This window comes from Molothrus aeneus, chromosome 1 (assembly GCF_037042795.1).
Source record: "Molothrus aeneus isolate 106 chromosome 1, BPBGC_Maene_1.0, whole genome shotgun sequence".
Lineage (NCBI taxonomy): Eukaryota > Metazoa > Chordata > Aves > Passeriformes > Icteridae > Molothrus > Molothrus aeneus.
The window spans coordinates 31,809,013-31,925,950 of record NC_089646.1 but is presented as its reverse complement, the minus strand read 5'-3'; the positions used below and the strand labels follow the sequence as shown (position 1 = coordinate 31,925,950).

At 38.3% G+C, this 116,938-nt stretch overlaps 1 protein-coding gene and 2 long non-coding RNA genes across 4 annotated transcripts; all 3 read right to left on the bottom strand.

The window, feature by feature from the left end:
• Positions 1 to 35,997: 35,997 nt before the first annotated feature.
• Positions 35,998 to 41,395, bottom strand: LOC136559307 (uncharacterized). Of its 2 annotated transcripts, none has more exons than XR_010783997.1 (6): positions 41,283 to 41,395; positions 39,063 to 39,147; positions 38,770 to 38,894; positions 37,808 to 38,220; positions 37,578 to 37,714; positions 35,998 to 36,598 (listed from the first exon to the last, which is right to left on the bottom strand). It is a non-coding gene; the product is annotated as an uncharacterized lncRNA (long non-coding RNA). The 2 variants fall into 2 exon arrangements; XR_010783996.1 differs by having other exon boundaries at positions 37,808 to 37,994.
• Positions 41,396 to 57,606: 16,211 nt separating this feature from the next.
• LOC136559308 (uncharacterized) lies at positions 57,607 to 73,440 on the bottom strand. Its single transcript, XR_010783998.1, has 4 exons — positions 73,059 to 73,440; positions 69,122 to 69,281; positions 68,603 to 68,624; positions 57,607 to 57,695 (listed from the first exon to the last, which is right to left on the bottom strand). It is a non-coding gene; the product is annotated as an uncharacterized lncRNA (long non-coding RNA).
• Positions 73,441 to 82,833: 9,393 nt separating this feature from the next.
• Positions 82,834 to 111,314, bottom strand: SP4 (Sp4 transcription factor). Its single transcript, XM_066554287.1, has 6 exons — positions 111,249 to 111,314; positions 110,474 to 110,574; positions 108,430 to 109,978; positions 88,966 to 89,194; positions 88,532 to 88,731; positions 82,834 to 87,460 (listed from the first exon to the last, which is right to left on the bottom strand). Exons 1-6 carry the CDS (start codon positions 111,253 to 111,255, stop codon positions 87,213 to 87,215), a joined length of 2,334 nt encoding a protein of 777 aa, XP_066410384.1. The 5' UTR covers positions 111,256 to 111,314; the 3' UTR covers positions 82,834 to 87,212.
• Between the last annotated feature and the right edge of the window lie 5,624 nt (positions 111,315 to 116,938).

Genomic DNA, 116,938 nt, shown 5'->3' with positions numbered 1-116,938 from the left:
AGGAAGCTGCAAGCTTTTCATTATCTAGGTTCAAATGCAAAGTCTGGAGCTAAGCAAGAGAGTGAAGACTTTTTGCTAAGATTTTGAGACGTATGAACTTTTCTCCCTTACAGCCCCTTCTTCCCCTTCGAAGGGTTTTCTTTCAGGTAATTAGAGGATATACCAAAAAGGCAATGAGTGGTCCAGTGTTGCACTGGAGCTTTCCCTAAATAGCAAAATATTCACTCCAGTTTTGAGGTATAGGAAAACATTTAAAATTTGTCAAATTAGCCTACAACTTTTGCCAAATTTGCCTTCTTTTTATTCCTCGAGTCTGAAACCATAGGTCACAACTAGGGAGGGAATGGGAGAAATGGAAATATCCTATATGGAAACACTGTACTTAATTTCAGGTTTGGAAATTGAATAATCATCAGTTCAAGCAGCTTTGTCAAGACACTTATTTTGGCTTAACAGTGGCTTAGATCAGTGACTTTACATCAGTTAGCATCAGTCTTACATGAAATCTGAGTGCCTCCACCACTTTCTGCAACAATTTAATTACCTGTTTAAAAGCAGATTATGATTTCTTTGGTGCAAATTTATGTGGGAGAGTAAACCTGGGGGGCATTCTGTATCATCAGCAATTGTGTATTTGGAAGATTACCATACACACTTCTAAAGATACAATGCCTGAGGGTGAAGTCAGTTATACTTGGTTCATCCTTATCCTTGTACCTCATGCTCATCTCACAGACTCATTTCCTGTTAGGTCTTGCTTAAACCTAGTTTAATTACAGAGAAAGAAGATATTACAGTGATCAAGATGTTAATACTTGGATCAAGAACTCTGCATTGGCAGTAACAAGCCTCTGTAAGAATTTAATATCCTTACAAAACCTGTTTCTGTAATTGTTGGGGACATTTTCCATGTACACATTTATTAGATAGGACACACACAGCTACTGTCTGTGGGAATAACAAATATTAAAAATCATTTTGCATTACATTATAAATGACACTTTATTAATCAAGTTAAATATGTCTCTCATCTTCTGTGATGCAGCTTTTATGATTTGTTCCTAATTCTCAGCTAGTGTCACTGACACACATATACCTACACCATGATCTGCATGTTTTTTGACTTTAAGAGGGTGGGTCCTGTTTTAAAAGGCAATGGCATAAGCACCTTCCCGTGTAAGCTGCTCTGGCTGACAACATTCAGAGCACAGTAATGGCCACCAGAATGACAGCAGTGTTACTGCCCACTATTTTAAAACCTTGCCAGTGTCATTTTCATGGTAAAACCCTTGTTTATTACTATACAGGTGTGCAGCCCTGCCACAGTTATGTGGAATGCAGACTGACCTCAATTTCCTAATAAGTTGGATCTAAAGTGATTTCCATTCTTCACCTACTCTTTCTTAAGTAATACTTCACTCCAAGTCAATACCTCCAAGGTATATATTTGCGTAAGGTTGTAAAACTCAAAAAGCTCTTGTAAGCTCCAATTTAAAATCTATAGAACAGGAGAGCAAAAATAATTTTTTAAAGGGTGACATATTTTAATCAATTAGGAAGAGTCTTCACAAATTTCTTAGCTAGAGATGTATTCTCATTTGCTGGGCTTTTTTTGGTAACAAAAAACGAGAGAAGATTAGTGTTTAGAAACTATCGTTAGCCTTATGAAACAGTTTTAGATTAATGTAGCACAAAATGACACTTTCATTTCCAATGAAAACATTTCAGAAATGCAATAAAGCAATGAACAGTGGAGTACAGTAATCATTAGTGTCAGGCGCTGAACTTCATGCCTGAAACAAAGTGGCCCAAAGATGTGATTATCTCACAATAATCACTCTGTGTGTTTCACCTAGCTACTTAATGAAGTAATTAAAATTGTGTTAAGGGTGTATTTTGAACATCCAAATTTATCAGAAGCATATGGAACCAATAAAGAAAAAGCATCACATGAAAAGTGTTTGGTAGGATGTTGAGCTGTTGGATCCCGTTTGTACAAGTTTAATTAATTGCACCATTTGGACTTGAAACTTCATCGCCATTTTTAAGTTGTATGTGAGATATGGATCAGCAAAAGGCTGAAGTTAGCATAATCCAGAGAAATATAAAGGTCCTGATCATGTCTTCATTTATCTCAGTATGAAAAAATTAGGATGAGACAAAGTTTTTGGAAAGGTATTAAATATCATCTGGTGGTAAGTATTTAAGGAACAGAATAGAAGAAAATGAGAGGCCGTTTTGAATGTTTAGACAGGACAGTCTTCCCTGCTAGTGAATATCTGGAAATTCAAAATATTTGGAAACTTGAAGTTTCCATATCTCAAAATCAGGCTATTAACAACTATTACAAGTCAATTAAGAACTCCTTTCTGCACTATTGGTCAATGACACAACATACGTGAGATTTTGTAGCAAAGTGCCAGACTTGAATGAGCCTTCCAGACTCTAAATGCAGAGGAACTTCACTTTACAGCACTCCATACTACTGGTGCTTTATTTCAAAAGCCATGCTTGCAACTGTAGATGGAAATTTTAGACTCCTGATGAAACTATGCATTTCTGTTCATTCTGTGGTGAACAGTAAAGCATGTGAGCCTCTGAGTTTCCAACACAGATGTTGATAACTTAGTGCTAAAAGGCTGAACTGAGAGCAAAAAGAAGGAGAGTCAACGCTGAAGACATATATTGTCAGGAATGCTATTATAATCTTAAGATTCAAGGTTTATACCTTGTAAAATGGTGGAATGAACTGTATCAATTGAGTTGTTCAATTTACCTAGAGCCTCAAAGCCTTTAGAAACCTGAAGTGTTAAGATATGACTCTTTGACCTTTACTGTATTACAAATAGGTCTGATTCCCAAGATCCACATCCATTAAATGCTTGAATGAGTTCAGTATTTATTGTTCTTTCACCTCATTAAAACAGCTAAAAGGTTAGGAAAAGGCATAATGTAAAGAAAGGTCAAGTGGTAATCATGGTGTGAAATGCTGTTACACATGTAAGTGTAATAATTCTGTAGACTATAGGCTCCCTGGAGAGGAAGTTGTTCAAAACTGTTCACCTAAAAAAGGTTTATTTTGTGTTAAATATACCTCAACATCAGTAAATAGGAGAAATAGACTGACCTTTAGCTCCTCTGCATCTGCAATGGCCTTTTCTTGGCTCAGTTTCTCAGTCTGAAACCCTACCTTAGCAATCAAAACTTCAGTACCTTGATTTTTCAGTTGCAGTTCTGCCTCTTAAGTAGCAAGTTTGGATTTTAGATCTTCTACCTGCAGGGCAAAAGGTAATACATTATTCAGAACATTAGGCATGGTTCTGAGATCCAAAAGCTGAACTGAAAACAAAACTCATGTTTTGTGGGTCTCTAACAAGCAGCACTGTCTTTTCATTTTTTTATCTTTTTTTCCGTTTGTACCTGACAGAATTTTGTGGACATAAATAATTTAATAATGGCAGCCTAAGTGCACCCACCACAGACCCCAGAGCTCACCTGAGATGCTCAGATGCCTGTCTGCTGCTGAGGCTGGGGCTGCAGTCTGGTGTTGCAGAGGTGCAAAAGAGCTGCAGCACGCGGCAAAGGCGCCAACGCAAGGGCAGAAGGATGCCCTGAGAAGTGCTTGGTATTCACTCTGAGCAGATAACTCCAGCAGAGCCTTGCTGAACGGTTCAGAGACTGCCAAACAAAAACTACCTGTTATTGTGCTGAAATAGCAATTCATTGCCTGCCAGTTGAGAAACTCATATAAAAATATCCAGCAACAATATCTCCTCACATATAAAGAAATTTTTTCAAATAACTGTGTGTTTGGCATGGTTTGGGGTTTTTTTTTGTTTTCCTGCTAACCTACCAATAATTTTGTCTGACAGCTAATCAAGATATATTTTAACCAGAGGGGTCTTGGTAATCTGATCTGGATAGGGTTGATAAAACAAAGTGGAAGACAAATGTTAGGGTTTAAACTATAATCATACAGAAGGTGTTGAGGACTCTCCTGATTTGGTGGGCTCCTGAAATTTTACAAAACAAACCGAATTTACCTTTTCAAAATTTGACCATTTGATTTGACAGAGCTGTAATACTGAGTTTTACCAGATGACTGTAGAGATCCCAAATCTCCCCACTCATTTATTTTTCAATTTGTTTGAGCTGACTTTATGTCTTTTTCTTTAAGAAAAATACTAAACAGTACTTCATTTGATATTCTTCTGTAAAGCTACAGAGTGCAGGGTAAAAATGGCTCAATGTTCAAGTGCCTGGCTAGAGATAGTGCCTGGAGCTGTGGGTCTGTCAGCCATGCAATAAAACAAAGATTATAAAATAAAGATTATTTACAAAGGATGAAAGGGAAGGAAAGGAAAGTTTTCACAGTTTACCTGGAAGGCTTCTGGCTTTCTTCTTTCTGAAGAAAGCTTCTGCATGCCATTTACCATTTCCATGTGTCATGACAGCCTCTTGTTTTGTTTTTTTGTCCAGGAGGACATTATAAAGCATGATTTACTCCAGAAAACTATTTGGAGCGGTGTAGTCGTACTGCCTATTGTACTTGGCACTCAGGACATTCACACTGGTGTGGGCAGAAGCCATAAAATCCCCATAAACCATGGAGTTCTGGTTGAGTGGCTGTACATACCCAAGGAAAAAGAACAAATGGAAACACAGGAACAAAGAAATGCTTCCAAAATTAAGTATATCTATATAAGTTAAGTATGTCTATGTGTGTTTCTAAGGATGGCTCATTGACAAAACTCTCCTTCAATCTACCCTAAATATAATGCTGTCAGCACGTAAAAAACATTAAAGCAAAATGAGCCTTCCCCAGCTGTTTTGCATATAAATTAATTAATTTTGCACTGGCATTCATCAAATCATCACCACAGAAGCTCAGTGCTTCAACATACTTTATTATTTTTTTACTAAACACTCCTAAAAACTAGGAACAGAGATTAAACCAGTTCACTATACTGCTACATGCAGAGTTAATACTCTATGGATTTTCTACTTCACCTCTGGAACTCCTGTCGAAGAGAAATCCTCTGTAGGTTAAAGAAATACAGTAGAGTGGCTGCTCTTATCACACTGGTCCTCACACACTTCATATATCATGAAATTCCTGTTTGGAGTGAAGTGCATTTTTGCCATCCACTTCAGTTTGAACAGAACTGGACACCACAATTTATATTTCCAAAGTTGTGCCACCCCTGCTTATCTGTGCTTCTAAAAGATAGACTAACAAATTCCAATGAGGGCAGGATTTAGACCACTGTGGAGTTCTCCCCCTAAAGCTGAGCCTATAGACACCATAAAATGTCAGAGAATCAGCAACATTTCTGTGCTAAAATTACCTTCTATCAGCTTCAAGGGGTATTAAGAAGAAAAGTTGCTGTCTCTCATGGAGTTCAGATTCACTCCCAGCTGTGACAGTGGAGAGTCTTCCCTATGTGCCAGCCAAGGCATCAAACCACCAACCATAACTCCAGCTGCAAGCAAATCTCAGCACACTGAAGAAGGGAGCCCAGAGCTCGGGTGTGTCCCTGGTGGGTCCCACACAGAACCACATGGGGTTTCTCTCTCATCACAGAGACCAAAATGCAGCTGTAGGCCAGAAATTTCTCTTCACATACTATGTAAAAATCAAAACAGGCCAGGCACATTTAAAACAACTCCAGATGGCCATTAAGTCATGTGTTTCTGAGGAAAATGAAGAGATAAAATGCCTGTCTTTATTCACCTCTGACAACAAGAGGGGTTCAGGATCAAAGTTCAAAGATCCATTTTCTAAATTTGTTGAAAACTGAACTAGCAAATACAAGATATCACTCCAGTCCTTTGAATTAGAGTATACTTTCCCAGGATAAACAATATATAGAAAATCTCCAGATTTAATATTTTTTTGTTTCAGAGGACCCTATCCACATATACTAATAGTAAAAATTCACATACATGTCTAAACAAGAGTACTGTATGCAAAATTAAAAGGGAAATACTAAGAAAACCCACTTAACTTCATCACTGTAACTAACTTTCATTTTGTCCTCTATGACTTCTAGCACACTTAAACTTTATCATTTGTGGAGTCACATCTCCCTCATTTTAATGATTATTTATTGCATTCTCTACAAGACGAACCCAGTTCAATTAATCAAGGGAAGCCAAAAATCAATTAATATGAATTAAATGAGCTACACCAACTCTTAGGAAAGTCACACATAATTTACCAAAGCATTGTCAATAATGCTTAGGGAACTTTGGGAAAATTGCTCATGAGTGGCTGTTGATGCAGTCAAATGTTTTAAGCCTACATCATTAATATTACAATCAGGTTGATGCAGAAAGGCTTGCCATTTTTCTCAGTAAGAAAACTCATTATTTCCTTGTGCCTTTTCAGAGCTAGTTTAGAAGAATACTTATTTCACCTGTGATCAGAAAAACAGAAATTAAAGCAAGAACTAAATAAAGAATAATTTGCATTTTGGGAAAGCAGAGGCAAATTGCTCTACAAATAGGAAAAAACCAGAACATCATTAGTGGAAGCAATGTAGTACAAATTCATCTTTTAAAAAATCGTTTGTAGAAGCAAGGCTAGTCAGCAGGAATAGGCATTTTATGCAGATTTGAGCAGCATTTAGCTTCCAACTGAAATGCATTTCAGCCCTTTTCTCCTTTTTTCATTGTTTGCGACACACACGCACCCTGCAGTACAGCTCTTCCCAGTGAAAGACAACCTCCTCACACATGATCCTTATTAGAGGTCTCTACTCAGCAGCCCTGAAAAGCCCTCTAACAACAGTTTCATTTGTAAATCAGTGAGGGACGGAGTGGGTTCCGGTAGAGCTGGAAGTGGCCCGAGACAACTCGTCTCAATGGGGCAAAATAACTATTGTTATGGAGCTTAACAAAATGGCACAGCATGGGAGCCACGCCGAGCCAGAGAGCAGCTGGTTGTAATTCACACTGGTTTTCAGAAAACACTAATCGTTCCCGAACAGACCTCTTTGAGGATTGGTCTTCCCTGCATTTTCAATTTGTCACTTTCTCTTATGATAAGGTCAGCGGTGACAGCACTTCCTGACATTAACAGCTGTGGCTTTTAAAAGGGTCATTGTGGAACTACTAATTGCAGTAATTTCATTAGCATAAATTATTTATTCTGCCATTCATTTATCTCCAGGATTTTTTTTTATAATACTACATTGTACTTTTCAATATATGCCCATTCGGGGTTGTAGGCAAAGGAAATTATTATTGCTAATTTAGCCTTCTTTGCAGGGGGGGAAAAAGAAGCAAACAAAAAAGAGTTGATACAGTAACAAAATCTGATTTAACAGCAGTTCACTAGAAAACATAAAGTAGCTTGAAGCCAAAAATGAAGATTAGGCTGGTATAAATCAAAACCATTCATTAGCGCTAAAGACAACTGAGCTTTAAACCTATATACATTTTGAAAGAAAATATGAGGGTGAAGTAGGCTCATTCTTCTACAATCTCTCTACTCTAGGCCTTGGCTGATTGACTTTAAACATAAAAAAACCCTCAAGGCAAGTTACAAATAGTTTATACAGGAATTTTTCCTGCCTCCTCCCTCCACCTTTTCTCAGGATGTAAAATAGTCATTACTATCAAATATATAAATCTTAACTCTTTGCAGTTAGGTTGAGCTAGCTGAAACATGCCAAGTGAAGAACAAAAAAGACCAATATCACTGAAAATGAACACATGTTGCAGGCAATTATCAAAACTGAGGAAAAAAAGCCAAGTCAATGTTTGCTAGAAGGAAAAGGTAACTGGGAAGTGTGAGTGGGTGGACAGGGAGGAGTTTCAGAGGCAAAGAGAGAAAACTAAATTTTACTCCAGGTGGCATCTTTGCCACACTGAACGTTGTAAAATACCTTGGAGTATGATGAGCTAAGAGCATAAGGAATTTACCCTTGGTATGTTTAATGGTGGGTGCTAAGCAGCAGAAAAGCAGCATAAAAGACAGCAACAATAAAATACTCAAAGATCATAGAGATGTACACGGCTGTTATTTTCAAAGAGGTGAATTAAAGAATCCTGATCCTTTTATTCTGCACTGAGTGATATGTGACACCGGATGAAAGTAAGAAAGGGAGGGTGCCTGTCATGCTGAATTTGGACACAGATTATTTTAAAATACTGTAGACCATATCTTATATCAAATGAGGTATAAAAGCACCTTTGTAATCTCATGAAACTCAGTACATGGATTTCAGAACTGCTACACCCTGTTCTTTTCTTGTGCTCTTTTAAAATGAAGCTTAGCAATTCCAGTGCTGAAACAGAAGAGGGCTCTTTTCCTCTCCTCTCCCCCAAGAAATCAAAGACATCAGAATTGATTAAAGTTCTGATACTTTCCATTTCCCTTCAAATACCTCTGAACTCACTGTTTCTTGTCCTTGACCCACACACTGGCCCCTATCCCTCCAGGTGAAAAGGGTCTTGCAATGCCTGCTTTCAACAGGCACCACGATTAGGGGGGATCACTGTTGCTTCTGTTCAGACAATTTCACCCAGGGTAAAAAGGATGTTCACAGCAGCATGTTCAAGCATGTTCTTCACGGAACATACTGACCGTGCTGCTCACCATCTCCCTGCTGAGCTCAACCTAAACCACTTTCCCTGGATAAACTGTATCTTCCAGAAGGGCAATTGTTTTTGGGAAATAAAGAGCTAGAGGAAAAGAAAAACCCAAACTGAACTCCTCAAAACTTCCTTCTCATACTCACTGGGAGTTTTTTATGGTTTTCCTTCACCATTTAAACTGAGAAATTGTCCATTTTTTATTAAAGCAATACAAACATGATGCCATATTTGTATTGAACTTTTAAGAGAAAAAAACCCATTAGCTTAATTTCAAGCTACCCTAAATAAAATTAATCTGTAATATTGTTATACAGCATTAAACAAAAAATCCTTTATCAACTACTATTGCTCAATTTTTTTGGAAGTGTGAAAAAGACAATTAGAAGCTAAGTGTCAATTATGCCAAAATAATCACTCAGTAGCAGACCTCACACTGCTGATCAATGATAAGGAACAGCACCATCCAGGCACAGGTGAGCACTAGCTAACAAGACTTCTGTGCTGAGAACAAACAAAGGACTTTCCTGAAGTATCTAAAATGGAGCAAGCAAAATGAAACATGAACACAGCAGCACTAGAGAGAAGGAGGGGACACCACCTCCTATAAATCTTTGATGGAGAGGGAATAGCACACTCTTAAGATTCCCTCTTCTTCAGGGTGGTCTTTTCCACCCAGCCCCTCTCATTCTTTTGATACCCTAATGCATCTCTGCAATTGTCCTCTTGCCCCTCCCTTTACTAATTTGGTCATTCTCCCTTGACTTTCCTTTTGCTCCTCCTCAGACCCTTTGCTTTACACCTCTCCTACCATTCTAGTTTGGTTTTGCTTTTTCTTCCTGTCTCCCCTTCTCTCTCCACCCACAACAATGACACACCTTCTCTGTTATCTCAAAGGGTTCTTGAGGACGCTTTCCTCGTCACTTTAAAACCTTTGCCCTGCCTCATCCTATTATTTTTTGCCTTCTGCTCTTTGGTTTTTGGTCTTCCCATCAGCTGCACATGACTCATGGACCCAGTACTGCTTTACATACATTGATGACACAAACCCCTTAATTCCCTGTCAATAAAGCATCATGTTATTCTGTTAGTTGCCATTTATTTCTCTTGCTGGGAATCAAACAAGAAAGATACTTACCAGGAGCAGTTAACACCAATATGAAAGAATAAACTCGCTAACAGTTGCTAAGATCAGAGAAATCTTTATAAATTGTCTAAAAAGAAAAGAAGTGTTGAGGAACATAATGCTTAAATTAAAAAAAAACAAACAACCAAAAACCTCTTTTCTCCATGCAATCATATCTGTTTCTTTCAAATAAGAAGTTGGTATCACATCAAAAATAAATGCACTTGGATATCCCCCCCGAGCTCACCAGACAACAAATAACTATCCCGATGACACTAGAAGTCTGTTAAAATAAAGCAGGAGCAGCTGATGGAACATACAAACGCCAGGTTTATTTGCAAGCATCTCGCGCAGTCCTACAGGAGGCATCCGTGTGCCGCGGGAGCGCCGCAGGAGCGGCCGCCCGGGAGCCTGGAGCGGGCGGGTCCCGCAGCCCCGCTCCCCGCACGGCCCCGGGCAGCGGCAGCGCCCGCCCGCTCCCTGCAAGCAGCACCAGACATCCTTTCCCTCTCCTTCACCTTCGCTTCACGACTCTTGCTGCATTTTGTATGGGTCTGAAAGCAGGGTGAACACTGCAAATGCAGCCGGCTGGTGCAGCACTCAACTAAAACCCGACGGCACTTCCTTGGGAATTCCTGAAATCCTCAGTCTTACCTGATTAAAACCCCCCAATACAAATAAATGGTCTCAAATATAATAGCACTCCAGAATGAAACTTCTGCAATGGCAGTCTCTGAATGAGAGAAAGCATTTTCCAGGCTATGTGAATAACTCCAGCAGTCTCACTGCCAGCATGGAGGTTGCTACAGGTTTTCCCGTGCTGGGAAGGACATCAGAGGCAGCTTGCTAAAACTCATAGAAGAATCTGAGAATATTCCTTTCCCCTGAAGAGAAACTCATTAATGCATGTGGTTTGTTTGGAGTTTTTTTCTGAAAACAAACATGTCACACTCTGCATCAATCAGTGGCAAGAACAGAATAATTGCCCAGATATTAAAGTGCTAAACGCATTTGCCATGTGGTGCCATGGATTGCCCTTCCAGGGGGAACTTCTACCTGTCTAATTGCTGAATAGATGCAGAAGTCTTTGGTTCACCTGGACTGTGCACAGCAATATTTCAGCCTTAATTGCTACAGCTCTAGTGAGTATATTTAACTGCATTGGAAAGGGTTAAATGAACTCTGTGTCTATAAGATCTTATAGATTCCTTCCAATCCTTCTTGAATGGAACGATTCTGCAAAGACAGTGTTATGAATTATGTGCTTCTCTTTTCCTCACTTCTCTGCCTGTGCTAGACAGCTCCCTGAAATCTGAAGGAATCAGGCAGTAACATACCATTAAAATTCAACTTTTAGCAGGGATGAACTTGAACAACACCAAAGGCAATAAGTATGCAGCAAGGAGTAAAAAGAGTGTTGTTTTTTCCCAGCTTATTCAGTTATCGATCTTTCAGTGATCTCCACTGCTTTCTTGGGAAACTGATGAGCTTGAAACTGTACCTCGACCCCCTCAGCTTTCTCAATGAACCTCCTGCTGCTTCCCATGGCTACTCAGGAAGGGCTTCCCATGGCTACTCAGGAAGCCAGTCAATAGCAGGGCACTTAACTAGGGCTGGGAAGTTCCCAGCTCATGCTCACAGCATGGCAGTGCCAGGACAGGAACACAGGACAATCTGCAGAGAGGAGGGAGGGAACAGGGAGAGAAAAGAATCACAGGGCAAGTTGAGGCCATCAAAGAGAGGCGTGCAATGAACCATGGTCCAGCACCAGCCAGTACACAGCCGAGGCTCCAAGCCAAATTTGGCAGCTAATAAACTTTGTCAGCAACCTTGGGCAAATAGGTTTTGCTCCTTTTCTCTTATACAAACATGGCACTTTTGCAGCTTCCTTTTGCTGTCTCCACGTTGGTATCAGTTTCTCAGTTTGGTAGGTATAGATGATAAGGCAGGCACAGGGACTGGCTGGCATGCAGACAGACAGAAGGTGCACATTCAGCTGGTCATGGTGACAGAAACCCTGTTAATGAGTAATCGAGTACCTAAATCTATTCAAGCCTCTTTTTGTGCTGTGCGACCCCTCTAAAAGAGCAGGAAGAAAAGGAGATTTGGATCTTAGCTTGCATGGGAATTTTAAGGGATCATTCTTAATAAAAGTGGAAAGAGATGTACAAAAAGGGAAGGCCGAAATATTCAAGGGAAAATAAAACTGTGACTGGGTCTTGATATTACCAGGTCTACACAAAGCAGCTCACATTTGAGAAGGAAGATTTATTCTAGTCCTCAGCAGTTCCTGTGAACCTGCTTATTGCAGGTAGCACATGCTTTGGCCATTGTACATGCTCTCGGTTAATTGGTAAAAATGACAGACATCAGGTTGTTAAGACTGAGGAATCATAGAGGAATTTCTCCTCTATGCTTCTTACAAAAGGAACTATTTTTATTGTGCAGGGTCTCTCAAACCATATGTCACTGATGTTGTTAATTCCAATAGAAAACATCCAAAAGGTTTCATAAGAGTTTATAACTTGTCCAACAGCCACAAGAGCCAGGAGAGCCATCAGGCATGCCGGGGAAGTGAGAAGTTTATTTTACCTTTAGGCTAATTGGGAACTGACATTCCTATAAGAGAAAACTGGACAAAAAAAAAGAAAGAAGAGCAGAGAATTGAAAGAAAAGAAGGAAAAAAAAGAAGCAATGAAAGTAAGAGGTTGACCTGGCTCAATACTTCACTGAGTTTTAAAGCAGTCAGAAGAGATAAAGTGATGCAAAGATACCAACAATGGAAAATGGTTCAATGGTATCTGGAAAGAAGATAAAATGGCAAATGGAAAAGAATTGCCACTGTCTCATAGTTTCTAAAAATACATATCTGCACTAGAAAACATAAGACAGGAATTTATGCAAATAACCTAGATAGTAGAACCAAGTCAAACAAAAAATACCCAGGTTGTCCAGGAATGTTACAAATTCTTAAGGTACTTAAGGTACAGAAGAAATCATCTATTTTGACTGTTTGAAGAGGCAAGTGGCAGAAATGCCCATGTAGAATTCTAGTCAAGTGGTGAAAATTATACTAAAACTGTACAAAGACACAGAAAGATCTTGGAATTTACTGTTGATGATAAAGATGGGCACACACAGAAGAAAAAAAATAAAAAAGATACAAGAATAAATGGTCTCTACCACAAATCTCTGAATCAGAGAAGAAGAGAAAATGTAGGGGAAGAATCTGCTAGATCTTTTTCACGACTCTTGAACATTGTTGAGTTTTCTGAATTTGGTTCTTGGTTACACTATGTATCCTTCAGTTAGATGTTTCTCCCCCATGACACCTCATTTTCTGAAAAAATTCTATGCTCAGTTGTAATACCAAGACTCAAGGTGAGCAGTGTTGAAGCCCAGGGAATCCAATTTTCTCTTCTTCATTCCCCTAGTGGCCACCTTCTCAGGCCTGCACACCATCCCTGCTATGGCAGCAGCAGCAGCAGTGGAGAGCTTGGAGAGACCTGTCCCTGCTTTGATGTGCTGGTCCAAGTGCCCTTGCTCTAGTAGTGGTGCCAAACTGAATCTATCACACTTCCAAAGCTGCAAACCATACACAGACTTGCTTGAAGTTTCATCTGCTATACCCTCCTACACTCCTCACACTGCTCATATTTGGACTTAACTCTCTAAGTACTGGACTGCAAGAAGAGTTCAAATCAAAGTCTTGGGCCATTTGCCAAAAAAAAAAAAATAAAAAAAATCAGAATTTAGTGTTTTCTTTAGTCTTATGTCCTAAGTAATATTTTAATCTCCCCGACTATTGAAAAATTGTTTATATGGAATGATTACTGTTTACATCAATCTTACACTGAACTTTAGGGGAGAAGATGCTTTCCCTATCCACTGTAATTTGTTAGAAGTGATTTAGAAGAATTACTTCTATATATAAGGAGCTGCATTAGTTTATATGAAGTGCAGACCCCTGAAAAGGCAATACAGGGCTTTTAGGATTGTTTACGTTAAACCTTACTCTAGCATCTAAATTCTAGATATGCTAAGTGATACCCAGAACTCCTCTGTTCTCTCCTTGCCCTTGGCAGATGTATTCAGATGTGTAAATACAATCTTACAAGTACAGGTTTACAAAGTAGTAAGTAACAATTGAATTAAACTGTTACAAAGGCTAAGAGGAGAGAAGGTAAATGAATTCTGCAAAACTGGATTCTAGGAACCTTACAGCGAATGAAGAGAAATTATCAAATCAAATAAAAATGTAGTAATAGGTAAAATGAATTACTTACACAGAAACTTTGTAGTTTATTGTGACAGAATGAAGTGTAGAACAATTTCTCAATCATTTAATAAATTACTTCTTGGAATATCTGGCCCTAGAGCTCAAACTGTGAAATACTATTCAAAACTTCCATTATTTTTCCTTAAAACACATAGCTAAGAGATTTTTACTATACTGTATTGTTAGGCAGGAAATTCCAGCACAGCCCTGGATATAATATAGTACCCTGATTAGATACCTATTTGTTAATTACTTTTTTGTGAATAAAAATATAGGATACCGTATATACTTGAACAGGTAGTCATAAAAAGAATGTAACTAGATCCTGACCACATCATAACCCTTCTTTCTCCTTTAGTTTTAGTGAAGTTTGGTAAATTCACACCAGGCATAGATTTGATATGGCATGTTTTCAGGGTTCATTTGCATTCTCCCCAGTGAATTCCCTATACTACAAAGGACCTTGTGCACTGCTTGCTTTGCACGCAGAATAATGAAGATGCCATGTGATCTGCTAGCAAGAGAGCTGTGAGGAAAATTGAGTAATTATTACTGACTACATTTTGTACACTCTTTGAATAAGCAAGAAGGTCTTATTTTGAAAACATTTATCTTTTGTCCAAGCCATACATTACAGTTTAGTTTGACAGAGGGAAAAAACCCCAGAGAACAGGAAATTCTCCATGTAAAAAATGGAGAATGTCTTGCAAGACAACCAGGATATAAATATCACAATGAAGGTATTTCATCTAGAAATAGAAAGATGTAGTACGTTTTCAAAGATAGATACATCCTTTTCTTTGAGGATTTTTGAGATTTAAACACACAATGAAGTAATGAGGATGATCATTGAGGAAAAAAGCACCATTATCTTGTGAAATCAGCATCAACTTCCATGTAGAATTCACTGCTCCTAAGAACACCATCCCCCTGTTTTCTCAAGTGTCCATTTGAGCCTCACACAGGTCACTCTCACTACAGATGTGCATCTTACACGTCATTTTTTTGGCTCAGCCTCCTCCTGCTCATCTCAAATATGCAGACCCTCTAGGTTGACTAAGTGCTTCGAACAGACCAATACAGAAAACTAAACAGCACATTGGCACATACTTGGCCACTGGTCTGATGGGGCTCATCCTATTTAACTGTTAGTGCATTCTCATGGTTTTCCCATATGAAACTAAGCAGTGCTGGGGCAGGAATCAGGAGCTGCACAGATCAGCAATTAGTCCTGACCAGCTCTATGCCACCACCATCATTTTGTGAGCAGAGCATGGGAGAACCTAAGCCATATGGATACCAGCCTTTTCATGCTATTAGTTCTCAGGACCACAAAATGCCCTTCATAATTTTACTAATACAGATGTATCCTTAAAAGTCAGTTCTCTGAGTGCTCAAGAAGAGATGGCTGACATCCAAATCAGAAAAGCCTGGAGCTATTCATACAGAAACAGGAACTCTGTAAGAGCCTGCCAACAGAAGAAACAGATGTTTTCTGTGCTACAGAACTTAGAAATCCTTGATAGCTACTCCCTACTAAATCAAACAAAACAAACAACAAAAAAATAAACCCAAACCAAAATCCAAAACAAATCTGGGGTCAGTATTAGTTTAACATAGAACCATAAACCCTAAAGACATAGTTCTCCTTGGCTGAGATTTAAGCACTTGAGCAGATAGATGTGTATTTATGCCCTTGAAGGAAAAACCATGACAGCTGGCCAAAACTGAGCTCTGATGGGGCTTCACAAGTTCCTCTCAGATTCACAGATAAAAATAGATGTTCTGTCAGTAGCAAGACAAGCCACAAGGAAAAGGCTAATGCGTCCTAATGAAAGAGGATTTGGAAATGAAAGACAATAATTTAAAAGAAAAATAATCATAAAAATATGGACAAGATTGCCTGTGGCAACGCCCACTCTGCCTATGTTTGACTTTAATTCTGGTTGAAGCATGAAATTACTGTACTACTAAATGCCATAGAAAATGGGGAGCCAGCTAAATCCTGACAGGACTATAGAAGGAGGAGACATAATAAGGATGTGATGACTAAAGTAGTCATGCCAAACTGGAAGGAAATTGGAGAAATGACATTTCTCTAAAACTAGAAAATTTAGTTCTTAATGCTGGGACTTCACAACAACCACTGAGGGACTGTAAACATTACACGAGGAAAATACACTATGAAGAAACTTGCTCAAGGATGGAGGAGCAAGGATTGGAAGTACCCATCAGCAGCTCATGAAGAAAACTGGCTGCACATGGACTGAATAACAGAGATTCAATTCAAAAGAAAAATCATTTAACATGTCTGATTTTGGAATCTATAGTAATGTTTAAGAGCACTGAGGAGACTGAAGTGAGAACCTGGAAAACATGCAAAGATGAAATGCTGCAAAGAGTATACTTACTGGAAAGAGTTCATTAAAGTGTGCTTGTGTAGGGCATGACGGCTGTGAGGCATTCAGGCGTGGTGTTCACATCTTTGGGGAAAAGCTGTAGGGTTACCATGACCAATAAAGTAATGTAAAGAAAAGTACAATCAGATGCAGCTCCAGAGACAGCAAGACTGACTGATCTCATCATATTCATGCTTTTAAAAATAATTGCTTCTTCTGGCCTTTACTTTTCCAAGAAATTTTGGTGATTCCATGAAATTTTGGTGCAGAGTATTTAAGACTGATTACTGCACAGAGATTTGGGATATTAAAAAAATCTATAACTCAAGTAAATCACTGAGCTTCAGAAATGCCTCATCTTGTGTGTGCCTTAGACCCATCAGCACATTAACCTTTAATTTTTTTGCTTGAGCATCATTCTTCCTTTATAATTTATTTCATCATTTGCTATGAAAGTTTTTGAAATTCTTAGGTGCTTATCTGTCCTCAGATACACTTCAGTTGTGGACCCATATTTTATAATGGTGCAACCCATTGTCTTCACCTGACATACTTTCAACTCAAATTTGCACCTACAAGATGTGTTCTCAGTACATTGACAGCAGAACTGATTGCAATGTCCAGATTGAATACAAGCAAAACAAAACCAACACAAAACCAAGGAGATTCAAAGAACAGCACTGTGTAGTTTTGATTCCTGAGCTACAGATTCTTCAGGATGTAAGATTATAAGTGAGATCAAGGGAAAATGTGGCTCAATGTAGGATGTTGATTTTTCTAAAATGAAATGGAAAAATCAGACTATATCACTTCACTGAGCTCTAACATTAGGAAACTGTCTGAATTCACCCTTTTGTTCTCTTTCTCATTATATTAGTCTTTTATTCTTCAAATCTAGGGAAATGAGGAGGTGATAGGTCACCCTGCACTAACTAAAATTTCATATGGATATCTAGCAGTGTGTTAACTCATGAAATTTATGTCTCCTTCACTACTATAATGTCACTACTTTGCTCCCCTGCAACATGAATAGGTATCTCTTGTTCTTGCCTCCAGAAGTGCTAATTTGCACAGTAGGGTACTGATGAAATTGTTGCAAGGTAAAAGGAGTTTGAAAGCTGGCTTTCAAAAAGCCCTTAAAAAGAAAAGGAAACAAAAGGACAGAAAAGAAAATAAAATAAGAAATTACTGTGGGAATAAGGAAAACATAAAGGGTAAAATTGTGAAAGAAAATGAAGAGAGATATTAGGAATAATTTTTCCCCATCCTTTCTTAAAAAAATATACAAACGCAAGAGTAAATGAAACAGAGACAAATAGCACTGTCAGAAAGAAAAATGCAGAAGGTAAGCACCACTACTGAAAGTGTCACTGAGGTCTGTAAAATAGAAAATGATACAGAATATGTCACACTAGATTGTATGGAAGTCTCCATTGGCCTTTAAGTTGCAAAATAAATTTGTGTAATGAAGAAGTAATGGTAACAAAATTAGAGTTAGGAGAGAACCTTAAGCAGGATTAGAAAAAGAGAAGAGGAAGGGGGGAAAAAAGAGAAAGTGGTATGTTATAAAGTATAAGAATTTGGTAAAAACTCATAGTCAAATCAGAATGCTCTTTAGAACAGTGGTGGTTAAACACCTCAGAAAATTGAGAAACAGATCCTGCATAGAAGATCATTGTGGAATAATCTGCTAGGGGAAGGCTCTTCTAATCCCCAGTCAAGCCGATCATTTAAATACAAAAAGTATGAGACAGATATCCCTTCCAAAACATTCTCATTCTTAAGGGTTAATGGTTTTCAGACTTCTCACTTTCTTATCAGCTACACAGATATTTCAGATGATGAGGGAATTGAAGCCTACACAACCTGAAAGTTCCTAAAGATGCCACTGCAAAACCAGTTTTCCCAGCTACTGCTCTCCAGCTCTCAGGAGAGAGCTACAGTTTCCCTCCAAAACAATGCCTCTAAAAGAGAGTTTAGGTGAGACACTTGTTGCAATTATGATATCATATCGTGTATTGCTAAACAGTTTTACAGATGTACTTTAATTTTTCCAGTTTTATATGACATAGGAAAAGTAGAAAGAATTAACATTTTCCATGAAATTCCAATCATTTGTGCAAAAGTTTGAGAGTTGAGTACATGTACAGAATTACTATGTGCAAAAGTAGGAAGAGTATTTACAATTGCATTACAGCACTACAGACTCCTCATGAGCACCTTCTCTCTGAAGTGCCTCATTATGTCCAAGACATGAAACTGAGACACAGAGCAGCTGTGTGACTTTCCTATGAACAGGAAGGAAGTCAACAGCAGATCTAGGAGCAAGATTGGTGTACACCAACCTCCACACAGGCAGGTTATTACAGGGGTGACAGAGGAGACGCAAATTTGGTGCCACACGTCAGTAAGTAAGCTTTCAAGAGAAGTATGCCAACATATGCTGGGTTATGAGATAACTGAAATATGTTGCTATTTTGATCAGCTCATCACTGTTTCTTGCCCCTGAAATATGCCTTACTTTTTGCTGCAGCCACAGCCTCAAGATCACCTCCAGGAGTGTTTGCTGATGTCCATTAGGCCCAAGGCTCAGACTTCTTTTCTAACTGCTGCAGTTGTGACCTTCATGTCTTCATCACAGAACAGATCTGGAGCCTCTCCTGTGAAAAGACAAAGGGGTAGGTAACATGTGAAAAATAATTTTCTACATGGTATTTAGCCCAATGTGGTTTAAGCACATAACAGTATGATGCCACATATATCTAGTAAAAAAACAGTCTTCTCCTTCTCCTTATGTCTTTTTGCTAAAAGGATTTTTTAATTTTTTTTTTTAAGGAGTAGAAAACAACTTTGTTTTGAATTTTCCCTGATAGGGAGTTCACTTCTAAATTATGTTCCCCTCAGAATGGTTGTTCTTTTTGTCACAGGCTGTTTAAATTGTTTACTAGTCTGGTTGCAAAAGTAAATATAACTTTAAAAAATTTTTTTCAAGATGCACTCTAGCTGTCCAGAGGTGTGTTTTTTTCTTCCATTTTATCCCCACACTCAGAGTCCAGATTCTCTAATTTTCCAAACATGGTTGAAGCTTCATTGCTGCATGCTACACTTGTACAGTCATGGCAGCACTGCTTGAAATTAGTGAAATCACACCAAAGCAAAAATGACATTAAGTCAAAGGAACATTCTCATTTCCCCCCAGATCAATATACTTTTGCATGGTAAGCCTTAGCAATTTGTCTCCTCAACAGGCCATGCTTTCTTAACCAAGTTTGACTCAATGCTCAGGTTGGATGGCTTGACATGGCCTCCCTAAAATCTCACCCTACAAATACCTGAAAGAGAAATAATCTCTTTAAAGTTCAATGAAAACACAGATCATTTGTCATTGGAAAAGATCTTTCAAAAAATTTGTTGGTTTAATCACCTGATGCCAACAAGTCATTAATCAGCACAAGAAAGCATTCATCTGGAACTTGGGCATCTGTCAGCAAAAACACTGTGGGCATGTTCTTGGCACCTGTCTTGGCAAGATCTACCTGTAAGGAAAGGAGGCAATCACTCATATTCTGTTAAAATGTTGATACAGAAAAAGTGTGAAATACATGTTTGTGGGGGCAACACATTGCTGACTTCTCTTTACTTTTTTTTCGGTTTATTTACATATCGCTAATTTGCTGTATAACATCCAAATGCAGTTTGCCATTTTTCCCCCTGTATCAGACACTGAAGTTTTGACATTATCTAGTGGTAAAGACTGAAGAACTCTCCCCATGCATGCACTAAAAAGGGATATTGCAGCCATGAGAGCTCCCATCAAGAATAGCCATTACCATACCAAAAAATGTGTGGGAATGGCATTGAAGAATCAGATCCATTTTAAATTCTATTTTTTTCTGAAAGACCTTTTTTTTAGTGAATTTATTTAGGAAAGCTTTCTTATCTGCAAAAAACCCAACAAAACCCACTGCTGCCCTGAGGGAAACATGGTGTGGGACCATGTGGTATAAACATGGAATGCTTTTTTGGTTTGGGTTTCCAGAAAGAAACCAACTCACATCAGTTGCATTCAAGAGTGACCACATTTGAAATACAGAATAAGGTCAATGCTGGCTGTTATGACCAAGCTGTCACAAAACCTAGCAAAGCAAATCTTCAGGCTCATTAACAGAGGCTTAGAAACTTTCCTGCTTGGAAACAGCAGGGAGGAAATGAGCACTTAAGTCCACATCTTACACTGCACCTCATTTGACCAGGGAAGGAGGGCACAAGAAGTTGGACACCATGAACACACTGAAGAGCACACTGCCTTTTTCAAAGCGGAACAGCATCTACTTTCCCCTGAAAACCAGAGACTGAGAAAGCCTTGAGCTACATACTCAGTGGTAGTTTGGCCCTAGACCAAGGAAACAGAAGGGCTTTTTGGGGACTGGCATCCACCAAATTTGGCCACAATCAGATCCTCCTTCAGCCACATCTGAGATTCAGAAATGTTGCTTGTCCACACAGAACAAAACCAAAAATGTTCCCTCCTTTTCTGTTTGCTCACACAGGGCTCAGCCTTGCATGGTCTGTAAACCTAATAAGAGCATCTCAATCAATTACATTCCTAATCATTGCATATGGACAGTTTATGTGACTAAGGGAATCACATGCAACAAGGACAACATTTTTTCCTATGTTCACCCACTTTAACTTTACACCCCTAAACCAATATGTGTTCAATGACACACAAAAATTTACACTAAATCACTAACTATAAACACCAAAACTCCAACCACATCTTTGTAAAATGTGAAGCAGCTGCCTTGGAAAAAGAGGAGAAACTACTAAAATTCTGTGAAGCATATAAGGGGAGAGACACTAAAATATATTTTGACCACCCAGTTTTCAAAAATAAAGAAAAGAGGTACAGCTGGAAACCACAGGAACCATAGGAGTTGTTAGTGTAAATTCCACTGTTTTGCCTGTGATTTTATCGAGCTTGTGCAACAACAAAACACATTCTTGAAGTGGTGAACTCAACAGACTAAAATAATATCTATTAGTTTACCCTGAGGCCCTGCTTTCTTCTGTGTAATTTGGAAAACCTCCAGGGAACAGATGTATCCTGCCAGTCCAGACAAGCTCTGTTTACCACCTACTCCAATCAGAAGTTCATAACCCCTAGGAGCTTATAGGATAGGATTGATTCTGTGCCTGATGACAAAACATCAATAAAATAACAGTAACATAAAGTAACTTCAATAACTTTCTCAGTGAAGTTCCTAAATTCCTTTTAATTGTACCAAGCCTTCTACCCCTCCCCTTTTTCCTTTTTTTGTCTGTTTTTGAGATAATCTCCTGACACCTAAAGGTACATTATCTTCACCTCAGCATTCTCTATTGCTTGCAATATTTGAGGAAGTGGAAAGAAACATTCTTTTCCTTTATCAAAGATTGAAAGTCTGCCAAGAAGCAGAGCTGTCTGGTTACACATTCTTTACATTGAGTTGCTCCAAAGCATCCCACCAGGAATCTGATGGGCCCTGACTGAACGCAGAAGAGAGACCCAGTGAACTTGAAGGGAGGTTGACTGGGCTGTAGGAGCACATGAGAATTTCACATCTGGCAGTTTGCACCACAAAGGCCAAAGGACAATAAACCACTTAATGACAAATTTGCATCAAACTTTATTAACTCTTGGAATATCTCTCCCAGACTAATTAAAGCATGCTGTTATTTGCTGATCATAGAACACCATAGGAGGAATGAGGCCAGATGAAGACTTGGCCCAAAATTAGATGAGATCCAATTGCTAAAATTTTGAAATGTGTCTGTTGAGGTTATTCCTTCCACAGAAAACTATGTTTGAGACATTGAAAGAAATCTCTTGTACTTTATATTCTAATAATTTATATTAGCATCTAAAATTATTTCCACATTTTTTTTTTTAACATCAGATACAGATTCTAAGGGAAGAAAGACCAGAGATTGAAGACAGCAGGTTGGACTTTTTTGCTTAATATTTGCTACATGTGTCATTGAGATATCCCCTTCATTGTCTTTACGTCTCACGTCACTGAAAAAAATTATTGAAAAAAGTCTTGAAAAAACCATTGATGAGAACCTTCTCAAATAAAGAGATAATGTGTCTAATCTGGTTGCATCTAATAAAGACCTAAAAACCTGTCCAACCAAATCATTACTGGAAGCAAATTCTCTTTGACTTCACTGTAGAACTTTGTCAGCCTTATTCATCATTTCACAATGGATCCATCAAAAGACCCCATAAAAACTTACAGGATTTAATTTCACAATCAATTTTCCAGGACTGCCAAACTGTAAGCCTAAGACGTCCTGCCACTTTGTTTGCCAAACTGAGATACCACTCTCAGTCACCAGACTTTAGAGAGAAGATAATAGCTTACCAACATTTTCAAACAAAACTAGTGATACCTGAGAAGGCTTCTTTCTGCAGGTCTGATGATTATCACATCAACCTCCAAATCAGGCTAAAAAAAAAATCTACAATCCCTATAAGAGGTCCCCATGATTATCTTTGAAATTCAAGCATTTCTTTAATCCTCTTGGAGCGAAGCTCCTACAATAGATGGCTTTGTCAAGAGTGCCTTCTCTTATATAGCTCCTGTCTGATAATGTGCAAAGTGAAAGCCAATGACACTGAAATCCTAGTACAGCTCACTGAGAAGAAAAGTTTGTGTGTTAAACCATTTGACACTGCAAATAGTACAAACTGCTTCAACAAAGCTAATCTCTGCCAGCAGGGGCCTCTGTCTCTTTCTGGAAATCACTGATATTACACATGACCACAGTGATGGTATCTGTTGAAGAAAGATTACAAATAATGACAAGGAACAACAATGAAGTCTGTCCCTCACTTACTCAGCAAAATCCTCATCTTCTGAAAACTGGCTGGTTTTCTTCTGGGCAGGAAAACAAAGCAAATGTAGTAAATCAGATTTTAGAAACAGAAGATGAGATTTGGAGCCATGATGGGTACTAAGATATTGCTTGACACGAAAAATACAAATTACATTGAACTGAGGTAAGGTAAGCATATGTATGAAAAAAAGTTATGGGTAAATAAAATAAATCTATGATGACACTTAGAAGTTCTGGCTTGTTTAGATTTAAAAGGTACAGCAGCTGGGCAGCAAAGCAACTCCAGGTCTGCTATGTAGTGGCGTTATTTACTGTATGCTTAAGGTACTGTCCTTGTTTTGAACTAATCTAATTTTAAAAGCATTTTCCCTTTCTTGGAAACAAAAGACAAATATTGCTTTTCTTATAAAGGCCTGCTACATCATTAACTCATTAAAAGATAAGGCAAACTATCTACAGCATTATAGATTATCTTTCCAGCCTCAGAAAATAAGTGGTGTTAATTTCTGTGGAGTGCAAAAAAACCCAGTGAATCTCTGTTCAAACAAAAAAAATTGAGGTTGTTTTTAACACTGAGCCACAGTCTGCTCTTCCATAAGGGCACCAACAAAGTCCATTTATCAGCTCTGTTGCTGCATGGTGCCCTGCATAAACCTTCCATCAAGAGTGTTACGAGTTTGCACTGCAACAAGCCCTGAACAGCGGAAAGCAATGACTTCATGCAAGTACAGCATCATGATGGGTTACGTGTTCCCTTTGTAGATATTCCAGTTACACCCACTGCATGGCAGCCTCAGACAAGGCTGGGCTCACAGAAGCAGGCATGTCAATGTAGCTCCCTAGGAACTCCTCAAGTAGCTCCCCACAGCTATGTAGAGCTCCAATAAACAAGACCTGTCACAACTCAGTTTTTAAATCAGTTTTTAAATTGCTGGCACAAGGCAAAATACTTTCCAGCTACCAACATACCTCAAAATACTTGTCTGTAGTGTCCATCACCATTTTATAACAGAAATGACAGTCTTTGCTTTCCACTAGTTTATCCCCATAGACATGTGCTGACTCATATCCAGAGATAATAAATACCATTTGGTTGTTGTAAGCACTTGGGTGAAGCAAACAAAATACCCTAAAGATAAAAAAAAATTTTTCTTTTGTAATGTTGTCATCTGGCATCAAAATAGGATGTCTTAAGAAAGACTAACTGATATATTCTGCAAAGACATTAGTTATCCTTAGTAAATATCCAGTAGACATTGTGCTTGAATCTATATATTCTTGAACATGAACCAGGAGGTCTCTAAAACTAGCAAGCTCTCCAGCCAGTTGAACAAGAAAATATAGTTAAAACAAATGTCTGCTCTCCACTGACTGGCACACTTAAATGGGCCATTATGGCTTGAGGCTCCAGGGCAGTACAGGACACACGGAAACATCAGCACTGCCAGGACCTTCCATGGTCACTAGTCCTGTTTTTCAATACTGCTCTAGAAAACAGGACAGAGATCATCATGAAAATTAGCACTTTCTCAGTTGTCACCTCAAACTTCCTTCTTTCCCAACTTCCATGCCAGGAGGGATGCAAACATGGGTGATGGGCCAGTGCAACCCCACCAAAACAAGGTATGTGGTGTACAAGAGGACCTGACAAGCCCTTGCCTCCTTGCCTTCACAGTGATCCATGGGGTGAGCAGACAAAAAAATATTCTGTAAAAGAACAGAGCTGCACTCCAAGGAACAGGAAAGCAGATAAAAACAAACCAGGATCAGACTCACCTGTTTTTACAAGCAAGGGCAGGATTTGCTGACCCCATTATGTCCTTCCCTCTGTCTTGAATCTCTGCTCTGGTGTTCAGCTACCCTTTGAAAACCCTAATTCATGGAAAGGGCTGTCAAGCACCGGAACAGAATAACCAAGGGTGTGGTTGACTCACCATCCCTGGAGGTATTTAAAAGATGTGTAGATGTGGCACTTAGGTACGTGGCTTAAGGGTCGACATGGCAATGCTAGACTAATGGCTGGTCTTGTTAATCTTAGAAGTTTTTTGCTACTTAAATGATTTGTGATTTTATGATTATTGTTTCAGAGCTCCTTCAATCTCTGTTTTGTTCTACCTAGTCTTCCAAATGTTGTTTGACCCTTGAAATGTTGACCTTTTCTTGTCAAAAAACAACCAACTGAAAAAGTAAGCACAGCAAACTTTGCAAATCATTGCTCTATTTAAACTAAATACATTTTCTGTCTCAGCTTCCTACCCATCTGATCTTTAGGTCACTTTAGCGAAGGGACTGTCTTCTATTTTGAACAAAAAGCATCTGTTCTTCACCAGTCCACAATCCAATGTCCATCATTAGATTGTAAAGATCAGCAATAATAGAGTTTTTTCAGGTACATTAGCCCATGATATAGACCTGAAAGCCATTGGAGAGGTCTCTCGTATTTAGGATGCATTGGAACCTCATATCAGTTGCTGAGAAGTTTTGAATCCTTGCCTGGTGAAGACATGTGTCTGCTTGTACTGTGGCTCAAATATTCTTGATTATTGGTGGAACAAAAGCTTGTTGCTGGAAGTGGAAGCCAGCTATCTTTCTGTAGATGGTAATCAGGGAACCTGAAGAAAGGAAGTTGGAGGCAAATACTGCACAACATCTCTGAAAATAAAAAGGGAAAAAGAGATGAAGACTCTCAGCAGACAAGGGTCAATGAAGTGTTAAATGGTGAGACAGCCTGGTGAGCATACATCTACTTGTGTGTCACAGAAAATACTTCATTTCTAGCCTCATCCTTGATGCAGTCCCACAGCAGTTGCACGTCTGGTTATGAGCCCCAAGGGCATCTCTGACAGGTGGATGACCACATGAGCCTGCAATTCAGGGAACTCTCAATGTCACAATAAATCTAGTGTGTCTCTTTCCATTTAGCTATAAGAACGGCAAGATTTTCAACCTGCACTAAATTTCAAACACTATATTTTCTCCTATTCCCTTTCATCTGCTAGCTATTGTAGTGGAAAGCTAAATAGTAATTATTTCATGTATTAAATACAGGATTGCTATAATATGACACTTCAAACCCTAGATGGAGCTTAGGCTTAATAATGAAGCTGCCATCAGCTGGATTCATAAAGGCAACATACTAAAAATTATGAATTTCTTTAATAGTTACCTTCTGCCTATCATAACTGAGAAAGAAAATGTAACTTCATTAATATTAATGACAAAACACTGAAGCACTGTGCATTTCCCAGCTTAACCTCAGTTGAATAATCAACAGTTCTGTCCTACAGGAAATCTGGAATACAAACGTCCATGGAAGTATTGAATTGGGATTGACCTTTTACAATTAAAAATAATCACACATTTTCATCACATAATATTTTGTTCAGAATTTCTGTTGCAATTAAGATACCACATTTTTACAAAGTTTCTGATGATAAAGGGTTTTTGGTAATGAACCTGGCTCCAAATGCATTTGGAGCAAAGCATGGTCAAAATAAATACAAATCATTTTGAGAATGCACAAAACCATCACTCATCACAGATTAGAGGAAAATTAGCTGATCTCAATAAGAAAAATACCAGCAAATACCATCATGGAGTATGAGAGGGCATGCTCCTCTCTTTACTGCGTTATCCAATACTTTTTCTGTCTCTCTAGAAAACACAGGTCCAGGTGAATTAAAAGGAGGCCACCTAAAAAGTGGATAGAGATTAAAATAAAATAAAATAAAATAAAATAAAATAAAATAATTAAAAATAGAATTAAAAAACAAATAAAAATAAAATAAAAATATAAAAAATATAAAAATAAAATATAAAATATAATAAAAATAAATAAATAAATAAATAAAAATTAAAATAAACTTAAAATAAAAATAAATCAAATCAAATAAAATATAAATTTTAAAAGGGCTCTGAGATGCTGGAAATTTGTCCAAATAGGAAGAGAATCTTGTTTCTTTAGATGTTAGTGTACATGTCAACTATGACAAGCAGGTCTTTAAAAGAAATACTGTAAGAGGAAAATTCATTAATAATGCAGTTATTCCCTCCTCAAATCAACAAATCCTTCCTTCCCAGAACTTCATAAAATAATGCATTCTCCTTCTTTCCTTGTGTTTGCAATGAATTTTACTCTATTTTAGAATTCTTAAGTAGTTATATTAAATTCCTGAATTTCATGTTCAGCACTTTTCTTGATTTGACCTGTTTTATAAAAATGGAAATTTTAAATTTTTGGCTAGATTTTGTTTTAAAAGAATTCAAAACCATTCAAAATAAAGAAGAAACAACCCTTTTAAGCACTATGGATTTTGAGATCTTAACTCTGAAATCTTTGTGAAAGAATAAAAGGTTTCCTATCTCAAAAAGAATATAGTTTTGGGAAGTAAACAGGAGAGTATTGAGACGTTAGCTTTGCATGTCACCAAGTTAGACCTGACCGATTTTTCCAAGCCAGAGATGTTTCAGATTTGAGTAGTCACTTCCTTTTTTTATCTTTACAGCTTGTTCCTTAACAAGATATTTAGTTGATGCCTGGTGCATTCCTTCATGGGATGAAGTATGACCTAGTGAAAAAATTTATACAATTCATCCGCATTAAAAGATGCAAGAACAGTACAGATAATTCAAAATGTTTTCTTTGTAAGTCACATATTTTCTTTGTGTCATGTGAGATGACATGAAGACATGACATCTGAACAAGAATCTAATATGTATTTATGATAACAGTGAAGTATTTACACAGAATATTGGTCTTCCTGTAACAAAATTAAAAACACTAAAACACTTATCTGTAGATTTTGGACTGGAAACTTTATAGTTACACAGGTTCTGGTGAAGAAATACAATATATTTTAATTGCCAAAAAAATTAAATTGTCATTTGGAAAGTAAGAAGGTTGTCACCTACTCTAGGTGGCACTGCCTTGATGTCTTGGACTAGATGATCTCCAGAGGTCCCTTCCAACCCCAACAGTTCTGAGATTCTCTAATTACCTTAATCTCCCAAATCAATTGAATTACTTTCAGTGGCCATCTTCTATGCTTTTATTCTCATGGCAGAAAAAGACTGTTCATTTGAAGCAGCATCATAAAGTTTCTATGGATTTTGTCTGATATCTTTACAGGCGAAGAAATTGTTGTCTTTACAGGTGAAGAAAACATAGAGGGTTAGAGGCTAAGCACCTGCAATTTAGGGAATCAGTTTCTGTGTCTCAGCCATCTCTAAAGTCAATCAGTGGGGCCAACATCCGGCATCGCCAGCAAAAGCAGCTGAAGGATTTTCCTTCCAAAACTCCATAGCCCCTTCACTTTCTGCTTCTCTCTTCTAAAACAGTTTATAACTTCCCAGGAACATATGATTTCCTCTTTAATAAATTAATTTTTAAGCTTTCTGTTTTTTTCTGTGGTTTATGGTTGCCATCATGGACTACAGCACAACAATTATAACATTAGGTAAGAAGCAAATGCTCACCAGTGTCCATAAACAATATGCTGCTGAATCAATGCATGAGGCTGAACAATTCCATATCTATCCACTTCAGGCATATTCAAATCATTAATAAAATAGAAAAGTTTGTTATTCTTTTACTGGAACATAGGTAAGACCATGTTCTTCCGTTTTTTCCAAATATCCCTGAAATGTAACACAAAGGCATAAAAATTATTACCAAATTAAGCAACACTGAAATTTAACAAAATCAAGAATTCAAAATCATGCTGGCTAAAATTTCTGAAACATTTCACCATGTACAAGGTTGGGGCTTTTTTAATTATTGAAGTCCATAGCATTGAGTGAAACACAGATAGTCTTTGAGAATATATCATCTTGGGATTCCGAATTCCAGAAAAGTCTTGCTGATTTACTTGATTGACTACTTCACAGCTTCTGAAAATTTCACAGCACATCCATCTGCATCCTTTGAAACTGAAATGCTTTGAATGTGAAATCCCCAGGTATCTGACACTCAGAAAATTAATCAGTGAGTAGATTATTTTCTCCTTCTCTTGGGAAGGATTAAATAAGATCTCTATGCAAATATGTAAAGTGCAAAAATATGAAGGATAGATCTCATTTAATCAGGACATTTAATCACAAATCTAATGCAATATCATCTCCCAGATAAAGGAATATTAAGGTGATTGTGCTAAATTTCAGCCTATTCCCCAAAATGAGGTGCTTACACGATGGTCAGTGGAGACCATCGGGTTACAAATTTACTTTAGCAGTGAACAAATTAACTCAAAGACCCTTATGTATTCATCAGAACTGCAAAATATTGAGACATAAACTTTGTGTTTATATCATTTTTATACAACTGGACTGCTTTCCTTAGATGTGTAAGGGAAAAAATAGCTACAGAAAGCTGCTAAGTCATGTTGAAAACACAGAATAAAACAACTTTTATTAAGCATTATTATAATGCTGAACTCTGGTACGATGTGATCCTCAATTTTGCCACTTAATGAAGTATTCCACAGATACATATGACAGGATTCATCATCCCCAGAATTTTGATTTCTAATTGCACTCTTTCAATTTTATGCATGGAAATAAAAACCTGCAGAAATCACTAGGAATTTATTAAACCAGGACTGGAAAACAAACAATCTTCCATCCTAGGTCATATATTTTTGTTTTTCAAATTCTCACAGAAAGTATTCTGCACAAAATGAACCACAGTAACAGGTGGATTTCAAGGAAAACTTCATTATTGTCACAGTGACTGAGGCTCTCATCTTCAACAAGCAGCCTAAATTCTCTGTCTCAGAGATGGAATTTGAACCAAAGGGTTCAAAACATTTGAAACATTTAGGGAATACAGTGGTGAAAATCCTTACAGCACAGCAGAGAATTTGCTGCAAACTCAATACTGTTCAGCAAGAGGAAAAAGATTTCTCAAAAGTTTTGTGCATCTAACCCAGATTTTTTTTTGTCCAGTCAATAATGTAATGCATTTGGGATACACCTGCTATTGATTTTGAGATGATGAAAGCCAGAATTTAATAAGACTTGAATATTTGTCAATAAGAAATGCCTATATGTATTTAAAAAAAAGAAAAAATAATTATGAGTTCCATGTATAATAAGTAGAAGAGGAAAAAGTGTAGACTGCAGATTTAATTTTTTTTCCTATTGCACAGTGTATTAAAATACTTTGGGTTGGGCAAAATAGAAGAATGAAATGTAAGTATATGGTTTTGAACTTGTCTTGCTTATTTAAAAACTGAGCAACATGTTCATGAGAGCCTGTAGGAAATGGAAAGTGCACTTGCACAGGGACAGCTGGAGGTGGGACATCACAGCACTGCCACAGTCCTGACTCACAGCAGACTTATGAGTGCCTTGGGCAAAGCAGAATAAGCAAATACGAAACAGCAAGCAGTTTCCAGTAGGACTGTGGAAGTATTGTCATAGATTTTTCAGTGGAATGAATCATCTGCAAACCTCAGTGGTGATTTTGACTGGTGAGCTCAATGAAGGTAACAAATGCTTCCAAGGCATTTTGTTCTTTTAGCTCAATGTGTACCCCTAATTTTAAATCCTGGTTTTCTTGATCTAAATTTTAAATAATGCCCACAAGTATAAACACTTGCACATTTTTGTTCTTTGTGGCAATGTTCCAGACTTAAATACTATTGAGGACCCCAAAATTATGGTACCAATATTAGTTTGCATCAGAACGTGCCTCCATCAAGCAACATTTTCAAATTTTCTGCAGTTCTAGAGGCAGAGCGGGTGAGTCATATGCCTTGGGGAATGCTAAATAAAACCCTACACTACATGCTAATCTCACCCACTCTAGCAGATACCTCAAAAAATGTTATGTGGCTACAGATAAGATGAGAACTGACAGAAAATACTGCAGATTAAAAGCAATATGATCTGTAAGAAAAATATCTTAACCTCTGAACTATGGAAAGAACTTAGCAATGAACAGTAGTGAATCACTGCACTTTAACAAGTTCATCTCTTAAGCTCTTTTTTATGAACTAAGACTTAATTCAAAATGCTCATTTGTGCAGTTTGCTGTGAATGATTCTTTCCATTATGAAAACAATCCACAATTTGACTGTTCCAGATAATAGCATGGAGTGATGGCTTAAGACACATGAAGGCACTTCAGTGTAGCACTTGAATGCATTTACCAGGAAGAAATATTGGTACACAAAAATCATGTAAGAAGCTATCATTTTGATCTACACATGACAGTACGAAATCATTCCATCACAGCTCACTGAGACAATGCTGTAAATGCAATGGAAAGGGACCAATTTACTTGTTTCTGGGTTGTCATGCAGTTCACCTGCTGGGATTAGTGGAGGGACTTGGTAGAAGAGCATTTAACAAGAGGAACTTGGCTGAAGAGCAGTGGACAGACAGAAGAGGTACAGACAATGAGTCCACTGCCTTGTACATGCCTTAATTTTTCTTAGAAGGAGCAGTGGATGGTTTACAACACTGACTTAAAATGTGAAGAATTCTACTAAAATTTCACAGCAAATCCTTAAAGGTTCATAAACTCTCAAATTTTATGCCACAAGACTGTTGGGGGTGTAACATGCTTGGAGAACAAGATCCTGTGATGTTGACTTCACATCCTTGGTTTATTTAACAAGTTTCCTGTGAGAAGAATACACAGCCTTTGCTGCCCAGGAGCTCCTTTCATCAGCTTCCCTTTGCAATGGGAAGTGTTATGCTTTTGTACTCTAGAACCACGGCTGTGGTTGCTATTGGAACGACAGTCATTAGCTGAAAAATCCCTCCCTGATCAGAGAAATTTCTGAAAGCCTTTTAAGGCTGATTCCCCATTAAAGGAGCTATGACAGTTTACAACAGCTCATGAGCTCACTCTGACGCACAGCAAATTTCTTTTCTCCTAAACTTTCCATTCATTTTGATGGGCAAAAAGGAGATTAAGTTCTGTTAATGCAAGATTCTATGTTAACATGAATTTGGAAACACTTCAAAAAATGAACTAAGGTATAAAGAAGACAAAATGGTCTTTTCTTCTCTGATGTGAATATAGAAGAAATTAACACAGGACATGAAAGAGAAAACAGGGTAAAAGCTTATTCAATTAAGATTCGTGGATTTATACCTACTTTTTTAAACCTGGTGAAAATGTAATCCATTAGCAGCAATATAGATTGGCTGGAAAATTAGACAACTGATTGCAAAAGCAGTTAAATTACACATCAAACACACTTAAATGCTGCTAAAGATTTTATCTCAATACTTCTAAAATCATAGAAAGTTTTTAAAACTGAAAAATCTTTTTTGCTATCTTCTTCCAGACATGTAAAAGGACAAGCCAGTGTATTACCTTATAGTGCTTTTCATGGCATGAAAAAAGAAGGCACAGTTTTTTCTGTAGAGTTGTTTCCTGTTCAAGTTACAGGAAGGATAAAAAAAAGGGATGGTAAAGAGGGCATATCCACTGACAGCTGGACTCTCCCTTGATCGTGTTCTTCATGAAGAGCAAAACAGACAGTTTATATGAGCCTATTTTGCATTGACTGTCTGACTCCTCTTGTAGCAAAATCTACCACCAGTATAACAGTTTTGGCCAACATACAGCCCTCTCCATTTGAGTGTTATATTAACATTTCCTTTGATCTGCATCCATCTCACCTACAGAGACTCCAAACTTCACCAGACTGGGACTGACCCTCCTTGGATGTTTTGTGGTACTTGGCAAAAGTAAACTCAACTTCTGACGTCCATTTCAGTACACCTACAGGCACCATGCTGAGACACCCAGGCTAGGATAAAGTGGGCTCAACGCTTCTTGTGAACAGAGGTAAAGCCAAATTTTATCATCTGCAATCAGACAGCAACTTGTGGGAGTGCAGTGTCAGTTCCAGTTTGCACCAAGCAGTTTCACCCTCCTCCTTTCCCCTTGCCTGCCACAACTTTTAAAGTTTTCCAGTTTGCAAAGAAATGAACTTTGCCAAGGCCCAGACAAGCTGTAGCCAATGGTTGTGATAACACTGTAATAACTGTGGAATAGATTTTACCACTGCTGTTGAGGGAAGATAGGTTTCTCACTTCTGTATGGAACTTACTCTGGAGCAATGCTGATGTTGCAGTGGTAGTTGAATGAATTGTTGGTCTGGAGCTTGTCTTCAGAGACAGCACCAAGCCTATTACCTATAAACACTGCTTTTCCTACTCCAGCATTTCCAACAAGCAAGACTACTTTGCCTTTTATTATGAGTAAATCAATGTAGTACTGGAGATATACAGTCTAAAATGTGTGAACAAAGACTGACTAAAATTGAAAAGAAAAAACCCCAACAAACACTTGCACATCACAGTCAACTTTTAAAAGCAAACTGTAATTTCTGTTTTTCTCTCTGGCTAGGACTAAATTCTAAAAAGTGATGAAGTAGGATACACCATACTTTTATTTTCAAAGAATTGCTAAAACAAATTGTTTTACTTTTTACACAGTATTTCTACTTGAAAATTTTTATTCAACTTCTTCTAATAGGAAGCTTTTGAAATCTGGTTGTATCTGAAGTGCATTCATTCCACCTCAGGCATCACAGAACTAGTCTCCCTATAACTGTTAGAGAAGCAAAGACTGGTGAAAGATGAAGGTGGTTTAATTTATCAATTATTTCAATTAATTTTTGACCTGGCTTTCAACTTACCTAAAACCATTTGGACAAAGAGTTGGCAATAAACAGCTTTACTTACTGTGAGCACCTAAAAGCTTCCTTGCCTGATAAATCTTTCTTTTCCAAGCTCTTCAATTGTCTGATAAATATTTCTTTTCCAAGCTCTGCGTTTTCCTATCAAATATTAACCCACAAAGACAACAACAGAGTTGATAATGGATTATATCTTTTGATCATCAAATCCATGTTTCTATGTCCTTAGTCTTCTAATCTCCCCAGGAGGGCAGCAGCTCTTAAACTTGTACCTCAAACAGCAGCCACATTTACAAGCAATGAATGTGTGCCTATGACTCTGTCAGGATCACAACCTAGAAATCATGAGTAAATTTTTCAGGGAAAGAAAGTTAAGATATGTTGTTTAACAAGAACATGATCAAGGCAATCATGTTTATTACAGTCCCAAAGAGAATTATCTGCAACACAATGCATACACTATTCCTTGAACAAGCTAAACAAACTCTGATTGAACATGCCTTAGAGTTTTTTACCAGAATCACAGAGGGTGATAAATTCAAAATGTTTAACTTGACTTTGTATGAGTTTATTAGAGTTTAATTAATTTAAAAGGTGACTAGTCTGCTTTGCCAATGTGAGTTCTCCTGAAAGCAGACAAATGCAGAGAGGGGAAAATCTCTCTCAAGGTCAATGGAAATAATCACAAGATGATTCAGAGCAGGAGTCTAAATTTAGGTGCTCCAAAATATTTCTTGAAAAAGCCACTTCCTGTTTCTCAGATAAAGCTAGATTATATGGCTCACCCCACCAGGCACCTTGCTGAGTAACCTGAGGATTACTATGGTTTAAGTTTCTAAGACAGGAAAGCATAAAATTCCAATCACTTTCCAAGATTACATTCAGATCTTAGATTTGGATTTCATTACATTCCAGCATTTCAGAGAGCCCACAAAATTGGTTTGTCTGTATAATTAATAATAAGAAAAAAAGTCTTATCTTACTGTGCTTAGACTGACTGATTTAGATTTCCTACACTAGTCTTCCATCAATGCCTTGAGAAGGCTGACCTAGAACAGAGACCAGATAGAGTTAAAGAATAAAGTAGGTATTTATTAAAAGGCCTCAATGGACACATCTTGGGCAGTGCAAGAGCCCAGCCAGGGCTACGCCCAAGATGGACTCAAAATGGTCACAAAATGTACAGCTGGTCATGGGTTGTCACACTTCTATAGGTTTTGGTACATTAGCATATTGGAATTAATTGTTCGATTATAACTTTAGGTTATGAAGTCCCATCCTTCTTGTTTTTCTCTCTTCATTCCACCATTGTTTATGCTCTTAGTCCTGAAATTTGTATTGATTGTCCTTGGTCCCAAGCTAGAAAAGGAATTGTTTTGTCTAGCTACTCTGTGAAGAAAGCTTACTTAATATGAAGATCAGAACCACACACTAAAGCAGCACTGAATCTGAAAAATATAAAAGCTAAAACTTAAGGCATCACCATAGTACAGTGATGCAAGGACTTTAACAATGGAATCTTAAGGCTATTTTACTGAGAGACTTTCCAAATGCCAGTTTCAATAATCCCATCATTGATATCCTGAGTTACATCAGCTCACATCTAGGAGGCACAATCAGCATTACAGTATTCATAGGCTAATTTAAGGCTCTTTTCTGTGCCAAATAGGCAAGACAAAGTGTAAATTAGGTATTAAATATTACTTAGCAATAGTGAAAACCAAAGAAATTATAAGAATAAAAGAAAAAGGAATTTACACTGCAAAACTGTCTCCAGAAAAATAGAGGAAGAAGAAAATGAGAAAACTGGTAAAGGGAAAGCCACTGTAATTGTGTCTCAATGGCTCACCTTGTTAGCATCCATAATGATGGTGAGGCATTCAGTCTACATAAGATCTATGTAGATCTATGTAAAACAAACCTTTTTTATCCCTCATGGGTAATATTGGCTTTTCCTCTCAGAGAAGATGACAGGAGAACTGCAAATTATATTTCAATAGAATCTTATCACTTAAGTGCTTAAACAACAACATTGTACTGCAATTAAAACTTCAGAAGATAACACATCACTGAAACAAGAAGCTTTTGTAACATCAAACCCATGATTTCTTCCTTTGCTTTTTTATTAGGTAGTTGTTTAAAATAACAAAAAATTCAGTGAACACTCAATACAGCAAAATGACTGCATTTTATGTAATAATGATCTGTTTTGATTACAGGAGAGTTGGTCATTAGTCTTCACAATACGGGAGATATAAAGGAGGTGCTGTGAGTCAGGGGAGAAAATAACAGGCCCTTCAAGGCAGCTGGATTAAAACTGTGCAGGGTAATACTTTCTGTCTACCAGCATCCTGCCCTGCCCTCCAGCCTTTCCATAACCACCAGTGCTGGGCACCTATGTCTTGCTACATCAAAACCTCAGAAAAATGGAAGAATTCTGCCTCTTACATATTCTCTGAATTCTGGTATTGTCCATTTTGGATGGAGAATGACATTCCAGCAAGAACACCTATTTCTTGCCATCTTTCCACTCTCAGGTTTCCTGGTGTATAAAATCACACAGTTCATCAGCTGTCAGAACTTCTGCATTAAAAGTTAATTCCAAATGGGCATTTGTATTCACATACATGTGATGAAGAACTTTCAGAACCTGAAGGGAAGGAGCAGGGTGAATGTTAGTAACACCATTTTCATATTGTAGGAATTTTTCACTTTTTCCTGAACTGGATCTTGGACTGAATCCCTGTACTCAGCCAACAGTGTACATTAATTTATTCTTGTCTCTGAGCTAGTTTAGCCCCAAATTTCCATTAAGCCTAAGGATAGGAAAGGAGACTCCAAGTCTGAAATAGCCATATTCTGCACTCAATTCTAATAGAAAGTGTTAAATGGAGAAGAAAATCTATGCAGCTGCCAACACTTAGTAGCATAAATAAGCAAGCATTATGTATTAGAATTATTTGTCTAGTGTTTTGGCAGGACATCCCATGATTTCTGTCTAGAAGTCTAATTAAAACATCCTGCTTCTCCTTCCAGAACAAAGTATTACTTAGTCTATCTGTCAAATTGAATGTCCATTACTTCATGCCATGATTAACTGTCCTTTGGGACATGCAAACAGCACATAAAATGTAGAATTTGCTTGCAACATTTGCGCTTTCTATTGCTCATCATGCGGCTGACCGAGTGGCCTCAGCAGTGTGTTATTACCCTGCAGCCTCAGGCAAAGGCAGCATGAAGAATTTGTTATGCAAGAGCCGTGGCAGTTTCTTTACAATGTGAGATGGAAAACATGCTGCATAGGCAGGAAGGTACCTTACCCTTCCCATTCCCTGCAATTCCACCAACAAACACGGAGTGACACACTGCTGGCTGCTCCTCCAGCTGAACATCCTTCCACACAGAAAGGACACACAGGGAGCACCTCTCCTCTCCTCTTGTAGTTCTTATCACAGAGACACAATTATTCAAAAGATTTTTTCCCCCCTCCACATCCTTATTCCCTTTAATAGGAAAAAGTAAGCTTGCTCTTTCTTGGCAGATTTGCCTCAGCAAAGCTTATGTTGCATCAAGCAATACGGTCTCTTAGAAAATGGTAAGAGTTAGTGCAAAGAAATTAAAGCAGTTACCTCAGCGAGTGAGAACAAATCCTATTCTGACAGACAGCCATACAGTCCAGCAGGACCATGAAAACCCAAGGATACAGAACAGTTATCACAATTTTGCCACTGCTTTGGCAGAGTGGATTCTGCAATCAGTTGTACAGCTGGAATTCAGAAAAATACAAAGTCAGTCTCCTAAAGTAATACATTGCTTCCAAAGAAATAGTTCTATGAGTCAGAGAATAGAAATAGCTTGCCTGCTTGTGGATTTCTGTTTTAGTGAAGAGTGTTCATTCTGATTTTCCTAAGTCTAACAGGAACAAGTTCATAATCCTCAGTGCTCGTCTTCTGATTTACCCAGTTAGCAGGAAACAAACTACTCTGTAGAAGTCAGATTATGAAGTTCATAATACCTCAAGGCATACCTTACTGTTTTTCACCCTTCTGTCAGGATAATAGAAGAAGAGAGAAGAGCACAAAATCCTTTATAAATCTTCTGATCAGTCACATTCAACCAGCTTTGTTATTTCCAATATACTCCAATAAAGGTAAGGATATGCTGCCACATACAGCAGATGTGGATGTTCCTTGAAGAAAGGTGGGAATAAATACACTTTTCATTTGGTCTGTGTACTAACCAGTGTTTCTGTGTTTCAATTTTTCACTCTGTCTGTAATTAAAATAAATTAGTGTTTAAATTCAGCTTATGGGCAACCAATTGTTGTGAGTATACATGCATGCATACATATACCTGCATGCATTTAATGTGTATAGCACAACTTGCACTATACTATACATAAAAGCCAGAGCACACAAAAGTCACATGTAGCCATGTACATTCCAAATCCACACCTTCTTATTTATGTGTTTTTGTTCCCTTACTCTTCTTACCTCACTATAAATATCTGACCAACAATGAATTTGCTACCAAATGCAAGTTCTTCTTACTGTGCACAAACAAACGCTTTTGTCACTCTAGATTGTCACTGTGCACATCTTTTCCAAACAGGACACACATTTCCTTATGGACATATTTATCATACTGAGGAACATTACTGCCATGATGAAATGCCTTTGAACTACTGAGTCATTGAGAGCACTTTATCAATGCTTTAACATATTCAAAAATAATCTTCATGTCTGATACAAACAACCCATTGGCAATTATCTTGATAAAAAAATCTTAAGGGGAGTGATTAAAGACAATGCATTTGTTTACTTTGAGAATAAAGTTCTCTTCTGTCTGCAAGTACAGCTCCAGGGTAGATTGTTTAACCATCTGCTCAGACTGTAGGTTCCCCATCCTCAGAACATCCAGAGATGGAAACAGGTCACTGATCACGGCTGTGAAAATTGGGATATCATCTGTCACTATTTTATGCAAATTGAAGTCTCTTAAGACACACATAAGCACATGGAAAAAGAGGGTAAACAATGCATCACAAGAACATTAAATAATTTTTTTAGGAGACTGTTTTTATTCAAAGGAAAAACACCAGAAACATGTTTTACCCAGTCCTCAGCGATGTTCTTATCTCCTTGTTTCAGAAATTACCAAAACTGACTTGATAGCATGAAGTCCCCAGTCATAACAGCCCTACAAAGACATTTTAACTGATCATGTTAGCATATGAAATAAAACTAAGTGGTAATGTTCATTAAGAAAACAATCGTTTTACACACAGAGTAAAAAAAGACATTTTTATTCACTTGTAGTCTTTCAGTGGCTTTTGGTCAGCATTAGAGGTTGACTAAAAAATTTAAAAGGCTGAAATATATATATCTGTATATCTATTTAATTTTAAGTATTTCACCATTTGATTCCCTGTTCTTAACTGGCTACCAGCTGAGTAAAGTTTGAAAACATATTCTGCAGCCACACCTGGGAATTCAATATAAATACAGCCTATTGGTAGTATCAATTCCCTCCTCCCCCCTCCAAAAACAAAACCACCAACCCCAAAATAAACAAAAAAACTGGAAGCAAATTCACAACTTAAAAATACATCATTTTAAGTTGACAGATGTTATGCATCTATCCTCTTCCACGACAGTGGTAACTCTAAGTGTGAATCAAATACAGCACAAAAAATAATTTTGGAAAAAAGTAATTTTCAAACTCAGGACAGGTCATGATCAGTAAGAAAAAATTTCTGAAGTAAATTATTATTTATCTATTATCTGCATTGGAAAGGAATCTCCACATTTTAGAAATGGTACATCTGGGAAAATAAGTTAAAAGAGATAATGAAACCAGGAAATTTAGGAATAGACTGCACTTAATAAGATTTCTGTTAGATTTAGGCAAGGATTTTTTTCTGTGTTTTGGTGGGTTTTTTTGGTTTTGTTTTTTGTTTTGTTTTTTGTTTTTTTTAATCTCTTTGTTTGCAGGATATGCATCTGAAAAGCAGCCTGGTGTGTGGCTTGTGCAGTGTACAAAGTCTTCATTTGCCATGGTATCACAGGACCAGAAGTCCCTTCACAACATAAGCCCTGAAAGCCCTGACTGATAACCCTTTTCTGCAGCAGGCTGAGGATCCTTTCCATAGGCTAGGATCCTAGTGCCCCAAAGGTACATTTAAAGTTCTAAAAGTCCCAACATTGGAGCAATATTCTTAGAACTCTCTGAATTGCTGTATATTTTGTGCAGAAGCCCAGAATTTTTTCTCAGAGTTATTTGATTTCTCCCATTTCCATTAAAAGTAAACCAAATGAGACTTAAAAAGTAAATAAAGAACATTCTAGATTTTGCTTCAAACATTAATGTTAATATTATTATCGTAACTATGATTAATACTGAAGCAGCAAACAATGGTATAAATTACTTTGCTCAATTCAGAACGTGCCTCCAGGACAAAGTAATCATTAGACTCAAGGAATCCTTGTTCTAGTGAAGCAAACAATATTAATTATCTTTAGATATGCACAGTTTAATTTCATTATCTCTAGAAAATTTCAAGAAGTGTGTCAAGAAATCTTCAGGATATTTAGACATAATTTTGAAATTATGCAGGCATGAAAATAAAGTTGTTTTTTATTTCATAAAGGCCCTGCCTGCTATTTGAGTTTATGGCTTAAGTTTGAAGGGTTCTTCAAGTTCTAATTCCATTGAGAAAAATGAATATTAGGAATATCTTGCAAAAAATTATGCAGCTGGAGATTATTAAAACAGCATCCATACAAGAAAGAGATCATACATTTTCTAGGTTTGAATTTTTAAGATAATATTTCTGAATACAGATTCTTTCCAGTATAATAATTAAATTATTTAGAAATGCTTTTCCAGCCCCCTTTTTTCAAACACCTTTTTTTCACTGCTTTTACTGGGGAAAGTTTAAAGACATGTTCATTCAATTACAATATGCTATGTGTTTTTCAAAATAATTTCTACTCTGTTACTCTCTTCTCTAAAAGATAGTTGTTTACATGGGTGTTACACAGCAGCACAATGTAGTCAGTCATCCCAGGTATGAAGATATACAATTGGTGATATACAATTGTTTAATGTAAAATGAGCACATTACTAACATCCAAAGGTAAGAAGAAAGGACAATTTTTTCCAAATTCATGTCTGACAATTTATTAAGGATGGAAATGTGATTTAGAGTGTCTTTAAAAGACAAGATAAGACAACATGCATAAATCCCTCCTATTATGCAATATTCAGCTGTACTGGTATGGAGTGTGTGCTAATAGATACATGTTAAATCCAGAAGCCCAAAGAACCCTCACCTGTTCAGGGAGCAGCTCCCTGCAGAGAGGTTGGAAGGTGATGAACTTCCTGGCTAACAGACAGGCACCAATAAACCCTACAGCAGCCAACATCATTTCAGAGACCAGTTCAATGTCAGGGACAACCATGGCACAGGTTCTAGGGAAGGAAAAAACCCATAATCCAAATGCACAGATTAGTATTTAAAGATGGTGAGAATAAGTCAGCTAAATCAAATATCTGATGTGTGCAAACATTTTTAGAAACAGAGCTCAAAAGAGTCACAATTAAGAGTGTCAATCAAAGCTGACAAGGACCCTAGTTCAAAGCAAAATGAGTTAATTAGGCACTGGTGATTGTTAATATTCCATAACATTGCTGCACAAAAAAGGCATCTGAGAAACACAGACAGGTACTGCCCAAACTCAGAGCAGGCACAAGCTGCAGTGGTGGCACTTGCCACTGATCAAGGGGGCACAGTCAGCAGCTGTGCAGGGTCTGGAAGCCAAGTGCAACACAACCATTGCTAAAAATGCCAACCTTCTTTAAAGGTTTTTTTTTTTTTGAGAACTTTAGTGCTTTTATATGAAGGCTTGGCTGCCTTTAGAGGTTTTGCTGTTTCTTTTCTAAATATGACTGCTCAAATTTTTAGAACTAACACTCAGAAATTTTAATGACATGAATGAAAAATATCTCATTAAACCTCATTTTTAAATGAACATGAAGTAATAATGTTATTGCTAAACAATTTCACAATTTCCTCGTTAAAAATCATTACTTAATTTACATATGAGCAAAAAGATCTTGAATTTCGTGTTCAAGCCAGCTACAAACCAGCATATTTGTACCTCAGAACTCTTTCTTATTACTGAAAAAAGCCCAAATATGTCTTCTTTTTCCCCATCCAGAAATACACTGCTGAACTAAATGACCAGTTTTAATTTTGTCATATTTGAGTGTGAATGGGGAACTTCTCATGTAGTTTTGTCTGACCTGTATATCCAGGGATCATAGTAATAAATATTCCAACTCTGGATTTCAGTGTCATGAAATACAAATCTGTTAAAAAAAATAACTTAAAGAAGTGTTAAAAGAAAGTTACTACTTACAAAAGAAGAAAACTCACTAGACCTCGGCAAGCAGAGGTATTTTAGCTTTTAGTAATCTGTCTGGCATTGAATTCAGAAGGAAAGCACTAGACTATTAGAGCCACAGAGAGAGCATGTGGCTGAAGCATGTCTATAGGAAGAATCACCTTTGGAAACACAGAATAAAGGAGACTAGTAGGGATGCAGAGGGTTCGAAAAGGCCAGGAGACAATATTGAGTGAAAAAACCCAAAATGGAGAACATAGGACAGTGGAAAAACAAGGCATGTCTCAAAAGCACTGGAAAGTAGTGGAATCACTGAGACTTCTTGCAAAGTTGAATCCCTCCAAACTTCTCACCCACAGGGTTGCCATGATCTCACATGGTAGGACTTGAACTGGTTTCAATAACAAAACTTTAAATGTAATCTGGTAGGACCAGAATTTACTCACATTTATTCCTACAGTTTGAAGAGAAAGTTATTTTTGGGTAGTACATAACACAGATGATTTTGTGTTACCATCTAGCCTTTCATTTACAAATATTTTCAGAGGAACTTTGGAGGAAGATATTACTGGTTCAGTATTTATAGCCTGCAAAGGACAAGGAAACACTCCTAGCACACTCACTTCTTTTTCTTCCCAATTTTACTGTGGATAGGCTTTAATTGTTCTGCCAGTACTGACTAGACTTCCACCAACAGATGACTGAATTTCTCACAGCTCCTGTATGGACCAAACCTTTATAGATATTCCCTACAGACTAAAATTAAAATATTTAACTTCTTTTTCTTGAAAGCAGCAGTTTCCAGTATAATTCACATGAAAAAGAAGCTAAACAACAATCTCCATACTGCTTAACAGAACATCTCACCTCATCATCCATGTATTCTGAATAGTCGAAAATTTTCACCATCATACCAAGGGTACAGCCTCAATCTTCCATGGTCTCTGTCTTCTCTGTGCCAGCTGCTCCTGCAGGAGCACCACTCACTGCTAGGTGGAGAGCCTGGGTTGGAGTAATAGAACACCTTAACATATGAAAAAAGATCTTTTGGGTTGCAATGAACTTCCACAATATCGGAAACTTTTTTATAACTCTTATGTTTCATGGATGATTTATTCCAAGTCCACTTTCTCATTACAATGTAATGTCCTAAACCACAAATGTATCTCTTCCATATTCATGTAAAATCATGGTGTGGTACTACATGGAAAGTGCTTATTTTAGAAAAGAAAACTAACTACATCGACATTTTTTATCAAGAAGGAAGATCCTATCAGTGATCACAGAGGATGGGAAATAGGAGGCTGTAGTTGCTGCTTTGCTTATTTCAAAGATTTGACTTTGACCTCCCAGCTGAGGGTTGAAAGCATTAAGCTAGCCAAGATGCCTGAGTGCATCTTTTTTGATCACTTATTTTAACAAGAAATTCCATATTGGAGCCAAAACATGCCCAGAAGAAAAAGTTTCACTGTACGTGATATAAAAAAAAAGTAGTTTGGACTTTCACAAATGAAAAAAAAAAATTGCTGAAAAATCCTGATTAACCTTGGCAAAGATCTGCTCATATTCCCCTTCAGACTAGACAATGAATATGTTAGCTTAAGTTATGCAAAAAATATTTCAGTTTTTATAAATGTAGTGGCCATTAAAATCATACCATTTCTTAAATATGTGCACCTACATGCACATAGATTCTGAAATATATTGTGCCTTCATAACTTCATAATATACCTATGAGGTAGGAAAGAACTCTAAACTTCTAAGAAACATTTAACTTTTAATTCCTGAAATAGATAAAGCAAGCACTGTTATTTATAGCAGTCATTACCTGTCAGTCAAAGGTGTAATAACTTGCCAAGGGGTATTTCCCAAGTACTCATAAAAGTACTGAAACTGAGCATCACAAATGTTGGCAAAACTGTTTCTGGACATCATCCCATCTGTGGCATACCTGTGACAGCAAGCAAAAGCTCTGGAACTGGAGACCTAAGAGCCATCAAAGAGCCATGATGCCATGTAGGAGCTATTCAGGTGGTACAAATGCCACCCATCACAAAGCTGCAGCTGTAATCAGCAGGTCTCACAACTCATTCCTAGCCACTTATGACTAATAACTACCTCAATCTATTATAAAGGATTAGATGCACCTCGAGGCATTTGTGCTTTTATACAGATGCGAGTTTAATAGAAGATAATTTTAATAGAGCTATTACAGCAGAACACAAGGGCTCTCCATACAAACAATGCAGTCTTTGCAAGGGAGCTGATATTACTTTGACCACAATGAGTTTCATTTTACTCCTCAAGCCTTGTTTCCTCTTATCTGAATGCCACTTTAAAAGCCCATTTTATTTCTGAGGCTTAGGGGGAAAAAAAAGAATTCTTTCCTATTTCAATTCCAATCCAGTGAACCATTTTGGACATTCAAACCAACAGCATTAGTTTTACCTGATTTAAAGTTGTACAGAGAGTAAGCACTTTGGTTTAAATAAACATGCAATATTTCAGTTTTCTGCACATACAAAAAGTCACCACAGGAAGAGGAGATGCTGTGGAAGTGCACATGCCTCTGAAAGGAGAGCAAAACCCTGTGAATTGCTGAAGGCAGAACAAACTGTGAATGCAAAATACAGCTGATTCAAACATGCATCCTCTGGGCTTGAAGGCTTGCTGATACCTCTCTGCCATGAACATCTTTGGTACAAATGGCCATGATTTCTTCATGATCACCTGAGGAAAATTCTCCAAGCAGCATGGTACTAAAGAGCATTTAGCTCAGTGACCTGAAAAGATTTAGGTAACCCTCTAAAACCAGATGGCTTCCAGTACTGCTACCATTATTATTACTAGAAATTAGTTCTGTCTACATTATGAACTAATTCACCATAAAAACTGGCTTGTACATACGAATTTTCTGATATTCAACATGAGATGCCAGAAGAAATCCTGGTTTAAACAGAAATTTGAACCATCTCCAAAACAACAACAATCCAGGTGAGCACAAATGCTGCAGATGGCCAGCTAGGCAGGGTAGGAGGAATGGATGGATAAGAAGTTGTACATGAAATGGAATTGAAAATTCTGTGGTTATAATCTCCATAGAGATAGGTACCAGACTTTATGAAATTGTACTAATTGTACAAGAACATTTATTGGCAAACCAAAAATAGTCCTTAGGAAAGATCAGAGACATTTTAAAAATAGACAAAGCAATAAGGGGATGAATACAAAATACGATATAAATGACTATGCAGTTATGTAATACAAAGTGACTATGGAGTTTTTCAGGTTTCATATTAAAAGGGGAAGAAACCGCAATGTCAGCTAATGCATGTAATTCAAAGAAGGCAAATGTAAAAATACATGGAAATATCAATAGAAAGATATAATGCATTTTCTATCACAGGGAAAATTTAGACAGTTCTGTCAGATATTCACCTTTAAAGTCTCTTTCCTATTTTGTATTTCCCTTCAGCAGATATTCAATGTCGGAAAACAAAACCAAAACTACTGAAAGTTTTCACAAAGAGAAAGAGTACTCACACCAGGAGAAAAACATTTAGGAGAAGTTTGAGGTAAAAACGGGTAAAGCAAAAAAATCAAATGGCACAAGGTATCCATCTGAAATGGGACTAAAACCAAACATAGATGTAAACTGCTTGGTTAGACATAAAAAAACCCTATAGTTTTGGCTTCTTTACATTAATATATGGGTATATATGTATTGAATTGTATGTATACATACTGAATGTGTACTCTGTTCTTAGCACACCATTGTGGCACTGTGTTCACTTTTAGCTTTTGTCTCAGTTCAGAATAATCCTACAAAACCCCAGTAATTAAGATGTGATGCCCTTGAGGTAGCAGAAAATGAAGAAAAAGCCATGTTTCTTTTTTCAGTAGATGCTGTATTGTTTAATATGTTATAGTAATATGTTCATATGTTTAACATTTAATATGTAAACTATACTAATATGACTATTTTCATATTAGTAAGCTGTATTTACTAGTAGTAGCTATATTTACTTTCTATGAATTAAACAAAAAGGAGATGTCCAAACCTGCTTCTTGTGGCAGCCCTTCAGGGCTGTTGCCAAGCTCTCTTTCAGCCTACCAGATGCCATTTCTACATCTAAAACCCATCAGGTTTGTGAAGTACTAAGCTCAGCCTGGGCTGGGTAGTCAAAAACTCACTGTTCTCTCTGCCTCTCTTCATAGGCCAGTGTGGCCTCCATGGAGCAGAGATGTACTGCACTGTACACAGTTTCCTCAAGGTGCAGCAACCAAGACTCCACCTTTTGAAGCAAAAAAACCCCCAAGCATGCATAAATGTATGCATGTAACATTAAGGGTATATTTTGTACTAAAAATAAAGGAAGTTCATCTCCTTAATCTTCACAAAGGATTTTTGTTACACCAGTAATTTTTACAAACTTGAAATGAGAGTAGATTTTCCCTCCATTTTCTCTGTCACTGTACCTTCAGCAGGATTTAGATGAGACACCAGATACTGGGGTTTTTTTTACATATCCACTTGATTTGAACACAGACATACTGTCTTAAAACTCCAAACAAGAAAGTCTTGAGTTTTTGTGTTCACAGCCCCAGAGTAGGCACAGACAATACAGCATTTTCTGTCTCCATGTGCTCAAACATAGTTTTTCCAAGATACAGCTATCTCCAAGAAGCAAGCTGCATATACTTGTCCATTCAGTCTGGGGCCTCCCTGCTGCAACAATCAATCATTAGAAGGACAGGCAACATTGATTTTATGCAATGTGAATGCTTATGCATTCAGCACTGTTCTGAGAACAATAAGTTATTGTCTCAGAAGTTGCTGATCTGCTCTCCCTGACCTACCACTACCCAGTTAGCACACATGCTAGGGGGCCAGTTGGCAAATATGAGGCTCAGAACCAGCGGAAAGGTTCAGCTGATAGGAGATGTGTGAGACCACTGGAGGTTTGGAGAGGTATGTGCTAAAAGATAAGAGAGGAGGAGATCTGAAACTATAACAGAAGATGAAGTAAAAAGAGCAGCAGGAGAGAGAAAGTATGAGAAATGCAATATTCAACCTTGATCAGTTCTGTGACTTTTAGTACTCATATTTTCATTTTCATTACTTCCAAACAGTAAACTGTCTAGACTTCTTTTAAAAACATTTTATGCACAAGAGAAAGATAGACAATTTATTAAATTATAGTAAATGACACAGTGTTGGGTAGCAAAATGTTCTGGGTTTATTATTATTTATTATTTTTTGCAAATTTATATAACTAAAAGTAACAGTTCATGCAATTGAAAGTGTCTATTTAATCTACATCCCAAAGAGGACAAAATTCATGAAGGAGATTTCACATAACTCAACATATCTGATCATTAGATCTACATTTGTCATGGAACAGAACATGCTACTTTTCAGGTCTGTATTTCCCAAGGGCAATATTTATATATATCCCTGTATTCTCTTGAAATTTAAGATCAGCAGCATTGTCAAAAAGTTTGGTAAGATGATGGGCTATTTGCATCCAAAAATACCAGATATATAAGGAAACCATTTACATTAGATTTGTGTCAATCACACTAATGCATGCCTCTGTTAAAGTGGATGACTCTCTGACTGCTGCATGATTATTACACACAAGGTTTTTATGGGGAAAAGCTGGACCAAAATGACAAATCAGTGACTGGAGTTAATTACACTTCTGTCAGTTGTCAGAAGAGTCTGAAGGACAGAGCTCAATATAAAACTGAGAAGTCTTGAAATTGTTATTATTTATGGCTAATGCTTATACTACAAATTGCCTTTAAGGTCCAAATGCCTTTTGTAGCTACACATCTCTCCAAAGAGCGTGGAATTTGAAAATCACTGTCTACACACCAGCATGCTCTAGGCCTGACGCCTAAGACAGAAGACTTGTTTGCTAGCCTTATGTGTGGATGAAACAAATCACTGACATTTAGTTATGTGGAGAATCTATGAGGGCCTACCATCATGTTTGAAAAGGCTCCACGTTCAAGCCTTCATCACCTCTGAAAGCATCAGTTCTTCTGGGTTACAACTCACAGCCCTTCAAAAAAAAGGTTTTGCCTGAGACACACTCAAAGCTGTAGCACTGAGAAAATTGATGGCTGTGGCTGGATAGTAGCCAGGCCAGGAGGCCAGGAGTATCATCTGGCATGTAGATAAATAGTATGCTTCTGCATACTATGCATAGAAGCTTCTGAAATACATCAAAGTGCCTGTGTTTTCATACAGCTGAGTGTAACAAAACCTAGGAGATCATTGTTCAATTGAGGAACACAGAAGGATGGCTACAAAACATTCCTCGTGCAAGGGGCAGCAGCTCAGTCAGTAACTGCCTACCACACACCATAGATCTTCCAGTCTTACTTATCATCACTATGCATTGCTTGCCTGAAATTTGATCAATCCATGCTAGAAGAATAGATTTGATGATCTCATTGACCTATAACCCAAAAACCCAAATAAATCATCTTCCATTTGCAGCAAAAACAGATCAGGATTTGTATCATGTCTCTCATCTCTTGCTGAACACCTTGTACTCGTCTTAGCTGGGAGAAAAAAAAAATGTTTCCTACCTTCCTTAGGCAAAATGTTCCCGTTTTCAAAGTAAATCAGAAATTTGCTCAGAACAAAGGCACAATTCAATGATATTATCAGCTCACAAGGTTAGCTGGAAAACTTCCCTTTCTGTAGAGAAAATGAAGTATATTAATACACAAAGAGGCTCAGCTGTTTTGGCTGCGTTCCTCTTTAAAGGATGTCTAGCAAGTCTGCTGAAAAACCAAAATAGAAGAAAGGAAAAAGAGAGAACTTATGTGCTTGCTTTCTAAGTATACAGCCAAAGCTTCTTCACAAAAAGAGAGTCTTAAAAAGAGACAGAGATTTTAATGATCACCTCAAAGCCAGGAATTCCCTCCCAGTTAAGGTAAAAGTCAGACCAAGCATTAGAACAGAACGATATAATCCACTATTGATTTAAAATAATAACAATGAACAAAGCCGTAAGGAACAGAGAAGGTGGCAAGCCTTTTACGTTTCCTTTCCAGAAAATGAAAGGGCACATAATTTAATTCAGACTAAGGAAACCAGGGCAATGGAACTGTGCCAGAAAAGTCTCCCCAAAAGGTAAGTCTAGGCAGGGGAAACTCCTCTTCAAACTTCCAAAGAGTCCAGCCTTAGCAAGTCAAGGATGAGGAAAAAAATTTCTAACTCAACAGGGCAGTAATGTGCAGATAAATTTTAAAAAAAGAAACCATCAAAACAACAAGTAACAAAGTAGATAAGAATCAGTTGAGTGGAGGAGGAAATAAACCACTTTTTAAAAAGATACATGTATTATTTTTGATGTACAAAGAGTTAAAAACATGAAAACACACGTTGGTATTGACACAAGAACAATTAAGGATCAAAAGATTAAATTATTTATATTTGACTTATGCACTCCAGCTTTTAGCTTGGTATCTCTCAGAACAAAAGTGACGTCTCAAGAAACAGGTTTGTGTTGTTTTTGTTGTTTTTTTTTTAACTTCCTATTGCAACATTTTCCTGCAAGAAGAAAGACTGTGACTCTAAACATGGCTGCCTCTAAAGCCAGGAAGAGTGAATGCAGGTGGGAAGTTCAAGGCATTCCTGGGTGGAAAGAGGACTTGGGCTGCACAAATCCACCACATCCTGCTGCAGGTGTGAAAGAAGGACTCCCAGAGTATGGATAGGGACAAAGTGAATTTGATATACTTCGAAGACATTTGACAATTTTGACATCATTCCATCCCTAAATAATGAGCCAGTGCCTCAAGTTGAGCTGGTCATGTAAAAAGCAGTAGAAACCCAGTATGTCAGATAGGAAAAATGACAAAAAAATCATCGGAACATCTCACACCTGCACAAAAAGGAAACAATCTGACAGCTCTCATTTCCTGCTTGTTGCAGAACTACACTTTGGAACAGTTTGTAATCATACTGGAAATTTTACCTCTGCTGAAGAGCTTCAGAACTTTCAAACACCCTTGGCTTTCTTGTAGCTTCCATCACATTTTCATTATTTGTTATGTCAATCATCAACTGCTGTACAGAAAGAAAGGGAGTTATTTCAACTCTCAAATTTATTTTTTCTACTTCATATAGTTTACTAAACTGGGACAATAAAAACATGGGGAAAAGAGCTGTAAGAATACACCTCATCAGCTTGTTTTAAGTTCTATTTCTTAGATGGAAAAAGAAAAATTATTAAAGCCACAAACACCTATTTTGACAGTGTTTAGACTGAATATGAGGGAAAAGTAAAATGAACAGAGAGAACTGCAAATACCACTGATAACTTAAAACTCTTCAACAAGATAAAAATTACAGGTTTTAGCAGAATTATTAACATAGAATATTTCTGTTCATGCAAGCTTAATGCCTTTTTCAATATGCACCATGAAGAAACTTATGCATGTTAAACACCACAAATCATTTCATTGCTCTTAACAGGGTTCTCAACTTGTACAAAAAATACTTTTTTAGCATATAGTGAAACATCTGCTGTCAATGTTTCTAAATTGCAGACTTAAACAATTAGAAATACATTTGAAATTTCAAGCACAGAAGATCCCTATGGAATAATATCCTATACTAGATTTTCAGAATTGTACATGATGAGGACTTTCCCTAGATCTGTGGATTAAATTACGGGTTTATTGGCAACACAAAATTATCATCTTTACTATGCAAGGGCTCAGTGACTTTTTTTGGTCAGAATGAAGAATTAATATAATGCCTTGTGTCAGTTCATGTGTTTATGTTGATTGTTGTGGTTACATTTAGGCATTGATAAATAACAGACCTTAAACTTGTATTTCTACCATCACTTTCCTAAATGATAGGGACTTTGCAGAAAAGATTTCTGGACCTCTGCAGTATCATATATCTATGTGCCTCCAGGAGGTTAAAAAGCTAACAAAGAGTAAGTAAAAGAAGATATTAAAAACATGTGAAGGAATGATCTGCAGATCTTTGTCTCAAATTGTGACACCAGCAGCTTCTAGTCCACGTGAAAGGAAATCAAGGCAGATAATCACTCTGATGAAAATACCACATGTGTTGAAATTCCATCCAAATGGAAATGACAGAATCTGCCATGTTTAATTTACTTTGCCAGCCTTTCATTTATTCAATGAAATATACCACATATTTACTTTCCAGAATCCCTTGCATCTGAAACTAAAAAAGCAAACAAACAAAACAAAACCAAAAAAACCCCAGAAAAAACGGCACTAATCAAAATTATTTATCAAACAGAGGAACTAAAGCTGACAAGAACTTAACAAATTCTCCTGTAATTGTTATTATTGTATATCATAAGAGAAGACATCTTTAAACACTGAAAGTGGACAGCATATTATTAAAGGATTTTTAAAAAATTGAAGTAATTACAAGCTTAGAAAGTTGTTATTTTTTTTAGAGTCCTACATGGAGACAGGAATATTTTTAGAATATGTATAGTTACACAGCACACATGTAAATTCTCAGTACTAACATCTGGAGAAAATATAAATGTGCAATAAAGATTCAGGAAGAAAAAGTTTTACTTGCCAAGTATATCAAGGGAGTTAATAATATTGATACAATAATAATATTTCTAATAATTAAATTCTTATTTGATTATTACCTATAGTTTCAAGCAGGTGTTCACTGGACTTCAATAAAGGATTTTCTATTGTTTTATACTTTTGGTAAGAAAATTTCATAGCAGTCCACGTTTGGCTGATTTCTTCCAAAGTCTGGGAATAATAAGAGCAGTAATAACAACTGTCTATATATATGTCACATTTTGTATTGGGAATTGAGGAATTTAATTAAATTATATGTAATTCACAGTGATGGTAAAAAATACCACAGACAAGAAGTTCATTTTGTTAGGCTGTGAATTTTGATACCTAGAGAAGTCACATGAAAATATTCAGTTCTATGATTAATTTCTTGAAATAAGACCTAAACAAACAAATAGTTTGTTACATACTATTTTGCAAAAACAGAAGGGAAAAAAAAGTAAATCTCTCACCTTTTCAGTACTCAACTCTTGCACAGCATTGACAGCTACACTTTGGACTTCATCTTCTACCTTTATGAAACTGGAGTCCCAGGAGGTCTGAGAAGGTCTTCTGCTACTGAAAGCCTGACCTGTAAAGAAAAGAGACAGCAGGGAGCAAATTGAGTCAATGAAAAGTCCAACATAAGCAGATAACAAAGTGTTCAAACAGAATCTAACTCAAAAACACAATTAAATAAGTTAAATGCACTCTAGATACCAGTTACATGCTCAGATTTGCCACCAAAGTGTGGACTTAATCAGCCTAGCAGAAATATTTCTTGATGTTGTTACAGGTTTAGGGTTCTTTTGCTTTGTTTTGTCTTGTACTCTGGTGTTCTGTACTTCATAACACTAAAGGTAAGTTTACTTGCACAGCTGCCATTGAAACTGATGCAAGATACAGACTCGGTATCTCAAACCGGAAACCCTGGGGAGTGATGGAGATATTTGCAGTATTTTATTGCTACTTGGTAGGATTCATGAAATTAAATTTTAAAAACCTTAAAATTTTTATCAATTATTTGAAAAGATAACAGTCAATTATTTTTTCATTTTCTTTTTGTTAAAATAAATCACAATTTTGTGCTAATACTGTTAGGAGCTTCCTGCATTAAAAATAGGTTTAAATGTGCTTTTATTAAAACTGTATGTGATTAATCATTGGTATACTGAAGAAAAACAGAAAAATTCTGTTACACTCCCTGCTACACTTTCAGATTCACAGTTTTTTAATCTTAAAAATTAAAAAAAAAGGAAATTGGTCTTCAATATTTTTTTTCAAAATGGTTCAAAAGAATTTTATTAAAATTTTGAAAACCAACAACTTCTCCATGTTATAGCCTATGAACCAAAACCACTGGGATTTTTTTGATTTAAAAAAAAAGTATCAGAACTGGGTAGGTGGAGTTCACACTTTTGAAGCAATTTAGGAGAAGACATCTAGGATGAAATTTGATTTTTCTCTTAAAAGACTAATAAATAGGCATGCAATAGAGATAATTTCTTTCTGAATGAAACAAATACAAAACAAAAAGAAACTTTATACCTGTTAGGTTCAATACTTTGTATTCAACCACTGTGCTGTCTGTGAGGCACAGCTGTAGCGTCCTGCAAATGGTCTGGGGAGTCTTTGTTGTTATTTTCACTTTCATTTCTCTTGTCCCTTTGAAATTTTCTTCTGCAGGGCTACTGTCAACAAAACATTGAAATTCTTCAAGCAAAAGAAGTGCCCTCCCTTTAAAAATGAGCACCTTTCCTGCAGCTCCCAACCCTCCGGAGCTAAGCCTATGAGCAGAGCAGATGAACCTCTGCAAATTCCTCCTGCAAAAGTCATTGCTGTCTGGAGGGGTCTACCATAAACCCCCATCCTCTTTTCTTATTTCCCATACTGCCTCAACTCAGAGAAGTGACAGCATGATTTTACATACAACTTCACAGGGCTGCAAACCCATTCAGAAAAATAGTTTTATAGGAAAGCCCCCAAAGCAAAGCATGTTCCAGAACATTCAGCTTGGACATGAGTAATAAACCCACTGAAACATCCAAGTGGGTGGGAAGAGTGAGGAAGGGGTGGCACTGAGACAGACAAATTGCAGAAATAGATGGCTGTGGAACCTGCCTTGGCAAACCTTCTGAGCTGCACATCCATCTGTTTCACATTAATCTCTCTCCACTGGGTTTCAGTCCAATCATCAATGCTGCTCTGAAACAGAAAGTACAGATAAAAGCATCAACAACATTTGGTGAAGACAAGCTTCTGCCACAAACCAGATAAATGGATGCAGGGGCAAGCCCATCCTACAGCAAGAGTTCATGGGCCTAATTTTTTTCCTATACCACCATTACTTTTCAAACACACAAAATAATCCATCTTCTCTAAATTCAACTCAAAGACCAAGCATTTTAACAGCTTAATGTTTCAGTATCTGATAAAAACATACCTGCACAACTTTCTTGTGCTATTAGACACACATCCATACACACAGGCCACATACAAGTCCACCTGGGAGATTTTGGGAAGATGCCCTGTAACTCCTCCTGGGGGTGCTACCAACAAAATTACAGAAAGAAGATCTAGTACATGTATTTTTAACCTTGCCTATGAAAGGCAGGATCTTGAGGGAAACAGAACTTTGCAAGCCTGATTCCCCATACAGATCTGTACACTGACTTTTCTGGACTCTTGCATCTAGATTTGTAGAGCTTTCTAATGTACAGTTCTGAGTTCTGAATTGGATTTTGTGGATTTCTGAATTTTTACTCAGTTACTTAAACTAATCAAGCAAGTTCTGGGTATTAAGAAAGCCCTAAAGGAAACTACAAAGTTTGTTTTGCTTTGGGATTATCTTGAAATTGGTTGACTTGGAAACAGAGATATTTTCACTCTGGGTATCCTAAAACATAGTAACTATTATTTAAAAAACAAAAGGAATAGTAAAATCCCCAGTATTTAACTTTTTAAAATCAAAACTATAACACTTCTAGGATCAAATTAAAAATATAACATTCAAATATATTCTAAATTTATAAGTAATTTGTAAGTAATTTTAAGAAAAAAACTTACATTAATATAAATATGAGTATCCCACGCTTTCTTGAGCAATTGCACTTTTCAACATTGTTTCATATGCTTGTAGCCTGGAATAGATACTTAAAATAGTTCTGTAGATAGATTCCCACATTAGAAACATTTCTTTTTCCAGCATCTCAAGCTCTTGATTTGCTGGAAGAGGAAAGGAGCACTCAAAGTACAGTTGTAGGGTATATTGAGCATACTTAACCTGTCAGTGAAATCTATGGATCCTGCATATATGATTCAAGGTAAGAAAAGCTGAGAGAATTATGACAAAGAGGCTACAAAGCTGCATTTGCACTGCCTCTGAAAGCACCCAAAAGCCTACAAATGACTCTGCATTGAAACCACAAAAGAAAAGCTGCATATAAAGAAGTTAATTTATATTCTTGCATTCTTTAACTTATTAAACCACTTCTTCTTAAAGTTATATAAATGTTAACAAAGTGCCCTCATGAGGTTTTAAAAAAGAGCCACTTGAAGGCCTACTTTAGGCTATTTTACTCAAGAACACATTAAGCTGTGTAAAGGAATATGAGAAAGTATTCAGAATTTTAATTTTAATTTTTTTTTTGGTAAGCATATGCAACACTGGAAGAGAAACAAGAAACCTGAATTTGGTGGCACTAGAATTATAACAGCATCTTGAAAAAACATCCCCAAACCAACCAATAAAATCCCCCAAAACAACAGTAAAACAAAAAACTCTTCAAAACAACCCCTCAAAAAACCCAAAAGCAAACAAAAAAAGCCCAGTAAAAACCCAAAAGTTCCAAATCACAAATATTTTAATGTGTACATTGAAATATCATTAACTTTTGTACTGAAATATTACAATCAAATATGTTTTTCTGAGAATCCTCATAACCTTATTGAGATGAACATATGGATTTTCTACAGCAAATGGAAAGGGTGCTTCCATTTTAAATCTTTCTCTGAATCCCATCTGCTTACCCATGAAGAACAGGTAGTGACATTTGTCACTGATTATGCTCGTTCTTATTAAGAAAAACAGAGACAAAAAGGGCTGATCCCAGAATTCAATATATGTCAAGTAAAGTGCATTTTCTTCTGATTAACTGCAATGTCAGATGCCTGAAGAGGAATTACTTTGTGCTATACTAACAAAGCTGTAGTCTTAACAGCATTCTATTCTTTGGGCAATTCCTATTTAACAGAGTAACATTTTTTTTAAACAAAAATAAAATCACACATGGTAGAAATGCACCAGTAAGATCTGTATATTAACAGTAAGAATATTCCTGCATCTACTCATAAATAAGAAATTAGAGTGAATGAATTATTTAACCAAAACTATACTCTATGTCATAGCTTTTACTAGAATTTTTTAGAATTCATTTCATGGATCACTGGTAATTATAAACTATTTGAACTTAATACACTCAGTTATTTTAGGTATAATCACATAAGACTTCATTTTAATTATGTTAGGAATCTTCCACACAGTATAACAGAGTTCTACTCCTGCTGCTATACCCACTTTCAAATATGTAAAGATGACCTGGAAGTAGTTTTCTCATTCCACAAATCTCCCCACAAAGAAAATTCAGTAAACCATGTCAAAAAAAAATCCACCAGGATAAAAAAATATACCTTGACATGTGGTTTTTGTCTGTATCAAAAGTACAAGAAAGGGAAGCTCAAATCTGAATCACTTCAGAGTAACTAGAAAATCAGCTAGAGGTACACATCAAAAATCCTACCAAAAATATTAGACCAGATGTGCACAGAAATAGAAATTTCACCATGGATTGGCGGTGCATATCCCAAAACAGATCAAATAAAGGTTTCTAATTTCTCATATGCAGATGCTGCTCTTAAAAAGATGGTTTAATAAGTTCTTCTTCTAGTGTCAGTAGGAAACACTATCACTGTAGTGTTTTCCCATCTATTCCTCTCACCAGATTTTTTTCATTCAGAAAAATTACACTTGCCACTCACAAAAATTATAACTGGGAGGGGTGTGGGGCAGAATATATAGAGAAAAAGACTGCTGAGGGTGTCTGTAAGACAGCACCACCTGACAGCCATCAAATTCTACCTTTTGAAAACATATTCGAACAGTCCCAAACTACTGCTGCCTGTGATGTGAAAGGCAAGAGAGGTTTAGATTGGGTATTAGGAAAACATTTCTTCACTGAAAGGGCTGCCAAGCATCAGAACAGGCTGTCCAGGGAAATGGTAGAGTCACCATCCCTGGAATATTTAAAAGGCACATAGATGTGGCAGTTAGGGACATGGTTTAGTGGTGGACCTGGAAGTGCTGGGTTTAAGGTTGTGTTTGATGTTGGGGGATCTTTTCCAAGCTGAATGATTGCATGATTCAATAAAAATATGTGAGGCTTAAGATTCTAAAACTCTTTCATACCCTAGAAGATTACTGTCATTTTTTGACTGTGAAATCAAAGACAAACATCAGTTACATAATTAGTTACAGTTCTAAGTACACATCTTAGGATCAAAATTCATCATCAGGAGTTGGTTTTGAGGATTATGCCTAATTTGGTTTAAAATAAACTGACAAATTTAATCCCCATGAACATTCCACTTACTGTAGGTCTGATCTTCATACTGCTCAACAGATTTCAACTTCTCCACATATTTCCAAGAAATAAAGGTATTTTCTGGACTTTCTAAGTGGACTTTCTGCAAGGTAAAAACCCACACCTTATCAGTTTTTTTTCCTTTTACTGATGAACAAATGCTGGTGGAAAGTTTTCGTTTCCCCCTCTTTGCATGCTATTAGCTATGTCAGTTTTCAATATTGGACTTGGTACTACACAGTAATTTAATTCACGTGTGTCTAAAGCTCTCACAGGATCTTCCATCCTCTGTGCTCCCACCTGAAAACATGTTTGCTTAGGATCAGGACAAGAGGAAGGGACAGAGCACAATTTTCAAATAACTTGGATATCTAGGTCCCCCATAAGTATCTTTGAAAGTCTTGTCCCCATAAAACAATAAAACTCTTTATGGACTCCAAGGAAAAGTAGCACCAAAATGTCTGTAGTTGTTCCTTCAGTTCTTTAGAACATTTCAGCTTTCCCAAAGTAACCAGCATATTTTTGTTAATGATTTAATTATAACCTCCTCCTCCTTCCCCCTACTTATTAGAATATAAATTAAGGTATTATGAACCAGTAGGAAAATGCACTTTTATTTTTGTATTGTTCAATACCTTTTTAATGTGTTCATCGTGTTCATTTGCAGTTATCTAGTTCGTCACTAAACAATTGCAATGAAATATTGCAATTTGGGCTAATTATCTTCTCAGACAGGGTTTTTTTTAGAAAGCTTCCAAGATGGTTGAAGGCTTGAAATGAAAATAAAAAGAGAAAAAACCCAAACAGCAGAGAAGGAAGTAGAGTTCTCTTTCTGTAATAATCTCAACATGAAATCTCATCCAGAATATTTCTTTAGTGCAGAGACTGGCACTGAACCAAGCTGTACTGTTGGTATGTGTCATGTGCTTACCAACAAACCACATATTTCTAAATATGCTCTTAAATTGTCCCCAACAGATGAATTCTAGAATGCTAAAGAATTACAGATTAGCTCAGATCCTTAAAAGTATGGAACTAGGCTTTCCAGATCTAGACATATACCCCACACTCTTGATACTTTCTAAATCACAGAATGACAGAATATTCTGAGTTGGAAGGACACAAGGATCGAGTCCACCTTCTAAGTGAAATTCTATCCTGTACTTTTCTCACTTGTTTGTTTTCTCCCCTTTTTTTCCCTCAGATATATTCTCTCTCATAAGTCACTGGGCTCTTCCTCCTGAGTCTCATAAAAATTCCTTACTTGGAATTAGTAAGCTAATGTTTTCTAGAGAAAAAAAAAGTGCCTACTCCTGTAAAAGCTTACCAAACAAGTGGCAAGCAGAAGTGATTTCTTTAAGTTGCCTTTCACTCTCATTGGTAGGTGTAAAGTGAAGACAAGTTATCAGCCTCTTGAAAGGGTAGATGTAATAATGTATGTATTGTCTGAAATCAGTGAGAAAACAAGTTTGGAAAGAAACAGAGTAAACATTAAATGCAAGACACTCATTTAATTGCTAACAATGCCAGAAGTGTCTACCTAAGGAAAATTCATTTATTCAAAACTAGTAGCTAAATATTTATTATTATTGCCTTATACCCACAACTAATTTGCAATACTCTGCCACAGTTTGAGTGTAATACAGTGTCATAGCAATGTACATCTAAAAGTGATTTCCATGTTCCTGCTCCAAGAAGAGGTTTGCTATACCTATGCAATTTGCAAAAAGGTTTTTCTAGCTCTCCCTGGAAGATTTTTCAGTAATGAAGAGCCTGTCACCTCCTCTGGCAATCTGTTCTAGCAATTCATTATGCTTGGCATAAAGTGGTTTTCTCAGTCATCATATGTCGTAGACATCTTTTTGTGAAAATCCTTTCTTAGGGTTTTTTCCCTTCTGAGAAGCTGAAGCCTCAGAAACAAAATGTAAACAATGGTTATCTGCTGCTGTGGAATGCAACAGGTGCGTCTGTGATTGGCTCATCTTAGATGTTTACAATTAACAGCTAACTACAGCCCAGTTAGCTTGGACTCTCTGTCCAAGACACAAACTTTTGTTATTCATTCTTTTCTATTCTTAGCTTAGCTAGCCTTCTGAAATGAAACTTTTTCCTTCTACTCTTTTTAGTATAGTTTTAATGTAATATATATCAAAAATAATAAATCAAACGTTCTGAAATATAGATCAGCTCTACGTCTCTTCCCTCATCTTGAAAACCCCTGTGAACACTGTCACAATCATACTTGAACCTTATAAACTTTAAATTAAGTTCAGTATGTTCTGGGTGTAGAGAACAGACTACTTCCTTCCTGTATGCAGAAATCTCTATTGTATTTAAAGATTTATGCCTGTTCTCTCTCTTCTTCTTCAGCCTCAATGACTATCAACAGATCCTTTTTCCTGAAGTGCAATGCCTGGGCAAAATACTCCACTAGAGGCTTCGTCAAGGCTGATTGAAATGTGAGATTTCACATCCTTGTGCCTTTCAGGACAACCACTCATTTGAACACTTACATACTTACCTCTTTAAACATAAAGTGGTAACGTGATAACATGTTACCTCTTAATAACATGACTTCACTTACTCATGTTCAACATATGACAATACCTAAATCATATTAAAGAACTGTTTCTAGTAAGTTCCTTCCTATCTTAAGTTTTCATTATAGAATAACACATGCTCCAACTACCCAGGTTACCTATGTGCTACACTGGATAGAGAGCCAGAACACGCCTGCCATCCATGGATTCTCTGTGCCTCATGCAGACAAATGCAAAATACAGTATGTTAGTGAGCTGAAAATCTCCCTGTTTCTTTGAATTGCATTTTAGCTCTGGCTTTAGCTACAGGTTAACTTCTGGAAGGAACCTGCAGTCAGAACATCACTAAAGCAAGAACAGAACCATAGAACATGGTTTGATTTCCACCTGCAATATAGATGTCAGTATTTCAAGGCATTCAAATCACAAATAGCTTAACTAAAGGTGCAATTTAAGCAATGCACAAAACTATCTTCCTAATTATAAATCAACAGTTTCATGTATATGGGTACTGGTTTGAACACAGATTTTAAACTAGAACAGTCATGAAATCCTACAGAAAACTGAGGCAACACATCTGTCAAGATCCAGTGTTTTGGCTTTAAAATCGGTATAATCGTCTTCAAACTCATGTAATGTCAAAAAAAGGAGAAGAAAAAAGTATAAAATGCATGTTTTTCCAATGGCAGAAAAATCTGATGGATGGCATATGGTAGTGTTAAACACATAGCTCACCTCTGCCACTGAACATGCTTCTGAGATTTTTCAGTGCTGTTTTAACCAACAAGCAATGATTGATACCATTAACACTGATAGTTGTTTTGGGTTTTTTTAAACAGAAACTGAGTTAGCAGCTGAAACATTTTCTGAGAAATACAGATTGATTTTGAATAACAGTTTAAGATATAATGCAAGTGTACCACTGCAAAATCAATGCATGAGTGTACTAGGGACACCTTTGTTTAAGAAGCATAGTAGGAGGGATAGCCATCTATATTGGCCCTTACTTTGATACTGTTTCATCCTTTTAAACCTCCTGTTAAATAAAGATCTTCTCAACAGGTTTTTACAAGACCAAATTATGCCTATCTAGTATCATTAAGAAGGTTATTATGCACATCAGACTTCAGCTACTCAAATACTTGAAGTCAACTCACTAAGTAAACAGTATCTTTTGACTCTGAATCATTGTTACATTTAATTAGGAAATCTTATTCCATGGCTACCATGTATCAGGCAACAGAACAAGTCATTTTCTACAGCACAGATGTACTCTATTAATACTCAAGGTAATTAACCATGTTCAGAGATGAGGACTTTTGGAAAAATAATAGCAGGGCAGAAAATAGAAGTGCATACTAATGCAAGCTCATGTTGGCTCTAAAGGGAGAGCTCCAGCATCTTCTCCTTTTTTCCATTAGCAACATAAACAACAACATGTACGTGTAAAGCTACACTTGTTACTTTACTAAATATATTAAACATTAATCACCTCTGAGAACTTTTTTTATTTGCAGCTTGTCTGCATCTCTTTTTGGTTGCAAACCACTTGAAAAATAAATAAACAAACAAATAGAAGTATTAGTAACCACAGTGGACATTTAAATAAAAACCCAGCATCTCTGAATAGGCATATCAAATTAACTTGTTTATTTAAGAATCTTCTTCCTTTCTAACTCCACCCATCCCTCAACTAACATCGATTTTGTTTGTTTGAGGTTTTTTTAAATACACAGCACAAGCCTACTCATATACACAAAACCCATGACAGGATGAACTACTGCACTTCTCCAAGGCAAATAAAGGAATTTAGGTATAGTTCTACGGCTAAATTAGATTATATTCTCTTTTAGGGGTGCACATATTTAACTCATCAAGAATCCATTTAAGACAGTAAGTCTGAGAAGACCACATTTTATATCCTGAAAGCTAAGCATCCTTTGATCCTCTTTGGGATCAGACCCCCCCAGTCACACCACAAACCAGATCATTGCTCTGTTCAGGTTTTCAGGCAATTCCACTCACATTTTAGCCAAACACATTCCTGCCTGTCCAGAAGCATGTAAGGCTTGTTCTGGAAATATGCGGACCCTATTCATATATCATGCACTTAACAGCATGAACCTTCAAGCTTCTGACAAATAAATTAACTGTAAAATGACAGCTATTGTCTGAAAAAGATCTGGATTAGGATTGTAAAACCCAAAGGCAAATAGTTTCTGAAGAACCTGGAAAATAAATATTTTAGTGGTGACATTAAAACAGTGCAGTAATTGGTGCTTGGTATTTCACCTGTACCTCTTCTGTCAACACTAAGACTGCATGCATGAGGAAGAATGGCTCAAACTTGAAAACTAATATTCATTGACTGTGCTTTACCTGGCACTAATCTGGAAAGTCAGCAAATTTACAATGTAGAATGCTCATTCAGAACTGTGCTAAAGGGCTACTTTTGTCCTGAGCCACTAAGGAAGCACTTATCACCTCAAAAACTGATCAATTCAAACCCTCTTACAGTCTACATCTGTCCAAATTGCTGTACCCTACAGAGCAGCTTAAAACTGATTTTCAGGCATGTCACCAAACTTGTGTTTATATACTGAGCATGCAGGGAATCCTCAGGAGGTAAAGGCAAGACCGGGTAAGCTGCACACAGACCTCAGGAGGGGTGTCTTGAATCCACATCTGCCACAGACAAGGCTGGTTCAGAGCCTCCTGGTGCTTCGGAAGGGAGAAAAAAGGCAGCAGTAGGTCACTGCTGCCATTCACTTCTCCTTTCTGAGGCAGCTTTTTGCGGGGATCAGCAGGAATTTACTGTGAATCATAAGGGATTTTATCAGGAGCAATGAAATTCAGAAGTACAGTAGAGTGAGTCCTGACCCTGAGACATGGAAAGCTCTGCCATGGATTAAAAAGAAGTACCAGGATTTTAGTCCAAAGACATTAACAACTTTACAAGGCTTCTGCATGAACTAAGCATGTGCCATTCATTTAGTTTAGATCTCATTTATAACCATTTCTCTGGGTTTTTAATAACCTAGATTAAGATACATACTTGCAAAAAAGATCAGTGTATGCACACAGAGAATATACTTCCTACCCCAGTCTAATGGAACAGTAAATCTCCATATTCTGCTAATCCTTTCCTTATAAGTATCAGTATTATATGTTTTATCAAATTATTTTTATTTTTTATTTATCATTTTAACAACTTAATATTTGTGTCTGCTCCCAAATTTTGCCTGTTTAAATAATACCTTACCAAAAAAAAGCATTCCTCACACATGCAGCAATCTCTCTCCTTAGCACACTGCCAAAATTGCCACAGAGCAGATCCAAGCTCCTGGAGACCAGCAGAGCTCACAGCCCACTTTCTAATGGTCTGCATCTGGGCAAACCCAGCAGCCTTGTGGGTACACAGGTGCCAGGAGCACAGGGAAATGACAGGGACACAGCTAGGAGAATCCCCTTCTGGATCAGGGTAGTGAAGAAGGGAGTCATCCCAGGGCACCCATTACATCTGCACCTGGAGCTGGACACACCTGGGCTTCACCAGCCCCCCCTCTTCAAGGGGAATTTAATCAATATCTCCCTGCTCCACTAAGCTGCAGGGTAAAAATGAAGGAGACAGAATTTGGCTGCCCTCCTGCCAGCTAAGTACTCTAGACAGCAGGCAGTAAAGCCAACTACATAATATGATAGAGTACTTCTTTGTTTGAATTTATGTTAGAAGTGGATTAAATCCTTCCAAAAACCCAATTTTACAAGTTCACAGATATTTATACAATGAACTAACACCAAAATTTTGAAAATTACAAGAAAAGGTGTCTAAAAAAGTACAGTAATAAATATTCTGTTTTATTTTAAAGATATACTATGACTGCTGGTGAGTATAGTGTTAGGAATTATTTTAGCTTTTATTGCAAGACACTTCTATAAACCAATATTTTAAAAACATTCTCTATCTTTTGAGTAGAATCAACTGATTTTGTATCTGCACCAGAACTGCATGTAAATTGCATCCCAACACTCAGGAAAAAAAGCTTACAGAACTGACAGTTCTGAATATTATATGCGAAAAATTGACCTTTTTTTTTTTCTTTTTTTAGATTTTGGGCAATGTTGCTGGGGTATTTTGTCTCACTTTATCCAAATTTATTTTATTCACTAAAGTTTCATTTATCCACTAAAAATCTTTGGCGAAAGCCATCTGAACGCGTCTCTACATGTGACACTTCTAAATAATTTACCTGATCAGGAAAATGCATCCAGAAATCTAACCTTAAGAAAATTAATTTCTGTTTTAAAGAACAAATGCTAGACACTGTACCCAGCTGTGATGGAAGCCTACCTCATGCCTCTCTAGTTCAATTCAGCACTATAACATTCCCAGAGTCACAACTCCAAGTTTACAGATGTTTTTGAATTAACAAGGAAATAATAATACCCTGTGTACAGGCTACAAGGTTAACATATCACTGTAACCTAAAGGATTGTATATTCTCTTTCTGAAGAGCTTTCCAGAAACTATTCAGTAATTCTGCTCACTTTAACTATGCCCCTTGAGTCCACCAAAAACCAGTTTTTTCAGCTTTCAGAAATTGCAACATAGTGATGGAAATTTCCCCGATCAAATTAATAAAAATTAATTAACCTCTACAAAAAAGTCAGTAACAAACCTATGCTTGAGATAGTCTTTGCAATTTGATCTTTCCCCTTCTGGTTTGGCAGAATGAGCAGTTAAGCCTGTGCAATCCCAAATAATTTCTATGAAGGAAAAGGTGAAGGAGCAACAGATATTTCCAGCAAGGCTTCATCCTGGTTGATTCACTTCCAGGATTAAAACACAAGTGGAAATGAATTGTCCCATGGAATATACACATTTAACTCCATTTCAGCTGCAGCAGATTTATTTAAAAAAGACATAGATGAAAAAGAGCAAACACTCCTGAACACGTACTTTCAAGCATAAACACATGGTTTATTACAGTAACAGAAAATGTTGCTATGAAAATTAAACTTAAATCTTTCCCAGAGGAATAAAATTGAACACACTTTAGCCTCTTTAGTAACATGCGCCAAATTAATTTCTATGGTCTCTGATTTCGCTCAAATGAAGTAATTGTTTTATGCCCCAAAGGGATGAAAATAATTTTTCCCTTGTATGTTTAGAAATCAGAACAGCTCTTCTCCTAGGAGCAAACCACTCATGAGTTCCCCAAGCACCCCTGGTCACTGCAGACCCCTTGTCTCACGACTGTCATCTACAGACCTCCCTCAGCCCTGGCACAGGGCAGGGCTCTCTGTGGCCCCCCTGACTGTGGAGAACCAGCAAGAGCTCCTTCACGTGCAATGGCTGTGCATGACGTCTCTGATGGGCACAAGCTGCCACCTTTGTAAAGCTGCTGGCACAGGATGCCCTTCCCAAGTATCTACAGCTCCCCCCACCAAAAGAACCTCAACCTGTTCTCATGACAGTCAGCCAAGATCCAACATATTCACCCCAAAGCCCTTTTGCAGATCGTGCTGGTGGGCACTGTCAGGCACTGTAAGATTGGGTTTCTTGCTCTCAGATAACAATTTAAGGGGTGGGATGGAGCAGCACACTGTCTCAATAATTGCAGAGCTGAAGTACATAATTTTCCAACTCAGATTCCAAAAGTGAGCCTCACATTTCCTGGAAAGGCATGGGTCCAGAGGAGGGCCACAAAGATGTTTAGAGGGATGGAGCACCTCTCCTCTGAGAAGAGGCTGTGAGAATTGGGATTGTTCAGGCTGGAGAAGAGAAGACTCTGAGGACACATTATCAGAGCCTTTAGTAATTAATGGGGACTTAAAGATATGGACTAACTTTTTAGCAGGGCTTGTTGCTACAGTACAAAGGATAATAGTTTTACACTAAAAGAGAGTAGACTTAGACTGAGTATTAGGAAGAAGGTTTTTTTAGTATAAGGGTGGTGAGACACTAGAACAGATTGCCCAAAGAAGGTGGGGATGCCCCATCCCTGGAAATGCTCAAGACCAGGTTGCATGGGGCTCTGAGCAACCTGATCTAGTTGAAGATTCCCTGCTCATCACAGGAGAATTGGACTAGGTGACCTTCAAAATTCCACTCAAACTCAAATATTCTATGATTCTGTAATTCTAATCAGCTGCCAGTCCTGTCTCCTACTACAGCTGCTTCCAGTTTCAGTAAAGAACAATAAGAAAGCCCCAGGAGCAGGAACCAAAAACTATGGCTGCTCCCATCCTACACAGCTGACTAACCACAATAATAGATAAATATTCTGCACTTCTTTCCTGACCTCAGATTTTTTATTTTCCCTTGCTTAAAAGCAGAGATTTAAAAAGAAAAATGAAGGGAGTTCTGTCTCATCCAAGGACCAGCCTAAAACACTATATTTTTTATAGCTATAAATAGATGAGTCCTTAGTCCTTAGAGGCAGGTACCATGCTCAGGAGAAAGTTCAAGCCATGGGCTGCATGTGGAGACCAGTTCTGTACTAAGGCAGCTTCCAACACCCTAAGAAGCGGTGGATTTAGGAATCACCTTTGCAATTCCCCATAATGCTATTACTAGTCTGCTCCTTGCACAGCATGTGACATTCTCTTCCTGTTCAACACTCTTAACTCTCCTCAGTGCACTGTGATTGTTGTGTTCTGGATATTAGAAACCTGACCCTTGCTGTCTGCATGGCTGAGAATAGCCCATATTTCTCAGATACTGTATTCATCCAATAGCAGAGATAATAAGCAATACCTCAGTCTTCAATGAGCTTTTAGGGAACATATAAAATCTGGAAAACAACATCTCAGATGTGAAATCCCATGGTTTAAATTCCTTGGCACAGGCGAAGTAACTCTCCAACATGTTTCTGTGATTAAAGAATAAATCCTTAAATCTTTTTAAGGTAGTTTTAGCTGTTTTCACATGCTCTAATGCTTCTTCAGTTTCTTCTTGAAAAGATCTAGTCTAGATTGTATCTTAAAAAGATACAATCTAGACTAGAATGTAAATAAATGAACCACAAAAAAAAAATTTAAGTTACTTTTCAAAATGTAGTCATGGCATCAGTCATAAAGTTACTTTTCAATTTATATACAAACACAAATCCCAACATGTATTATATTTTGAAATTTTTATGTCTAATGTTTCTAGTTTTCATAATTATCTCATAATGCAACCTGCCCAGCTAGACTGACTCTTAGGTATCACCTTCTGTATGTACAGTGAACATTCAGAAAATAACACAGTAAAGACAGTTCCTTCCTCTCAGTAAAAGTGATATTGGAAATTGATTCACCTGTTTGACATAACACTGCCATAGCTTTTGGATACTAATTCTCCTGTGGCATATATTGCGCCAACAAATACAGAAATGGCAAATGAGTCCTCTTAGATTTTATCATTTAGTAAACATGCAGAAGAGGGCTTCCCCAACCCCAGAATCAAATGTAGCACACATGCATATATAATGTGTAATTCTCCTACTTCCTGACCAACAAAATACTCTAGAACAGTGAACCCTACACAATGTCTTTTCTTGCCAGCATCTAAAAGTGCTCACGCCCCCAGCAGTCCACTTGGTTTCAGTGGAAGCATGGGGAAAGCTTATTGACCACAAAACATGCCTCAAGGCAGGTGATTCACAACTTGTTTGCAAAGCCCATATTTTCTTGGCTTGTGCAGCTCTTACCAGCATTTTGAAATTCACAAACAAAAATACCTATTAAGATATCTGATAAGAAAAGAGGCAGCAAACTTATACCAACAAAGCAAAGTAAGGAGCAGCAACCTATCCTGGAAAGGTTATATGGCTTCTAGAGAATTTGTTTCTATACAAGAAGCATATTTTTTATTTAACTGCACAGTGCCTGTATGTCTGATGGCTATCTGACAACTATTTATTCATCTTATCTTTGATTTAATAATCTAAAACTGGTTGGAAGTATCTGTAATGTAATTTTAGTGTTTATTAAGCAGGTAAAAGACAGACTACGTCCATGTCTTTTTTAATAGCATCCTGTGTACCAAGTAACATTTATTTATTAGGTACTTAGGTGATTTATAACCTTTACTTGAAGCTACCTGAGCAACAAGTAGGTTGTGACTTACAACACACATAAACACAAAGTATACATCTCACTCACTCAACCCCTACCATCTTCTATTTCCTTGAGAACATCCTGAAAAGCTGGGTAACAGCTGCTTTCTTTGGCTTTTAAGATATTAACAATTTTTTTTTAAATCCAGACAACACTGAAACTATAATTTTACAAATGATAAAGAAAACAGTTGAAGATCATGGCTGCCTGTCAAAAATATACAGCTTAGAAGTACACTCAGAGAATTGATGAATAAATATGTCCCAAGCCTACTACCAAATAAAGACTGATAAATGCTGGCTGAAATCCTTAGAAAGGTTTAAAAAGTGGGGAATGAACTGGATTCTTCAAAATTCTCACTCACCTGGCATCATTGCATCAAAACACTGTGAAAAACAAGCATGGAAAAAGAAGAGGATTAAACACAGCTCCCAACAATTTGGAAAGTAAGTAACCTTGCTTATTATTTTAAATTAAAAAGAGCTATTTTGCTTGTAACAAGCTATGATTGTTATCATTAATTAACATTGTCTGATTCATGGCCAAATTTGGCAATAATTTCCTGAATATAAACTTCATTCTCGAACTCATTTTCTCCAGAGTGTGAGAAAAGTCATGGGAAGAAATTTAGAAGAGATGGACAAGAACAACAGAACCCCTTACAGCTGTTTACCCCTTAACATTAACTTCCTCTTATATTTAACACAGTCTTTCTTTTGTAATTTATGCAAGTCCTGCTTACTTTGGGAAACCACTATAAACTATCTGCAAAAACAAAACAACATAAAGTTGTTTTGGTGCCTCATTTTTCAAAGTGCATAGCGAAAGGCAGTACAAAAGAAATCTCTCCTTGATGTTTGCAGAAATATCTGAAATCTCTTACTTGTTTATTTTTAAACAAAATGTTGTCTTTTCTTGCTTTTCAGAAGTTCAGCTCAGTTTGGAGGTCTGTATGAAGGCCATGCAGCAGAAGAAGAGCAGAATCTGCTGTGACCACCAGTGATTCAACAGCATGCAGCAGTGTCCTGGAATTAGAACCTTGTCTGCAAAATACAAAAACAGCCCCTGAATTTCAAAGTGAATACTAACTCATGACAGCACAGAGCCCTTGATCCCCATTCCTGTATGCACTTTAAGGATGAACACCACTGAAATTCAGAATTTCTTTCTGACTAGAATAAGATTTAAAAAAATCCTGAAGACAGAGCTAAATGACTGTTTATAAAGACAGAGATCATATTTCAGCTGTATTTATTAATCAACACCATGACCAAACACCCTCTCAAAAATCATTGACTGAAGATCCTTTGAGTGGTTCCTTGCAGTTATTCCAGAAGTGAAAAAATCTGCATTTTATTATTTAATTTCTTAATGTTATGTGGTAATTTGTTTTTCTGAATAAACATGAGAGTTAGCATAAACATAAAATATTAAATTGATCTTATTTACTATATTTTATTACACTTTGGCAGTGTTTACAAATCGAGAAATTAATAATACACAGCAAAGCGTTTTAATAAAATATTTATGGAGCATTAAAGTTTACATTCTGTTCCACACAGTATTTTTTCCCCTTTCATTTAAGCCAATTCATCAGTTCTGCCTCAGTTTTAGCTGAGTTTTTAGTACTTACACTACTCTGCCTGGCACATCTGCTTCACTGCCATGACACAGAGCAGAGAGCTGACCCTGGCCAGAGCCTTCAGATCATTTTTTATTGTGACAGGATTATAAACCTCAGTTATCCAACAACTGATTATCAATCATCTCTGTACACAGTCACTCCCAAACTGAAATCAAATCTTAAGTTTGCTTAAGCTGTGAGCACTCTGGAACACAGCCCATATTATTGCTGTCTCTACAGGTAAGAAAGTCACATCTGAATAATTAGTGTCACTCTTTTTTTGATGCCATCCTTTGATATTAGTGTTAGACTCATCAAAAACAATAAGATGCCTTTTATGATATAAGCTTAGTTCACATTAAATGCTCAAGGCAACACAGAAGGGCAATCTATTGAAAATACATTTAAATGGTAATTCAAGAGAAAAACCCTATTTTGTACCCTGGAAGCATAGCTTCAACTGATTTCAAATTCTGATGACTTTAAAGAATGCTTAAGTCTTACCTTTGAAATTAATAATAAAAATTCATATTTCAATATGACAAAATAATTACACTTTAATTACACTTATTGTGCCAAAACCATTTAAAACATTTTTCAGTGTCAAACATCAAAATTGATAAGTAACCTTTGCGTTACAGAATTCAGGGAGATGAACCCTTGCTATGAGCTCAGTTTTAGGGCACTGTGCAGCTAAAGATGTGCTGCTACATCCATAATGTGTCTCTCTGATTCCTTTGTGTGCCAGTGACTTACAAAGAAGAAACTGGAAAATAACACAAAAGGAAGCAAGAAGGAAAATAGTGGTGCAAGTCTGCTTTTGCATTAGTTACAAACTCATGGTGCAATTTAGCTTGTTTTGACAGTGGTGAAGACATGAACAGCACAAGAGCAATCTCAGCATAAATGAGTAAAAATTGCAAAGCAACAGGAAGCAAGTGGGCAAAAAAAAACAACTGGAGAAGCTAGGATGAAAACCACAGCACTTCTATTTGTCTGTTTTAACCATCATCCTTCTCCCAAAATCTAATTTATTAGGGCCTGATAGAGCAGCAAACAGCTTCTCCAGCACCTTGAAGCTCAGTTTCCGTCCTAGCTTGTCCCTGAGCACCAGCAGCTGCTCCAGGGCAGGAGAAGTCTGCTCTCCCAGAGCCCATCCTCCCCTCCTAAAAGCCTCCTGACATCTGTCATGCTGGTCAGTTCCCATCTCATCCATGAGGAGGGCATGCCTTACCCTGCTTGTGTGCTCCCTGGAGACTCATAAGGCAGACATTAATTTAATGAGTTCATTTGTGGCTTTATGAAGTAATTTATGCTTCCTTAACACAATAAACTCCTTAACCTTCACGGCCTTCATAAATCTGATAGGGTTTGGATTTGCTCCAGTATGGAAAAAAGGAGAAAAATGTCATTGGGAGGGGTTATTTTTCTGTTTTTGAGCACTAAAGCCATGTTATGACATGGAACTACTGGATTTAAATACCAAAGTTATGAATTAAACACCTTTTGTATATACTGAGCGACCAGTAAATTCATGTCAAAACCTTTTACTTCTCTTTCAGTTTCTCCTTTGCAAAAGGTTGTAAAATATTTTAAAATAAATTTTTAAGCACTTTGAGATTACAAATATTTTGCTTTGGCTTGTCTTTTAAAATAACACAAACACATGGAAATTAAAAGTTATAAGATACAAACTTTAGTGGGTAATCTGGGAAATTCTGTCTTCCATTTGCAGAATATGCTAGTTAAGTAAACAGCCACAATAATGCTACAGATACCACTTGTGACACCCAAATCTTATATATTCGTGTCCCTAACATCAAACCAAGGAAAAAAGTAATCCCATTCTCATTTGAAGAGAAACACCTAAGCCAGCTGAATGCCTGTATCAGTTGTCACAAAAATTATCTTCCTTAATAAGTACAGATTTAGCAATGAACTGTGAACTTAGTCGTCAACTTCCTCTTCTCTATATGCTTGTCATGATTTGCTCTGGGTCTTTTTCTTTTTCCTACTAATCTTTGGAAAAAACCTTGACCTTTCCAAGCTGCCCAACAGTGGATTTCAGATGCATTCAGGTTACTGTGCTTGGAATCTTTCTGCTTTGATGTTGATGGGAGTTTTGTCATGGGCTTCAGTCAGGAGGAGATTTTGTCTCGGCGGGGGAGTTGTGGTTCTATCCCTGCCCCTATTCATAACCGCTGCCTCTCAGGATCAAACTGAAAAGATAATGACCAGCCTGAAATCTGAACACTGCTAACAAAGTGCTAGCAGACAAAAAGACTACTTTTCATCTTCCTGTCATTGCCATTGGTACTTATACAAAATATCTGTAATACTGCAGCATAAATGGCACACATTTATTCCCTCTTTGAAACTTCATTTTCTTCCATAAAAATGCAGGAGTGATAATTAAAAAACTCTGCGAAAACTGTTTGGCTTTGGCTTCCCTGGTCTTAAATTTGTGTTTCCCTAAGTCTGAGGTATGGACATGAATCACTACATTCTTCTCCCTCCAGCCAAAATTTGGACCTTCATCTGTACATCAGAAAATTTTCCACAGAACTGGAGTCTTTATATTTAAAAACATGTTATTTTGATGAGTCAAAACTTCTCAAAATTTTGGAAAAGAGACCCAAAAAGTCAAGATCAGAATCGGAGGCATGACTCGGGGGCAAGAAAGAACAGTACAAAACCTTTAATCCATGATGTTGCCTTTTTTACCGAGTGTAAATCCACTGTTGCTATAATGCAGAGTTTCAAAAGCCATTTTAAGGGAATTTTTTTTGCAAAGGTAGGAGTCTGGTCTGGTTTGCAGTCTCTCTCTCCTTGTTCTTCAAAGTGTTCATATAGACTCAGTTGAAAAGTTGAAAACTAAATACTTCATGTTAGTCCCAGAACATTTACAACACAAAAAATACCCTGAACATTTTGTACCTAGTCCTAATTCTAAGTGTCTTCTACATATTGTTAATAAAGCAAGAGATTTCTAAAGACCTTTATGACATGTACACTAAAAGAAGGTGCTTTTCTTTAAGAAAATCTTATACAAGAAATTGTTTTTATAGTTTAATCCTAATAACTCTTACATGACACATTGTGAAATCTTGTATACAAATCTCTTCTGATTTACACTTCAGAAGCAGCCCAGTTCTAGGCAGACTCATGCAAAATTAAATATTCCTTCTCTTATTACCTTCTTATGAGCTTTCCTCCTTTATGAGCTGTAAAAGTCTTTCATCTTGCAGCTTAATAAACTGCTTTTACATCATGTCGTCATCAGAGAGCTGATTGGAGGTGATGATTCCTCGTGTGGCCAGCTCTGGTGTGGCAGCTCCACAGGCAGGAGAGGCAGTTTAGTCATCACTGCCCATAGGGGAAGTGACTCATGCCTCATCTCTCACCATGACGTGCACTGGACAAGAAGTACCTCACCTTGCACTCTGCTGGGGATGGCTCTGGAGACTTGAGCACAACGAAGAATATATCTTTCACGCAGTAAACAATTCAGATGACGGCAGTCACATCCATTATACAAAAGGCAACAGAAAGAAAGGAAGAGTGACATGCTAGACAGAACTAAGCCTTCAGCAACAAGTCACTTCTGATGATTATATTAGAAATGGGATAGCTACTTTTTTTAAAAGAGGCACTTTCATAAGAGCTATTTTGCATCAGTTGTCTCTGATACCAGTTAAAATATAATTCTCTTTTTCTTTTCTTTTTTTTTTCTGCTTTATCATAAGTATTTAGATATAAAAACCTCTTCTAAGAAAGCCGCTGTGTGCTGGGAATTGTTTGAGCCAGCTCCCCAAACTGAAGGTCTTTTCTGCTGTTCCCCAGCCCAAGGCACTCTGTGGTGTTCCTCATAGCACAGACAGCTTTCAGCATCACCTCATGTGGCACCCAAATCAAGTGAGATGCAGGTTATTTGTTTGACAGTACCACTGCTGCATTTCTGTTTAGACAGACAAAAGATGAAGAGGGTTCAGCTGCCCATCAGAGCTCTCCAACAACTGATGCATAATAGAAGCCAGAACCTCAGCATGTGTTTTTTGGACAGAGTGAGGAAAACATGATATGTAAATAGGGAAGTTTCAAATCCAGAAAATTTTTCTAGAACACCTATACTACACAAACATACATATTCCTTGTTCTTCCTCCTAAACTTGCTTTTCCAGCTTCCCTATGGATATTCACTGACTTTTCCCAAGCCTCTGGGCTTGGAAATATGATCATACACACCATCTTTTGAAAACCATCCCTGGATATCCCATAACACCTTTCATCAGTGCCATATTTTAATATACATAATTGCATTTAGTCATCTCTGCTCTGCCAAAAATCCATGTAGTTTTATCTTCCAGAGAGCATTAATGGTAGGTAACAGATACAGAATCAGGATCCTCCTTCCAGATACCAGCAAGCTGCATTTAGGAGATGAGACAAGATTCTCACAGACCTAACTGTGTTCAACTGTATATACTTGATTCCTTAAGTTAGTGGGAACTAGAAAAATATTTGACAGCATAATTTTTATCACAAATTGTGTCTTCATGACCAAAAATAAACTAACTCTTCAGAATCTTTGCCAGGGCTCTGTATTTCATAGCTTGGCAGCTCTGCAAGTTACTGAGAATTTGTCTGCTTGCTCAGAAATACAGAACTGAAATTTTCATTGAATCAAAATGCTTTTAGCCTACCTGAAAGAGTTAACAGCCTTTACTGAGTACAGGCTAAACTGAGTGCTGTCTGGGATGATGCCAACAAGAAATTGGTTGATTATGTGACACCAACAAGCATATACAGCACTAAATGACTCCTAAAATGAGGTAGCCCACTGAATGGTATGGGGCAGAGGGCTGAGAGTGACAGAGACAGCTCACCAGCAGAGGAGTAATCCCTTAGAGAAGGTCAGCCTGCTTGTGGCAAAGGTCAGCAACGGGAGGTAAGAAATAGCAGCAATTGCTGCCATTAGCATAAGCATGACTCCATCGGTAGAAGGATGGGAGGGAGAAGGGGAGCTGTGCTTTGTACAACTGAAGTGTTCACGGACTTTCCTGTTGGACACTACATTCATGAAAACAACTCATTTGCTACAAATATTTTAACTGGGAAAGTTTTATACAATTCTTGTAGTTCTAGTTCTCAACACAGATGTCACAGAGGCAGTACAGCAGAGAAATCAGTGACCTTTGTCAAAGTAAATGACAAGAAGATCTTCAAAACCATTCACAGTCAAGGGAGAAGAGGTCAGGAAAAAGACTGACACTATTCTTAAACTATTAAGACTTTATTAACTATTAACTATTCTTAAAATGCATCCAACTTACTGGATAAAAGATACACTTGGAGCCTCACGGTGATGCAAAGAAAAGATGCACCAAGAATTAATTTTTGAACCTGTTCTGTTGGTCAAACCAAGGCTATGGAATCAGTCTGAGGTTTTGTCCAACTCTTGTTCCCTCAAGAAAACCAATCAGACAACTCTTTTGTTTCAGACTGACACTATATTCCATCGAGAGACGACACTCTCACTGCCTTGGTTGCTGGTCGCTCTTCAGGTTTCAAAATAACAAACCCTTCGGAACTGAAAAGAAGGAGCACAAACCCGCTGCATTTCCCCACTACCCACCCCAGGAGAGCGGGGAAGAACACCCTGAAATTCCCTGCGAAAAGCCCCGATGGGCCGGCAGGAGGCACCCGCGGCGGCCGCCGGCGCTGCCCGGCCGCTGCCTCCCGCGGGACCGCGGCGCAGGGACAGAGGGCTCGGCTGGGGAAAGGGGGCTCGGCCGGGAAAAGGGAGCTCGGCCAGGGAAAGGGGGCTCGGCTGGGAAAAGAGAGCTCGGACAGGGAAAGGGGACTCGGCTGGGGAAAGGGGGATCGGCCGGGAAAAGGGAGCTCGGCCAGGGAAAGGGGGCTCGGCCGGGAAAAGGGAGCTCGGCCAGGGAAAGGGGGATCGGCTGGGAAAAGAGAGCTCGGACAGGGAAAGGGGACTCGGCTGGGGAAAGGGGGATCGGCCGGGAAAAGGGGGATCGGGCAGGGAAAGGGGGCTCGGCTGGGGAAAGGGAGCTCGGCCGGGAGAAGGAGGCTCGGCCAGGGAAAGGGAGCTCGACTGGGAAAAGGGAGCTCGGCCGGGAAAAGGGAGATCGGCCGGGAAAAGGGGGCTCGGCCAGGGAAAGGGAGCTCGGCTGGGGAAAGGGGGCTCGGCCGGGAAAAGGGAGCTCGGCCGGGAAAAGGGAGATCGGCCGGGAAAAGGGGGCTCGGCCAGGGAAAGGGAGCTCGGCTGGGGAAAGGGGGATCGGCCGGGAAAAGGGGGCTCGGCTGGGGAAAGGGAGCTCGGCCGGGAAAAGGGGGCTCGGCCGGGGAAAGGAGGCCCGGCCGGGACAGGGGGCTCGGGGCTGGCCCCGCTCACCTGCCGCTTCCGGGGCCGCCTCGGGAGCCCGGCTGGGGCCCGGGATGCGGCTCCGCTGCCGCCGGCTCGAGCATTTATTGCCCCACGCACACACCCCTCGCCGCCCCGTCCCGTCTCTCCGCTCACCGCGTTCCCGTCTCCCTGGCGGTGGCTTCCCGGGCCCTTCCCGCCGCCACAGCCGGGGCACGGCGCTGCTCGCTCGGCCGGCGGAGCGGAGCGGAGGTGGCCCGGTGTCTCCGCCTGGACGGAGCCCGTGCGGGAGGGGAGAGGGGCCGGGGCGCAGGGCACGGCAGCGCGGCCGCGTTTCAGGGAATTCGGGACCGTTCGCAGCGCCGGGTCCCTACGGAGCAGCACTGGTGCATCCTCCCCCGCGCCGCCGGGAACGTGTGAAATACGAATCCCCGTCTCAGCATCTCTCTCTCCGCAAATGTGTAGAAAAGTGCCAAAAATTAACTGTTTGTTGCCTGCTCGTACCTGCTCCCCGGCGCGCCCTGAGGACGACAGGACAGCGCGTCCGGTGGGAGTTGTTAGACACAAACCAGACCACAAATGACCGGCTCCCACTCCAGAACAACCATTGGGACAGGTCCCACTGGATCCTGCTCCTGCTGCTGCGGGGACACAAGGACAAGGGGCTCAGGAGGAAGCAATGCGCCGACAGCGGTTTTATTCGGGCAGCTCTTAGTTAAACTTCAGGCCATGAGAGCAGCAACTGCCTCTTCCACGGCGGTGGGAGGACAGCTGCTTTCTGAAGTTACGCTCATGTGCAACAAACATTTCCTACCGGGATTTAAAACTGCTCCTCAGCTTGCTTTTTGCAGAAAAAAATCCTCCAGGTCACTAGTGTTTGCCTTCACAGCTGCTAAAGCTGCCTAACTGTATCTGACTAAGCACAAACAAAACACAGATATTTTCATAATACATGTTTTCAACCCAGTGAAAGCAAAATATCTGTGGATGTTTGAGAAAAACACCCATTACGCCAGCTGCAAAGAAAGTCAGCTTCACTTGGTGTGTGACAGGTTTCCCTCTGAGGTTTTTTCAGTTTGACACTTAGAGGCTGCTCATGTCTCTACTAGCTCATGGTGGTCTGCCAAGCTGTAGACCATCTCTGTAGACAGCCACTCATCCCAGAAAAAGTTGAATGACTAATGCAAAAGCGCCCTTTTAAAATATGTGCCTGCTCTTGGCGTGGGCATCTAGAGACCTCTGTGATCATGGCATTATTTTCAAGAAAATATCTAGAATGGAATTGTGAGTTGAGTCTACTACCAATGTACCTTAGAGACCAGTACCTCTGAGTGCACAGAGCCCTGTGCTGCTGCATGGGAGCTCTCTCAGGAGCTGAGCACTAATGGTGAGGCAATGCCCAGCAACCCACCTTGTGCGAGGCTGCTGCCCCACAGACCTCTGGAGATGGCTTGCTTCCTTTGTGCAGAAAACTGTAGTGCTGTTTGGTGAATTTTACTCTCCTTATTTTGCAGCACACAGGACATTACATTTCTTCCCCTGGTTTCTTTTCTATGAGCACCTTTGTTCTTATGTTCTAAGAGAAGGCGATTACTTTCCCCTCTGCAGGGGTCAGCCAGAATTCAGCAGTGTTGCTAGGGCTTGGAGCTTGGCTTTCTCACCAGTGCCATCCATTTGCTTTTCATGCTTCACTTGGTCAACATTCAGCATGTAACCAACTTTCAGAGCACTTTTCACCTTTCTCAAGGAAACAGAAACTTTTTTTTTTGACTTCTCTTGCTCTTTGGAGACATTGATCTGTGTGATATAGCTCCTCACAGCTAAGCTTGATCTACATCTCTTTTCTGGAATCACAGAGTGGCAGAGAAAACACCTGTCTTGGTGTAAGTGCAGGGGTTTTTCCAGGCTTCTCCAGATGAACCTGCCTCTTGGGACACAGCCAGAGGAGTCTACAAACTTAAATGGGCACTGATGAAAAAAAATAATGTATGTATGTATTTATGAATGTATGTATGTATGTATCTCTCTCTCTCTCTCTCTCTGTATCTACCTATCAACCTACCTACCTACTGAAGGCATGTAATTTCCCCATTTCCTGTGGTGAAATAAAAGAAAACATGCTTTAAAGAAAACTTAAAATATCTATAATTAAAAAAGGATGAAAAATCCTTAAAGTTGACCCAAAGTCTCTTTCTGACTTCTGTAACCTCAGTGACTGTCCTCATAATTTGTCCTCAAGATTTACTTGCCTTATTCTTTTCTGATAATCCTTTTGTTTCTTTAAATCTTATCTCAAATATTCAGCAGAAAATCTTCTAGGAGTGCACTTCAGCAAGAGCATGGGTAAAAGCTTTGATGCAAATTTTCTAGCCAGCTACTGCAGCTGTAGCACAATGAATACATATATTCAACCCAATATATAGAGTAGATATTTGAATTTCTTAGTTGGCCAGTCAGATGGACAATTAACAGATTGTTAACGGACAAATTCAACAGTAACTTGAGATCATAATAATACATTTTGAGGGATATAAGATGACAGTTGACTAGATCTAAGTGAAAAAGATATTGATCTCTAAGATCTCAGCGAAGTAGTATAATAGATGCTTTTGTTCTCTGAAATTAAAAAGGTTGGCACCTTCAAAAAGTAATTTTCTGATCCTTATTAAAAAACTGCTTGTAGAATTTTCATGGAAAGCTTTGTTTAGTTCAGCTGAGGGATCACGTGGTACATTCTGTCAAGTCATTCAAATGAAGGGGTACACAGAGATTATTGTGGTACATGTATTTTTATTTCTTCAATATGACAAAAAGATAATCTCCAAATTCTTTTTCTGAACCTGTTTGAAATCTGTTATTATCTTCCACGATAACTTTCACTTTTGATTTTCCTCCATGTATCATTGCTGTCCAACTGGTAGGGGTTTGTTGCAATAAATATTTGTCTCAGTCAGCTTATTTTCACTGCATGTGTTCCTGTGTGTTTGCTAGATATCTCCTCAAGACCACAGACGATGATTTCTTTTTGGTTTTTTTTTTTGTTTTTGTTTTTGTTTTTGTTTTTGTTTTTGTTTTTGTTTTTGTTTTTTTTTTTCCTGCAGGGCACAAGCAGAACTTGAAAGAATGGAAGAGATCAAATAGAGACAGGATTAAATTTAGCATTTTTGTGGGTAATGCCTCTTTACGTATTGGCTTGTTACATACTCCATTGTTCTCTAACTCTACTCTTCACATGCATATTAACATGTCAGATACCACAATTAATTAGATAACAATCTAATATAGACTAGAGTTCTTAAGAGTGAGAAATTTTATTCTAACAGTGTGGTAACAGACTACTGTGCTAAAACAAGCAGAACATAGAGGCTATTGAACAGTTACAACTAAAGGAGGAACAAGGGTGCAATCACTAATTATTGCTGGCTAAATAGGAATAATAAGTAGCAAGGTGATTTTCAATGCCAAACTAATTTTGAAATCTACAAGTGTAAAAATAGAAGACTACCCAAAGGTTTCAATCTTAGTTTCAGAAAAAGTCTTCAGGCACTTATTTCAACAAAAGTGAAACTTAGATAGGCGAATGTAGAAGTGTGGATTGTGTTTAATGCAAAAGTCACATTTACTACAATACATTTGAATTACACCACTTGAATGTTTTCAGTAACTTAACATTGGATGCCAGTGAAACCAGTTCCGCTCATATTTAAGAGCAGGAGCTTAAATGTATGATTATTTCACATCTTAAGCTCTTGCCACTTAAACCAGAGTATTTTTATTCCATCAAGGCTACCAACTTTATTTCTGTGTAGTTTCATGCTGTTATAAAAGAGGAAGAGAAAAAAAAAGCTGAGGGAAATTGAATTTTTTCTGTGTACATAGAAATATCTCTCTGGTTTATGACAATCTGTAAAAATTGATTGCTTCTCTTAATGTAAACAGATGGTAACATCCAGGATGATTGACATTTACTGTGTCCATGCACGGCTCCCAGGGGAATCTACTTGTAACCATATTCTACTCTGTCTGCAAGTCCAGCAGTTAGAAAAATAAACACTATCAAGAATTTCCACTTTCAAAGACCTTTCAATAGTGACTCTACTGAGTACACTGTGACTTCTGCTCAAGATAGAAAGAAGCTGCCAGCACCATGTGCAAGGCCAGTGTTGTGCCCAAAGTCAAAAGCATAAAAAAAATGTATATTTGCAAAGGGAATATCCTACCTATTCTCCACCTTCTTCTATGGCTCCATATGGTAACTACTAATGGTAACTACTGCTTTTCATGTTCGTGTACTATCATTTTAGACTCCATTCAGGTTTCTTTTAGTACTTCAGTCTCCTATTTTGTAATGTACTCTTTTTTTTTTCCCTACTTAAGTATTTTATGACCCTTCTCAGCCCACTCTCAGGTAATTCTTGCCTGCTTCAATGATCTTGACTTCTTTTCCCTTTATGAGCGGCAGTAAGCTTAAGTGACTGCTGTCAATAAAAATGGAACTTTAGGGGCAAAAGGTAAACCAACCAGCATCCTGTTTAGCTACCTCTTTTTCTCCTTTAAGTAAACACTTCTTCCACATCTAGTTATGGAAGTGTCCAGCTAGAAATTACATAAAATGATGAAAAAACTGGCATGCCTAAGCAAAAATTGCAACAGTACAAAAGTAAAATGTGTGACTGGAAAAAATTAGCTCACTTGGTTTGGCTTTCACTTTCTTGGCTGTTTTCCACTTACCTGTTTAATTTTGCATATTAATCCCTTAGATTTTTAAAACTGTAAACAGAGAATCTATATCTGCAAGACTGAAGTAGAACTGACAAAAATGATATAGCAAGTGGATAGTGTTTTATATACTTGTTGATGTACAAACTCAAGAACCTTCAAGTCCTGAAAGATGTACATGTCCACTTAGCAGACACACATATCAGCATCAGTTTAAGTTAGGAAACTGAGCTGTGAAAGTAAATCAATACCTTGTTAATTCACTTACTTTAAAAAAAAATCTGGATGTGTCTAGGTCTATGCAGAGAATGCTTCTCTTGCTACTTACTTTCAGTAGTTTTAAGAATCTTTCAGAACTTTGACAAATGTGTCAACACCAAAAGGTCAGACAGCTTTAAGATTGGGTTCTTCCTTGAATTTAGTCCAAGACTTTCCTTTAAAATACATACAAGTGACACAAACCTATGCATTCAACTAAAAACAACATAAAAATAAATGCTTAACAGAATTTTAGATCAGCAGCACAAACATTTTTTGGTAAACGTTCCCTGCCCTGCAAACTTTTATTTTAAACTGTAGCTTGGACTAAACTTCCATAATATGTGGGGATAGAACAGAGATCTCATTCAACTGAAATACTTTCCAAAGGAGTTTGCCAATATAAATATTTAGGAAAGAGTACTTCTTTTGTCTGTCTATATGTTTCTGCAATGTATTTAGCAAGAAGCAAAAGGTTATTCAAATAAAAAGCTATAGCATTTGAAAAGGCAATGAGAGAGGTCTTAATGGCAGCCTAGGCTAGGATACAGTACAGATGCATGAGGGAACAGATGCAAGAGAGAAAGTGAAAAATTCCAGAAATGGTGTAAATTATGTACCTGATAAAGAAATATCTGAATATTTATGGTCTCCAATACGCTTCAGTTAAGAACAGTTTCTCCTTCCCAGGACAAATTATAAAGGTTGAAACATTCTTTTATTTTTAAAGGTTGTGCTAAAATATTGTTGTAAGAAATTATTAAATGCTCAAGGCTAGGCATTTTCCATACACAGAAGTAGAAATTTTAGATAGAAGTTTGAATTTGTATATTATGAATCTTATATTGCACACTGCTGCTCATGTAAGTCAAAGAAATGCCTATGTTCCTTGACCTGGAAATTTAGATGTTGGCAATTTTGGGTACTTGCTATGGAAACCATCCAACAAACCATACTAAACTGAATAGAACAATGCCCATCACTATATCAACAGTAGTTGGGCACAGCACCAATCCACCTGCTTGTGATAGCTTCTGGTCATTTTTAGTGAGGCTGTTCTAGAAAAGGTATCTCGCTGTCTCTCTCCATGGAAGGTATTCTAGCAAGCAAAGATAGCACATGCTAGCTCTAGGTCCCCACAGCACTTCCATTTTCATTGTCAAATCTCAGGATATCAGGAATGATGCAAGAAGCTTTGGGGAAAGGAAAAGGAATGGGAAGCAGGGACACAGAAGGCATTAGGAAGTTCAATATGAATTAATCCTGATATTTGCTACCTAGCTGTACAGAAAATGAAGCTAATAGAAAAAATATAAAATGCGACTTTAGATAATTTTAGCAATGGTAGGGAATTTACAGTTGTGGACAGAAATACTCAGTTTGGTGTCACACCTCATGATTCCCAGAGTAGAACAATCACATTTGAAGGACTAAAAGGGTAAAATGTAACATGCACATTCATCCTTATGTCCTTATGTAAGAGTTTGTTATTTTCTGATACTGTATATTTGAAATGGTGTAAGCAGAGGACTACTCTCACCAGTAATGTAGAATTTGCTTCAAAACATACCACTGCCACAATACTAAAAAATTGGTCAATAAAGACATATTAGTTGGTCAGATGTCCATTTACTCTGAATTACAACATAAATTGACTTCAGAAGTTTGACATTCAAATGGAAGTTACTGAGACTTTAACAGGTATTTAATCAAACATATAATAAAGATAATATATTTTATATCTCAGGAAAGATTATTCTGTTTTGCAGTACAAGGTTAGAAGTCTCAAATTATAAATTCATCTTTTGGAAAATGGAAGGAAGTGGCCCTCTTTTGTGTATATGTGGTGGTCAGGGACATGTTTTAGTGGTGGGATTTGCAGTGTTAGCTTTTCATTTGAGCTCAGTGATGTTAAAGGTCTTTTCCAACCTAAATGATCCCATGATTCTCTATGTATTTCTTCCTTTGTGAAACAGCATTACTTATTTACTGCAAAAGTACAGTAAAGTACATTAAAATGTTTTGCATTAAAAAAAAATTAGTATAACATTATCATTAGCAATTTGGCATACCATGAAAGTTATTTTAGTATAACACAATGCAGGAGCCTGTTGACATTTCACTAAGAAAAGTTCAATATATTTTCTATGAGTTGAAGTCCGTACTTTCAGGTTTCCACCTATTTGTTATATTCATCCCCTGTGTGCAACACAGTGACACTTTGATTATTTATCTCTATCAAACTGAATTATCTTCCATTTTCTAAATTTGTATTTTAGCTCTGTGTGTGTGTGTGTGTATGCACATATTCCTTACCTTAGGAAATTTTTCCCTGTGGTTATTCCTTTGGTGTGTTCAGGAACAACCGTAGCTTCCATTCGCAAGAGCTGAACAAACCCCACAGAATTCATGCTGAGCTAGAATCTGCTGGTTTAATTCCCTGCTGGGAGTCTGCCAGTTGGGAAACGCTGACCAGCAAGTACAGGTCTTAATTACACAAATCCAGAAGCTGCTGCCAACCTTTCTCCATTGAGAAGCATTTGTTTTCTAGTGTTCTTCTTGAACAGATTATCATACAAACATTATTTATTGCTGCTTTATATTGTAAGCAATTAAATGAAGAAACCTTTTAAACTCAAGGGAATTTTAATAGGTTACTTGCAAAATGTTATTGCAGGCAACAACTTGTACATGATTTTAGTTCCAAACCCACCAAAAAATTATACAAATCAGCATTGTAAAAGTGTCAGATTAATGCCTTACAGGCTTTGCTGGCAGAATTAATTTCTAAATTCTAGATGTGGGGAAACATTACTCTCATTTTTTTCCTTTTCCATTTTTTTTAGAAAAATTTACAAGTGAAATATTACTACAAAACTTTTTTTTTATAAGGAATTTTTGCAAAACATTTACATTTTTACCATCAACTATTTTTCTGTTTCAAAATCATTATGTAGATTTAATACCCTATGCTGCACATCAATTCTTGCGGGATGACAATTCAGTGACATGCATAAAAAAACACCACAAGGCATTAAAATGAAGACTTAAATACAAATATTGTTGCAATAAAACAGTTATAAAATTGAAAAATAGGACCTAAACATCATGCTTACTTAACTTTGACAAATTAACTTTTTCTCCTAGATTACACACTTTTATTACTGCTCTCGTGAAAGAATGTGATAAATAATGACTTAACACCAATTGCTAATGTAATCGGCAACACATACACAAACCTAACCAAAGAAAGTATATTGTAAGAAAAAAACTATTCTAACACTGGAGTTCTACCATGGTAAATACACTTTGCACTGATAATTACAATAAAGCAAAATTTTTAATGGTGGCAAAGGGAATGAACAGTGAAATGCCATTAAACAAGATACTACTGCACATCTGTGCCCTATTACTTACAACAGCTATATCCCACTGAGTCAAATAAAGGACATTGAAATTTACGATCCTTTTAAGACAGAAAAGTGGATTCAGAATGGTATGCAGAACAGACTGGCAGAATGTTTCTAATTCCAGCGGTAAAATGTGCACCTGCTAACACAAGTTAATGTACTTGAGATGCTATGAAGCCAACCAGATTTAGATTTGGATACATCTATAACAGGGATTCATTGCAGATTAAAAATTACTTCAGTTTCCTATCTGCATACATAAGTATGCATGAAAAAATTACATATGAAATGGTTGTGCAGAATGCTTGTAACTTCAGTTTACAAAACTGTTAACTTTTAGGAAATATGATATTAACATTAGGAAAGTTCTTCTTTGCATAAAGTAATGTAGAGCACTGATTGTGAAGCATAATGATAAAATAGATCTTTGACGTTTCATTTCCTTTATAATAAAATTAACAGTTAATACTACCTAATGTTCATCTGTATTAAATGTAACACCTAATTGCTTCTGATGTTTTAAATCCAGATACATCAGTTAAGAGTACTTTAAATAAAATATACAAAATAATGTACAAAACCCAACTAAAATTTAAAGACTCTGTTACAAGTCTAAAAAAGCTTTAAGAAACTTGAAATTTATAACCACAGTGTAAAATTGTTTTTCTTTAATCTCAAAGCTTTTTATGTAAACTGAAAGTATAAAATACCCTCAGCTTAGTATTTTGCTACAAAGGGCTGGCCTAAAGTGTACACAGTGTAAACAATGGCATTTCTTTTGCTTCAAAAATACAGAAAACACCACAAGATTGATAAATTGTTCAGATGAGAAGTATATGATCTTTAGGGAATGCACAGGGTACCTGTTACGTCTTACAAACCAACAGCTACCACATACATTCTTCCTTTCATAATTTGTTGGGGAAAGAAAAACATCTTATTCTTCTTGCACTGTACTTCCTTCAGTTACATTAAAATATTTTGGTGTATAAATCTTAAAAACTGGTCATGAGAATTTATTAACAAGTGACTGTAGATGTAAAAGGTTGTATTTATGCCTAGGGGAAGTAATTAAAAATCCTGAGTATGAAATATTTGGCCATCTTTCCTCCTTGTACCTACTACTAATTTTCACATAGAAAATGCAATTTTTGTTGTTTTTTCTTTTACTTTTTAATATTTCCTCTATATTCACTGTCATATCTGAAAATTTAACCAAAACTTTGAAACCAGAAGTCATGTCCCAAAAAGATGATAATATTTCTCTTTTCCCAGTTTGTTTTTTGGTTGGAGGATCAATATAAGACTTCATAGGTAACAGATATTTATTACTAGCCTACATACTATCCTTGAAAAGTGGTGGTAATATTTGAAGGGAAAGAGAAAATGTTTACTTACTTCTTTCCTTATTAAAATGTGATAATTAATTTTTTTTTCTTTGGCTATTAAGTCAAAGCACAAAGAACTCAGCACATTAACCACAACATAATAAACTAGTATTTACAGAGAGGAGATACTGGACAACACTCAGTTGTCGGATTGATTTCCATGAATTCTAACAAAATTAAAACAATCAAACACCTAAGCTCGAGTTTTTAAGATTCAAGTTATCTATGAGTTAGAAATGGGCCACAGATGTTTTAAAATACAGAATCATAGAACCACAGAATGGTTTGGGTTGGAATGGACGTTAAAGATCATGTAGGTCCAACCTCCTTGTCATGGGCACATGGGCAGGGAAATATAAAATGAAACTAATTACCAAAAATTGACACAATTTTTTTTTGTTCTACATAAAGGTACCATTACTTTTGTAAATCGTATGTTAATATCTTTCTATGGTTTTATCTTTCCTACTGTTTACACTAATTCTACATAGCCTAGCTCTCCACATGAAGAGAGGAATTAGAACTCACTGATTGTCATTTATACACACTACTATAATGTAGTAGTCAAAATTCATCTGAGGCCCACCTCAGAATCACTTTGCAGCATGCATTCAGCTGCTATTTGAGTAATTCCAAAATTTGAGAAAAGATGGCCAAAATTAACCGATGTGTTGTATGGACTGAGCAAAACCCCAAAATATATCCACTGTTCATCCTGTGTTCTGTTTTGCGGCGGGAAAAGGATGCTCTCATTAAAATTCTACAAATTTATGTTAAAAACAAAGTGCCTTCATCAAATGGTATTAATCCTAGTCAAGGTCCACCCAGTTTTACATTGATACTATCAGATTTTATAAACACATTAACATACAGTGGTAAAATAGGGGGGTAAAGTTCACTTAAAATCATTACAGAATATACAGATATATAACTAAAAAAGTACAGTATGGAAATATTATTCCTCTATCTGTTTATCCAGTCATCAATTTGCGCTGTTTGTATTTTTGAAATTTTTGTCTTGTTGCACCGGTGTACACTTCCCTTGCTGACCCTCCAATCTGGAACACTTACAGAAGTCATGACTGAAAAAAAGATTTCCTGCTCTGTAATCCACTTTACCAGCCCACTTCCATATCCTGAAAGGTATGTAAACTTAAGTGCAGCACTAGGTGTCCATATAAATGATCCTTTCAGAATTCTTCCATGTTTGTTGAAACATTAGGGGTTGCTGGGTTTGAATCTTGAGAAATGGCAGCAACAGTGACAATTCTTGGAGAACCAAGAACCTCAGTAACTGAAGAGTCCAGTTCTCCTGAGGTAACAATAGCAAGGGCTGTTCCACCACCCTTCTTGTTTTGATGAGTTTTGACATGTTTCGAGAGATGGTCACTTCGCATAAACCTTTTAGAACATTCTGGGCATTCAAATCTCTTTTCACCTTTTTAAAAAGAAAAAGAAAACCAACATGTTACTGAAAGAGAGCACTGAACACTGCTTATCATCTGAATCTCACCCTATTCTATTCAACACTCAAAGTGTCTTTATAAGGACACCTTTTCCATCTGTCTCATTTCTAGGTGTGTTCTGTTCAGTCACAGGCTTTTGGCCACCTACTCCCCACTACTGAAATGTTCTCAACAAGTATTTGCTATGCTGTGATCATCTGATGAGAAGTTTGCATTTCAGGACACCAGAGAATTTTCATAAACTTCCATAAACCTACCAGAGCAAGGGAGGTAAAAGCACTCAAAGAACAACTTTTTAAGAAGGCTTTTTAAATTTAGATTACACCAGTGGGAAACAAATTCAGAAACACGAATTCCAATGTTCCACAAAGATGTATGAAATCTACACCAAGAGAGACAAATTCAATTTACCAAAAGGTCCTGTTACTGTTCAAACGTAATTAGTGCTTAGACATCAGGTGCTCTAAGTTAAGGGAGAAGGGACAGGGAGGAGGAGATACTCTCCTGGGGATAAAAACATGAAGGCTGATAAAATTTTTCAGCTTTTAAAACACCAGCTCTTCCATTCTGAACTGTTAAGAGACTTTGCTTAATCAGTTCCCACTTGAAACTAGGAAATTTCCCAAGAAGACAAAATCTAGTGTATGGACTAGGTTAATAAATTTCTTAAGGACTGAGCTAATCCAAGTGAGGAAACAATAACCCTGGTCCATGGCCAAATCTATGTGCCTGACCTAAATTTGTTACATTTAGACCAGGCACTAGCTAATGTACATGAGCTATCTATGATGAAATGGTCATCTCTTTCTAGCCTATATACAAAAGAACAGTTGGAATAGATCCCTTTATATTTATATGATTTCACAGTCAGCCTAAATTAATGAAAACTGGAATCTACCACTTCCTTATTTTAAAGTTACTTTTTTCACATTTACGGGTAATTTTCAGCTAACTTAGTAAGTGAGAACCTTGATACCATTGTTTAACTATGGCCACTACAAATCAGACTTGCTTTACTATGGCTACAGAGAGGGATGACCAACCTGTGTGGGTTCTTCTATGCCTTTGTAACTCATCACTCCTTGTGAACCGCTTGCCACAAAAGATCCAGTTGCACACAAATGGTCTTTCACCGGTGTGCCAGCGCAGATGTGCCCGAAGATGAGATGTCTTGCCATAAACTTTTCCACAACCTTCAATATGGCAGATATGCTGTTTCTTTTTTCCTGGCTCATTGCTGCCTCTAAAAAAATCATATTTAAACAGCTAAGTAGTTATATTCTAAAACATTACCAGCTATTAGGAGAAACATTTCATGCTAATAGAGGCAATTTTAATCCCCGTCTAAAAAAACCCCCACAAATGTACTTTCTAATAGAAAGCATTCAAAATCTAGGCAATATAGGACAATCTCATTCTCCAATGAGGCAAGCTGTGATAAAATGCTTAAATATATACTGATAAAAGTTACATTTACCTTCCCTCTCCCTCTCTGCAATTAGGACATGAGCAGGCAACTCTTCTCAGTCTCTTGCCAGGCTGCACTTCCTGGTCAGAAGCTTGTTGAGCTTGTTGAAGCTGCACTTGTGTTATCTGATCGGGACTAACAGCACCAATTGCTGCATTAGCAATGCCACCTACTGCTACGGTTACAGGAGCTATTGTGGCTTGCTGTACTTTTACTCCATCCTGTCCTTGCTGTTGACCTGTAAAACAAAAATTGTTTGTACCTTTTATTAGTCATTTCAATAAGTAAAATGCACAAATAAACTTTACACATTTACATTAGGTGGACAAAAATCCACCTAATGTTAAGGGAAGCCACAAACAAAATATTAAAACCAGTAATTTTTCTGAAGTTCACCTACCTGCTAGTTTAATGTAATTTGTTATTTAAACAGCACAAGACTCCAAATTACTGACTGATACTAAGAAAAATTAACTAGTTTAACAAATGTATTCTTTTTCTTAAAAGCTGAGATAGGCAAAATCTTACACAGAAATATAGTTCAGTCAATTGCCAATTAATGTCTCCCTAAGAACCTTTGAACTGTATCTGCATTCAGAAAACTACAATTAGCTAATTAAGAAGTTGTTTTATGGCACTTACAGAATTTTCACTTCTCTTACAATCTGACTTGAATCAACATTGAGCCAGAAAGGAACTTTTGAATGAAAAAGAAACTTAGGACTAGACTTGAACAAACTAACATACCAAAGCTTTTTTGAGACTGTTGTTTTGCAGGACTCTCTACGCAGGATGGTGTAATCCTGGTTAGATGTATAAATGGGGGACAAGAAGCAAGAGCAGCCTTGGGGAAAGAGATCTGGTGTTTGGGTTGATGGCAAGCTGAAGATAAGTCAACAGTGTGCCCTGGCAGCCAAAAGGGCCAGCTGTACCCTGGGGTGCATCCAGCAGAGCACAGTGAGCCAGGTGAGGGAAGTGACTGGGAAGTGACTGCTCTGCTCTGCACTGGTGCAGCCTCACCTCGAGCACTCTGAGCTGGTTTGGGTGCCTTAGTGGAAGAAGCACATCAAACTGTTAGAGTGAGTCCAGAGGAGGGGACCAAGATGGTGAAAGGTCTCAAGGGCAAGATGTACAAGGAACAGCTGAGGTCACTTGGTTTGCTCAGCTGGGAGAAGAGAAGGGGTGACCTCCACAAAGTCTACACCTTCCTCAAGGAAGGCAGTGGAGGGAGAGGTGTTGATCTCCTCTCTCCTCTCTCTGGTGACTGGTGATAGGACATGAGGGAATGGCATGAATCTGCACCAGGGAAAGTTCAGGTAGGACATTAAGAAAAGACTCTTCACTGAGAGGGTAGGTGATCACCAGAACAGCCTCTCCAGGGAAGGGATCAAACATAATTCCAAGACTGAATCAATGAACAAAGAATTCAGCTTGATAGCATAAGTCCATTATCTCATTGGCTTTCTTGATCTAAGGAAATCTGGATTACTGGCTTGATATTAAAGCAAAAGAAACTATTCCAATACAGGTAAGAAGTGTAGTTTCTTGAACAACAAAATAATATTATGTTTGTTTTAAAAATTAGTAGTATACAGACTTAGAAAATACATATAATAAACTGAACCTGACACAGAGATGATTTCCAGCCACAATATGACAATATGACTGAATGCCAGCCCTCTTAGTAACAGGAATGGGACAAAATATAATTAGATGCTGCCATTTTCAAAAATTCACTGTCTTCATACAACTGTGAAATTAAAGGAAATACCCTTTTTTTCACCTTATTTAGAGAGTGTAACAGTCAACCAGAATTCTTTAGAGCAGAATACAATATTTAAGATTGTATAAATACTAGTCCTCAGTATTGAAGCATTCATTTAAAATTTAGAAATTCCTCAGGGATAACATGGTTCAGAGATATTTGAATGGATTTTAATGATTTCTGTAGCATCCATAACATAACAGGCACCACCAATGGGGATAGGAAGAACACCTCTCTGAAGCCTCAAGTACCCAGCCACTGAGTGAGTTGACACACAGCCCAGCATGGGACAATGACTACTTGGTTCACATGACTACTGAGGGGCAAGAGATGCTTGCACAGACTACCTTCTGTAACAGCCAGAGGTGAAATCTAACACACACCACCTAACACCACCACATACATGCACATAGGTTAGTACTGAAGAACATGATATACAGAGAGCCTCCCAAAGTGACTTGATTTGTCATCTAAAGGCTACTGCTGGCTACAGGAAATAGAATAAATCTGGTTTCTGCCTAGGTCAGTACCAGGTTATTTTCACCTGAAGCACTGATCAAATTTACACAGTTATTTCCCTTAGTTTATGACTGGAAGTTGCATCTGACCTGCCTAGATATGAATAAACATGAACTCCTTGTCTTCTTAAGAAGGCCACAAATCCTGACAGACACTGAATGTTTTCAGTTCTCTGAAAAGAACAAGGACAAGCCCCTAAGAGATAGCATTTGAACCCCACTTGCTATTGGACATACAGTTAAAACAAACAAACAAACAAAAAATCTAAAAGGATTCTGGTATCAGCAGCAAAGGAAAAATAATTACAGGCTTAACCTTGAGTGCAGTCCCCATATGTTTAGGATAGAACCAAGTCTTTATTTTCAGAATAGCAATGTAGTGGAAATATATTTATTTCCCATGCTTTAATAGGAAAGAAAAGCACTCATGATAATCCTTGAGGGAGAATATGATAGGGTAAGAAGAATATCATGATATAAATGCAAATAGTAATATCAAGTACTTTGGTCTAACAGTGGCTGAAGAGGCTACTAGATCTTCCAAAGAAAGTGCTAGTCCTGGGGCAACTCCTTGTCAGGATGTTAAGCTGTTGGAACACTGAGTGCTATAAACAGCCAGAGTAAAAAAAAGGCTATTTTTTTTTTAATATCTAATGCTTATCCTAATATGATAATGTGACTGCTTGTGATAAAAACCAGGCACACTTTCTGGTGAGTCAAAGAGTCAAAGGTAAATGAAAAGAAAAAACTTGGTCAATGTGCAGTCTTCCACAGAGCACAATCCACTCCCCATCTGTTAAATATACCCAAGGCGCAAGCTCCTTTAATCCACAGAGCAGTACTAAAAATGAAGCATCTGTGAATGGTCACTACAAAAGTTAAAGATATAACAGATATTGTGACCTATTGCAGCTTCCTATTCTATTTTCATTATCAGTCACATTTTTGAGTACATTGTTAAAAATTCTACTTTTTTATTAGTCTGTTAGAAGGATTACTCCATTTATGCCACAAAGTCCTATTGGAGCAAAGAAGTCCTGAGACCTAATCAGTCTGTGGTCAGAACTCAGTTGATGAGGATATTTGTCTCTTTCTCTCTGATTTTCTTGAATTGGTATTAAAGTTTTGATGCAACCTTTCCCTGGGCTGTCCTGAGGTGATTTTATGATGTGATATCCTCATAGTCTGTATTTTTGCTCAGAAATGGGCCCTGTAGCTCTAAACTAGGCCCAGAGAGACAGAGAGAGCAAAGGGTAGAGGGAAAAGATGCACACATTTATCTGCAGAAACTTCATACTTACTCCCCTGAAATTCCTTTTCTCACTGACTGTGCTGCCTAGCACGGACAGCAAGAGAAAGGTAAAGCTCTCAAAGGGCTCTCGGAGTTCGCAGCCGTGTAGCCAGGAAGAGAGCACGGCGAGTCTTTCTTTACTTTTAAACTAGCTTCCAGTTCATTAGCTGGGACGAAAGGTTTTTCTCTAGACTGTGGCTTCTTCAGAGGAACTCTTCAACTCTGCTGCTCCTGTCCAGAAGACCAACACTGCCACATCATGTCCCTCTTGGACGCTGCCTTGGCAGCTCCTAACCCGAAAAAAGCCATACCTACAAAACAAACTGTAGACTCTGAATCTGAATCTACCATCTTTTCAGAGCAAAGAGAGGTTTTATTGCTTAATGTAATTCATTCTTTTCATGTTTGTGAGTACTTTGCTCATTAAATAACAGTTTCTTCCACTTCTCTCAGAGAAAATTTACCTCCTGAACCAGCTGGGGAAAGGATCACTTAAATCTGCTTTCTAAAGAGACCCCTTCAAAAAATTCCTTCCTAAATTTACCCTAAACCAAGACAGCTGTCAAACCAAGGCTTTTCAAGTAAGATGTGAATTGTGACACTTGAACCCTGAGAAGGATGACTCTTTTTCTCATCCCATGATTACTGGTTAATATTCAGGATATAATTCTAGGATATGACAAATAGACATTTACAGAGAGGCCTGTTCAGTATTTCTAAAAATCCAATATATTTTGCTGATTCCATATGAACCAACTTTCACTGTCCAAGTAATGAGACGACCAACTCCACAAGGGTCTTCTGACACTTCTTCAGAATATTAAATACCACTGCTGATACACACTTTACCTTTCTGAACTTTCCTTCACCCATGTAAGGACGGGGCATATCTTGGAATACTACTGAGCTACAACAATTAATCTATTTATTAAACATAATACAGTGACACATTTGAGTAGAAATGATTCACAATAACCAGAAAAATAAAAATACAAAGGGGACAATGCCAAGTAAGATTACTGAGGCAGGCAATTACACTCCCCACATGGTTTCAGTTAAACAGTAATAAGTTACCTGCTCTTTAGCTAGCATTAATTAGTTACAACATTTTCTATTATGCATATTGATTTTTCTTCTTTAAATTAATCTCATGGAGTCACTATTTTAAACTCCCTTCCCTTGAATTCCACTTACTAAATTCAGAACAGAAGGTTCTGAAGCTCTCAAAATATCATGCAAATTTCCTTATTTGAAAAACCAAGCCACAACATTCAATAAGCAAATCCAGTTTTTTGAGATAAAAACTATGAAGAAAGCACACATAGATTATTAATATTCTTTGTCAGAGCTTTACACAGCTATGAAAAAACACTGGGAAGTTCAGTAATGTAATTACTGGACTTAATTTTTGTTTTGAACTCCTGAGAGAGCATCCCAACAAGCTAGCACACTAGTAATGCACAGGGTAGAAATGCATCTATTCTCATTTTAAAGTTGTTAAACATAAAAGTCTTTGTTCTTTGAGAATAACAGGAGTGTATTTTAGACCAGTTGAAATATCTTTTCTCCTGAAGAAAAATCAGAATTTTTTCACAAAACAAAAAATCAGAATTTTTTCACAACACTGACAGAACATGCTCAAAATCTCAAAGTGAGTCTGCTACAGACTTGAGTTGTATGGGATTTTTTTGTAAACTATATACTAGAATCCTATGGATCACTAGGAGCTTTAACTTTTACATTGCTTGCACTTATTAAAGAGGAAGAAAAACAAAGGGAATATGAAGAGAAGATAAGAGAATTTAATTATTTCTTAAATCACCTCTGCTGAAGAAAAGAAACTGAGAAAACAATGTTGATATGTGTTTGTCAGCAGCCTACTAAATTAAATGAGGACAACTTCTAGAAGTTTAAAACAGAGAGGATTTTTCAGTTGAGAGGATCTAGGTCTAAACTGGCTTCTTATATGGAGGAAATAAAAAAAACAAACCCAACAAACAAACCTGCTTACTCTAAAAACAGGTGGTTGACATAATGTTATCCACACAGGAAGAGAATGATCTCTTGACACTATCTAGATGGAGAAAAAAAGGCTTATTAAAAATATTCCTTTCAAAGTCTTACTAGAGGCATTAAATGCTATTTAAAGCCTTCCAGAAATGCTGTTGCAATCAGGAGATCACTTGAAATTGCTTCTTCCTGATATACTCCAAACCACAAGACCTGATATCACTACACTTCACCATTCATAATCAAACCCTTCAGTAACAACAGCTCTCATGTTTCAGCACGCATTTCAGAAAGAGGCCTAAAACAAGTCACTATGTGAAGGAACAGTCACGCTTCAGTTCATGTATGTTATTCTGTATGAGCTGTGAAAGCAGTCACTGCACACTGACACCTGCTTTTGGAATAGAGAAAGCTTTCTCAAGTTCCCATGATTTCTTTAATAATGATTCCTGAAATTGTCAAATATCTTGATAAAAAAAATTATCGCTGAACTTGCCTATATCTGAGCTTTATTGTACAAACTGTCAGGATATAAAGGTAACTTACAACCAAATGTTACAAAATAACATTGATACAAAATAACATTGATACTAAATTTTCTTTCATTTCCTCTCATGCCTAAGTTCTCTCTTGCTATTGAATAGTAACTATTTATTTGACCATAGGACAAAATGAATACAGTAAGGAAATCTGTTATAGTATTTAATTACAAATCAAGTGCAACAGAAGTCTCACTTATTGCAATATTACAAATATGATTATGACTGAATAGAAATTTTTTAAGCTTCTCAAATAAAAGAGCCTGCATGATCTTTTATCATGGGGTTTAGTCACTAATCTTTCCCATTTAAGCCATTAAGTAACTGCATTACTTATTAACATGAGATACAGGATTATCAAGATAAATGCTTGCACATCCTTTATTCTTCAGCATCACTTGCTCAACTTTCCAATTCTGTAGTAAAATTGCACCTTAGCAGGTAAAACTCACATACACTTTCCCACATATACTTATGTACTCAAGTTTCATGAGTTTTAACACATTCGTGCAAGAAAATTTAACAACTTTAAGTAATTACTATGAAACCAAATAATACATACGCACACACCCCAATCACATTTTCAGTTAAAAATTAATTTGTAAAACCATAACAGCACTTTAATGATTTAAGAAAGCTAATGCATGGTACCTAAATCACTTCTACAGAGTGACTGATCACTGCTCATTAGGCTTGGCCATCCATTATAAGTCAAGCCAAGCTTCCTTTTACCACACACACACCTGCTTTCCTACACTTGTTTACCTCAGGTAGCACACACAAACTCAGATTACTCTCTGAGGCTAATAGAGCAGAAGGGAGAGAAAAGGACTTTATTGATCTACAGAAATCATGAGAGTAAAGCACTAGAGAATTGGATCTTGGAAAGAAGAGAAATTTAAGACTAGGAAAAAGATACTTCTAAAATTCTGGTGCATAGTTCCTCAGAAAAAAAAGTATATATCTCCTGTTGCTATTGTGCAACTAACGTTTAGCAGTCAAAAGATGAGAGCAGCAATGACAAAGTTACCTTAGTAGGGTGCACCTTACTGCAAAATCTGAGAAACACTTGGCAAAATGTACCTAGAGCTACAGTGGCTAATGCAAAGAAGAAAATTTGTTCAACTATGTATTCTAAAAAGCAAAGAAAAGGCTGCAGTTAGAATCTATAATTCAGTGCATATTACTACAAGACAGCCTGCAGAGTTCCAAAGCTCTACAGGCATCAGAGCTGATGCAGCAACTCATCCATTAACAACTCACTAATAGAAAGCAATGGGAAAAAATTCTCATCTTCCCTTGCCCTGTATACACCAGATACTCTAAGCTTGAAAACATCCTTTAATATTCTTTTTCCACAAAGACATAAATGTAATTTACACTAAGATAATATCTATATACTTTATATATTTATTGATAATACAATATACTTATAATAACATGTCTATATTATATAATAGAATATAATGCTTTGATTAAGGTATAGTCAAGTTTCAAATATTGCGTAAAAGCATGTGTCAATATAGTTAGAAATCCTCTTTTTTTTTTTTTAAACTACTATGAAGGAGGTTCATGCTGAAAAAAGAAGCACAAATCACATTTCAAAATGACATATATGTAAAGACAACACAGAATTTAAATATTTACAGAGAAGATGATACAGTATGCTGACAATTCTGCTCTCTTTTCTAAGCAGTGGTTAATAAAGATTTATGAAGAAACAATATGCGACAAAAGAAGAATTCCCCAGAACCGAAATTGCAAGCACTGATACAAGGGACCCACACATTCTGTAGAGATCAGTTTGGAGTAAGGAGAGGAACTGGATTCACCCAGCTACTACAAGGGTCATCACAAATCACAGCTTTGTGTCCAGATGCTACTACAAGCAGAAAGTTTCCAGTGCAAATTGCAGCATCAAATAGACATCTGTCTTTTCAACCTCCTACAGGGGCACTGCAGCAAGTTTCTATCTTTTGTCCATGAGTAACTTTGTCAAGATTTTTAAGAACTTGCTATACTCTTCTTCAAGAGATTTTTTAATCTCGTTGTATTAAAAAATTACCAAACCGCATAATAACTATGCTCTCTGTTGAAATTACTGCTTCAAGAGTGAAGGTGGCTATAAAGTTAGAGGGGTTTAAATATCTTTAAAAAGATGAAGTTTTTTTCCTTTAGTGCAAGAATCATATTGGTAACCAAAACAAAATCAAACCAATGTCCCAAAAGTTTCACCAAGTTACTTTAATGATTTTTCAAAAATGTAAGGATTTACTCAAGTGCTTTAGGGACAACCTGAGGGCACTTTATTACTTTGAGCCAGAAAATAAGTTTTCCCAGCTGGTAAGACCTTTCATTAAACTGAAAGCAAGTTTACTTTTTATTACTTTATTAAACATAGGAAAGAGCTACTACAAATACAACACAGAAAGACCCACACAAAACCAATATAAAAATCAAACACAGAGCTGCAATTGCACAAAATTTAGTCTTGAACAATGAACTGGTGATTTCAGTCAAAGCAAGGCAATGTCTCTGGTTGTTTTGGATACTGTGACTTGAAATGAAAAGAAAATATGGTCAATTTATTAAGTATTCTAAAGAAGGAGATGGAATCAGAAAAGTAACTTGTTATACTAATGAAAAGAGACTCTTCCAAAATAACCTTGATTTTCATCATTATTGAATAAATAGTCAAAAAGTATATTTAGAGTAAGTGTCCAAGAACACTTCTCTGCAGATGAACACAAGTAGTTTCCTGAATGCTGAAACTTAGAGCAACAGCTGAAGACCCAAGTACCAGCTGTGCTGCAAAGTACCAGACACATTGCACAGAAAGTAGCAGCAGATGTAAGAAACTGAGGTTCTTAGATTTACTTTTATGGAACATCTCCCTCTCCCCCATCCCCTTGCCCCAACTCTCAGATTATTCTACACCTTATAGCCACAACAGAATGTGGCCCAGTTCTTTCCTTCAACTCTTCCCCCTAACTCTTAAACAGGGGTAGGACTAGGAAGAAGCCTGTGGACTGTCTGTCTCCACAGTCTGACTAGAGGAGGTCAATAACTAACAAACTGAAAAAAAAACCAAAAATCCCAAAACAAAAAATCAAATGCTATCTAACACACTTCTGCCATATGGTAACAAAAACACTCAGAAAGTGTCATTTTCTGCACCTCCATTCAAGTTATGGGTATTGCCATGAAGTAGTAATAACTGACTCTTGAAAGGACAGAAGTAGGCTAACATGAAAAAATATAAGCCAAGGTTCCAGTACTCTATTTGGAGTTTGGGAGGTAGCTGGGAGCTTTTCTGGGTGGGTATTATGGGATTTTGTCTATGCTTTAGCTGGCCTAAATATTTTACACTTGACTAGAAGGTTCATGAATTTCCTTGAGGTAATTATTTTGGCTGTATGAAATATTATGTTGATCAAGATAAAAGTAAATATAAAAAAAAGGCGAAAGGTAAAGAGATTAAAAGGAATTTAAAGGAAAAAAAAAACAAACCAAGATTCATAAAACATTTTTAAAGATCTTATACAGCAAGACTAAACATGAGCATCAAGCTTTGTTTTTATTAACAGTCTATGGATGAATAGGCTGACCAATATTAAAACTAACTTGTTCATTAAAGATGTAAAACCTGAAACTTTGTTATAGCCTTTATCAGGCAAGGACCAACAAAACCACATATTATAGAATTACAAAAGAAGGGCCACATCAATCTGTAAGATCCAAACCATAAAAGTTCTGACATTTTCTCTAACACTACAAAACTGTTTACCTAGTCTTGTTTACCCTACAAAACTGTTCACCTAGTCTTGTTTTTTGGATCAGAACAAACTGAAAACTTCATACTTTTGTCAGTTACTTCCCGATGATCAAAGAAATAAGAAAATCAAGGCCCATTTTTCTTAAACTTTAGTATTTTTCTCCAGGGAAAAGCAGTCACATCATGACTTGAAACTATAATTAAGGAAACTCAGGCTTGTACTTAATGTGCATCCCAAGGGTTTTTTCAGCAGGAAGATATTAACTGATAATTCTCTCTTTACAACAAAATAATACTAGACTTCCAATCTATGAAGATTAAATGTGCATTAAATATGCATGTTGGGGTGATACAGTTTTTCCAAGGACCAACTGATCAAGGTGTATGACTGCTATCAACTTCAGCAGCACTGGAGAATGCCCTGTTAGGAACAGATGCATACAGAAATCAATATAACTGCAGCCCTACCCCAAAATAAACTAAGCATGTGCTCTGATGCTACATTTCTCAAGAGACTACAGATGTCCAGAGCTACTGTTTTCGTATATGTCATAACCAGAGTAAAATATTAATTTAAAAAATTATACTTCATTATGCACTCCTGACTACTTCTAAAGCTACAGCATATAAATAAAGCTAATTTTATTAACTAAATTATCCATTAAAATCATTGACCACTAAAAAAAGACTTGTTTTTCAACAATCATAGAACATCCTGAGTTGGGCAGGACCCACAAGCATCATCAAGTCCAACTCCTGGCTCTCCACGGACAACCCCCAATAATAACACTGTTTCACTTGAAATTAATACTCCTCTTAGAACATAGCATCCCATTCCATATATAGTTAGCTTTTTTCAATAGTCATCACTGCTATTAAAATGTTTTTAATATATTAAAATAGTAAGAAATTATTTATTTCATCTACCAGCTCCAAAATCATACGAGACTTAGAATTCCAAAATTTAAATTACAGTGAAGAAGCTGTTGAAATGAAATTTTGAATATGCTTCTTGTCTTTCCCTCACACCAGGTGGCAATGGAAGAACAAGAAGTTTGGCTTAATGCAGATCTAAGTACGCTTTAACAAAGAAAAAAATACTAACAAGCTGTTGAAGATGTGCCATATCACTCAATTCACTTCCTTGGCATTTTATGAACAAGAAAGCTCAGCCAATTCTTTTCCTGTTCTACATGCTCCAATTTCTGACAACAGGGATTGAGAGAGGGGATAGCAAAATTCTCAAGACAGGGCTTACATTTAAGGCTTACATTTTGTTCTTGAAGTTTATAGCATAAAAATAGCTCATTATAAACTTATTTTACCTTGCAATTATGAGCAAAGTTGGTACTTGAAATGCTTCCCCTTCCCACGTTATTTTAGAAATAATGATGAAGTCATGCCTTGCTACTCACAGGTCAGGCAGAAAAGACTAGTTTTACTGAGGCATACTGGCAATTTATCTGAACAGGCAGATTGCACATTTCCTAGGCATCAAGTTCAGAAGCACTATATTGACACTTATTTTTAAGCTAATATCACCATGGCTAATGTTTGTTTTCAACTGCAGTTTGTTGTCAAACTGTTTCTGCCACAGTATTGAATTTCAGTTTAAGAAAATCTCATAACCAAAGCAATTTTTTCATTAGGAGACTAAATGCTTCTCCTGTAATTACTTTGAAATATTTGAAAAGGATGCCAGCACTATAATATTTAGAACACTGTGGTTCTGCAACAATTCTCAGCTCAAGGCAGCCTGAGAACAGTTGTGACCTTTCATGACTTGGAAAAAGTATGCTACATTTCTATACTCCTCCCATCTACACTCTCAGAATGCCAAGTCACATAGTATGAAGTAAAAAACCAAGACAGATTCCTTTTTTTGCTTGTTTTTTTTTTAATACAGCTCAGTACTTTATACTTATCTTTTTACTACAGATTCCACAGCTTGCAGCTTGTTTCTTTCAAGATATTTGCTGCATCTTTCTTGTCAATGAACATTCAGGAACACAACTACATGTTATTTAATAAAAAATAAATCATGCAACCCCTATCCTTCAGCTCCTTTGACTTCCACCTTTGGTGTTTATACTTGCCAGTTTTCTTGTATGTAATGTGGCTATTTTAAACCCTTTTCAACTTAGCCACCTACAGGAATCCCTTCTTGCTTAGCTATACCACTCACCAAGTTCTGTTTCTAGACACTATTACATTAACACGAGAGGAGCCCCACAGGATATGCCGTCACAAAAATGCATTTTCATTCGTTAAACAATGCAAGTGTAATATTCTAGAACTTCAGACTAAACACCTTCCCCTCCCTCAAAATCTAGCATACATAATAGAGAGTAATAGAAGACTGCGAATAGCATGAAGATGAATCAGGTATTTTAATTTTTCATAATTGAGGAACTTAAGAACTTTAAATAAAAACATGTCTTATGCAACAATTAAAACACAATATATTGCAGACAAATATTGAATGCATAAAAAAATAGGCAGACTCAGAAAAGACAAATTCAGAGAAAAAAAATCCATCAATAACTATTAAACTTGTTTTTAAAAAAATCCCACTTTTGGCTCAGGAATATGCAGGTGACTGAATGAGGGAAGAGAATCTGAGCACTGCTCTTTGTATGTATCACCTGCAGTCAGCATGAGAGAGGGTCAGAAACACTTCTGAATTTTATATTCATACAATCATACAGTGTTTTGGGTCACAAGGCACCTTTAAAGATCATGTAGCTCTGATCCCCCTGTGATGGGCAGGGACATCTTCAGCTGGATCACGTTGCTCAAAGACCTACCGAAACCCACCATGAACAATTCCAGGGATGGGGCATCTACAACCTCTCTGGAAAATCTGTTCCAGTGTCTCACCACACTCAGAGTAAGGCATTTCTTCCTCATGTCCCATATAAACCTACCCTTTTGCAGCTTAAAACTGCTGTCCCTTGTACTGTTACTGTTGACAGGTCTTGGTAAAAAGTCTGTCTTTCTGACAAGATCCTGTTGTATATCTCGAAGGCTTTCTCTTCACCAGTTTGAATAACCCCAACTCTTGCAGCCCATCTTCATACAAGATGTCTTTCAGTTCTCTAATCATTTTCATGGCTCTCTTCTGGACCAGCTGTATCAGATCCAGGTATGTCTTCTAGTGGGGATTCCAGCACACTCCTATGGATGAGGTCTCACAGCAGTGGCAAAGAGAGAGAGAATCACATCCCTTGAACTGCTGGCCTTATTTGTTTTTATGTAGCCCAGGATACCATAGGCTTCCTGGGCTGCAAGTGTACATTGCCAGCACATATCCCATTTCTCATCTACTAATGTCTTTCTCCACAGAACTGCTCTCAATCCATTACTTTATCACACAATCTATACTGAGATTACTCATCACAGGTGGGGGACCTTTATTTGGCCTTGCTGCAGTACAATGAGGTTCACATTGCCCACTTCTCAAGCCTGCCAAGACCCCTCTGGATGCCATCCTTTCCCTCAAGCACATCAACTGCACCGCTCATCTTGGTACCATCTGCGAATTTGCCAAGGGTGCAGAATCCCACAACATCCTTAGTAAAGATTCTGACAGTACTGGTCCCAGTATGGGGACATCATTGGTTACTGATCTACATTTGGAGATTGAATCATTGACGGCAACTCTGAATGCGGTCATCCAGCCACTTCCCTATCATCCATAAAATCCGTATCTCTCCAAGGCTACTGCGAGGGACTATGTCAAAAACCCTCACAAAAAGCCACAGCAGATGAAGTAGATTGTCAGCAGCTCTTCCTTTACCTACCCATACAGTCACTCCAGCACAGAAGGCCACTGGATTAGTCAGGCACAATTTGCCCTCTGTGAAGCCATGTTTGGCATACATTTGGGATGACATGTTGGCTGTCTCTAACCACCTCTGTACCCACATGCCTGGACATAGCTGGTAGAAGGTGTGTTCCATGATTGTACCAGACACAGAGATTAGGTTGACTGCTTATTAGTTCTCAGGAGCCTAATTATTACCTCTTTAAAAATTGGTGTGATGTTTACCTTTTTCCAGTCACTGAGTGACATACAGTTAATCTAATCCTTTTATTTTTTTTTTCCTGTTTAAATAATTGGATAGAATGCTTCAAAGTCCTCATCAAACTTTGACCCAGACAGTCATGTCTAAACAATATATTGAGTCTTTGAACTGCAAGTCCTAAAACTAGTGCCTGTCACACAAGAAGGCTTAATAAAGAGGGAAAGGGAAGAAAAAGCCTTGAAGAAAGGCTGAAGCTGGATGCAGACAAGTGGGAAAATGCACAAGAAGTCAGGGGACCTCAAGGTACTGACAAATTGCATAAATACTAGTCACAGTGATGTGAAAGTATCTGGCCAAAGAGAGAAATGTCTCAGTAGCTCACATTACTACAGAGTATGAAACAGAATGGCAAGGCTCATTATATATTTTTAAGTATCTCTATAAGAACACTTGGCATTGGATTTCATTGTCATTAAGAACTATTTTGGAGCCCATTGCACACCCCTACAAAAGACTTAAAACTCTCCAGCTTTACTATTGCCAGGCAACAGCCTGTTCCATTGAACAGAAGTCATTGCCCCAGGTTATTTTGGGTGGATGAACTCCAAATTCCCCGTAATTCAGATCATGTCACCACTCATGTTCAAGGAAAAGGCTTGAACTTGTGTTGCAAGATGATGGAATCTGATGACTTTTGCTTAAAAAAAGTGATTTTGGAACAAGTATACATAAAATATAAATAATATTTTTCATTATTTTAAACCAAAATCATCTAATTCACTTTTGTATGGGGCAAACACCTCCGCCATCATGCAACAAAAGTACTCTAAGAAGTATCATTAAGGTAGATATAAGTTTGGTCTATTAATTTTTTTCTCATAAAGAGAGAATTTTTCTGAAGGACAAAAAAACCCCAAAAACCCAACCAGAAAACCCCACAAAAAGCCCACCAAAAAACCCTCCAAGAATAAGAGAAAAACACCAAAATGAACCAATAAAACAAAACAACTCCACCTACCAAAAGGAAACTATTTTACAAATTGTATCTTTTTCTTAGAATCAATTAGTACTAAAAGCAGTTCCTTTCACATAGTCTCTTACAGCGTCAATCAACTCATCTACACAAATCCACTTTAAAAAGGGGCTGGGGACAGGAATCCTTTGAACTTGCATCTGCAACTCTCACAGCAGAAGCCTTAAAAAAGGGCAAGGGTGTTCCACAGTATCTACTTTTCCCCAAGACCATAGGGGCAAAATTCAGGAAGTTGCAATCTATAACATTCCAGGCTATTCCCCTCCACAGGGAACCATGTGCAAAACAACAACTGACAGCAGAAAAGAAATACTGCAGAAGTAGCTTGGTAAAAGGCTAAGACAGCAAGATCTCACAGCAAGGCAGGTATTAGTAGATCCCTGAATGTTCAAGCAACCACAGTGCTTTCTATGTAGCCTGTTGTTTGTCTTCCTCTTAATTAAACAATTGATTAAAGATCTGGTTTTAATGCTCAGAAATTTAACTGGATGAGAATAAAACTTTCTTCTGTACATTTAATTACGCCTTTGACTGACACTCTGTACACCTTAATAAAATTTTATGGAATCACAGATTGGCGTAGACTTTGAGGGACCTCTGGAGAGCATCTGGTCCCATCACCCTGCTCAGGCAGGGCTACCTACAGAAAGCTGTCCAGGACCATGTCCAGCAGTTTCTGAATATCTCTGAAGATGGAGAGTCTGCAACCTGAGCAACCTGTATCAGCACTCAGTAGCTCTCACAGTAAAAAAATAATTTTCATCACTGACATTGAAGTTTTCTCTCAGGCCAGAAAGTGAAAGATTGTGACAATGTCTCTGCTTTGCCCTGCGTTTTTGACCACATGCAACATATAACCCTAAGTATGGTACTTACCAGGATCAGTTTTTGAACTTTTAACTGAAAAAAACACAAGAAACCCCAAACACACTTGTACATCTTGCTAGGTTTACAGTAGACTCTCAGTAACAAAAGTTATGAAAGGTAGACCAAAATATAGTATTTACCAGAAGATCTTAAGGTTTTTCTTCCCAATGTGAAATTTTTCTCTTTTGGAATCTAGAATCTATTTGACAAAACAACAATAAAATAAAATAAAATAATAATAATAATAAAGACTCAACAAAAAAAACCACCAAAAAACACAACTCCCCCCATTTCTCAAAATTTTCTATAAATCAACAATTCTGCTGTAATTTTAAATTAAGTATTTTCCTGTTTTACTGTTTCATTTACTACTGAAAAGCTAAAGAAAAAATTGTGCTTAAATATCTCACTGTGGAAATAACTAGGAAAACCACTGTTCATTGAACAGAAATATGACACAAATACAAACGAAGTTATTTATTGTGATTTTTTATTGTGGTTTTAAAAGTTTTTTTCCTAGAAACTCAACTGGCTTGATTGAAGGGGCTTGATTGAAGGACAACGTAACTTCTTTTCCCTAACAAAGAGCACCTGAATCAATGCATGGGATGAGTTCTTTACTCAGCCTTCTCCTTAAAATTTTCTGGGCATCCTCCACACAGCTCATTTCTAACACCTATTTCTACTGCTCATTTGTGGCAAATGAACTACTTGTAGAGAGTTCAGCTTATTTTCAAGACACTTCACACTGGCAAGCTCAGGTACTGCAGAAAAGAAATACCAGTCTGCAGATATTGAGGTAGCTGAGCTGTTTGTTTTTCAAAAGGTTTCCTGTAATGATGCCTGGGAATAATAAAAAAAACAAAACAACAACATTTCAAATAAAAACCAGCCAACCCAAGGAAGTTAACAGCCCTGATCAAGTCAGCTTATTCTATTTAGGTGGCAAGCAAAGTTTAGATCTTAGCATGTTTGCAATTTTCTATTTCATAACCATTCTTTCCTTGGAATCTTAATACATTAGCATTAAGGACTGCACATCATGCTCTTCCCTTTCCTTTACATTCTACCATGTCTCCCATTCCCAGAGTGTAGAGTCAGGAAGTTTCATAGGACATAAGCAGAGATAACTAAGAGAAGGAAATTACAACTAATCTCTTGCATTCAAAAAGATTGTTCTTTCTCCCTAACATCAAGTCCTGGGGGAGAAATAGTACCTTATTGACAAAGGAAAGGAAAAAATGTCAGAATACTTATAGGGGTGCAGCAACTCTTCTATGAGGAAAGGCTGACAGTAATGGGGTTTTTCAGTCTGAAGAAAAGAAGGCTCTGGGGAGACCTTATAGCTCCTTCCAATACCTAAAGGGCATAAAAGAGACTTGAAGAGGAACTTTCTACAAGGGCATGTGGTGTTAGGACAATAGGGAATGGCCTTAATATGAAAGAGGGTAGGTGTAGATTAGACATAAGAAAGAGGGTTTTTACAATGAGGGTGGCAAAATACTGGAACAGATTGCTCAGAGAGGTGGTGGATGCTCCATCCCTGGAAACATTCAAACCCAGGGTGGATGGGGCTCTGAGCAACCTAATCTAGTTGAAGATGTCCCTAATCATAGCAGAGGGGCTGAACTACATGACCTTTAAAGTCCCTTTCAATCCAAACTATTCTATGTTTCTATGATTCACTGCTGCCAAAAATTATGGAAACAGCTGTAAGGCCTACTGGGAGCAGGGCATGAGAGAGTGGGCACATTGAAGAGGAATTCAATGGTCACAAAATGTAGTCTAGTTAGCATACAAACATTGTATGACTATGGCTTGGCTTGCCCAGGACCAAACTTGTGATTCATTGCCCTTTTTTCACCCTCAAGTTACCAATCTCAATCCCTTTATTTTCCAAAAGACATCATATGCAAGCACAGGTAGGGTCAATATAACCAACAAAGATGATATTCAGAATCTCTTGCTCTAATACCTGCTAGTGTATACTGAACAGTAGTACATCATTAGTAAGCAGAGAAAAAACCTACATGGAGAAAGGTTTTTCCAGCACCCCCAAGTCTAGGCTGATCCCAAAGCAGGCTTGCTATGGAGTCCCCTACCAAAGTAGACTTCTATCTAAGAAAACCATCAACCAGCACCTTCCTATCAAGAAAAAAAGTGTTCCAAGGTAAATAGGACTGCAGCTTCTCAGCTACAGCTAACCAAACTTCTCTTTGAACCATTAGAGCTAAACACAAGGTCAAGATTTTAATTCTAATTACCCACATTAATGCTTGTGTGACACTCCTTAAACAAGCCATGTTTAGTGCCATCTAACTCAGCTCTTTAGTATTTCAACATGCCATTCCATGCTGAGAAGTACCACAGCAGACAAAGTTCTCCCAATAGCAAATTTCTTACTACTAAACTATGTTAGTAGTTATGTCTCCTCAAAACCATTTCAATCAAAAAGAACAATTTTTTGGTTTTTATAATCATATGCTAAGATGAAAAATGAAACATTTTTCATCTTAGCATATGATTATAAAAACCAAAAACCAAACCATTTAAGAGTCTATATGATACTAATGTTTGCTTATGCAGACTTGACAGCAGTTAAACGTTATGTGTTTTTTCTAACAATTTTATAGTAAAAAACTGTGCCTATAGTCAGGCTGTTGTTGGGAAGAGTTTATTGTAACTACTACAATAGAAGACTTTTATGACATAAACCCAACTTTAGGTAAGTAGTTACCAAGCTGAGAAAGATAACTCCTGCCTAAATCAAGTTTTATCTAAAACATTAAAAGTCAGCAAATTTTACATAAAGAGGTGTCCTTGTGGGACACTGCAGAAACCTCGCACAGAGTTTACTGTAAAACTAAGTTCAGTTATCCAGCCTAGAACCTTTTAATAGCTCCTTTCCCAACTACTAGACCAGCATAACCAAACAGACATTTCATGGTACATATCAAAAGTTCAGCAGCAAGTACTGAAGTACAGTCACCAGTTCGCTTTATCTTTTTATTTTAAAGCAAGCCACAGAAACCATGTGCAAGCACACATTATTCCACTCAATCTCTTTGCAGAACTCAAACTTTTAAGGGAACAACTTTATGAGCTAGTGCAGAATGCAATGAGTAGTTCCATATGAATGCATGCCAGGACACAAGGTATCCCAGCTCACTTATTGTCACTTCTCATTCTACGTCCCCAAAAGAAGATTAGGAATACTGCCTGGTTGGAAAAAGCTTTTTTATGCTGGCTTTTAAACATATCAAAGCTCTATCAGTAAAGTCCCATGTTCACTTCTGGAGCCTGCAAGTCTTTAGTAAGACAGAGGACAGAAATATTTAAGTAAAGTTTATCAAATACAAACAGTTCCATTTCAACTGATACCACTGGTAATATTAATTCAATGTTTAGCAAAAACATCAGCTATTTTAAAATCTGAATTTTAGTAATAAAGTGTGAGATATTTGCTCACAGTTAAGGGTTTAATGTTCATTATAGAAAATTCTGAAGAATGCTCATCTAAAATCATCTGGTATTCTTGTAATAGTAAAAAAAACAAAACAAACCAAAGCCACAAACAACCACCACAAACAAAACACAAAACAATCATACAAACAAGCAAAACTCCAAAACTTTGTCAGACCACTCACCCGCAACGCTGGTAATGGTAACAGGAACTCCTTGAACTTGAACACCTGCAGCACTCAGGTTGGCAACACTTACTGTTTGAAGATTAGGTACTGAAGCAAGCTGGGCAGCGTTCAGAGTGATGGGGGTACCAGCAACAGCCACCGGAGCAATCTGGGCAATGGTTGTGCCACCACTTGAAGACACAGGAGTGATGGTTAGTTGTTGGGGTAACCCAGCATTTTGAACTTGCAGATTTGAAAGGCTTTGCAGATTCTGAACCTGCACAGTTTGCCAGCTGATCTGTCCTGATGGTGTTAAAGTTGGAGCCCTGATGAGCACCTGAGTTGGGCTCACTGCCTGCAGCTGAACATTCTGCAAAGGCTGCTGCTGGATAGTCTGTATAGTCTGCCCTGACTGGAGCTGAAATGACTGTGGAGGAATGGCCTGAATAATCTGCTGTTGAGGCTGCTGGATCTGTATCTGCTGCAGAATAGGCTGACCTACGATCTGGACCTGTTGAAGGGAACCTGACTGATCCTGGACGTTCTGTAGTCCATTGGACTGAAGCTGACTGGAGCTCTGGGCTTCGGAGTCTGTAGCAGTTGTTTGAGGTTCTTCAGTCGCCTGCTCTGAACTGCTGCCTGCTGTGCTTGTGTATTGGCCTGTTTCTGCAGAGCTGACCAGTGTGTCACTGCTAGTCAGAGATGTTGAGGCAGTGGTTGTAGCAGTGGAAGATGAGGAAGGAGACTCTGGCATGGTACTACCAGAGGCAGAAGTGACAGGTGTAGATGCCAGCTGATTTCCATTGGAAACTCCACTCTCGGTAGACTGGCCAACTTGCCCTGAACTTCCTCCAGTGGCAACGTTGTTGATCACAGGCAAAGCCAGGGTTACCCCACCAATGTTTATAGGTAGCGTTGTTACAACTTGTGCCTGAGTACCAGGAATAGTTTGCAGTTGCAGTGGTATGGAAACACCGGGCCTAATTTGGACTGGAACTGTTTGATTTGCTAGGTTTTGAGCAATAACATTTCCTGAAGCTGTCCTGTTTGCAGTTGTGAGGATAGCTTGATTATTCCCTGCAGGAATAAGCTGAATTTGACCCTGTATGTCTTGTAGACCAGTAGTGTTGGATGGATTGATTTGACCTTCCGTTGTCTGAATCTGTGGAATCACTTGGTACTGGACACTACCGCTTGGATTCTGCACTTGAATGACTTGGAATTGTCCAGGGGTCGTTGTAGAAGAATTGCCTGATTTGGTTTTTGAAGGAGATGTACTTCCATTGTTACTGCTGGAGGGACTTGCTGCACTTGAGGCAACAGAAGATCCTTGCTGAGCAACATTATTTTCTTTTGAAGCAGAAGGAGCAGCGGCAACGAGCTGCCAAGCATTTCCAGCTAGCTGAGTTGTTACCAATTCCAACTGCTGTGGCTGATTCTGAAGCTGCACCAAACCTTGATTTGGGTCTATAATAATCTGCTGCTGTCCAGTTCCTTGATTCTCACCAGGAGTTCCTATTTTGCTGCAAGTGGCTGCTAGCAAAGCGAGAGGTGAAGGCTGAGAATCCTATCCATAAAAAGAGAAAACAGAAAGGATTCAGGACAAGAGTGCAAGTACGAAGCATCAAAAGTGAGCATTAAGGTTTGCACAGGAAGCCAAAGAAAAACCCAACAAGGTGCTTCTGCACAAAGACCAATGATACAGCTCTGAATAAGGAAGTATGAATTGCTGTAAATAATCTTTAAACATAGTGCTCTTAAAAGTCTGTAATTATCAATGATTATCTGACAGCCAAGACCTCAACTGCATCATCAATTCAGTCTTTTTTTCCCCTCAAAATAAAGAAAAAAAATTAAAAATGCTTCTATTACATGGAAAGCATCTGATCACTGCAAAATGCAACCAAACAAACATGTCCAGGCAGTAAAAACACTGCACCCAACCAACTGTGCTTCATCCAACCCAAAGAAAGATGCCCTGAGCAGGAAATGCTGTTAGCTGAACATTTCATTTTAAATGCTAATAGTTTGGGCACTTCCGTTTCGGGTGTGTGTTCTTTACCTGTGAGCCTCCAGTTTTCCCTTTTTTATTATTATTGTTGTTATTCTCTGCCTCGGGAGATTTCTCTCCCTCTGTGGGCATAGTTTCCTCCTTCTTTTGATCTGCAAAAATATCAAGTGTAACAGGTTAATTATTCACCTTCATTTATACAATAACAAAACCTACGAGCATATCCTTTTCGGTTCCTAGCTTGTCGCTTTCGCCTCTTTATGAAAACAACAGTACAAATCATTATTACAAAAGAACGAGTCCTAAGAAACGTGGTTTGAAACCCAACCCATGGGGGCTGGAGAGTTAACACCCAGAAAGGGGAGGTTTGGTTTCCTCTCCCAGAGACAGCAGGAAAAAACCACCCACAACCCTCCTCCTCCTCCTGCCCCCTAAAGCATCGGCGGCCACTGAGTGGCCGCCGATGCTTTAGGGGGCAGGAGGAGGGTTGTGCATGGGAGGGAAAGAGGGAGGAAAAGAGGAATGAAGGAGGGAAGGATGTGCTCAGGAGGGAGGGTTAGCGAAGAAAGGGGGAATGGAGGAGGGAGGTACGGAGGAGGCAAGCCGGAGGGGCAGGCAGGAGAGGAGGAGAAGAAAGGGGGCATAAGAGGAAGCAGCACGGATGGGCGGAGGGGCAGCGAGAGAAGATCGGGGTAAGAAGGGGGAGAACAGAGGGAAGAAAAGGGGGAACCCGGGAGGGCGGGATAGAGGGGGGATGAAGGGTGGAGGGAGGAGCAGAGGGAGGGAGGGGTGTGCACAGGAGGGAGAGAGGGAGGGGGTTACATACCGCTCATCCCGCATTAATGCCCCGCTGAGGCGCCGCTCTAGGGGGGAGGAGAAGGAGGAGGAGGAGGCGGAGGGTGGGGTGGGGGTAGCGGGGAGAAGGCCGGTCGCAGCCGGAGCTGGGAGGAGCGGGACGGCCTATTTTTCCACGAATGGCCGCCGCTGGGCTGTGGCGTAGCTGCCTCTCTCTCCGCCCGCCGCTGCCGCCGGCCTCAGCCCGCCGCCTTGAGTGACAGCTGGGGCCCGGGGTGGGAGGCGCGGGGGCGGGGCCCGCCGGGGCCCCAACGACGCCCACTGAGCAGGAAACCGAGCCCAGCCGCCGGCCCCTCGGTCGCCCCGCTCCGCCTCAGCCCGGCTCCCCACGCCGCAGGCACAGGGGGCGGGCCGGGGGCGGGCCGCGGCCCAGAGCCCTCGGCCTCCTCCTCCTCCTCCTCCTCCTCCTCCTCCCGGCCCTCTGCCCGTCCGCGCCGCGCGGGAGGGGGCGTGGCCGCCAAGGCGCGCGCGCTCCGCGGGGGCGTGCGGGAGGCCCGGGCTTCCGCGCTCGCGCCGCTCGCTTGACAGCGCCGGGCGGAGGGGCGGGAGGGGGGCGGAGCCTCGGGCGGGGCGGGGCGGGGCCCGGCCGAGCCCTCAGCCCCGGGTCTCGCCGTGGCTGGGCCCGATGATGGACGGCGCGCGCGCCCCGGTCGCCAGCGAATCCGGCGAGGGGGCGGGCGGGGCCGCGCGCGGCCGCCGGCCAACCCGGTGGCGCCTGCCCGCCTCGCGCGCTCGTAACTGACAGCGCGCGGGAAGCCCCCGAGCCGCCGCCTGCCCTGAGGCGCGGCCCCCGCGCCCGCTTCCCCGGCCGCGCAGGGAGCGGGAAGGAGACGCCCCTGCGGCTTCCACACGGCAGCCAGGGCCCGTTCGCTCGGCCGCCTCTGTGCTCCTTTGTAACGGCCTCCCGCGCCAGCCCTCTGCCTGCGGGCGGGGGAAGGGTGGCTCGGGGATTGCATCCACACCTGCTGTGTGGAGGCGGGTGCTGCTTTCTCCCTCGCCATTGGCTCGGCCGCAGTGGTGGGCTCACGCGGCACGCCGGGATATGTAGTTCTGGGCTGGCGGTGGCGACGAGCGCGCATGCGTGGCGGCGGTGCCCGGCAGGTGCCTTCGGGGCGGGTCCGCCCTGAGGCGCCCGGGCTCAGCCTCGCTGCGGATTCACAAAGCGGGAGGCGCTCCTCGGCGCGCTGTGCCGGACTAGGCGCGTTGTTGCTGGATTAAAACCACATGAATTACCGTGGTGCTGTTGTTTCCCCCCGATACTTGTGCCGCTGTTCCCTGCGGCTTCGGCCCCGCTCAGCCTGGCTGGTTTGGAGCAATAGCTGGGCAAGCCGAAGCTGGTCGCGGCAGCTATGGTGCATCTACAATAACCACCTCCATGGCAAAGCCTGTTAGTGTTACTCAGATTTGGGAAAAAAAAAATGGCGCACCGGTGCAAATTTTGTCCGTTAAAATTTTCTATGCCATATGCCCAAGTTATTTGTCAAGTGCAAAATCACCAGCCTCCATAATGATTAGTGGCACAGAACACCTCTCCTACAAGGGAAAGCTGAGAGATTTGGGATTTTTCAGTAGTGAAAAGAGGAGGCTTAAGGGTTAACCTTTTTTGCAGCCTTCCAATACCTAAAGGGAGCCTACAAGTAAGATGGAGAGAGACTATTTGCAAGAACTATTTGTAGGACAATGGGGGGTATGGCTTCAGTCTCAGAGTAGGTTTAGATTAGATACTAGAAAAAAATTCTTTACTGTGGAGGGCTGGGACATTGGAACAGGTTGCCCAGAGGAGTTGTGAATGCTCCATCCCTGGAAGTGTTCAAGGCTAGGCTGGATGCAGTTCTAAGCAACCTGGCCTAGTGGAATGAGTCTCACCTGGCAGAAGGTTTGGAACTAGATGATAATTCTAGGATAAGTCAAAGATGAAAGTACCAAAGCAGGTACCAGCTGTTCAACAGTTTCATCCTTCAAAGGGAGGAGGCCATCTTCCCCTCAATCCCTACTCCAGGCCTCCAACAAACCCTTTGGAAGAGAGGAAATGTAGAAATCCCATTGTAGAGTAAGAAAGTGATAGACATAAACATGATACAGGTTTTTTCCAGACATTGTATAGACAGAAAACACAGGTCACAAGTACAAAACCACAGGACAGAATAGTCTAGGTTGGAGGGACCACAAGGATCATCAAATCCAACTCAAGTGTTACATTGTCCTAGCAGTGAATGAATGATGTTTGTCCCTACTATGAACATAGCCATGCTCTGAATCTCTGCTCTGTTATGTTGTATTGTAGTGGTGAGACACCATAACAGACCAACTCTTGGGCCAAAGGAACTTCCTTCACAGGAAGTTTTTGAGAAGTTAGGATGTGCATGTAACCAGGCTGCTCTGGGAGTATTTGATTCCACCTCAGTGCAGGGTTGGACAGAGTAATTTTCTGAACTCCATCACAATTCTGTAGTTCCAAAGGTTTCTATTTTCTAAAGAGACAATTTTCTTGTGGGTCAGTCAGCATGGTGTGGTTTTATCCCCAGAGCATAGCTCCATACTTTTGAAAGGCTTACCCACTGTAGTAGAGAAAATTAAAAACTACATTCCTGAAATTGACCCATTTCCTAACAACGTACCAAAGAAAAGTACACAAAAAAGGTATCACACATAACTAGTTAAGATTGCTCCTTCTATGTTTTTGAAAGTGAAAATGAATATTCACTTCTTGCTCCCCCAAACTGTCCTGCCCAGTTATTGTGAACTGAGATTCTAAGGACATCCCACTATTGTACTTTTAAAGAATGTAATTAAAGCTCCCTTCTTTCATCTATATATTCCCCAAAACTGCTTGAATTCCTGCTCTATCTTCATGGCAATTTTTCTTTTTGTTTCACAGCAACAACAGTTGGGAAGGGATCATGACCCCACAAATGCTGAATTATTTGTGTTCAGACAACCAAGCGGTAGTAGCTCACAGTTTACAGCTCAGCCAAATCCCAGTGCCTCCTAGTCAGTGCCAGGGAGCAGCAAGACTAGGGCTTCCTGCTTAGAGAGTCCACTGCCAAGGCAGGGCAGTGCCCTCCTGGTCAGGGCACCACCCTTCACATCCAAGCATCTTTGAGGTAGTGACAGGACCTGCTGGTGATCCAGTGGTTATCAGAAGAGCAGGTGACTGGGCCACCTCCAGCACAGGGTCAGGGCTGAGCTCCATGCGAGCTCCAGCCGCTGGACAGTGTGTAGGAGTGTATGGTCAGGCTGTTCAGAGCACCAATGGGGCACCTCCTGAAGGAAGGGATATATAAGGGATATATGAAGAACAGGCAAATGTGCTATCGAGGTCACTCTCCTTTTTTTTTTTTTTTTTTTTTTTTTTTTTTTTTTTTTTGAGACAGAAGTTTTAAGTCCTATGCAATCTTTTAAACTTTCACTGGATTTCCATCTGAGGCTGTAGGTACAGTGTTTTTGAAAAATTGCCTCTAGGGTGCAAAGAGTAAAATCTGTCTCAACTCAGCAAGTGATTGAAGTGACAGATAAAAGATGGTGGTGGTGTAGGTGGTTTCAGTAGGGGCACCACGATTTTCATTTTTTATTTTTACCATCCATAGTTACTCCTATACCACCTACTCTTTCCCAAATTCCAAATGTCACTCTTGCTCAAATTCTTTCTGCCAGCTTAAGCTTTCTGAGTTTGCCCCTTTCAGCATTGTTCCCACATGAACCAGTACCTTCCCTTTGCACCCTGACATGGTTGTTCTCTGTGGGCTTTGATTGAAGTCAGCAGAAGTCACCTGTTGGGTTACATGAAAGAAAGATCAGGTCTGAGGATGTATTTCTGTTGGCACAGGGGTTCCGACTGCTAGTGGGGATCTATGAAAGTAAAACATCAGAAAGAGGAAAAAAATAAGCAAACGGCTTTCATTACCACTTTCTTTCAGGCTCAGAACTTTAGAAGTGTGTTGTCACCCAGGAAAAGAGCACAACATGGAAGTGTGTGGGTGAGCAAAGACCCACTGAAATATGAGGTTCCTGGCAAGATGTAGCTCAGGCATAGTATCACATGAGGGTGGCTAGTTTGCACAACAGCCCAAACTAAGAAAATCCACTTAATGCTGAGTCTCTATTGCTTTGTGTCTCTCACAGTGAGTATATATTTTAACTACAAAGAGCTTAGCTCCTTGTTTTTGATACTTTAATTATCCTTTCTCTCTATCCATATGTGCAATTTTCTGTCTCTCTTGTTTGTCAGTTCTTCTATGTTTTGTTCCTGTTTTTCTTATCTTTTAATTTTCTTTATTTTCTCCGACTTTTTCCTGTGTGAATTTAATTCCCTGTGTCTTGCTTTTCCCATTATTTTTTGCTACTTTCTTTCCTTGTTCTAATAGCCACCCATTTCTCCACCTCAAAAATATTCTCTCACCCTAAATCCCCACCTGTATGTTGCATTCTTTTTTTTTTCTTTTTTTCTTTTTTTCTTTTTTTCTTTTTTTCTTTTTTTCTCCCCCTTTTTAAGTTCCCAAACTCTTTTCTTTATCACTTCTGGCTTGCTCTTTAAGCTGTCTTTAGCATTCATTGATTTTTCACCTAACTCACTGACTGATATTTTTGAGTCTATTAGGCATGACTCTATAGAGCACGGTGGGGCTTGTAATGCTGAACAGAACAACATCAAATATCTTTACAAAGGGAAAAAAAAAAGAGGGGGCGTGAAGGGGGAGGGAAAGACAGCTGTCTGCATGCTCCAGTTTCATTGGTTCCCTTCTCTACTCTCTGCCAGCCCTTGCATAGGTTGCATTTGGACAGAGAGAGACGAGAGGCTGGCAGCTGCAAACAGCAGAGACAGTAATGACATGGTGGCTTCACAAAACTGTAAGTCCAGTTGTAGAGGAACTTGTATTAGATTAAAAATGCTGCAGCCCTTAGACACAAGGTGCTGAACTACTATAAGACCACACTGTTTGACTGAAGCTGGGGGTGTGGTGAGAATATTTATATAAACATAAGAAGGAGTAATTTTTGTCTGCCAGGATTGCATAAGATCAAGTATCAGATAACCATATTTCTGAATGGAGCTTATTTGCCAGCCCAGAGGCTCTTTTGCCAGTTCTTTCATGCTCCCTTTGTGCTCTTGGTGCTGCTTTGCCATGGAACTCAAATTTTCCCCAAGAAATATATGCAGGTTTGGGTGCATATTTACTCTTATGCTTCTGGTGGGTTTGTTGTAAACTGTCTCAAGTACATCAACAGCAACTTTGAAGAATTTGGTGATGGCGTAGCATTACTGATCAGACGGAGCCTGGACCAGAGCCACAGTGGAAATCGTGTACTTGGCAAGCAAGCCCCTTCGGCATTGTTCCACATGATCCCAAGTGAACCAAGCAAGAGGTATTTGACCTGCTTGGAATCTGTGAAAAATATCTATTGACAACACCAGGGGAACTCCAGCAATGATTTCTTTTGTAGCATCCTCTCTTTGCAAATGCATCAGCCTGGGGAATCTCAGACAGCACAGGACTGGATTAAGAATCCTGCCTTCAGGAAGACAAGTAGCAAAAATGAATGCTTCAGTTCTGAATGCCATGGCCCTAACTTCTCCAGGCCTGAAACACAAAGCTTCCCTTCTTTGCACTGCATTCAATTGTACCTGCTTCTCACTCACTTGATGTTCTCCTAGGATTTTCT

Coding starts and splice junctions, on each gene's coding strand:
- SP4 (XM_066554287.1), bottom strand. Junction 109,979..110,473: donor GGAAAACTGGAGGCTCACAG/GTAAAGAACACA, acceptor TTTTATGGATAG/GATTCTCAGCCTTCACCTCT. Junction 88,732..88,965: donor TGCAGAGAGGGAGAGGGAAG/GTAAATGTAACT, acceptor TGATTTTTTTAG/AGGCAGCAATGAGCCAGGAA.